This window comes from Seriola dumerili, unplaced genomic scaffold (assembly GCF_002260705.1).
Source record: "Seriola dumerili isolate Sdu_G_001 unplaced genomic scaffold, Sdu_1.0 BDQW01000458.1, whole genome shotgun sequence".
In the NCBI taxonomy this organism is placed as follows: domain Eukaryota; kingdom Metazoa; phylum Chordata; class Actinopteri; order Carangiformes; family Carangidae; genus Seriola; species Seriola dumerili.
Window position 1 is genome coordinate 538,328 of NW_019174713.1, and position 128,582 is coordinate 666,909.

The 128,582-nt window shown below is 42.9% G+C and overlaps 2 protein-coding genes across 2 annotated transcripts; both read left to right on the forward strand.

Moving 5' to 3' along the window:
- The first annotated feature begins 1,801 nt into the window (after positions 1-1,801).
- On the forward strand, positions 1,802-7,902 carry LOC111234784 (galectin-9-like). Its single transcript, XM_022762971.1, has 8 exons — positions 1,802-1,928; positions 2,720-2,808; positions 3,586-3,793; positions 4,009-4,128; positions 4,325-4,438; positions 4,784-4,872; positions 7,183-7,339; positions 7,447-7,902. The coding sequence occupies exons 1-8, from the start codon at positions 1,893-1,895 to the stop codon at positions 7,591-7,593; spliced, it is 960 nt and encodes a 319-aa protein (XP_022618692.1). The 5' UTR covers positions 1,802-1,892; the 3' UTR covers positions 7,594-7,902.
- A 3,644-nt stretch (positions 7,903-11,546) lies between these two features.
- On the forward strand, positions 11,547-112,394 carry LOC111234779 (unconventional myosin-XVIIIa-like). The gene is made up of 43 exons (XM_022762967.1): positions 11,547-12,668; positions 44,848-44,935; positions 45,609-45,715; positions 46,079-46,255; positions 47,067-47,277; positions 47,727-47,869; positions 47,955-48,055; positions 48,590-48,653; positions 48,913-49,057; positions 51,468-51,479; positions 53,263-53,433; positions 53,863-53,953; positions 54,841-55,033; positions 55,862-55,948; positions 61,426-61,567; positions 61,645-61,804; positions 62,928-63,114; positions 63,265-63,472; positions 64,596-64,705; positions 68,678-68,743; positions 74,752-74,880; positions 80,556-80,699; positions 81,201-81,290; positions 81,501-81,620; positions 84,071-84,182; positions 85,276-85,403; positions 86,195-86,349; positions 86,622-86,745; positions 87,209-87,316; positions 87,415-87,507; positions 87,950-88,060; positions 89,810-89,914; positions 90,643-90,789; positions 91,331-91,444; positions 94,932-95,048; positions 96,004-96,087; positions 98,306-98,443; positions 99,429-99,614; positions 99,736-99,875; positions 102,036-102,080; positions 107,396-107,518; positions 109,285-110,796; positions 112,306-112,394. Exons 1-42 carry the CDS (start codon positions 11,646-11,648, stop codon positions 110,786-110,788), a joined length of 7,503 nt encoding a protein of 2,500 aa, XP_022618688.1. The 5' UTR covers positions 11,547-11,645; the 3' UTR covers positions 110,789-110,796; positions 112,306-112,394.
- The last annotated feature ends 16,188 nt before the right edge of the window (positions 112,395-128,582 follow it).

Genomic DNA, 128,582 nt, shown 5'->3' on the forward strand with positions numbered 1-128,582 from the left:
CAGCGAACCTTTCATTTATTTTCTGTGAAAATGGATTCCACTTATATACTGTATGTGGACTGGAGGAGCTTCCCATTAGTGGATGACCTGCTCTACGTCCTGAGCCACAGCCGTCTTCACACTTGTTTGAGTTGCTTCATTCATTACAGTGAATTTATGTGCTTTTTTTTTTTTTTTTTTTAAATGTTATTGTTAGAATTAGTGGTAATGCAGGCCTTATTATTGTTGCCATGACGACAAAGGGCTGGTACGCCTGCCACCGGTGCGCTCCTACAGGTCGTATTGTTGCGTTTAGGTCGTTTAGGTTTGAGGACTCGAGGTGAAACCACAACGTCGGGTTGTGTTGAACGCTGACAGAGTATCGACACACCTGAGCAATGACACCTGTGTCACCAAATCAACAGTGAACAAGCCCCTGTATTTTACTGTGTTTGTGTATCTAAGGAGGAGAGAGGGAGAGGGCGATGCAGGAATACCAACCGAGCAAAGCAGATTCAAGACTCCAGGACTATGAACCAGAACTGAAGTTCAGTTCAAAGTGGAACAGACACAGACAAAATGTTTTCTTCAGTCGACATAGACAATGTCATCGTCAGCCTCATAAAATCCAACAATCCAAGCAGGAGAGTGACGATATTAGTTTAAGGAACTAGAATTGCCGCCTCACACTTGTCTGCTTCCGCCTCTCAGAGCAGCTTCAGGTTACATCCCTGTTTATCCAGAGTTATATATTATAATATATAACATTGTTTAATATAAATATTAAGCATTTGTGTGAAATTTCATCATAATTGCTGTGTAATGCCGTGTAAAAGAGGGTTTTGTGAGGTCACGCTGACCTTAACCTTTGACCTTTGACCTTTGATCACGAAGGTTTGTGACAAACTTGAAGGGATTCCCTTGAGGAGATCTCCAGATACAGTGTTCACAAGGTCAAAAAAAAGGTCACTCTTACCTTGACCTTTGACCCCCACCACCAAAATTTAATCAGTTCATCAGTGAGTCCAAGTGAATGTTTGTGCCAAATTTGAAGAAGCTCCTTCGAGGCGTTGCTGAGATATTGTGTCCGCGACAACGTACAGACGGACGGACAACCCAAAAACAATATGCTGTCGCCGTAGTAACATGGGAGCAATTAACAATAGTTGATGGCACTTTTAAGAGCTGATATGAAGCTCACCAACGAGTGTTTAGTTACAAACATACAATTTAAGTAAGACTTTGAAGGCAGGAAGTAATTACACTGTGAGATTAGATACTTTAACTTGAGTAAACAGTCACAACTTCTTCCACCGCTGACTTATGGGTAAATTTGAGCAGTACAAGTTAAAACATGCATATTTTTTTAAATCATTTAAAATTATTATTTTCTCTTTATTGCAGTGAAGCAAGAACAAAGTCTACACTCACTGTATGCATCAGAACAAACATTCAGAGTACACGTTAAGACACGCATGGTCCTGATGGGACTGGTCACACTGTGGACCGAGGGACGGAGGAACGTGAAGCCGACACCAGAGCTCGGACAGCGGCCTGTGTTTCTGTGAGATCACCTACAAACTAAACCTCTTCATCTTCAGGCTGTTAACATGAATCATCGGAGTGAGACACATTTACACTGAAATAAACCTCATGGAGCCGGTCCAGAGTTTGACCGACAGGCTTCAGACAGTTTGACCCAGTTGATAAAACCCTGTTAATGGAAACTTTAACGTGTCTGTAATCACAGTGGCTGCGCTGAGCGCTGTCTTAAAACAAACACCACCTACCACAGAGAAATCGAAACCTATCTGTCTGTCTGTCGAATAAAGGCGTAACGTAGACACTAAAAGTCTCCAATTTTGCATCAGGGTCCAGAGCACACTTCCTGCTGCGCAGCAAAACCTACAACAATGGCTTTTACTCAGCAGTCGCCTTTTTACAACCCAGTAAGTGATTCAAGCGTCTGTGTATTTTTCATTAAGTCTTTATTTTTCCTGAGAAAACTGTGATGACTGTTTGGCTGGACGGGGGAGAGGGCTGGACTCTGGCTCGACCCGTTACTTGGGAGTTGGCTGTGGTCGAAGCGCAGACGAACTAGGCTGGAAATTGTTGTAATTGAACTTTTCTTTCCCGATTGGCAAAATTATACTTGCGAAAACAAAATTGAAAGAATCCTCCGCGTATCATTAAGATGTGCTTTGAGGTTCGGCTCAGACGCACTTCCACATTTAACACTTATTTCAGAACTGTTCTCGTTTACTTGTTTTACGACCTTATAATAATCCTATAATAATAGAGCGGTGTGAATCATCTACAAATTGCAGCTTCTGCTTCCTGAATCTGAATGAGATTTTAACCATTGTTTGACTGAGAGAAGGAAACTTGCAGAAGCTGGAAAATGAGGCCATTTGACATTTTTGCTTCATTTGTTCGTGTTGGTGGGAAAACAATATTAATACAATAAAAACTCCAAGATCATGGATTTATCTGATTTGCACTGTAAATACAACAAAGAATCAACTTTCTTGGTGATGTGTCAGTGAGGAAATGTCAAGGGAGGAAATAAAATTAATAAATTAATGAAAGAAAAACTCAACAGCGCCACCTACATGTTTGGGATTGTAGGATTAAACTTTACGCAACCTTGATTCACTTCCTCCAGTTTCATTAACAAGTATATTCTATATCTGATGTGATGAAAAGCAGCTGTTCTCATGTAAAGTCCCGTCTTCTCTAGAGAATCCCCTTCACTGGATCGATCCATGGCGGTCTGCAGGAGGGGAAGTCAATCAGCATCAGTGGACGAGTCCTGCCTGGAGCTGACAGGTCAGACTGCTCTTCTTCATCATCATCATGATCATCATCATCATCAACATCATCATCATCATCATCATCAACATCATCATCATTATCACAGCTTTACTTTACTTTATTTCTCAGCTGTCACTCATAACATTGTGCTGCTGGAAGGAGAAAGTAGAAGTAGAGAGTCGTTCAAACCAGAGACACCTACTGTTAATGATTGGCTTGATATTTACTTATCAAATCGTTAGGAAATAATTACTTTTTATATCAGTTTGCAACAGGACACATTCATGAAAGTACTGGAAAGGTGAATACGGTAAATGGATAATGAAGTAATATAATAAAAAAAAAAGAATATAAAAACTAACTTATTAAAATGAGAAATATGATGCTTTTATGTTTGTTAATAACTTAATTTCAGTCTGACTAACAGGAGGTCGCTTTATGTTTAATGAATTATCATGTCCTCATGATAAAATTCACCCTTAGTGATAATTTATTTCATTATGATTCTGTAATGTATGTTAAAGATATCCTGACTCATTTTCTTGTAAAATAAATTATTGGTGACTAACTTTAAATTTAAATCATTTGCCTTCCTCTAAAACATTTGCAAAGCCGTTGGCAAGACAATCTAAACTCATATGGACTTCATCAGTTGTTGTTTCCCATGGCTTACGACGTAAAAAGTTCCATACAGGCTTCTGTAAGCAGAAAGAAGTTTTTAAGCCATAGCACAAAGTAAATGATTGTCAGTATCTTCTGCGCCATTAAATGATTGACTTCTGTTTTTCCCAGGTTCCATGTGAATTTCCAGTGTGGTTCCAGACCCAATGCGAACATTGCTCTCCACTTTAACCCGCGGTACGACAATCACCCTGCTTATGTGGTTGCAAACACCTTGCAGAACGGCAGCTGGGGCAGCGAGGAGAGGAATTACAATTCTCCGTTCCCCGCCGGCTCGTCCTTCAGCCTGCTCATCACCGTCTCCCGTGATTCCTTCCAGGTCTGTTCCAGAGCCAGAGCTCTTCATAATCTGAAACAAAAAGAAATCCTGTCCATGACAAATCACAAACCGAGCCTGTGACGAGGGGCGACCCTGAGGGACGCCAACGCCAACTGAACGTGTTTGACTTCCTGCGGAGAATACCAACATAGCTATTTATGTGTAAAATATTTTTCTGTGCCCCGAAATTAAACACAAATATTTGCTTGCTCCAGGTGAACGTCAACGGCCAATTCTTCATGGACTACAGACACCGTATTGCCTTTCACCAAGTGGACACCATCTCCATAGGCGGGAAAGTAGAAATTTCCTCCATTGCCTTCCAGAGCCCTGTGGTAAGGATGTTAGGAGAATTAATTAAAAACCAATAAGGCATTAATTGTGTTTCATGTACAGTTTGTTACAAATGATCCCAAACCTGATAAATAAATCCACATGTAGGGAATCTGAGGACTAATACAGAAATGTGAATGAGATTAAAATGGTTTCATTCTGTTTTTTCTCTCTGGACGGACGGCATTTCCTGCTCAGCCTGCATTTGGTTCACATGTAGCCTATCCCACCCAGGCTGGCTTCCCTTCTTGTCCGGCATTTCCACCTCAGCCTGGATTCCCCTCCCAGCCAGGGTTTCCTCCTGTAATGTTTGTGAGTATCTGGCACACAGAGCTTCTCGTTGGGGCAGGGACAATCCTTTTTGGTTGAGTTAAAGGGTCAGGTCACACAAATTATAAGAAAAATAAACAGATTTTTCAATTACTTGTAGTATTATCTTGCTGTGTGGATAGTTTTTGGTGTCCTGTCCTTAGATGGTTTGAATGTACTGCACTGAATCTGCTTAGATTGTGTGTGTATACTATGGATTAGGGACAGTCCAAAAGAACACAAGGCAACTACACAGAACACTACACAAAGGGCGTAAGGTTCAGGAAGTCCTCATAAATAAACAATAAATGAAAATAAATAATGAATTCCTATTCCATCTCTGCACAGAATGTTCCATACATGGGCATCATCAGTGGAGGACTCACACCTGGCAGGACCATCACCATCCAGGGGACTGTTCAGCCCAGTGCCACAAGGTCTGACTTCATTATCAGCAGCTGGATTTCACTTTAAAACCAATTAACTTTACACCTCAAGCCTGAAGACTCTGACCTACGGCCCAGAGTAGTTGAGAGAAATAGGAATGAAATCAAACCCAGTAAAATATACACTTTACAATACAGACAAATATATAATCAAAATAATATAAATATTTGCACTGACATTAGCATTAACACAATATTACTATAAAATATCACTTCAAAAATAATATTCTAATTTATTGTATATAAAATAATGTTTAGATGAATTAAGGCAGACAGCTGTTTGTTATAACTGCATTAAGTGTCTGCTTGTTTATTATACATAGTTACAAGTACAAAAAGTATATTATTTAACTTTTATTTTGAAGTTTAATTTAATAATTATCCCATTGCACTGATGAAATAATAATACAGGATTAATCAGCTGCAGAGAAGCTCACAAACTTATTTTATGCTCATTTCCTGTGTAGACTGGGTCAAAGAGTTCTTCCGTATGGATGTAAAATCTTTCTCCTCAAACTGAGCTGAGTAAAGTGAACCGTCAGGATCCCGGCGCAGTCGTTCAGTACAGAACCACAAACAAAGGATCTACTGTGAATCATAGATTTAATCTGAACTGTACAAAACAACTGGAAACAGCAAAGTGAATCATCATTGTTGTTTCAGGACACTTTGTTAACTTGATGTTTCATATTTGCTGTGATAATTTAACCAGTTTCACATATTGTCAGACAGTTAATCAAGATTTATTGCGTGTTAACATGAACCCACATCTAACCGGTCTTAATTATAGTAATTATTGTGCAAATGACAGAGGAGAAGCGTCGAAAGCGGATGGCTGTGTGATCACAGGAACTGCTCTTGTATGTTTTTTATTGGGGAGTCACGAAGTGTGCCACTTTGAATGTCACTTGCAGGAATGATAACTACGTGTTGGGTTTCATACATGGGGAACAAGCAGTTTAAACATTCTCCTGCATATTTGGAAACTGAATATGTAACGTTAATAGCAGCGTTTACTATTTCCTCAAAACATCTGGTGACATAAAAAACTGCGAAACCATCATTGCATGAGGTGACATGAACCTCCCCTTTGATTGCAGCTGCAGGAAGATGACTGATGAAGCAAATCACATTTTCACAATGTTTATTCATGTAGAAAAAGGATCGTCTGACACGTCGATGGTCTGTATTTATCTGGTGCATCTGCTTTCTCCTTTGCATGCTGAGCGACTCTCGATGCGTGAACTGCGCCTATTGTTGAGTTTTTCCCATGGCAGGGATTGTTCTCAAAACAGGAAGTGACCACTGTTTCCACATTGTGAAGAAAAACTGTGTTTTACACAGTTTGATAAGAAACAAACGGTTCAAGCTCCCAAAACAAACCAAAGCATCAAAAAACAACCAACGCTGGGAGTTTGATTTCCTCAGGGAATCATTTATAAAGAGATGATACAGTTCAGACTCAGTGACGTTACTCGAGCTGTTTTTAATGTGGTTTTAATTAATCTACACTTATACAGTATTTCATTACATTGCTATCTTGGCTGGTATGTGATGAAATCTAACTCAGAATTTCCTCTATGTGTGCAGCTTATTAATATGTATGAAGACATTATTGTCTAAAGACAATAATAAAGTAATAAATACATGCATTTTACAGTACTTGTATTTCCCAGCTGTTTAAAGGGTCACTCCACTGATTTCAAATTACAGTTCAATAGATTCACAGGAAACGAATGAAAGTGGACAAAGTCAAAGCAGCAAAGGTTGAAATATTCAGACTTTTAGGATCCTTCGCTTCCTATAATGCTACTCCATTGAGTTTTTACATTAGACCCTTCTTACCTGGTGAACTCCACATATTTCAAACCAATGTCTCCAGTTTTGATGCAGGTTTTGAGTTGAAAATGCAGTTCACTGCAGCGTCCTGATGGCCGAATGGTTAGGGCTCAAATCTCCTGAGCAGCGAGTCCCCGGTCCGACTACCTTCACTTTGCTACATGTCGTTCCCCTACCCTCTGCCTGAATTCCCTGTCTGTCTGGCTCTATCTGATAAAGGTATAAAGTGGCCAAAAACACAACTTTAACTAACTTTAACTAAGAAATGCAATTCACAATCTGAGCTGATACTTAATATGATCATTAGGAAAATGTTCCTAGACTCGAAAAAGCTCCTGCACAACCACTGAAGACATTGTACAACTGTTCACATCAGCTGAGAGACGAGGAAACTGACCATTATCTGCAACGTCGGTCCAGTGTGATGTTGTCCTCACGCCTCTCCTCTGTGTCTCCTCTCAGGTTCCATGTGAATCTCAGCTATCAGTCTGGCATCGCTCTGCATTACAACCCACGTTTCAGCGAGAACGTGGTGGTTCGAAACACCAAGCAGTGGGAGCAGTGGGGCCCCGAGGAGCGAGGTGGAGGGATGCCCTTCCGTCAGGGGCAACCTTTCACGGTACGGCTGGGAACACTGCGCTGACGGTGCACGCAGAGATAACATCATCTTCCACGTCATGTTCAAAAAACAAGTGTGAACAAGTTTGCTGTGTCTCTGTCTTTCAGTTGACCATCTGCTGTGAAGGTCACTCCTTCAGGATCGTGGTCAACGGGATGCAGACGCACAACTACAAGCACCGTTTCACTCACCTCCAACAAATCACCACCCTGGAGATCGGCGGTGACATCACTTTGTCCTCTGTGATTGTGTAAAGATCCGGGCCCCGAGCTGACGCCGTACAATCGGCACAAAAACACAGCAATTGCATTTATCAATTAATTCATGCTCCTTGATTACTTTGGGTATTCACTGGGTATCACATATTTACCTCCTGTGTATTCATACTACAAATAATCATTCTCATTTCTATATTATTATCTGGTTGAATTCAGTCGCTGAGGTGGAAAGAAACAAATACACCAGCGAAGAAAGTGAAACTGTCAAAATGGGAATTTGAAATACATTGTGTAATCGTTTATGCTTTGTGAAACATTGAAATTAAACCTTATTGTCACAACAGGCGTTGATGGTGTGATGAACTATTTCCTGCTGGAGCCTGATCAGGTAAAAGACAAAGCAGCTACTGTAGATAACTACATTTTAATCAGTCAATCTATGTGGCCAACAAATTTACCACAGCTGCAGCAAAACCACAGCCTGCAAGAAAGCAACTTTTCTACGAGACATGAATTTTTAATAACTTTCTTTTGTCATTGACTAAGTTTGTCTTTTGATTAAGGTATATTTATGATGTATTTTCAGTGCACATAAACACAAATACAAACAGAACAACCACCAACCACCTATCAGACCTAGGCCACTGAATAAAAGTTAGTCTTTCACGATGACCATGAAAGAGAAGAAGCATAAATATTATGGGATTACATTCTCTGTCTTTTACACAGCTGAAGGTTCTGTAAAAACATCATGGGGCTTTGTGCTAAATGCTACAACTAAAAGCTAAAGCTACTCTAGCTTAAAGAAAATTGTAAAGTACATTAATTTCTAGACCTTGAAGAGTTGGAAGTGAAACACTGAGCACAGCGGTCTTTACTGCCACTTAGTGGTAAAGCCACAACTAAAACATTCTGTGTTGCATTCACAGTCAAAAAAAAAAAGGGCCATGTTTATCGTTATGTTTTACAGGAAACCAAGGCTTACCCTTTAAATTATCAGTGTTTTTATTACACAGCAATTAGTACAACTTCAACTTGCTACAGGTTCTTTTCTGATCCCTGAGGGCCAGGGGCCACACATTGTGATAGTGGGGCCAGAGACCACAGAGAGTCAGTTGTTATCAGACAATACAACCTACTGTTTAAAATCATTGGTCAGTTGTTTCAAACCACTAAACCTGCTCAGGTCAAAATTATATAGATATTAGATATTGATTGAACATATGTGGATTACGTGTTCATTTGAATCTACTTTAATGATTATTTAATCAATTAATAACCTATGTTGGACTGCAGAGCAGAGAAGAGCTGATTTCCCTCTTTAAACATTTACCACAGCGTTTTTATTTCAGTCAAGTGAGTACTAATTAAATTTAACTGATGGTGACTAAACACATGGTTGTGCTCCACATTTCAAATACTGACGTTTGTGAAAATGTAAATTGCCACTTCTCTGTTAAAAATCAATATCACGCATTCATGCAATTGCAGAAAAAATATTTCAAATTATATTTTAAACAATGTCTAAAAAAGTATATGAGCACACAAAGATATCATTGTGTTATGTATTAAAGGTGTAATTTATTGGAACTGTTTTTTGGGAGGTAAGGTAGGTAGGTAATAAAAGTTCGATCTTAGAAGCTAGAAGTCTATATGGGGATGTATCAACTTCTGTTAGGGCATGTACATGTGTGTATACATGTCTCTCTGTTGTTGTGGGGACAAATTTGTGTTTGAAACCATCAGTGTGAGTTTATTTTGGCCAGTCATGACAGCTTCAAAAGGCTTTCTGAGGGACACCTGCAGGTCAGTGTCAGGATGACGACATGAATGAAACTGAATATAACGTCCTTTGTGCAGAATGAAACGTGAGGAGGGAAGTTCACGCACCAAGCAGCAGGAACATTCAAAAATTCTCCCGGAATTTTCTAGCTGCGTTTACAGTTTCTTTCACACATTCAAATATCTGTTCACTTGCAAATCTGAAAAATCAAACGCATGCACACATTCACAAGTCTGAGTGTATGGAAACAGAACACCCCTCTCATGCATTTGCAAATATATTTATTTTTGCGAATTCTTGTACAATCGCACCCCCCTCACAGTGATGCAGCAGTTGGGCTGTAATTTCTGCCATGTGTCCGGCAGGGGTCGCAGGTTGACCGCCCTCAGCCGTCTCTCTCTCTCTGAGAGCCTCAGAGCTTGGACCTGGGAGCAGCCAGCTATGATAACGTTAGCTGAGAGCCAGTCTGCGGCTGCTGTTCCCTGCGAGCCGAGCTGCACCCACTAACAAGACAACAGCGGTGCTCCATTTGCTTGTACTGCAGAACAGTGAGTATTTCTTCCCATGATAAAAGCCTGCTCAGAGAGAGAGAGAGAGAGAGAGAGAGATGGGGAGAGAGAGAGAGGACATATTTTGTTGGAGGACAGCGGCGTGTTGAGGCAGACAGGCAGGCAGACAGACACTGGTTCATTTTCTCTGGATCCCAGTGTGCTCCAGGATTTAACCAAAAAATGAGGGCAAAGAACTGAGGCTGTGACTTGAGCCAATTAGGCTAGTTAGCTAGCTCCAGTGGGGTTCTCACTGGAAAGTGAAACAGGAACATAATAAATTGATGTTGGCTTGTGGTTTTGGAGCTTTTTTTAATTTGTGGCGGAATAAAAAAAACGCAAATATTTGTTCCCGTGGTTAGGTAACGTCCCCCTCTACCTACCAAACAGTAGCTCGGCTAGCTAACGTAGCCGAAAAGCTACACCTATTTTAGCCCTGTCACGCTTTTTGTCCCCTGTCTGTGTGTTGAATAGGGAGTGGGGCTGCTTTTTTTGAAGCTAGTCTGCCAGGTGTTTGTGTGTTTTAACCTCGGCTGTGAAGCAGATAAACGGATGAGAGCTTTAAACGGCAGGTACTGTTGACAACCTTAGCGCTTTAATGTTCCCTAGCTTCGGTTATCGCAGACAGAAGGCGACGCTAATGTTGGTTCATTCACCACGGCCCCAGCTCTCTGTTTAACACTGACGTTAAACTCTGAAGGTAATAATGACTGGAGTGGAGCTTTTAGGAAACTTTTTGTTGTTGTGTTTTTCATTATCCGCTGGGCAGCACCGTGTGTCTGTAAAATATCAACTTACATGAATGACTATGGGACACTGGATAGCTGTGTTACAGCCGCTGCACCTCTGTGCTTTTTTTACTATGTTTTTAATATTTTAATAATCCGCCTTGTGTCAATATGTTGCCATCAATCACTGACTTAACAGCTCACGCGGTTGCCAGGTACAAATTAGATTATAACAGCAACAACATAGTCATAAAAGCTGAATGACGGCTTCTAGCTGGGAGGAGATCCATGCCCAACATTACTCATGACATAATTAAAGTCCACCTGGACCCACCATCCAACCTTGCGAGATTTGGTTTCTCTGAGTGTTTATTTGAAATCTGCAATATTTTAAAACTGCAGGAAAAGTGCAACATGGGACCTTTAACAGCTCAGACGGCTGCCAGGCACAAATTAGACAGTCATAACAGCTGGATGACAGCTTCTAGGTGGGAGTAGATCCATGCCCATGATTACTTATGGCATAATTAAAGGAGGAGACAGTTGTTTGTTTGGGACTCCAGACTGTGCTTTAACAGTTAACCTACTGTTTCAGCAGTAGGAATATAAGAATAGATATCTGAGATTTGATGCATGTATTATTAAATATTGTGTTTCTAATGGGATTACAGTCACAAGAAACAATTTTCTAAACATATCTGACTGGTCCAGCTACTGATTAAAATGTTTAGCACTTAAGCTCCTCCCCAGAATATTGTCACAAAAATAATATAAAGGTGTTTATTATGGACTTTATTGTTATATTATTGATTTTTTGTTAATGTCCAGTTTTACATGAAAATCTGGACATTTTTTCTTTACTATTTAGTATTTTGTGAATTTGACACAGTTTGTTCTCTCTGTCTCTTCCTCAGGGGATTTGTCCCTGTTGGTCACAACAAACCCAGCTGACCAGTGAACTGGACCACCTCCACCTCTGTAGGGAAAATAGAGCCACGTTGGACGGAAACGTAGCATTTAGTTTTCACCATGTTTAATCTGATGAAAAAGGACAAGGAGAGGGAAGGGAGTAGGAAGGAGAAGAAAGATAAAAAGGAGAGGATGTCTGCAGCAGAGCTGCGCAGCCTGGAAGAGATGAGCATGCGGCGAGGTTTCTTCAACCTGAAGAGGGAGGCGAAGCGTGAGTCCAAGAACAAACTGGAGATCTCCAACCCCATTCCCATCAAAGTGGCCAGCAGCAACGAGCTCACCCTCACTGACATTGAATCGGATGGCTTGAGCAACCGAAGCAGCATGGTTCTGGATGACCAGCTCAGCGCTGCCAGCTCCACCGATGACCTGAAGGGCGAGGGTGGAGGAGGACAGGATGGACACCGCAGCTCAGTCCATGAACGCGTGGCTCACTTCGGTTCTCTTGCCAAGCAGAACTCCTCGCAGGTGGGTCAGATGATGAAACGCTTCTCCTTTTCCCAGAAGAGCAAAGAGGAGAGCCCTTCAGAGAGCTCCACCCCCTCAGGCCAGAACTCTGCTGCCCCGTCCCCGCATGTGGAGAGCAAAGTCTTGGGCATGCTCCGCAAGCACAGCCTCAAGCAGCAGCAGCCCGGAGCACCAGCCACCAAAAAAGTCTGCATCCCTGAAGTGGTCGACAAGACCTTCCCCGCACAGCTGCAGCTGCCGGCTGTGGTCGCACCGAGCGCACCAGAAACACGTGAGCTGGAGCTCCAACGCCGCAACACTGGTGACTTTGGATTTTCTTTGCGTCGCACCACTATGCTGGACCGCAGCGTTGACGGAGGAGTGTACAGGCGTGTGGTCCATTTTGCCGAGCCTGGTGCCGGCACGAAGGACCTGGCACTGGGGTTGGTGCCGGGCGACAGGCTGGTGGAGATAAACGGGCGTAACGTGGAGAACAAGAACCGGGACGAGATAGTGGAGATGATCCGTCAGTCGGGAGACACGGTGAGGCTGAAGGTGCAGCCGATCCTGGAGCTGAGCGAGCTGAGCCGCTGCTGGCTGAGGAACACAGAGGGCCTGCGCCGGGAGGCCAGACATGTAAGCAGCTTGTCCACTTTCTATTTTCTAACAGATAACAGCACCCTGTGTCACAGGTTTGTTTTGACAGGCAGATTAGCTGCAGCAGAAGCACAGCATTGTCTCCGGCTCTCAGTGTCCGGGTCCTGATTTATTGTCACGCTGTTTCTAAGGTGTCAGTGTCTGATCATGATGTGGGAGGTGATGCCTCCTGGATGCCAGTAAAATTGACCAAGATAACATTGTTTGACATTACTGTAAATTTTGGGATAAATCCTTTAATTGCACAAATAAAATTTCCAGCCTAGAAAGCTGATGCTAGACACAAATTTAACGACACTCTGTGGGTACGTCCCAGTTCCCTTAATCACATCCAGGTTTCCTCCACTTGCATGTTTTACTTGCATCTCAGTCCGTCCCACTAAAGAGGTAAGCAGTGAAGATGTGAGAGGGAAGAGGAAGCAAGGACACGCTCTGTTAGAGATGCGTCCTTTCCTGTGAACCGTCATCTACAGTGACATCTGTTTCTGATGCCAGTAGCACAGCTGGATCAGCTGCCATTTGGCCTTAAAGAAGGGCATACAGTTGCCACCAGCGGCACAGAGATGGTGTTTTTCTCCTTGTTTCCCCATTTTTAAAAAAAACTAAACATCATATGTTTATTCCAATAATTAAGAAAGTTGTTATTGATCTTTTTATTAATCAAACCCACAGATCCACTATTTTTGATTTAATGGTGAATCACAAATTAAATCTTAAATTTAGGAGTAAATCAACAATACAATATTAATACATAATATTATATGATTAATAATTATTAATAAATCATATATATATATATATATATATATATAATTATTTATATCATTTAAAATGTAATTTATTTTTTAAAATTATTTTAATTTAAATTTTTTATTTTAAATTAAAAAAATCTGCCCACTTTTCTTTAAAACTGTGGTGATGTGGATTCAAGTCAGTCTAACCAGATATCAGATGTCTAATCACTATAGATTTCTATAGATTCCTGATGAAGGGGCGTGTCTGGGGTGCAGCTCCTCAGAGCAGTAATAAGAGCTTTAGGAGGGATGACTGGAAGGACCTGGAAGGTTAAGTGAGGAGGAGCGAGGAGCAGGGAATGGTCAAATGAAGGAACTGGGATGTACCCATGTTGACGTCTTGGTTAATTGTGTCGGAGACGCTTCTAAACAGGCAGATTTACTACAACACAAGAACAGCACTGCCCCGGATTCTTGGGCGCATTTCTGTCCTGCTTCTGTGAACTTCTTTTACAGTTATTGTACGCTGTCTCTGCAGCATCATATCTCTGTTTCTGATCATGATGTGGGAGATCGCTGGAGGCAAGCAGAGTCAAGGTTCCCTGCTAACATTATTTGTGCCTCTCATTGGTTTGAAGAGTGGGATTTTTGGAGCCTGATTTGGCTCCAGAGTTCAGTCTCCTATTGTTCTGTTTTTTTTTTTTTTTTTTTGCAGTGATCAACAATGGCGCGCTGCTTTGATTCACCCACACATATTTTCTCTGAGGCTGAAAAGCCCCGTCTCTTTCAAACACCATTCATTTGCTGCGTCTGTTTCCATCGGACGTTGTTGCACTTTGGATGAAAATAACTGTGAAAACATAAAGATGGAAATGTACCTAAATATTTCTGTACACCCGCTCAGCATGAAAACCAATTTCATCATAACATGTTGTTTTAGCCCAGACTATGTGGCTTACATGGAGTATTTAATTAGGTTTTAATTGTACTCTAATTATATTGAATGTTGTGGTTCATTATGGATTTATGTCTATAAATCCATAATGAGTTAACATCTGACAGACTAATAGACTTGCTGGCTTGAATCAGGCAGGTGTAGTAAATCATCTACATCTTGTCACACTCACCACTCTGCTGCTCTCACTTTCTCTTTCTCAGAAAGACTTGTTTTCATTCTTTCCAGTTGCATCCATTGTGCTGTTAAGCTACCTACTGTCAACAAAACTCAGTATTTTCTGCACAGATGTTTCACATTAAAGGTCTTCCTTAAGTGGCTCAGTGGGCATATCTCCTTGCTTTCCTGGAAGGCTTTTAATGTGAAAATCTTGTGTACACATTTGTGCAAACTTCTCAATGGTTAATGAACCACACAGTGGTGCTGAAATGATAAATTATTTATTTAAAATGAATTTGAGGATTTACTGCTTTTCTGTTTTATATCAGTGGACAATGACTGTCTTTGGGTTTAAACAAGTCACTTGTCACTGTGGATTTTTGTGATTTGATTTCCAAAGTATGGAGTTATCTTTTTCCTTTTAAAGGTATTGAAGCAGTTTTGAAAGTCGTTAAATTTGTATTCGGAGTTTGAAGATCCTTTGCATTAGCAGTAGCTGAGTGTCCTCCAGTAGGCTCAATGTCTTGATCATGGCCTGTTTGGCAGCATCAGAGGGCTTTCTTTGTTTGCCTCCATTGGCTTTGGTTCAAGGGTCCTTGTGACACAGTCAGGCTGAAAGGAGCTCTAATCCCCCCCCTTCTCACCACAATTGAATTCATCTGCTCTGGTAGGCAGGGAGTGACTCTGTGCAGCCCATGTTGTCCTTTTCCTAACATGACAGAAGCAGCAACTGACTGGAGAAGCTGTGGAAAAACATCCCACTCTGCCTGTGACTGGACAACACACTGACTCTGTGTCATGTGAGGAGTTGTTAGAACGATTTCCATGGAGCAAACAGGAAGTGCACACTAGGGCGAGCTTTGTTTAAGTGTATAGGCAGTGTTGGGTCAAACACACACATACACCAGTGTTTCCTCTAGGATGTTTTTGCGGTGGGAGGGTGGGGTGGGATGGGGGGGGGGTCGGGGAAGTGAGCAGAGGCACATGAGCACCCTGAATGACAGGCACATAGGGAGGGCCGGTAAAAACAACTGGCCCACTGATGCAGCAGCCCACCAGGATCTGTCCTGGTATGACCGCTGATCAGTCTGACTGTGAAGGGTGTTGTTGTACGCTGGTGGCTGGACTGAATATCAATAGGTCATTAAAAAAATCTATCTAACTAAATGTCAGCTATTTAAATCTTCCTTTCGCTCGCTTTCTTTCTTTTCCTCTTCTTCCTCTCTTTTCCTTTCACTCCGGTCAGGTGTCAAGGTGTCGATTTTGCTGCAGCATGCCGATGCTGCAAAATATATATGCTGTAATATAAGAGAAACTCTGGACACAAACAGAGACATGCTTTTCCCATCCTTTACGGTCAGGAGCCTATCTCTGCAGTTGATTTGTGTGCGTGTTTAACAGCAGGACTGTCTGTGTCTCTTTGTCCACTCTAACGGATTTCACCAGCTTGACTACTGGTTTCAATAACGGCGAGCGCACGGAGAGGCCATCCTTCAGTCCTGACAAAGGGTTTAAGCAGGACACTACATCTGCCATGTCACATAACTCCCAGTTCCAACAACAGCTTCCAGCTTTTCTACATATTATTATTTTATTCCTGATACACTCAGTAAGCAGGGTTTCTTTGATTTAAAAGGCCCATATTGAAGTCTTCATACAACATCAGGCTAAAACCCAGATCTCAGCAGTCTCCTTTGTGAGGACAGTGTTATCATAACGGATAGAAAATTATGTAAATAATATCCAGACTGTAATAACCTGGAATAATCCTCTAAAAAGAGGGATTGGATTTGACAAAGCAGCATTGTGGCTGTTCCCAGTAAAACTGCAGCAGTCGGGATTAAACAGCTGAAATCACTCAGCGTTGTGTCAGTCCATCTGAAGCCGGAGCCAGAAGTCTTCCACACAAACACGGACACATTAAGATTTAATCAAGATTTGGAAGCAGACAGACAGGATGCACCCATTCTTCTAGCTGTGACCAGTGTGGGCAGGATGTTCTAAAAAAAGGCACTGAGAGGTCTGAGGAGAGGAAGAGCCAGTTTCACCCTGAGCCAACACTTAAGACAATCACTGGCTCACACATAAGACGAGCAAGGCCAGGTACACACTTGATAGGATAAGCATTAGCTGATAAACTTATATGAGTACTTTGAAGAAATCACGTAGGCCTGGCGTCTCTCTCTGGGCCTTCAGCTATGATAGTTAAGGTGACGGTAAGGAGCAGAGGCATGGAAATACATTAAACATAGAACATCAAGATGACATTAAGATAGCAGTTAAAGACAATAAAAACTAATTTGAATAAATAGAAATATTTATCATGATTGCATAAAATCAGGTAAGAAACTTAGAACACCATTTAAAAGAAGTGCTGCAGTGATAAAAGGTGTTTAGGAAGTTTGTTCCACAGGTGGGGAGCATAGAAACTAAAAGCTGCTTCAGCTTGCTTGGTTCTGATTCTGGGTAAACCTGTCTCTGATCACCTGACCTGGGGGGTCTGGATGCTTCATATCGTACAAGTAGATCAGAGCTGTATTTGGGCCCGAGAACATTTAGTTCCTTATAGATGAGTAGTTGGATTTTAAATTCTATCCTTTGACACACAGGAAGCCAGTGCAGTGATTTAAGGACCAGTGTGATGTGCTCCCACTTTCTTGCTGTTAGTGAGGACTCTGGATGAGCTGCAGCTGTTTGGTGACTTGGTGAAGACATCATTACAATAGTCCAGCCTGCTGAAAATAAACTCAAGAATAAGTTTTTCTGTGTCCTTTTTAGACAAAACTCCTTTAATTCTTGCAGTGTTCTTTATATGACAGTAGGCTGACTTTGTAATTGTCTTTATTTGGCTGTTGAATTTTAAGGTGCGAGTCCATAACAACACTAAGATTTCTGGCTTGATTTGTAGATTTTAGTGTCATGAATTCAAGGTGAGCACCGACTTTTAATGTTTCTTCTTTGGGGCCAAAAACAGCTTTTGTTCAATGCACATATTCAGTGAATGTAAAAGGGACTCTAGTCGCCTGGTGACACTGTTATGTAGAGTTTTGTGTCATCTGCATAATTATGGTAAGAGATGTTGTAATATTCCATAATCTGAGCAATCCGAGGAACTCCACGTACAATTTTATGTTCGTTAAGATTCATAATTACCAATTGGCCCTAGCTAGTAGTCCCTAGCATGTAAATATGATTTCAATAATTAGGGAATACATTATGTCAATAACGGGTGCCCACAAACAAATGTGTGTTTGTGTGTGTGTGTATTAAAATCCAGAACCTTTAGAGGTGATGCTGGAGATCAGGACAGGACTGAACGGAGGTTTTAACCAGCTGAGCGTCATCAACAGTTATTTTAATTTTCTGAATGGATCCATCTCCGGTTCCATTTTCGTGTAAATGGTGTAATTGTATAGTAATGCCACTGAAAACATGTGTGGTGTCCTAGTTCGTTGTTGATCTAAGATTCAGTAACATCCTGAATCCTGAATTTGAATTGGACGAGTTACTTTGTTGCCTGTTGCCCTTTCTTCTCAGATTTCCTCTCAAATCCAAATCTCCAAAAAACACTGGAATCTGTACATGGGTTTCTGTCTGAATTATAGCTCAGGAAGCTGGCGTCCTCCTTTGTGGATATTCTACCAACCACACTCATAACGAGTCTGTTAACTGGGATCATGTACAGTGTGGAAACGGTTAAGCAAACGTGTTGGCTTGTAAATCTGCTGGAGTTGTAGACTTTAGCCCCAAACTATCTGAAACTTGCGGCAGGAATCCAGATCGAAGAGGCCTGGAAGGAGAGCGGAGGCCGGAGCGTGAGAGAGAGTGGAGGTTAAAATAGTAAGAAGCCATCTTCACTTGTCTTAACAGGCTGACTGGAACCAGCGGGGAGCAGGCCTCTCCCTTTAGGTCTCACTCTGGTATTTGTGGAATCTGCTTTGGAACAAATAGACCACTTCCTGACCCTCTCCCCCTGGGATTCTCTTATGGAGGAAGAGGAATGAGGTTGTGAGGCTGAGGGCCGATGCAGGGGGGAGAGAACTTGATCTCTGTGAATGTGTTTGATAAAGAGGATTGTTTTCTAAATCTTGTCTGCGTGCCAAGTTGTTTGTTCTAACACAGTGGCTTCAGGAAGTATTCAGACCCCTTCCCTTTTTGCACACTTCATTGTGTTGTAGATTTAATTCTGAATGGATAAAGTTGCCATTTATATACATTAATCTAGACTCAATAATCTATAATGATAAAGTGAAAATGTGTTTTTAAAGATTTCAGTCAATCAACAACTGAAATCTTTCATATTCAGAAGTATTCAGACTCGTTGCTGTGGCTCCAAACTGTGGTCAGGTGCTTCCTGTTTGCTTTAATTATCCTAGACATGTGTCTAGAACTTCATTGGCAATCTCTGGCAAATTGAATTTTTTGGACATAGTTTAGAAAGGTTCAAACCTGTGTATATAAAGCTTTCACAATTCACACTGCATGTCAGGATGAAAACCAAACCACAAAGTCCAAAGAGCTCCCTGTAGACTTCAGTGGTTTAAAATTGTGGCGAGGTATAGATCAGGGCAAGGGAATAAAACCATTTTCTAAAGCTGAAAGCTGAATAACCATACAGGCAGGGCGTTGGTCAGGGAGGTGACCAAGAAAAACACTCTAACAGAGCTTCAGGAGTCCCTCTGCAGAGATGGAAGAACCTGCTGGAACCTGCTGGACGACCATCTCAGCAGCACTCCCATCAATCAGGCCGTCATGCTAAAGTGGCGAGAGGGAAGACGCTTTGAGTAAAAGCTATTTGACAACCCACTTTGAGTCTGTCAAACAACATTTAAAAGACTCTGAAAGCGTGAGGAAAAATCACCTGGATAATACCGTCTCTACGGTGAAGCCGGGCGGTGTTGGGGTGTTTCTCTGCAGCAGGGACAGGGAGACTGGTCAGGAGTCAGGGAAGGATGAACGCAGCCAATTACAGAGAGGTGCTTGAAGGAAACCTGCTCCAGAGGGCATGTAACCTGAGACTGAGGTCGACGGTTCGTCTTACAGCACGACAATGACCTGATGCAAACGGCCAAGACGACGCTGCCGTGGCTTCAGGACAAGTCTCCGACTGTCCCAGCCAAAGCCCAGACTTAAAAATGAATGGGTTAACATGCATCCTGTGAATTAGTTATATAATATCCTGTATATTGTGGAGGCAGCTCAGAAGAAATAATGAATAATGAACAACAATCTAACAGAGTTACAGCACTTACATTTCCCTGTTCACTGCGATAAGCCTATAACCTTAGACTGTTTCACTCTATTTACAAGATTATAAATTGCACAGACATCACATGTCTTATCTAGGCGTGTTGTATAATGTTGTATGACAGTGGACGTGTTTTGTTCTGTGTTTATGGGGAAAAACAGCTTGAGACAATTAGTAAAGAATAAATTGGTATTTTCTTCTCTTGAGGTTTTTATTTGATAAATACAGGACGTGTGTTTGGGGCAGAATGCATCATGGGCACCTGGAAAAACAGGCACAAAGTCAATCTGACTTGATTTATTAGGATTAATTCACTGGATACAAGAAGGCTACGATTTGTGAGGCAAATAGTTTCAGTCTGATTGTAAAGGTTGAATCTGAAGGTGCAGTATAATCCTATGCTTCAGTAGAGAGGTTACATACCTCAGGCTTGTGATTGACTGCTTTACATGAGTCAAACTGCACATGAATGCATGTGTGTGTTTGTGATTACGCGCATTAGCTCCTTCACACACGCGCAGGCACGCACACACACACAACACACACACACACACACACACACACACACACACACACACACACACACAATCAGTCCAGCAGAATTCCTGTTAACAAAAGAACTCAGCTCCCAGTAATTCTCTTCACCGGACTGTTTGGAAATAGAAGCACTTGTCTGAAGAGGATGAAATGTTTTCATCTGCTGCTGAAGTTCTATTGTGTTGCTCAATAATCCCTTATATAGTGATTGTGGTTTCAGTGAAATATTCAAATATGACATCTGGATTCTTTGTTTTTTTACTCTCATCCCAAGGGCATCAGGCCGAAGCAGCCGCGATTATTTCTGTAACCACATACTGCAAGTCAAAACTTATTATTCAGGGAGGCTTGGCTTCAGAGTCCTTCAGTGTCAAATTATCAGGTTTACAGCAGAATACTACTGCGGCGTTGATGAGTGTGTTTTGGTTCAGCGTGTTTGCATTGTAAATGAGCGGGTCCTGGTTTTGTTGCTGGCGCGTTGCGGCTCAGAAGAACAGGCGCTGAAAGGCTCTGTTCATTCCTCAGCGTTTCCTGTCGCCCTCAGTGTGCAAGAGTTCAGAGGGCAGCCGGGTCGGGATGAGGGAGGAGGCAGGAATGCTATAGGACGAGTTGTAAGAAATGGGATGAGTGACACACACACACACACACACACACACACACACACACACACACACACACACACACACGTCTGATTTGTTTTTCATCACATCAATGCAGAAACAATGTGCCAGGTTAGGATGTGATTAATGGCAGACAGAACAGTGGCTGAACTGCCGAGTGGAGGTCTAAAAATATCACACATCACGACAGTGCTGTCTCTTTTCCTTACACACACACACACACACACACACACACACACACACACACACACACACACACACACACACACACACACACACATACACACACACACAAGCCAGAAATAGCGAACTGAAAGAATTTACTCGCTGAGACTAAATGTTAATCTCAAAAATGACATGTAATTGAAACATGCTTGTGTTGCAGTTTTCTGAACTGATAGAGGAGAGAGAGAGTTAATTAGCTCCAATGTGAATGAATAATGACACGAATGAACGAAAAATGAATATACGTGTTTGACTCTAGGAGGTAATATGTTTGAAGGTCACACTTTTGTTGGGAGAATAAGTGAAGTCGCCGTGTCTCTGTGACGCTGTGCTGAGGCACCGCGGTGCTCGGAGCTAAACGCTAATGTCAGCATTTGCAGGTATTTGGTTAGAAACCAAATGATCGCTCGCTTCAGGCAGCGAGTTGCTGCCTTAAAGTTCCTCTCCAGACACGTTTTCAACTCTTTGTGGGTGGGTCCTAATGAGTTGTGTAGATTAGTGGATGACTCATAAACTAATCTTTATGATTGAAGAGACATTATGTGATAGTCATTAGTCACCCGTCACTCTGTCATAGGATTATGTGGGCCTGATGCTTCTGATTTACCAAACATGAAGGTTAACCCTGCACTGGTAGGCTCTTAATCCTCTTTCCTAGTGTTCACTGCTGAGGGTTAAATGAAGTGGGGGAGGCACCGGGTTAAACTGAGCCTTTCGCTGCGACTGTAGTGAATAGTGAGACGGTTTATGGGGGTGGTAAATGCAATTTAAAGGATTTGTCTGGTGTTACGCCTCGTTTTTCTTGCACTTTGTGAGTTGTGGGTACCAACAGATTTGCTGAGAGCTACAGAGGAGGGAAGGGAAATCAGAAAGTAAAGAGAAACTGACTAACACATCGTTGGTTTTGATCATTTTTAATGGGGTTTGTTAACGATTAAGAAAAATGTAGAATTGCGTCACACTTAGTTTTTGTTTTGTCAGTGTTGTTTCAGTGTTCAGGCATAAAGTGCTGCAATAATGCCACAATAATCCCCGGCGTCATGTTGCCATAAAACGATCCCAGTGAGCAGTGGTAGTGGAGCAGTACGTGTCGGCAGATACCCTGACCCGAAGCATCGGGATTGGCAGGTTTTTTGGAGAGAAAAAGTCCGCTGTCCTAATGATTGGCAGCCCCTTTCTTACCCCCCCTTTAAATCAAGACCACATTTCCCATAAACCCAGTCACTTCCTGTCCCTGCCCCACCTTTTTTCAGACTGCGATCTGAGAGCTGCAGGGCCTGTGGTGCAGCAGCGCAGTGACAGTCTCTCTGTCTTGGTCAGATGCCACTACAGCTTGTTTGGCCTCTCTGTGCTGACTGGAAACCACTCTGTCAGCACTCTCTCTCTCTCTCTCTCTCTCCACACACTGACACAATGACACAGCAGCACAGCTTAAAGCGCACTGCCTCGACAGAAGCACCTGGCCGTTTCCATGGTAACAGACTGCTCTCTGGCCTCTGGTCTTATTTGCAGTGATTTTTTTTTTTTTTTTTTTGGAGACAGTCGACTAAAACTGAGTCTGAGGAAAGTAAAGTTGTGAGACGTCGGTATACAACAACAAAGTGGGAAAACCTAAGACACGTTTTCACACATTGGTAGACGGAGTAAACTGAGACTGATGCCGTATAGAATGCATATGAGCTTATTTAAGGTTATGTAAATCCTCTGGGACACAGGCAGTTGCTGTAGCCTGTATATTATCTTGATCTACAATCGTCAACATCTTTATGTCGTCTAGTTCTGCCATTTCCTGCGTCCACAATACGTCCAACCGTTCCAGTGTGACCGCTGCAGTTTCAAAGCCAAGGGTGGGTGTGGAGGGTTTAGAGGGAACTTCCAGTCGTACTCCTCCCTTCTGCGCTATAGGAAGGATGTTTTTACTATTTACATCTTTGAGCTGAATTTGGGAGGAAATTGCAGAAATGCAGTGAAGGAGTGTGAACACTCAGAAGGGAGGGGTCGCCAGTGGCGAGTCGTCATTCACACAGCTAAACCCGGTTGTGACTCTTATCCTGGTTTTGATCGCATGGCAGATAAGTGATTGTGTGTTTGTAGACTCAGTGATGTGGTGCAGATTGCAATCGAGTGTGCGCTGCCCAGGGTGTCGGGCCGTGTTTGTCTGGTATGCTCATTAGAGGGTGACACGGGAGTGGAGTTTTCACTCCTGTCCCATCCCACCAAAAACATTCCTGTCCCATCCCAGTCCTGGAAGAATGACTCCCGTCCCGTCCCGTAATTGTGTTTGTTATCAGGATATGTGAGCTGGCATCTGCGCACAGAGATGCCTCTAGTGCACGTAAAGTTATTGCAGCAGCTCAGACAAGTGATTGGCCAACACCTCGTCATACAACAGTCAGAGCAGAGAGGATGGGATAAGAAAGAATAAAAATTAATTCATATTAGAACTGCATATATAAAAACTGACCTATTATTATGATTCCTGTCCAACTCCAGTTAATAGGAAGATGCATGTCTGTCGTCGTGGTTACGTGACATAGACACATAGACGCTGAGGGACGACCGGCAGGAAGGGACAGTCCTGAGGAGCGATTCATCGGAGGAGATGTGTGTGAACTGCCCCCCTCCCCCCCCCCCACCCCCACCCTGCGTCAGTCACCAGCATGTCTGCAGATGTACACTGCAGGAAGAGACTGTGCAGAGTAATGAGTCGAAACCACAAGTTTAATGCGCACATGAGCGCTGAGGTTTCTGTGGTTGTTTTACAGCAGAAAAATTTGACCAGTGGATCTGCCATCTGCTCAACATCACTCCAGCTTGAGGATGCAGCCTTCTGATGACTGTCCTCTGAGTTTTGAATCATAATTTCAACGATTTCAGATGCTTTATGCTCTTATTACGGCCAAGGCTGTGTCCCAGTTCGGGAGCCGCATCCTTCAGAGGATGGAGAAAGGTGTGGCCGCCGTAGACCGTGTTGGCCAAACCGAAATGAGATTTTTGCTTTGAGTCACCAGTTGTGCCCGTCTTTACCGTTTTTTTTTTTTGTTTTTTTGTTTTTTAAAGCTCCTGTCGCCTAGCAACCTTGACAATACAACTCTTTCTCACAAACACTTGAGGTTTTAAGGCCCTTGGTTTTAACAGTTGTACCGTTAGCAGTTGAACTGAGCTGAAACCCTACTTAACATTTAAAAGTGTAATCCTTAGGCGGTGTCGTGTTCTGCCATATTTTTTTTCATTACCGGAGCGCAATGAATCTTGGGATAGGTTGGGCCACAGTGGATCCGCCCTTTTTGGAGACTTTGTTGCCCGGGAAACGAAGGGCGCATTTGAAGGAGCCTTTGAAAATAGGACGGTCTAGTCGCCCCTGAAGGATGCAGCCCCTGAATTGGGACACAGCTGAAGTTCAAAGTTCGTGCTCATGTTTAACCCCAACCTCTAGTCTCAAGTCAATTGACCAGAAAAGCAACGTCTTTCCCGTAAGGCAACACAGTAAATCACGTGATGTTTGAGACCAACGGCGCAGTCACAGTAGGCTGCTGGTGGGTGAAGAATTTATCTGGTAAAGTCCCGACCCAATGAAATGCTTTGTGCTTTTCTGCAAATTGATTCTTCTGTTTGTACAAACCTGCTAAAATTCACTGAAGCTCCTAAATGTGCAGGCAAGTTAATGTGCCAGCACCGACCCGATTACTTCCTCAACACACACACACACACACACACACACACCCACCCTCAGCTGGAAGGCCACACTGCAGCACATGTCCAGCTGGCCGCTCGGCGTTATCTGCCGTTCAGTTTCCATTTGAGCAAACAGGGCAGTGAATGGTCGTGTGTTTTTATCTGCTCTTCCTCAGCTGACCTAAGCCCCCGGGGCGTCTGTCAGCCACAGAGAATGGACTGTGCACCGGGCTCTTTGTTCGCTGCAGTGTCCTATCGCTGCTGTGTGCGTGGGTGTGTACAGAACTGTCATACGCCATTGTGATATGTGACTGATAATGTAATTACCTGTCAAAATGCAAAATACCAGTCTGAGTGAGTCAAAGTGTAATCACGTGAAGTATGAAATGCATCACGTCAGCTTGTTCATTCATCTACTACAGCAGGTCATACATACATGGATATAAATGGACCAACACAACATCCTGTGTGTCTGCAGAGAAATGCTGAACAGTGTATATTATCGCATATTCTTGTCGGTCGCTCTACTACTGGTCCAGGCAACAATCCTCAAATTCCTCACTGGAGGACTTGGACTGACTGCAAAATTAATAACCTCAGCTGTACTGTGTGTTTAGCAAGTTCAAAGTAGTTTTGGATTTTTTTTTTTTTATCAGTTTTCATTTTCATTTTGTTTTGACTTTTTGTTTTCGATTTTAGTTTTAATTAGTTTTTGAAGCAGGTTTGTTAGTTTACTTATCATTTTTTGGAAATACTTCATTTTAGTTTAGTTTTTATTAGTTTCAATGTTAGTTTTGGTTAATGATAATAACCTTGGTGGTTAGTACTTATCAGCAAATGCTAACAATGCTAGTAGCCATTAGCCTGTCTTGTTCTTGTTTTCTGGTTTATTCTTGGACCGCTGTCTCATCTGTTCACTAATCTAAAACGCAAAACACTATAATAATTTCATTATTTCATATTCTTACCTGCTCAGATTTCTGCAAGATGTTAGTAAGTGGTTAGACCAAGCAGATGGTTGGATGTTGACACTCCTTTTACTGGCAAACTCTTCAGCTCATACGTTTCCTTCAGGAGGGACTCCAGGAATTTAGTGTTGCACTGCTATAAAATTGGGGAATTAACATGTGACATCAAGTTATTCAGATTTTAATCCCTAGTAGAAGAAAAGTGGATCCTAAACTTCCAATTACACGGCTCATTAGCATCCGTTGTTAGCTCGAGCTAACATCGTTAGGGCTATTTTCTCAGCCTTGACAAAGCTCCTCCAGAGCCAGAGACGACTGTGTCGTTCATGCACATCTCTGAAGCGATCTAATGACATCTGAAAAGTGATGATGATGATGTAACAAACACGAGTCTTATTTAAGCTAACTGAGAGATGTTAGTGTGTAAGTGTCAGCTGAAATACTGGGAGATGAACTGACTTCTAACCAGCACCAGTATCATAATTTGCCTGAATCCATCATGAAGTTCTGTGTGTGCAGAAACCGGATGGTAAGCTGACACACATTGTCCCCAATCACCAATACAGTCAATGTTGCCAACACACGGTTTCAGCCACTCTCGTGTCACTGAAGGTTTTTGTCAATGACTTGCATCCAAATCTCACTGCATCTGTTTGGCCTGTATATTAAAGTGATCTCTTGCCCTTTGACCCAGTGGGAGGTCAGAGGAGCCGGATTCTCAGCATTGCTCTAGGCTTTTGTCAGAATCAGCTGCGAGGCTGTTCGGTCTGTTCGGTCTGTTTATCACCGTTGTGAGATAAGAGTTTCTTGTTCACGGTTGTTATCTGGTGGATCTAAATGCTGCTGGAGCTCAACAACTCCTTCAACACAGCGTCGGGTTGGAGCTGTACGGATCAGAACAGCCTCACATTTAGGTTACAGTTTGATGCTGGGCTGTGGCTTTCCACAGAATAGCCCCGCCCATCATTAGCGAACATGCTTGGACAGATGTCAGTGCTGTTGGCGTGTGCTGAAAATGTCATACGTCTGAATCATGACGTGAGTTCTCCAGCAGGAAGCTCCCTCGCCCCAAACCTGGTCGCTCTGACACTTACATGGAATAATGATGTGAGATGATCTTTTTCTGTCTGGTGCAGGAACTTGTAATGACCTGAGTGGGCCATAATCTTCCTCATTGGAAGTGATGATGATGATGATGATGATGATGATGATGGTGAGCTGTTTCAAAAAGCTTTTATCTCAATGAGAGTTTCAGTGATGTCCTGACAAGTCTGGCTGTTAAGCTGCTTTCTTCAGCTCTGCCGCAATCTCTGACCCTGTGTGTGTGTGTGTGTGTCTGTGTGTGTCTGTGTGTGTCTGTGTGTGTGTGTGTGTGTGTGTCTGTGTGTGTTTTCAGTGGTATTTTAAACTATGCCTGTTTGGAGAGTTCACAGTAATGGATTTAGAGCTGACGTGTGCTTGCAGAGTCTCTACATGTCCTGTAGTGTGTGTGTGTGTGTGTGTGTGTGTGTGTGTGTGTGTGTGTGTGTGTGTGTGTGTGTGTTATCTTTCTGTTAATATTACATGTGTACAGACAAAGACATTGTGTACCCTGTTCGACCTACATCTGCCAGCCTGCACCACAACTGAGACATGAAGCATGGAGCTCGCTCAGACATGACGGACACACACACACACACACACACACACACACACACACACACACACACACACACACACACACACTTTGTCTGATCCACTTCGTCTTTGATTTTAATCTTAAACTTAGAGCTTAGTCTATTTGTCCTGTTATAGTCCAGTTATACTTGATGTTTGTCAGAGAGTTGAAAACAAACAAATTGTTTTGATTTAAAAAGTTTGACCTCGTCCGTTAGAGCTGGATGTTTCGACACTTTCTGCCGATATGACACATCAGTTTCTTTATTATTTATTTCTACTAAACCCTTTCTTTCATTTAACAAAAGATGCAAAAGTTTTCAGATGTTATACTGTTGTTCACACGGATAAAGTCGTACATCAGTCTAAATAAAACAGTGTTGTGCGGACAGAGCGTGTGGGCGTCTCCTGCTTTGCTAAGTGCAAACAGGCGGCTGGTGTTGAATATAGATATCTCAGCCACTAACAGAGGCACTTCAACACACATTAAACACTGATTTAAATGTATCTCCTGGCTGGAGAGTGTTAAAATTAAATAGTTAATTTACATTTAAAACATTATTGTGTTGTTGCCTTGAATTTGTTGTGAAGTATTTTGGGTTCTGTCAGATCAGCAGCAGATTGATGTTGAGCTGGAATCAGATCTGGTTCTGAAACATCTCGTCTCACTTTAAGGAGGATGGTGTTAGCTAACCTGCTTTGTGGTGACGGATTTGAATGAACCTCTCACCTGCTGGCGCCTCTCCTCCCACCTGTGCACCGTGTGCTTGTCACCAAAATATCACACAGATGTACAAAGTGAATTTCAAGGTCAGAAAGACGCCAAACTGTCCGCTGCTCGTTTAACCACCATGGAAACTGTCAGGACTTGCTGCTACGCATTACAGAGGTAATATAACCTCACACAACCAAGAGCTATGTTGCTAACATGCTAACAAAGCACGGTGCTTTCCAATTTTGAGAGATGAGTTACAAATCCCTCCCTAAACATCAGGGTCGTATCTTGTAAACATTTTTTTAATCAATTAAAAATACAAGTGTTTTCTGTAAAACAGTTTCAAACAGATGAAGTGTAATGTTTGACTTGGAAACTTGTATTTACGTTGACTCATAAATCCTGTGACTAATGACTGATGATTGACTTTTAACATGATTAGTTTTTGTGAACAAATCATGTTTGCACCGCTGACGGTCTCCTCCAGGGTCCGAAGAGGAACAGTCCAGTTCATGTTCCTCCTCTCACACTGACAGACGAGACGGCCTGTATCGGTTTCATCTGACAGTATCGAGTGCAGAGTGAAGTCCAGGACATGTTTAGTCTAGTTTAAGGGGTGCTGGGTGTGTATCATACTGAGCAATGACAGTCAGTTCAGGAAGTGAACTAATGTGTCCTTCACAAACATTCAATCCTGTCAATATAGGATTGGAAATGAAATCAGCCCCCAAGTAGGAAAAATGATTGGACTGTGGATAATGTGTGTGTGTGTGTGTGTGTGTGTGTCTCGGGGGATTTTGGCTCTAACATTGTCACCATCTGCTGACAGCAGAGAACATTAGAGTACATTCTTCTGTGTGCATTAGTGGAATGTCACACGGCCCTGAGGATTTCTGTGACATCAGAGGCTGCGGCCCGGAGGAGACGGACTCGGTGCCGACGCCCCCGAGGACGAGAGGCTGTCAAACTATTTATCTGCAAACAGAGAATCTGCGCTGGGCGGGATTAAAACAAAACAAAAAAAACATGCACTCATCTAATTAGTCATGATGTTAGGAAGCGGAGGATCTGTCTCGCCGCCATCCACTCCCCGTCTCTGCCAATAATAAAAGTTCCATGTTAAATTGAGGTGTAGACATTGGCCTGAGATCTTGTTTGCATAGGCTGCACGCAAGGAAAAAACAAATGAGAATTACATTTTTTTTCTTTTTTTTGTTTTAGGCTTTAAAAAGGAAACGGTGTGTTTTCCTTTGTTTTAATCTCCAAATGTTTAATTTAATAAACAAAAGAAACAAAGCCAAAAAAAAAACAAGTCGTTCCCGCCTGAGCTGCAGCGACTGCGCAGAGTCAACAGAGAAGTAAAATGAAGGTAGATAATAAGGAGGAAATAATAACCTTAAGTGTTTTATCAGTGACGACAGACGGTCTGCGGCCTCTTGAATGTCGTTTCCTGAATTAACCCTCTTCTTTTCTCGTCCTTACCGACGTGTTTTTTTAGCATCACAGATTCGACACATGTAGATTTGCTCACCCTGTAGTTTTGTGAATAGTTTAAGAGGAGACAATAACACTCAATGTTTCCCTCCTTGACTCTTTAGTTTGATATGTTCCCGTTGTACATCGACATCTGGTGGCCACGGAGCAGCTTCATTAGTAATTGAATAGCTGCAGGTCATGATTGAATGACTTGAAGAACAAGGCTGTAGTCTCTGTTAGTGGCTGGTTATCCTCATCATCATCATGTTTCATCAAACAGGCAGCGACATGATCACACACAAACCCGCAGTCCAGGTGATTATGTAAGTTACAAAGAGTAATAGTTGCGTTTGCATCACATGGGAGTTCCTTCAGTGAGGAAATCTTCTGGGAATAACTGGGAGTGTTGTGAGTTACTAATGTCACTGTTTTACATACACACATCACACACAGGCAACAGACGCGGAAAAACTCGTCCTCCGTCTCAAAAAAATGATGATATGTGATATGTAACTGACGTTTCCTCAAACCTCTGATCTCTGTCGTTGATTCATCATGATAGTGTGTAACTCAGGCTGTTCCTGGTCTAATAATGTTTGTCTGATTATCACACAGGCTGCAGACGCTCTGTCATCGCTGCTGAACTGGACAGTAAAGGTTCATATATGTCAAATGCTTATTCTACCCAGAATTCATTAAAATATCTGATAAGTTTTCCCACTTCTGTCACGCTGCACGAGGTGCACGCTCCGGTCGCTTTCTGCACATGTGCACGACACGAAGGAAAGTCATAATTAAAAGACTTGAGGTTTTTGGTTTCGGTTTGATTTTTAATGCCCAGAGAAAAAAAAAGTTGAATGAACAGATGCAGACTGAGTCTCTTCAGTCTGTGTTTCTTGCTGACTCGTGTTTCCTGGAGGATCCTGTGGTGATGTACTGAATACAGAACACTTCCTCTCGTCTTTACATCGGGATAAATGCCTGTTTGTTGGCTCTCACTCTCTTGCTCTGTCCTCTAGAGCAGCACTGACTCTGTGCGACAACCTTTAAACGTGTTATTGAATAACATTGAGATACATGGTTGACAGGATGAGTGATATTTGTTTGGCTGGTGTGATGTCATCGCTGCGTTCTCCCAGCTGATCTGACTTTACACCAGCCCCTTGTACACTTGTGCACGTGACGCACGTCTTCGCCCGTTCATAACACTTGTACCCCTCCCACACTCCATTCATTTCACAGCACACTTCGTTTGCACTCTACCTACATCACTTTGGCTGTTCACTCCCTACAATATCATGGCAGCTGCTGTGGAATAATGGAGGCTTTGTGTGGCTGCAGGAGCCTAAAAGCATGTGGAGCTGTTCCTTGGTCCTCTGGCGCCATCTTGAGGCGCAGGAGCAGAAGTGGTGGGAAACAGAAAAGAGCTGCATCGCATGACTGTGGTTGATATCTGCTGCCTGGGGATATGTGTCTTTATGTAGGCGGGTTAGTTAGTATTGTTGGTTTGGATTGGAAGGATCAAGCATGTTTGTGTAGTGACAGATCCAGAAAACCTCAGTGTGTGATCGCACTCCTGTGTGTTCATGTTTTTAACCCTGTCTGAAATACATTACATGCATATACTCAGAGCTAATTTCATGAATTTGCCCTAGGGGAGGAATAAAGTATCTATCTGTCTAATTTGAGTATTTACTGTTCTCTTTTCTTCGTTTGGGAGGAAGTAGATTTTTGGACATTAAATTCCGAGTCAGTTTACTTTTTCAATATTTACCCCAAAGCACTGACCTTTCCCTGACCCTAACTAAATGTTTTGTCTTACCTCAACATAACCAGGACACTTCTCCTAATGCTTCAGACATACACTGTACAGGTTCAGTCAGTATGACATTGTGGAAATGGCTTTACAAAATTTAACAATTATGAGCTGTTTTTTCCATTCATTGTCAACAGTGAGTGAACCCTGCGTGTTGTTTCTGGCAACATGTTGCTCTCTGCTTCTGCTTTTCTTCGCGCCGCCTTCTTCTTCCTCTCTGCTACACAGAAAGATTTCACACAGGAAAACAGTGCAGGTTACAACACCCTGAAATCTCTATATATAGAGTGTTGTAGTCCTGGGTATTAACCGAAACAGATGGTGGCAGAGAGAGCTGATCAAACAGGGCAGAGAAGGGGTTGGGTTGAATTTGAGGTTCAGAAAACGGAGGTACTATACGTGGGATTAAACCGCTGAATGATGATTGGACGACATGTAAAGGTACGTTACCAGCAGATTGGACGGAGCATCACGACTCTAGTGTCTGCAGATGTTCTTGAACAGGCAAAGCTCAAAGTTTGGAATAACTAATTTCTTTACATTGGAAGAATGAGCATGAATCTAGCTGCCAGGTCGCTGTGTCTCTTGGCATTAGCTACACAACTAGCTAACAAGGCTGTTGAGCCTCTGTCCTCTAACTTCAAGCTGGAATAAATCTGACTGACAGCAAGTAAAAGTTTGCTCTTCTGTGGACGATTGAACCACGATTAAACCAAGGTCAAACCGGTGGTTTCCCGCCTTTTTACCTGTGACCATTCTTCCCTTGTGACGGTTCAGTACCACAGAAGTCAAATTAACACTTAACTGAAGTAAGCAAAAATTCTGATCAGCTCAAAAACTCATTTATTTTTTCTTCTCTCCTCTCCCATTAATCACCACATGACCCCTCAGATTTATCATGTGACCCCTTGAAGGGGACCCAACCCCCAGACTAAACTACCTAACTGCATATAAAACAGTTAAAATTAGCTCCATCTTCACCAGTTACAACTGTATAAAGCTGCTTACACACTGATGCATCAGCATTAACAGGCTAATGATGTCATGTGTAATAATGACTCAGTCACAGGGAAGAAACAATTACTTTTATTTAGATCATTTAGGTTCATTTGAAGCAAGTAAGTAGGATTATGTTAAGTAGTATTAAGTTGGATTTGTCATGCAGGACTTGTAATGGGATATTCTTACGTTGTTGTATTGGTAGTTTTACATAAGTAAACAATGTGAATACTTTGTGTTGTTCCTTTCTATCCTCTGTCAGTTTGTCCCAGTGTGGTTGACTTAGTTATATTAATGAGTATTAATCAAATGAAAATGACAAATATTTGGATCCCACTGCATATATAAATTATGTATGTATTCAGCCTCAGTATACCTTCTGTTTAGTGCTAATTAGCAGATTTTAGCATTTTAATACACCAAACTAAGATGGTGAACACTATAGCAGTAACCCTGCCAAACACCAGCACGTTTACATTGTCCTTGTTAGCATGTTAGCATGTCTGAAAAATCATCATTGCTGAAGTGTTGTAGTTTATTCACCACAAACAGCCTAAACACTGTCCAGACGTTAGCTTTAGCTACGTAGCAAAATGCTACTTTTCTGTTGGATTGAATTTGCAGTGTTCAGGGCAAATTAGCTTCTTTCACATATTTACATTGACTTTATATGAAATCACGCCGCCCTTTACAATTTGCCTGGAATTCTCCTCTAGTTTTGTTTCTACTTTGTAGATTCAACTAATTCAACTTTTTAGTCATTTACTGGAGTGTAAAGTCTAACATCTAAACAAACAGTTTCCCACAACTGGGTCAGTCTAGCTCCTGGAACACCTGAATACAGCATCGGGTCAGTTACCAGGCCCTGTATTTTACCACTGCTTAACTACAAGATAAAAGTGTACACAGTACGTTCTCAATGACATTAACAGACCCTTAGCTGTGTTTGCTTACACACAGATACACACAGACACAGAAGCAGCTGAAATGACAGCAACTGCAGGAGCATGTGTTGAACACTGTGGCTGCTGATTGGACTGTGGAGGTGATGGGGGGTGGGGGGTTCATGGCAGACCTGCGGTCCAGGTTGGAGAGCAGAGGCTCCTATTTTTACCCCCACTCAACACACTCATATCACAACAGCTGTCCCCACATCTCTTGTCTGTCCGCTGTCAGGAATAACCAGCCAATAGGAAGCCTCCCCCCCCACCACCACCACTCTCCTCAGCTCGGCTGTTTCACTCTGCGCTCTGTGTCTCGAGCCGCTCGCTCACTCAGACCTCCTCAACTTTGGACACTTTTTCATTTCATTGTTGACGTCTGGGGGAAACAGCAGTTGTGGAATTACTTCGCTAACAGGTAGAACAACTTGTGACGAGCTTTTTATGAAGAGCAGGGACTGCAGAGGGAAATGTATGACAGTCCTGGGGCCTCGAGGCTCCACAGCCGGTGGCTCTATTTTTAGAGTAGAGGTAGCTAAGAGGAGGGGGGGGGGCTTCAATGGTTTTCTAACTGACAGTAACATTTTACAATAGAAGCTTTTGTGCCTTTTTATGACAATAACACGTTTCCTACTGTTAAAAAGTAGAAGTGTGTTGAATGTGAACGTGGTCGGGTTGATGCGGTGGGGCTGGTCATCTCTGCAGTGGCGGCTCAGCTGCTGGTTTGTGAACTGGTGGGACCTCAGCACACGTTCATGTTGTTCCTCTGGGTTTCAGTTTAACTTTAGCATGTTGTGTCTGTAGTTGAGTTACTTTGAATTTGAATTATTGTTTATGGACTCTTAACCACCTTATCCTATCAACATGAATCTTGGTCATTCTACAGATTTCTGCTGTTGAAATTTATTATTCCATGAGTTTAATTATTCCATGTTATTTCACATTCATCTGTTGTGTGTTGCCTTGTTTTCTATCACTATCCACACACTTTAAAATTCACTGGATTCTTTAAGTGTAGTTGTTTTCTCAAGTGATGCAGGAGTTCACCTCCCTTTACTCATTACATCACAAATGTTTATATAGTATTCAAGCATAATTCTTCAGTCTGAGATCCTCCTCAACAAGGAAGCAAGAAATCTTTGTGATAAATATTTCATACATTCAGATTTCTAACATGTTAATTCACACTGAGGTAATATTATCAGATGATCTCTGTGTTGGTGAAATGTGGCCGATCGTTTTTCTTGGAGTTGTTGATTTTTATTTGTTCAGGTTAACAACATGTGTAATTATCTCGGGGTGAATTTGAACTGGGTCTTCAGGCTGTCTCCTTTGCTCTGGGACAGACACAGTTTTTAAGTCTTGAAGTAAAATTCAGTTCATCTCTTGTTTTGTTCTCTTCTTCCATCTTTGAATATTAACCTTTTCAGTGTGTCAATGGGAGACTCATTTAGGCATGTGTAAGTCAGGATTTGTTCAGGATATTAGAATTAAATTCTGTCTCGTCCTACAATCTACAGACTTTGGACAAACGAGTCTTCCTGGAAAATCTCTGGGTCTGTCCACAGGTCGTAACAGTCTTGAGCGGAAAAGGCTTTAATTGCACATGAAGTCCAGGTCGTACAAAATCCACTCAACGAAACGTTTCCCTGGCTGCTGTATAATTGTTGAAAACAGAGGATATTATTCAGATAATAAAAGTAAAGCTGTTATAGATGTTCTAAATTGTGCTAAGCTCAAACGAAGGAGCTCGTCATCTGTTGTTTATAGAGATACTTCAGACATTCCTTCAGTCTTCAGCTCTGATTTAAACCGTTGGTTGTTTGTCTTTGTCGTTTCTTGTAAGACGATGTGATTCACGAGTCGGGAAGTTTGGTTTCACGTCACACAACAACTCCTCAAATGAGTGACTGTAACACACGCTGTTACACTGCTGCTGTCTTTTCTGAGGTCATGTCCCTGTTTCTGAGGCTGAGGAGTGAATGGTTGTTAAAGTGTCGCTTGTTGGACGTCCGTGCATAGTTTGTCTTTTCTGCTTGAATATAGATTTTTCTGTAATGAACGTATCAGTAGTCTTTACACGGTGTCTTCAGATTGTGACTTATTCCAGTCTTTGTGCTGTGTGACTTTAGCCGGCGTCTGTGTCGAGTTTTATTTCCCTTGTTGGCCTTTCTCTGAGGGAGTAAACTGGCCCACAGCCCCACTGCACTGCTATCTAATCCAAAAATAATCCTGTTAGTCAGTGTGCTAATTCAGTGACCACTGATAAAGCCAACTCACTCAGGGCCAGACCCCAGACCGGGGGCCTCGTTTATAGCCATTGTGTACGAACCAGGATGCGTCAGGTGGCAGATTCTGGAAAGTCTGGGTCACTTATATTTACCCCGAGTGTCCTGATGTGTTTTCATATCAACCACATTCACCGATGAATTATTTCACCTGCTGCACTTTTAATTCATATTCAGATAATTTTTAGTTTTTATACAAAATAGCTTCAGAGAACTCTCGGCCTTCTCCACCTGCAACCTCGGCCACCACCTCTGCACCAGCTGTTGGTCACTGTGTGGTTTCAGATATGGAGTGTGTGATTTCATCAGCTGTGTACGTGTCTATAGCCTATAAAAGCTTAACAAACACCGACAGCCGCGCCGCTGTCCCTCCGTCGTCCAGTATCCAAGTGTTTAAGGCGTCCTCCTCCGTGTCTGACAGCTTCGTTTAAATTCGTGGAATCGTCCCGTTTGTTGCATTAACAGCTGCTGCAGCCTCGACAGCTTTGTTTTGTTTGTTACGCTGCCGACACATAATGTTCTCTGCAGGAACCAGATCAATATTCATGAGGGATCTGCATTGACCCTGTAACTGTGAGAGCGTTTTGGGCAGAATATGAGGCTCGGCAAAGTACACACACACACACACACACACACACACACACACACACACACACACACACACACGTATTCAAGCTGATTGTGTTGGGGCGTTTGTGTCCACAGTTTTATAAATCATTTTATATCTTTATTGTCAATGTTAAAAAAACAAGGAGACAGCGAAGCAACTCCCTGAGCAAGTAGTACCAAAGTGTGTGTGCGAGTGTGTGTGCCACCATCTTAATTTTTCTGTTGATGGCGAGGAAAGGATCGATCACATCACAGTCACTTTAAATCAGATCTATACAGAAGTTATTCATGTGGAAGCAGTTGACGGTGACAGTTTGCACAGCGTAACATCCATTGAACATGAAACACTTGGAGTTCAGAGGTGGGTTTAAGTTTGTAATAGGCCGCGATCAGTTCGCCACGATGTAGAGAAACGGATTAAACATTAAAATTGTCTCCACACAGTTTTAAAATAATCCTCTGCAGTATTTATGGGGGATGGTGTTGGTCTGGTCTCTGGTGCGTCATCCTCTGAGGGCGTTTGACATTGTGTTCGTGCTCCAGGGTTGAGATCAGCTCTCTAGTGTGATTGTATTTCTGTTTACCATTTAAAAAGAGGTTTCCAGAGGTGTTGTTCGAGTAAAATCTTGGATTCCTGTGGGGCGTGTTGTCATTTCTCTAAACCGTCTCCTGTTCTAATCTCCCCTTCATTGCTTTGCCTAGATAGAAACATCTTCTGCTCACCTGAAGGTCCTAATGTCTGTTCGTCTGTCCCTGTGTATTCTCACCATTCTTCCTCTCCTAGCTTCCCTCTACATCCTCCTCCTCCTCCTCCTCCTCCTCCTCCTCCTGCTGCCGCCGCTGCTCTCATCTCATCAATCACAGCCCATGACAGCAGATCAGCCAACATGGCATTCTCATCTCGCTTTTCCTTCTGGGAGCAAAAGGGAAGTCTCATTTGGACATTTCATACAGCACTCTGCATGGTGTTACAGCCTTTTACACTGGGTCTTAACACGTGTGGCCTTTTGTGTGTGTCACACTAAGAATTCGATGCCTTTCACTCTCATGTATATGTGTTACAGTAATTACCAGAGGTGGAAAGAGTACTGGAAAATTAGACTCAGGTAAAAAAAAAAAAAAAAAGTGCTGTTACTAGGAAGTAAAATCACCCGTGTAGAAACTATCTCAGATAAAAGTAAAAAGTCAGTCAGTTGAAATGTGCATTTTTAAAAGGGGGGAAAGAAGGTAAAAAAAAAAAAGAAGACAAAAAAAGGTAGATTATTGTTACCATGACGACAGAGGTCCTCTAAACTTGAGGAAGTAGTTATTGTAACTGGAACCGTTACCTCTTCCTAATCCTGAGTAGTTTTTGTGCCTAAACTTGGGGCTGAACGATGCAAAAAAAATCAGATATTGTGATATGAGACATGTTTTTAGTGGGAATGGTAATTTTTTACATTTAATTTTTGCTGAAAAAAATGATAAAATACACTGTAATTTGGAGTAATTGTTCAGCCCGACCTAAACCTAACAAAACAGTGAGCGTTTTCCCCAACGAAGGTCCAGTACTCCTGCAGCTGATACGCTCCTACGGGTCGTATCCGAGGGAAGGGACAAACGACCTGTGTTCAGGTTGGAGGACTTGTTATGTTGTGCACACAAAATGCCACGTTGCTAGGCAACGCAGTGGTTGTTGACGTCTCCCTCTGGACAGTGAGTTCCAACAATCAGTGATTTGTTGTCGTACTCATCCATTGTACAGTAACGTAGAATTAACGGCTCTGCGATCCACCATGAGCATTTTTAGCATTTAGCTTTTAGCCAGACTCGGCATGCACCTGTTGCTGAGGTCATGCTAATCTTAACCACTGCCCCATAGTGACTCCACGCTTTTTATTGCATTGTTTATTACAGTTTTCATACTGTTCACAAACTGTTACTACTGGCCCCAGGTGTGAATGCGCCTCTCAATCCCCTGACACTCAGTCAATGTACACATCTAGAACATGTGTCTGCGCTGGGAGCTGAGAGCTGAGTGTTTCTCCTTTCCAGATTTTGTGCCATGCTCGCCTGGTTCATCGTGCAATACCTGAGATAAGAAATACTTAAAAGTAAAATGATTCTTAAACATATTCAAAAAACATCTAATGAGACTCAATGTTCCTTCCACCCCTGGTAGTTACCAATTTGCTGTGACTTTTTACCACCTGAGCTTGAGCAGTGTATTTCCAATTTTTAGTTCTTGAAAAGAGTGTTTGTATCTGAAGAAACAAATGTTCAGTGCAAAACTTATTTTTATGCAAATCATGGCTCACAGAAACTTTGCATGTTTGAGGCTTGCATGGTTGTGTAATGGAAAACAACTCTACATCGTATCAAGGTTTTGATCTGGTTTCCTTCTTCATATTGATATATTTAGATCAAAGACGAGAACAAGCCAGGCAGCCCGAGTGTAAGTAAATATTATCCTTTCAGGTTTCACATGGGTACATACATACATGTATATCTCTGGTCATCAGAGTCGTGTTTAGAGCCAGGGATCAATCCAGCTCTTGTACATGTCACTTAAGAGAAAGTATGTTTGTACAAGTAGTTCCTCCATGAGGCTCACTGACTTTGAGAATGGTAAATCACTTCGTTAAAAGGATTTTTGAACAGTTAAAATCATCCAGGGAACCAGGCCTTCCAGACTCTGGAGTCATGGAGGTGTACTGTGTCTGTAGAAATATGTTGCTTGTGCTTGAAAGAATATCTTCTGCAGTTTATGGCAGTTTTTGTAGACCTGGATATTAAGAGTTGTTTGTGACATGTGGAGTTGTGTGCTTGATGTTCCTTGATCAGCATATCTATAAATGTACTATATCAAATGGATCATTTTTTTTATTTTTGTTGCTTGGATTTTCATACTTTATTCTCATCCTTATACTTCCTCTCTTTCCTCTCTATGAGTAGTCAGACAGTGATGGGCTGCCCAACCGAGCCAAGTCAGTGCCAGCTCTAGACCCTGGCAGGGGGTTATTCCGGGCAAAAAGTCCCTCACCTGTTTCCCCTACGGAGTCATTAACCCGGGTCAGGAGTCCCTCCCCACCTAAATTCAGGAGTCCTGTTAAAGTGCCGGAGCCAATGTCAAAGACGGGAGAGCAATCTAAGAGCCCTGAAACACCACAAGCTTCTCTAAGCCCAGAGCCAGATACGAACAGTGAGCGAAAGCAAAATGGCATAATGGGTAAAAGCGTGGTCAATGGTACCGCCAACAGTAACGCCAGACTTCCAGCACCAACCAGCACCAACCAGATGGATGCTACAGATGACCAGGGTCTGACTCGTAGGAAAGTAGTAAAGGTGGTTCGTAGCGTTGTCAGGAAGGTGCTGCCCACAGAAGAGGCCGAGACGACTGGGCGAACACAACCAGTGGACAAATCTCCAGAGGCAGCCAAGCCTGCAGCTGAACCAGTTAAAGCAGCGCCTGCACCAGCTCCAGTGTCCAAGTCTAAAGCCCCCATGATGTCAGGGTTCTTGTTCAAACACGACGTCATCAAAACAGAAGAAAAAGATGATATTTCACGAGGATTGAAGAACCTCATGATCCGAGGCAGAACACGGGAGCCCCGCCCGCGAGTACAGAAAGAGGAACGACCAGAAAGAATAGAGTTGGAGAAGAAAAATGAGAAGGTGGTAGAAAAAGTTGAGCAGGAAGAAACAAAGGAGGAGCACAAAGAGGAGAAGCCTACCACAAAACCACAGGAAGTCAATCAGAAACTCACAAGTTCTGCTCCAGTTTTACAGAGGGTCAAATCTCCCGTGGCTCCTGAAACCCCAACCAATAAGGCTTCGCCCCAACCAGCAGCTCCGGCTTCTTCCAAATCCACTCATTCCAGACCTTCATCTCTCCCTCCGGTTGTTGGCTTTATCCCCGCCTCCAAACCCTTACCCATGTCTTCACCTCCTGGTTTCATACCTAAACCTAAACCAGCTGCTGACACAAAACCCGCCCCAGCAAATCCACCTTCTACCTCCTCAGCTGCCCCAAAATCTTCCCCCCTCTCTCCGACACCACGTTTCATCCCAGCCCTTAAAACTCCTCAACTCGCAACTCCCGTGAGTCCTCCCCGTCCCACTCCTGGTCCACTGTCTCCCCCTCCGGGAGTCACTCGCACTCAACAGCCTACTGTCAGTCAACAAGAGGTACAGTACAGCGTCCACACTTCGCATGTCTGGTCAACATTTGAGACATTGGTGTGGAAAATGCATGGCCGTTTGAAATGCATGTTTGAAATAAAAGAGCACCGCGGTGTTTATTTGCAGACTCCACGCAAGTGTGTAACCTCGGTGTGGCACGGCTCTACAGTCACTTGATAGCCACTGAAAGCACAAACTGTCGAACTGACGTGAAATATTAATGACCTTTCTTCATGATAACGAGGGAAGAGTTCACTGGGGAAATGTTTTTCTTTTGAGCCAATGGTGGCAGATCCAAAAGGTTGGTGATGTCACTTGGTTCATTTGCTGTCCACCTGTTCACCTGTCCAAAACTTCCGTCCAGAACAAGAAAGGGTTTCGGCATCCGTGAGCTATGTGTTGAAAGTTGATTCCCCATGTGCATCGGTTAGAGGGAAAGAGTGAAGCCGAGGCTTTGCGTTAGAATTAAAGGTCAGTAATCAATCAAATAAAGCAAAGAAATAAGCTTGGGTCAGATTAAGGTCTCAGAGTCATAAAGATGTTGGTTTGGGCAGCTGCTAAACTAAACTAGAGTAAGATAAGACTAGCAGACTACCGTGGAATACGGTATAAACATTGGTGCTTCCCACCTTGTTGTGAGTCTTGTAAAATAATGGCTGGAATCCCACAAACTTTTGCTGATAACATTTTGCTCCCAAAGGGGGGATAAACTTAATTTTAATGACTCCACGTCTTTTCCTGTAATAACTCTTATCAAAGAACCTTCGGACAAAAACTGTATGCAATATGTCTGTCAGTGTGGCTTCAAGAACGAGGTCATTGTTTATTTGTTAGAGACTACAGAGGTGTTTGCGGTAAGCCACGCAGCACTACTCTCCAGGAAGTTCACAGATGGCCGACACAGTTTCAGTAGAGCTGTGCGGTCAAGACCAAGACTGGGTATTAGTTTACCTCAGGACAGAGAATCCACTGCTACATTCCCAAAGCTTACCGTTTACTGTGTGGTATTTTGGAGGAGGGCTGTAGTAGATTGTACAGACAAATCTTGTTTCACCTCGGTGCAGGATAAATATGTGTGTTGGATTAGGGTTGGGTGTTTGCCCTCTGGTTGAAGGGGTATTTTGTCACTTGCTTGGCTTGATTTGATGCAAATCTAACAAATATTTTTCGCTTAACCAGAAAATTGTATTATGTCGTGTGTGGAATCCATTGATTTTCTTGTGTGCATGCTGTTTGAAGCACCTTCCTGCATTTTCTCCTTTAACATTGGCTTTTTAAAAATCAGATTGCACAGTAATCCAAACTGCCACTGGTCATGTTGACGACAGGAAGTGTGTGTGTGTGTGTGTGTGCAGACTGAGTTTCCTGTAAGAAGCACGATTTCAGACAGCTGTGGCTGACAGGGTCTTTGATTTGTAAGAGGAGTAAATCGCATATCTATGTGTTTTCATAACTTTTAGTTTGTTTGTAGTCACAGGCTTTGCTTCATCTGTATCAGTGGGCTTCAGTGTCAATGTGTTGCTTGCTGCTTTGACCTGTAGGAGGCACCGCTCAGTCCCACCGAGGAGGCTCAGAGACGACTGATGAGGATCTTCGGTGCCCCTGTAAATCGCCCGGCTGTCCATCTGTATATTGTTGATGTCTTCTCTGTGTTTTATGTTTGTCTGTTGATGTTACACCAATTAATCACCATGCCTACCATGCTCATTGGTTACTGGTGTTTACTCACAGAGACATACAACAGAGGAAGGTGTTACCATGGTGTCTGCATGTTCTGCCCTCTGCTGGTTCCTGACTTGGTTTCCTCTAACCTTTATTTCTCTAATTCTGATTCTCTGGGTTTCATCCCACACTTGTCTTACTTACGTACCCATTACCATTTTACTTATCTGTCAACTATGACTGATCTCAGTTTCCCAGTTGAAGATTTGGACTCCTTCCCTTGGCTTGCTTTGGTAGACTTATTGGAAAGTTTGTTTTCCTTTGATCCCATCCAAGAATCTTTCGATACTGAGTTTGACATTTTGATGGTTTACTTACCTAAAAATGTTGATTGAATACACTCTATATCTGACACATTGAAGTAACAGCTGTAGGCTGCTAAATCTGACACACCCCTACTTCCACAAGCTACTTGATCCAAATGCCGAAGGGCTAAGAACGACAAGCTGCTGCCTGAATGTTTTAAACACCGAGCAGAACGAGGAGGAGGGAAGGAAACCAGAACTACGTTGATTCAGTTTGAAACAAACACTGTTGCAGAAAACTGACGGCGTCTGAAAGTGTGAATGGATTTACACGTTACAGAATTTTAATCTCTGTAATTGAATGTTTCTTTTTCAACAAAATAGTAGAAATACAAACATGACTTTTACTTTGAAAGTCTGCAGTCTATTGGCTGGCCTCAGCTGTCAGAATAGGTTCGATAGGCCTCTAAACTTCGAACTGGGTGTACAAGCCCCTTGTGTAAGAGCACTTATTGTCACAACCATAACACACCTCTAGATTGATTTCCACAGTGCTGTGGTTGAGAGCTCGGTACTTAACCATTTAGTGATGATTTACTTTCTCCATTCTGACTCTGTTCTCCAGCTTGAAAGCATGTCGTTCTCTCTCAAGTAACGTTTCACTAATCCCTACGTCCTTCCACCCCATGGTTACTTATTACAAAGCCATTTTCACTTTTCCATTATGCTCCAGTTTTTTATTTTCACGCTCATATTTCCACGTTGACCTTGTCTTCTTCTCCCCTCTCCCCTTCCCCCTCATTCTCTCTCCTTCTCTCCATGCTTTACTCACACTGCACTCGCTGGCTGTCGCTGTCTCTCTGTGGCTGCTTTGTGGCTAAGCTGGAGCCGGCAGTCAGTGTTTCGTCCTCTGTCCAAGCCCCCGCCCCTGCGGCCCCTGCGGCCCCGCAGCCCCAGGGCTCCCTCCAGGTACAGCAGTCCTTCCTCTGGGGCCCCCTGGCTGGAATTTGTACTTGTGTGGAGTATAACACCTGCAATCCTTTTACCTTTCCCTCCCTTTTTACCCAAATTCCCCTGTCTGCAGTGTTTCCAACATCTGCATTAGACTGTGACCAATACAAAAAACCGTCAGCCTGTTAATGTCCACATCTGATCAGCGTTAATCAAACCCTTAACTTGATTTACTACGATTTAACTGATCAGATTCCACTTGAGATTTTTGTCACGTGTTGCAATGCTTCTTTTAACAACACATCGGGCTGATAGATAGAAGTAACCTGCATGGGATTTGTATATGAAGAATTGAAGATTGGTCATAGTGAGGCAGTGGTTTATACATATATATGTGTGGTCATGCTTGTGAAGCGGTATCTGTGTGAGTGCTGTGTGGCGTTCAGGTGCATCCATTGGTCTGTGATGGAAAATGTAAATCTTTTGACTCAGTGGATGATAACAGGCCCTTTCATGGATGATCATGCTCACAGAGTAAACCGGATTTCTCTTCTCACATGTGCTGGATAAAAATGACAGATTACATGTATCTGCATGCATGTCTTGCTCATATATAACTGTGACCTTTGACCTCCTCATGCTGGACAAATCACCAGGGATCAGTGGAAGAGGATCCTGTGGCCCTCCTTCAGGCATCTCATGCTGCAGCTAAGCAGTCTCAGGTCTGGCCTGCACTGTGCCCCGAGTGTAATTCACCACCAGCTCGTCCCGTATTCACCTGCACTGTGGAGTGTTGTGCTGTGCTGTGCCCCCCCCCCCCCCTTTTTTTTTTTCCTTTTGCTTGTGAAGTTCAGTGTGTCTTGTTTACTTTTCCCATTTAAAGTAGTCATAAATAGTTATGACTCGATTTGTTCTTTGGGTTTGCATCCCAAAATTATCTTCATTTCTTTTGTTTATTTGCTTGTTTTTATTATTTGAGTTTGATTGTTTATTCCCGTTTTATTGTGGTCGCCAGGTTCCTGTTGAACCCCTCTCTCTCTCTCTCTCTCTCTCTCTCTCTGTCTCTGTCTCTGTCTCTGTCTCTGTCTCTCTCTCTCTCTCTCACACACCCCTGACACTTGTTATATTGAGTGTTTCTGGTTTGAAGTTTCTCTCACACACACACTCACACACACAGTCACACACACAGTCATACACACCACCCTGAAGGAGCATGCGGAGCTCAGAGGACTGTGAGACCTTTTGAGTCCGCTGTCATCCACTGCATGGTCTTCATCTTGACAAGGCCTTTGCCTCCATAACCTTTCAGCATGTGCTGGTATCAAAGTGGAAACGCTGGCGGTTCCACAGAGACCGAGTGTGACTCTTGAGTGGTCCAGTGATGTGACTTGACAGTGATCATCTTCCTCCTCACCTGCTGCCCAGTCATTGTTCTTCCTCATCCTCTCTGTCCACCAGGTGAAGACAGAGGAGCAGATCGCAGCTGAACAAGCCTGGTATGGATCAGAGAAAGTCTGGCTCGTCCACAAAGATGGCTTCTCCCTGGGTGAGACCCGATTACTTGATTTTTATGTATGTGTAGCGTCATCTTCGTCGTCATCATCATCATTCAGCTGTAGGAAATTTAAAGAAACAATAACAAGTGAATAAATTTGAGGTTTTAAAAACAAATCCCATTTGAAATACTTAAATATAATCTTGTTACTGCAAATCTGTGACATAAGTAATAGGATTTAAATTAATTTATAAATGTGTTTATATTTTTTAGTAATTTGTAACTTATCTGAATTGTATGAGGGATAATAACCAGATATATTCACTGGTATCGTTATGTATTATATGAACTGTGGAGGAGTCGCAGATGAACGAAATAAAAGGAACAAATAACAAAAGAATCTAAAACATCCAAATTTTATCACTTTCATGGAGAAAGTTTATTTATTACTGTCTGAAATTAGATATTCACCTGCTTATGTTGGGATTCTGTTTCCTTCTGCTCTCACATCGTTGCTGGATTTAAATATGTTAATTAATTCTGTATATTTATGTTTCCATTGTTTTTTTTTAAATAATTAATAATTATATGTTTCAAGTGTTAAATAGGAGTTCAAAGTTTAAAAATCATAAACTAGTCCTGCTTTGGTTTTGGCTTTAATTAGCCCGTTTAAGATAAACAGATGCTAACAGCTGTCTGTGTTTCCTGTCTCCTCTCTGCCCAGCCACCGTGGTGAAGACGGAGGCCGGCGCCCTGCCAGAGGGCAAGGTGAAAATCAAACTGGAGCATGATGGGACAGTACTGGATGTGGATGAAGACGACATAGAAAAGGTGAGTGGGAGATAATGGTAGCGAACCAGTGTGAGTCGGTTCCCATTGAGAAGCTCAGTTTGATTTAAGACTTTAGGTTTAAGATTTAAGAGGAAGTTCAGCACGACAGGCATCTGCTAGTTTCCTCTGGTGTTTCCCCAGACAGTGCCTCTCCGTGCTGATGCCACCTGCTTGACCCTTAACCGCTTGAACCCAGACGCAGTTTTGTCCCTGGATCATTTTACAGCACCACCAGACCTCGGGCTAACTTCACTTCACACTAATAGTCCAGGGTTTTCCCCCGTGACAAGGTTAAAGGTCACTCATCTATCCGTTGGTGCCTGAATCCCGTCATTATCTCTCTCTCTCTCTCTCTGTCCGCAGGCCAACCCTCCATCGTACGACCGATCCGAGGACCTGGCCTCGCTGCTCTATCTGAATGAATCCAGCGTGATGAACTGTCTGAGGCAGCGCTACGGAGGCAACCTCATTCACACCTACGCTGGACCCAACATGGTGGTCATCAACCCCCTCAGCACCCCCTCCATGTACTCTGAGAAGGTAAGCTGAGGACCGATGACTGGGGCCACAACAGCAGCTTACTGTGTTTATACCACTGGCTTTTAGAGTGACAGGTTCATTTTAAATTGTCAATAAATATTCAAGATTCAAACTCCAGTGAAAGTCCTATGTTAAACAGTGCAGCTCTTTATACTATCTCTCCTGACTTCCTGAAGCGTTTCTGGCTGAAAGACTCAAAAGAAAGACATGGCAGTAATTTTACATAACTCGCTAACACACAATATATGAACCTTGTGTTTAGAGAACACGGAGACATTAAAAATCACCCAGAAAAAAAAACATGCATGTACTTTCAGTCCTGTTTAGACTTGGGTAGTAGACTGGGGCGCACTTCAGCCTCTTGTGGCCGAAACGAGTATTACAAAAACAAACGTTTTGGAGTGGAATGTAAAAATGTTTTTTTACAGCCTCCTTTGGCCAAAATGAGTATTTTTATTTATTTATTTAATAATTTATTTCAAAAATTGTATTTATTGGTGACATTACGTAACAAAAAACAGGTGTGACATGAAGGAGACATAGGACGTAATGCTGGAAGGAGCTTTACAAAAACAAACCCAAAAAAAAAACACTTGGCGCTCTGGGCTTCCGTAGAAACATTATCTATTTCTAAATATATTTTTATCGTAACTATGGCGACTGTGTGTTGGACGGTGCCTTCTTTCAGCGGTTAGACGTGTCTGATACATCTAACTTTTGATTTATTTCCTCTCTGTTTTTGTCACTGTCCTTCTTCTCCTTCCCCCGCTGTGCGTATCTCCCTCCGCCCCCTCTCTTCCTCCCCCATCAGGTGATGCACATGTTCAAAGGCTGTCGGCGCGAGGACTCGGCTCCTCATATCTACTCCGTGGCCCAGTCGGCCTACCGCAACCTGCTCACCACCCGGCAGGATCAGTCCATCGTGCTGCTGGGAAAGTCTGGCAGCGGCAAGACCACCAACTGCCAGCACCTGCTCCAGTATCTGGTCTCCATCGCCGGCAGCACGGGCAAAATCTTCTCTGGTGAGCCTGCAGACGGGAAAAGGGGAGGGGGGACACGACTCATGAATACATGTGCAGTAGACTCTGAAGTGTAGTTGTAGATTCTTTTAAACCACTTTATTTGGAGGTAAAACTGAGTACAACATCACTGCACAGGGGAAACTGTGTGTGCACAACTGTGGCAGGTACATGACGTCAAAGTTGAAACTGTGAGGGATTTTTACAGCAGACAGTTACCTGTGTTTTCTTTTCCTGAACTATTAAAATATTTCCCACGTTGCAATAAACAGAAATGATTTAGTGTTTTATTCTCCATGCTGATCACAAGTGGTCGAGGTTACAGAGCAGAACAGTGTATAATTAGCTGCTCCAGACTTACTACCGTCATCATGGCTGTCTGTCCTGAAATGTGTGTTTTTGTGTGTGTGTGTGTGTGTGTGTGTGTGTGTGTGTGTGTGTGTGTGTCACAGCTGAGAAGTGGCAGGCCGTCTACACCATCCTGGAAGCTTTTGGCAACAGCTCCACCTCCATGAACACTAACGCCAGCCACTTCTCCCACGTGGTGTCCCTCGACTTCGACCAGGCCGGGCAGGTGGCCTCCGCCTCCATCCAGGTGACACACACACGCACGCACGTGCACAACACACACACACACACACACACACACACACTGACTCTTGTTGTCTCCTCCTGCTCAGACGATGCTGCTGGAGAAACTGAGGGTGAGCAGGCGACCCGAGGGAGAGTCCACCTTCAACATCTTCTACTACATGATGGCCGGAGCTGACAGCACCCTGAGGTGACTCTCTCTAGCTCTTTTTTTTCCAGTAAAATTTGTGGAGATGATTTCAGGAATCAGGATTGACCTTCTTTGTAAGAATGTTTAAAGGTCTAGTGCAAAACATTTCACACTTCACACTCAAATAAAATGGCAGAGGGTAAATGCAGTGCAGCAGGTGGGGACATAGCGGCAGTGTACCTGTAATCAGCTGGTCAATAAAACCTCCTTTTGACAGTCAGGTCTTAAAAGCATCAGTTTATGTCGGTGGAAACAGCTGATGTGGATCTAGTGCTCCTTCCTTATAAGGGTTCAGCCATGATAACATCTTCATTAAAATATCATGTTTGCATTTGTCTTCATGTAATATTCAGATACTAACTAATGTTCGAAAAGTGACTGAACCAGCTCAGAGTCGACAGACACCGAAACACACCACCGCCGTCTGCGAAAATCAAGGGCCACTGTTGTTAAAATTCAAGCAGCCACGGGCGCCATCATTTCACCGGCACAGAGGAGCTGTCTGACCTTTAACACCTCTACCCTCTCTTCCAGAACTGAGCTGCACTTTAACCACCTGGCCGAGAACAGCGCTTTTGGGATCGTTCCACAGTCGAAGGTAATCGCACTGAAGTGAGCCTGTTGTCATGGTTTCGTTTCGTATTTCCTTAATGTCTTTTTCCTGCGTCCTGTATTACAGCCCGACCGACACTGATACTGATATTTGAGAGTTTAAAAAACCCAGTGACGTATCAGCTGATATTCATTTTGCTCCCGATGACCCATAAAAGAAATAAACATTTCAGATAAGGTTCCATTGAATAGAAGTTTCACCTTCCCCTGAGATCAGTAACGTTTTTTGGTCTGATCTCCTCCAGCCTGAGGACAAGCAGCGAGCCGCGCAGCAGTTCACCAAGCTGCAGGCAGCCATGAAGGTGCTGGGCATCTCCAGCGAAGAGCAGAAGGCCCTCTGGCTCATCCTGGGGTCCATTTACCACCTGGGGGCCGCAGGAGCCACTAAAGGTAGGAAACTCCCAACTGACTGACACATCGAGAGCTCGTGACGTCTCATTACCTGACAGGTCGTTACATGATGAGAACACAGACACCGAACCTGTGCGTGGTACTTCACTGTGTGACAGGTAAAGCAGAAAAGGCACAAGGGCACAAAGGAACATACATTTTCTTATACTAAAATACTGAAAGATTAACTAAAGCACTAAAGCACTGTGAAGTCCATTTACTCTCATCCTGCAAGGCTTTTAAATGAAATGAACAGTTGAAAGATACCGGACATTAAAGCTCACTTCACCACTCATTAGGCACATCAAGAGAAATGTTGCTCTCTGGTTTTCTGCAGAGGAGAAGAAGTTTGATTTGGGAATTGCTGAGTGTTCAGACTTTTCAAAGAATCCTTTTGATATTTATTTATTTATTTATTTAATTTATTGTACAACACATTAATCAACATCCCTGTAAATGTGCCAGTTTTAGCCAAAATGCTAATTTCCTGTCGTCCCCCGTACAGATGTTAAATTAACTATTAGAACAAAAGTAAAATTCACAACATGTAAAAATTATAACATATATATAAATATAATTATAATAATAATAGCAGAACTTTTACAGAACTGGGAAGCTCTTATTGTGAAGGCGTTCTTACCAGAGGATGTTTTTCCTGTGTGGGGCCTCTTATTCTGAAACTGGTTGATGTTGACTTGTTGCCTTAACCTCCTAGGACCTGGCGTCCACATATGTGGACGTCACATTTTGGGTTCTCTAGACCACAATACTAACTTTTTCTCAACAAGGNCCAAATAAATAGTTTTACATAATTACTCAACTGTGACTTTATTGGTTTCTATCTAAATTGAAGACGAATGTCCTCATATGTGGACATCATTTTTCTCAGAAACTACATCATGTAAAAACATAATTCTTTGTTGTTACACTCATCAGGTCCCAATCAGCCTAAATAGCAAAGAGAAATTAAAAATGCACGCCATGCAAGAGTTCGGGTCTTAGGAGGTTAATGCCTTTTACACTGTAAATAAAAATTAGCACATTTTCAAGTCAGTTATATTTTGAGGGAAAAATTGAGTTCTTACTCTTATTTTCTCGTCTCTGAACACTCAGTTTATCCATTTATACTCAGCAAATTACTTCGTCCTGCCAGCCGTGTATTCATGCCCCTCACCTCATTACCTCAACATTAATGACAACATGACCCAGCTCAGTTCACCAGAAACTGCAGAATTGAATGCAAATCCATTTCATACAGGTACAAAAATAACAATCTACAAACTGCCACTAGGTGTCAGACTTGACATTTGAATGCACACACTCCCAGTCGGCATGAAGACGGCAGCATCAGCTCAGGACCGAGACCATTAGGGGCAGTTTAAACCGGTTGATTTTTCAGCTCCTGCTGCGCCAATTTAAAGGGTCAGATTACAAAAACTGTTTCCTCGCTCTGGGGGTCTCTAACCATGCAGATAGTTGTGGTTTTATTTGTCCAGGTTATGAGATATCTGTCAGAGATTTCAAGAGTGTTTTCACCAGATTCAGGAACCTGGCTGCAAGGGGATTTGCTCCACTGCTTCAGTGATGTTCCTGCCTGGCTTTCTGTCAGCCTTCCAGTTCAACCCAGAGGTGTTAGTGGGGTGTGTGTGTGTGTGTGTGTGTGTGTGTGTGTGTGTGTGTGTGTGTGTGTTGAGGTCAGGGCTCAGTGCAGGTCAGTCAAGTTCTTCCACACCAAACTGGGAAAAGGCTTTAAAAGTGCCACAAAGTTGGACTCAAGGAAAACAGACCCGAACCAAAAGTACACAGAAGTATGTGGAGAGGGTTTTCTGGCTGCACAGAATCAGAGTTGTTTCAAACAGTTCAGAGCTGTGTCTCGACCTGGACGTCGTCAACTTTTTCAGACACGTTTCATTTTTTGAGCTCGATCACACGGATCAGTGTCGACTCGTCCAAATAATCGCTTGTTCCGGAGCTGCAGGAAACCGTGGCTGAGGCGGTAAACCGCCCAGATCCTGATGCGTCTCTTCACACAGTCACTTCAGTTCGGACCTAAACTACAACCACACTAAGTACAACGGCTTATATATACGATATTATTGAATGTCGGCTTATTTAGAGGACGCTCTTTCAGATGAGTTAAATGTCATGTCTGTGAAAACCCCCTGAAGATCTGCCACTCTATAGAGCTACTGTTTACCATCCACTAATACAAACCAGGGGCCTGTGGTTTCACGTCTAACGTCTCAGCTCTCTCTCTCAAAGCATGATGGTGGATTATCAGTGTTGTTTAATACTAATGTTTATGTTTTTTTTTTTCCTGTCACTGTGAATTGCTGAATTCATGAACTGTGTTATCTCTAACCCCCTCTCTTTACTTGCATGTTTGCATGCCGTGCCCTATCAAACGCAGACGGAGATGAAGGTAAATGGAAAAAGAACACACGAGTTGTTGACTGTTTTTCATTTAAAAACTTTCTTTCAGAGCCTCCCTTGTTTGTGTTTTCTGTCTTAATGCCTTTATCATTCCTCCCAGGCCTTAAGTCATTAGCGTTTTTATTGTTTCTGCTTCTCCTCCCCCTCCTCTCCTCTCCTCCCCTTCCTCTCCTCACCTCCTCTCTTGTGTTTTCGTGTTTGCCTCCAGACAGTTTCTCCCCGTCTCACCCTTTTCTGCTTTGTTTTTTTTTTTTGTGAGATGAAAAATCACGGGGATCAGAACTTTGCTGTCCCTTTTAAACTCCTCTCTGTCTGATGCCTCCGCATGTCGCCCACATTCAGCTCCCGAGCCGCTGTCACACTACAACACAGTCACAAAAGCAAAGTAACGCTTGTTCATTTTCACTTCTCTAGTTAGTGTTTGGACTTTCTACTACAGAACTTGTATTTCCCAGCTTACCCCTTGTATCCCCACAAAGTTTCTGCTTGGCAGGGGCTCCTGTTGAATCACTGGCTCTGTGTCTCGGCTCTTTGATTTGCTGGCTGCGCAGGCTGTCATGTTGCCATGGTTCGGTCTAACACATGGGCTTTGAATTGCCTCCAGACCAAATGGAGATGCACTTCTCATACCGACATTCATGCAGCTGAGAGTCAGGAAATGATCCACAGTGATTAGCAGTCTGAATCAGCCTTGGTAGTCTTGTTTTCAATGTGTTTTCCACCTCATCAGTTTAGCTGTATGAAATGCTTTCAGTGATAAACATATGATGCGTTTTAATCACCGCGCTCATGTTTCTGCTGGTAAAAACCAGGTTAAACAATCCCAGTTAGCCATGGGATGTAACAAGCTCTCTGATTGGTTGAAGAGCTAACGAGTGGGCAAGCTAAATGACTAAGCTAATCGATTAGCTAACAGGAAAAAGAAAAGCAGCTGGAAAAAGAAAATGGAAATTAAAGATGGAATCCACGTGGATATTCCCATTTCGAATTAATAAATCTATTTATGAATGGTTTATTTAATAAGTGTTTTATGCTGCTTTTGTAAATCCATTTTTAAATTTGAAGTATCTATTGATGGATTATTGTTCTTTTATAAAGTATAATCTTTAATGCCTATTAAAATATGAAATTAAGGAAACACTTTTTTACTTTTGCTGTGACATCCATAGATGTGAATTGAGTAAAAACAGTGATTAAAAAAACTCTAGAGTTTTTCTTTAATTCACTTCAATGCAACATAATTGGCTGATTAGATAATTGCATGACAGGCAGGTGTACAGGTGTTCCTGATAAAGTGCTCGGTGAGTGTAAATGTTCTGCTGATAGCAGAACTCAACCTCAGGTATGAATCTTAACACCTTAACCGGCGGTTTCTGCACAAATCCCACAGTCCCATGCCTTCCACTCCCGTCAGCAACGCAGAGAAAATATCTCTTTTGGAAGAACTGCACAGACCTGCCATGAGAAATTCTTATCTGGATTAAAGGCTAAGACTGTGGCTGATACTCTTTTTGTTCTCTTACAGAGCATTTTCAGTTCTGTTCATGTTAGCTATAGCTCAGAAAACGCACAAGCATCACGCAGCTTGACAGTGACTACACACACACAAGTTTTCTTCCAGCACACGTCTCTGTTTAAGCATCTTCTCCTCCCCCCGTTCATCCTCGACCCTCCTCACGTCTCTGTACCCGCCATCTTCATAACCCGTCTCCTTCAGGTCCTCGTCTTGTATTTTGAACACATTTTTCACTTTTATTTTTTATTTTTTTTAGCGGGACGTCGGCAGTTTGCCCGTCACGAATGGGCCCAGAAAGCGGCATACCTGCTGGGCTGCACCTTGGAGGAGCTGTCCTCCTCCATCTTTAAGCACCAGACCAAAGGACTGCAGCATTCCACCTCGTTCAGGGGGGCGCAGGACGAGGCCGGCCAAGGTGACAGCTCAGGTAAAAATCCAGACTGCAGAGTCTTGAATCTCCCTTGTTGGATCATGTGCTCACTGATGTCGGCTTTTCACTAAAAATCTGCTGCCCCGCCCCTGATATGATGGATAGATACTGAACTGCTTGTAGCAGGAAGCCCCTGCCCTGATAAAATAAAGTAAAGTAAATATATATCTACTAAAAATGTGGCCAAATGTTTGAAGCCAAATCTTGGTACTTGACAGTTTTCTGTGGTCCATTTGGTCAGTACCCAAGAAGACTCGAGGTTTACCTGCCAACCCCAAGTGGTTGTTTCCCAGGTTTGCTTCCCAGGTTTCACATGTCGTCTCTGTTTGTTCCAAAACTATCCGACTATCAGCCAAGCAGCTCAGAAGGTGTGTAAAAGCTTGATTAAACCCCCCCCCCCTTGACCCTTGACCCTCTGTCTCTCAGGCTCTAAGGTCACAGCTCTGGAGTGTTTGGAGGCCATGGCATCAGGACTCTACTCGGAGCTCTTCACTCTCGTCATCTCCCTCATTAACAGGTTAGAGCTCACGATATTTATTTATTCTTATATTTACTATGTTCTTTGAATCCTTTAGGGAGTTTTATTCACAGGCATTATATGTCTGTTTATCAGAGACAGCTCCAGGCACAAAGTCTCTTTCTCTCTAAACATTGACTCGGGGTGCACAATCAATTCAGTTTGCCACAGGTGAACTCCAGCCGAGTTCCAGACACATCTCAAGGTTAATTAAAGCGAACAGGAAGCCACAGTTCAGAGCCAAAGAAAAGCGTCTAAAACTTTTTTTAAAGGAGAGATTTCAGTTTTCTCAAGTTTCTAAAAACATGTTTTCACTTTGTCATTGATTGAGTGGTGAGAAAAAAATGGCAATTTTATCCATTTACAATGAAATCTAAAAAAAAAAAAAAGCCAGTGTAACTCGTACCTGAACTCCTTTCATCACACGTCACCTCAGATCTCACAGTTAAAGTGCTCAGACTGAAGCTGATGGTCCGACTCCTTTTCAAAACGTTGGCAGATGGAAGCCTCAACTACTTGTTGTACATGTCAACTAATTCTAGTGATTTCACGTCACTTCAATGTCATTTCACTTTTTCCACTGAAGTTTTGTACAAAATAAAAGTTTATTCAATTTATTTTTAGAAACGTCAACAAAACACAATTGTTATGCGTTAGTCTAAAAGAAAGTCTCTCATGAGACGTTCATGACTTTATCTATTAGCTGGTACTTTGCACACGAACTCTGTGCACAGGTGTTTCTTTTATTTTGTCCACCTGTTTGTCCGCATGTTGGTTTTCGGTAAAATATTCAGAACGTGGATGGTGTTAATATGATTGTAAATGTGACGTGCAACAACCTGCAGCATCACCGAAGCTTCATGATCCCGTTTTTTTTTGTCCCTCAGGGCTCTGAAGTCCAGTCAGCACTCTCTGTGCTCCCTGCTGATCGTGGACACCCCGGGTTTCCAGAACCCCCGATTGGCTCAGCAGCAGCGGGGGGCCACCTTCGAGGAGCTCTGCCACAACTACACCCAGGAGCGGCTGCAGACCCTGTTCCACGAACGCACCTTCGTCCAGGAGCTGGAGAGATACAAGGAGGTGCTGCTGAGCTGACAGAGCACAGTATTAAGCAGATTACACATTAGCTATATATTTTCTTTTTGATTTATTGTCTCACTTCTTATGGTATCTACCCATGAAGAGAGTTTAGTGTTTACTTGGTCTTTTGCCCACCTCCACCCCAACACAGCGGAGGCCAATGGAAATTCATTAGGGCTCATGATAAAATAACAAAACTAAAACCATGTAGACAGTCTGGATAATGTACAGAACATGTTGTTCAGCAGTTATTGTCACTGTCGGAAGCAATTCCATTGAGAACTTTTGACAACAAGGTATGGGGATTATCTTGGATTCTGTTCAACTCCATTGTTTTGGGTGGAAGCTGAAACCTGAGGTAGTTCTCCATCCATCTGCATGGATACATAACACCAAAGGTAACTGAGAACATATGTACAGATTATGTTTATACAAGCAATAAGGCATCAGCACCCGCACATACACACATGAATTCTCTCATGAATATTCACGTGTTCAGAGATTGGATGGTGCAGCGTCTAAAGCTGCTGCAGAACCCACACAGATCAATCCAACCCTCTGACAAACTCTTAGAAATCTCCATTCTCTCCAGTTTATTCACTGTAGTCGAATCACATTCAAAGACAAATTACCTTAATTATAGATCTCTGCAAAATCAAATAAGTACGCTAATTACAACCAAATGCACACTTACACAACCCAATCTACAGTCTATTAATGTCTAATTTTATAACACATCTGAATAGCTGCACTTGTGTTGTATTGATGATGTCATCCTCTGCTCCCTGTAGGTTACTAACCTGAGCCTTTATCCCCTCCTGCATCTAGGAAAACATAGAGCTTGCTTTAGATGACATAGAGTGCAGTACCTCGCAGTCTGTAGCAGCTATTGACCAAGCCTCAACCCAAGCTCTGGTAAGCATAAGAAACCTCACCACACTGTCTCACTGTGCATGTGACGTGACTGTGCTCTGAAACCCATTGTGAGAGAAATGTGTGGTGTTCATAAGAACACGCATTAAGTTTGTGTTTGTTTCTCAGTCAAGCGTTCAGGCTCCGATTCGAGGGAAGTTTGTTTGTGCCTGAGTTTTAATCTCATTCAGAGACATTAGTGCAAATCATGCCGTAGCCTGACTGAGCCAGCAAATAGCCCCGTTCATCACCACTGGCAAGTGCAAATAGTTGTAGCTCTTGGGCTAATCTAGCAAAGCCAGAATCACTGTGTGCTAAAACCAGCTGATCTGAGATCCAGGAAGGAAAACTCTGCTCTTTGTGTATTTGACTTGTGAAGACACTGATGCACCGTGCAGCAGAAACTTGTTTTGTTGAGATGTGTCAGTGAACGGAGAGCAGTGCCAGTATTTAAATACTGTAACTTTACATTCCCTTGCACCAGGTTCTGTGTTCTGTTCTCTTGTAATAATGTTTTTTTTTTATATATAACATACACACATTTCATATATTCCACACCAGGGTGGATCAACTTGGTCTCGACCTGTGGTTTCCAACCTTCTCCAACGCATGGCCCACTTTCAAATCTCAAAAATGTTGGCGGCCCACAACAATACGGAAACCAGATAATGCCAGAGCTCTTTTTCTTTTAGCTGCTTTCTAATAAAAAAGCTATAGAAATTCTCATTTTAATGGTCATTATTAGTTTGTTAAATTTTAAAATGGCTGACTTTAAATTTCACAACAGAGGCCTGGGATGATCTTACTATTTAACTTCTTGTAATCAAATTATCAACTGGAACTTTTTTCATATTTTCTATGAAGTACATGACAATTTATGAATTAATCTGTTCCAGTCTAATAAGATCTCCCTTCTCTGAGCTCATTTGAATTATTTTTATTCATCTGTCCAGGTATTTAATGTTTACAATCTGTGATATTTTGTGGAATGAAATCTTTACCTTTTAACCAGAAACAGAAGCCGACACTGATCATTTAAATGCCGCGCCAGGCCTGGCGCCTCCGTCCTGTTAGTTTGGCTCGTTGTGATCGTGTCTCAATTTGCTCCATTTCTTTTTGGAATTCATTCTACTCCAGTAATATTAATTGGAATCAGGTTTTGTGATTTATTTCAGTCTTGTTGGCGTCTCTCTCTCTCTCTGCTCATCATTTGGCTTCTTACTGCAAAGCCCTCGCAATTATCAGTGGTACAAATGTGTGCGGCATCAGGCCTTTGCAGAAAACCTGCAGCCTTGATGTGAATTGGCATGAACAAGTTCTTTATTTCAAATGACCTGTTGGTCGGTTTGTGTTGAGTTTGAGTTGATAAAAGCAAGGCTAAATATTCCTGTGTGTTAGAGAGGTGTGAACTACACCATTGCAGATTGAGCTCTAATTGTATTAGGGGCATCAGCAAGGTTCTTTAAGCTTTGTGGTTTTTGAAGGTGCTGACGAATGATCTTCTCCTGTGAATAGAGGCTCGAAATTCTCATACAGGACATTTCTAAAATAGAAGCCACAGGAGACCACTGCTCACAGCCTGTTTTCTACCAACAGTCTCTTTTAACAATAACAACAATCATTCCTTAACGAAGTAGTTCTTCTCTTCACCCTAAGAACAAAGGTACCCTTGCCTTAAAGGATTAGACTGGATAAATCATATTAAGAGAAGATCAGGAAACAGTCATGTGAATCCTTTTTGTAATGGTTTACACGGACAAACGATGACATACCGACAAAAAGGTACGTTTCAAAATGTCCGTATGTGTCATTGTTGACGATAAGGATTCCCTAAAATCAACATCGGTTTTGTAGCTAAACTAAACCAAACCTTTTCTTCTCTTAGCTGTGAAGAAAAAGGTTCCCTGACCTCAACGAAGAAGTCCTGAACAAGTAGTTTTAGATTGGAAGAATTGGTCGTGTGAATACACTTAGAGTTAACAGTTGTTGTTGTCCAGCTGCATCAGTTAGGGTTTATCGGCCGTGTTGGTTGGTTGGTTGTTTCACCACTTTGGTCCAGACTGAAATATCTCAACAACTATTCCACGGACTGTCATGAAATTTGAAACAGATGTTCATATTCATGGTTCCCAGAGGACGAAACTCCTCTGACTTTGAGGATGTCCCCGATCTTTCCTGTAGTTCCACCAGCAAAGTTTTGACTTATTCTGTCAATTATGTCAACAACTAATGGATGGATTTGCGCAACATGTTGTACACACATTAATAGTTCCCTGATGATGTATCCTAATGATCTCTCTATTAGCACCATTGTGACGTTCACTTATGTCACTTTGAGTGAAATGCCTCGACAGCTGTTTGATGGACGGCTGTGATATCTGGTAGAGACATTCATATCACCTAGTTTTATGACCAAAACTAATGACAGTCCCTTCAGCCTCAGCTGTACGTACTGTTTAGCATTAATTAGGTTCCCTAAACCTGACAAAGTTGTTGAGACTAAACAGAAACAAACTTGAATCATAGCGGTGGCTATTGGAGGCTTCAAAAGGTACTGACAAATGATGTCATTCTGTCGATAGAGGCGACTGATCAGAAAACGTCTTTAAAGGGCAACAAGAAACGAACCGTGTTCTAATTTGGAGGTCTCATTGGCAAAGGATTCACACAAAATGTGGTGATACAAAAAGGAGACAATATGCAAACACACTATAACTTGATATCAAATGATACACGGAGCAAAGCTAAATCACTGGCTTGTTATTTATGGTCAGACAACAACAAGCTTATTTAGAATTATCTCTGTGAAGGCTCCAGATTGCACCTTTGGCTGCCAATTAGGTTTCAGCAGCACAATACATCATCTCTTCTTTTAATGAGAGTCAGTTAACCTTCTGTTTTCATCAAAGCCTGTCTGTTTGCAGAGGTTCCACCTCCTCATTTAGATTTAGCCTGATCTCTGCCAAGCACACATATTTAAGAATCCCGCTGTATGAAATGACTAATAATAGTGGGAGGAAGCCAGGGAGCAGGATTCAGACATTTTGGCCGACGAGAAGAGCAGCAGTCATTATGTTAATCAGCTGTTTATGAGGCTGCGTTAAGGTTCACTGAAGCCTCATGTCCAAGCACCTAAAGATTGTTTATCAGTTTGCTTGTTCTATAGGAAGCTTATTACATTTACTACATGACCTCCACACTTTTCAAATATTGTATATAATATAATATGGAGGATACAACACATGGGGTGTTTTATTATCTAGAGTAAATGATAAAGCAGGATACGCTCCTTGCCTTCTGCTTTGGACAGTTAGATCATGTTGACGCCAGCAGTTAAAAAACAAACAGCTGTTGTGAAACTCATTTTTGAAGCTACAAAAAAATCACAGACCTGCTGTCAAATCGGCTGATGACTGATCTTAACGGGTCCTAAATTTTGGACCCGTTTAATACCAAACCCATAGAAAACCTAACTGAACCCAGTTTGCATAAATTGATATTAAAAAAACAGAGACCTGAGACTTCCAGCAGGTAAAAAAAAGCCCTTTCAAATTGAGTGGTATTCCTTTAGATTAAATGGTTAAATCAAGAAATTAGCTTCAGGCTAACACTCACAAGACTTTTTTTTTTTTATTGCGTAATGGCCACTAAATGTCTTAAGGAGGGCATCTGAATGAACTGAGCAAAAACAAATTATTTCTGAAGTGTTTGTACAAAGATAACGAAGATCACTGTGAAGAGAGGAAGCTCAGGAAGTAGCTTGAACAGTGTTTGGGCCAATGAGATGCTACAGAGCCGTAAAGTGGGCGGGGGTTATTTCAGGTGCCCAGGGTTCAGGAAGTTAAAGTTAAACTCTTCTTTATTTTCTATTTCTGACATACATTATAACTCCCGGTCAAGTTGTCACTGTGAAAGATGAACGACTGTGTTTGAAAAAAGAGAGAAGAGTCTGAGTCAACTCCCGAGGTGCAATTCACGAACAAATATCCAACCGGCAAACTCTTAACTTCTGCTGATGACACTTTGACCTGATGTTTGTTCAGCATTTTGTTCACAGTAGCAATGATGAAGCGATGAAGTGCTCTGAACATGCTGCAGCTCTGACTCGTTCCTCTCCATAGTAACAGCAGTTACAACAATTACTGGCCTCATTTGCAGACAGCTCACCATGTGGTCCAGTTTTGGCTTTCAAAATCATGTGGAGAAATTACAGTTTAAAACAGTTTAAGTGGAATTTTCTGAATGAGAAAAACCTCTATGCTTTTATGCTGAGAGCAGAAGACACAGTCTGACAGTGGCCCCATCTGACGGCTCCGGAGCATCAGGGAATGACAATGAGCTTGGAAAAATGGCAAGCTGTGGTTGGTCAGGGTCTAATGTCACCATGTTGAAAGGTGGAAATAGAGTGAGCACTAAATGTAATGTCGACTTGTAGCGTTTGTTTTTATGTTTTAGTTTTTGACTGGACCGCTGAACAGTGGGGCCAGCCCTGTAATCTAGCACGTCCCTGACTGACTGAGTGATGGTATTTCCACCACTGGTCAGCCGAGTGCCTCGTCACTGAGTTGGCGTTTCTGGCACCTGCAGTGTTGCCAACTCAGCACATTGTTGCTAGATTTAGAGAATTTTTTTTCAAACAAAACCAGTATGCTCAGGAGCTGCAGGGAAGAGGAGGAGCGCTTCCCATACACTGAGCCTCGCCTCCATTACAGCACATAAACTACTTTCAATACATGTATCATTATTATTAATTGAGGCAGAGGAATAACTAAACATGAGACACACCGTGTAGAGAGAGCAGGAGAGAGAGAGAAGTCATCGCTAACTGCTAAAGTAACTAGCAAATCTGAATAGCATGTAAACAACAGAAACGACAGCAGCCGGAAATGAGACAATACTCTTACTGCAGCACAGCAATAAAAGCCCAGTTAAAAAATAAAGGGTTTCTGCCCACTGAAACACTAAAGGGCTTTAAATTTGAAATGGCCACAGGAAGTGTTGAGTTTGTATTAACACGTATTGCACGTATTTCACACGAGCGACGGGAGCAACTGAAAACAAAGCTAAATAACCAAGCTAGTCTTGTAACTTTCTCTCTGACTGATGATTTTTCAGTAAAAACAGCTGAAATCACAGCTCAGTCTTTGTCTTTCACATATGTGTTTGGTGATTTTGTCAGACGATGTCACAGTGATAAAGTCAGGATTTGACCATAGGTGGTCCAGACAGGTGCTCGGTTTCGACCTAGTCTTGTTTTTTTTTTAAAATAAAACAGGCATGATTTGCTTCTGAATGTATTTAACTATGTTATATTGACTATTTGTTGGATATTAGGCTGCTTCGTACGTGCACATTGTCTCATGAGCTTAAGTGATGATTTAAGGATTTTGTACACATCTGGGTTTGACCTCAGGATTTTTTCCATCAAGGTCAAAGTGTTTGTAAAAGAAGAACCAGGTGACTATTCATGTCCACCACAGGTACGCACTCTGGCCCGGACCGATGAGGCTCGAGGCCTCTTGTGGCTGATGGAGGAGGAGGCAGTTCAGCCTGGAGGTTCAGAGGAAACCATGCTGGAGAGACTCTTCAGCTACTACGGCTCTGCACAGGGAGAAAACAAAGGTGAGCGTTCGGCCTGTCACAAGCAGCGCTCATCCTTCTCCCGACACCATCGTGAAGATATGTCCTGTGTGTTGCAGGGGCCAGTCTGCTGCTGCGAGGAGAGAAGCCCCACCTCTTCCTGCTCGGTCACAGCCACGGGACAAACTGGGTGGAGTACAATGCTCAGGGCTGGCTGAGCCACGCCAAGCACAACCCCGCCGCCCAGAACGCTGCCACACTCCTGCAGGACTCCCAGAAGTATGTGTAACACAGTCCTACACACAGAACATCCGGTGTTTCCAGTGCTGAGCTGTATCTGTTTAAATCAACCAGTTCCTCATGCATGCACCAGATGACTTTCCACACATTTAATCTCTGTAATATCAATCCTTATTAGAGAGTAGAAATATATGAGGGGTGGCAATCAAACAAACTGACTAGCTGGAGTAATGTAATTGCCTGTGGACTGAAAAAGTTGGCGATTAATCATCAGGAGTTATTCACCCAAATTAGAAAACTAACACATTCCCTGACTTACCTCCTGTGGTATCTATCCATGCAGATCATTTCAGTTTTTATTTGTCAGGGTTTTAAGATATCAATCTCTGAGATTTCTGCCTCCAACCACGTACAATGGAGGTCACTGGAATCATTACTGCACCATAATTTATTACCATTTAAACAAGAAAATCCCATTTGACTCAAACAGTAGAAATTAATGAGATTTATGAAACGCTGATGGTAATGTATGTGAAGTTCTAAAAAGATTTTTCAGGGGCTTCATGCATTTCTTAAGATGATAGGTTGCTTTCATCCATGTTTATTAAACTGATCAAGCTCAAAATGCAACATTGAAGTTCTTGAATTTATCATTATGTTCAGTATTTTTCAATGTTACGTATCAAATTCAGAGCATCGGTATCCATAAGGGTTTTGTAAAAAGTGAGATCCGCATTCTGAGAGCAGTAGGCAACAGTGAGCCAAATGATGAAGGCAGCAGCTTGCCAACATGTGGGTCTCCAGACAGTGGAAGATGCCAATAATACAGTCAGATCAGCTCCCTGTATGTTGTAGTAGCACCGGCTGGTGCTGCGTGGGAAGAAATACATGTGCTGTTAGTCACGTGTGTGCATATACACTCACTGTGCTCTTTATTAGGAACACCTGCTTAATCTTGCAATTATCCCATCATCATGTGGCAGCAGTGCATAAAATAATCAATGTCACAAAGCAGAAGTGTGGTAGAGCAGGAGATTGACAGCATGAATGTGCAGCTGAGAAATCTGCAGAAATGATGTAGTGCAACTAGCCTGTGTTAGTGTGGTGTTCCTAATAAAGTGCTCAGTGTATGTAAATGCAATCCATCTTTCTGCCACCTCAGGAAGAACATCAGTGGGCTGTTCATGGGCCGGGCCAGTGGGGCCACAGTGTTGTCGGGCTCCATCGCCGGTCTTGAGGGCAGCTCTCAGCTCGCCCTGCGACGAGCCACCAGCATGAGGAAAACCTTCACTACAGGTGTGGCTGCTGTCAAGAAGAAGAGCCTGTGTATCCAGGTCAAGCTCCAAGTGGTAAGCGGAGGGAACGGTTATTATTTTTGAGGTCAACAGCAAGCTTGGTGAGATCATGTAATTTTAAACACATCTTAAACACAACTAAAGGTCTAATCATTTTCACCGACCAACATCAAGCAGCAGCTGATGAAACTTTCTGTTTTTCAGGATGCTCTGATAGACATGGTGCGTCGCTCCAGGGTTCATTTCGTCCACTGCCTGCTGCCCAAAGCAGAGGCAGTGGGTGGAGGTGGTGAGCCCCGAGTGACGCACGGAGAAAGCCCCGACTCAGGCCTTATGACTTTGGACGTCGGCCTCCTGAGAGCTCAGCTCCGAGGATCAAAGCTGCTGGATGCACTTCGCATCTACAGGCAAGGTGAGGAGACACTTATGGAAACCTGGGTATTTATGTGTTTATTTAAATGACAGACAGAGAATCTATGGGCCATGAAAAGATGTTATTGATTGCATGATGGCCATTTATTCCTTGACTCTTGTGACATGTGGGATCCCACAAGGGTCAATACTTGGTCCTATTTTACTTGATCCAATCATTCGAAGATTGGATGCCTCTTTTATTTCCTATAATGGAGTCTGATAAAAGAATCACTCCACATCTCAGACCACTGCTAGCTGAAACATTTCGCGAGTTGTATAAAATTGTGTTTATTTTGTTTTCATTCTTTTATATTTCACTATTCTCCTAAATTCTTGTTGTATTTCATGACATTTCACACCTTTGAATTATATTGTTACTCTGGTCATGAAAGAATATATAGAAAAGAAGTTTACTGGCTTACTTGGCACTAAAAATCAAGGTACCTGGACCTCTGCTTCATGTCTCTTGCGACCCCTCCGGCTTCATTGAAATACAATACAGAATCTGGAATTCTCATTAAACTTTAATCTTAACTTCACTGTCCGGTACAAAATGTCCTCAAATTTAACCTTCTTTTCAAACTCGTCCAGTGCTCATTTGTTTTTCTGATGACGTCTTTGAACTCTACACTTTCCTCTTGCCCAAATCATTTGAAGCCACTGATCAAACCTGATGAAACTTCCAGAAATAGAGAATCTGAAAGGGTTCCAATAACCTTCAACCCAGTTTTGTCCAATTATTCAAAGGTGCTGCTTTTAGGTCCTTTAGCTCTTTGTCCCAGTATGAAACTCTCTTCCCACAGGCTTTGGTTACTGTACCTCTCTAAAAGCTTGACAAACCTTTGTGACCTTGAACATTTCCACCAGTCAAACTTTTCTAACTTTGTCTCTTTACTCTTAAATCCTCTCTTTGGTTTTGTTTCTTTTCTGGTTTTATTTCTTTTGAAAATAAAAGTTGACCTTTGACACGCTGTTGGCTCTCCACTAGCTGCAGACTCAGACTCAGCTGCACTTTGGGTTTCCTTTTTTTTTCTTTTTTTTGTGTGTGTGTGTGTGTGTGTGTGTGTGTGTGTGTGTGTGTGTGTGCTCTAATCTCTGTTCTGCTCCGTATCTACCTCCAGGATATCCAGACCACATGGTGTTCTCCGAGTTCCGCAGGCGCTTTGATGTCCTGGCACCACACCTGACCAAGAAGCATGGCCGCCACTACATTGTCACGGATGAGAAGAGGGTGAGTGTTTGTTTGGCAGGTTTTAGCCTGATACTGATGTTGTTAGATTTCCCACATTAAGGCCTTAAAAAATGCATCATTCGTGGGTTCTAGTACGATTCTTATTGTCGCAGTGAGTGTCATTGATTTGAAAGGATTAGGCTGTTTTTACTTCACCCGTAAAAAGACTGAAATCCACAGTGTGTTGGTCTGTCCATCCTTGTCTGTGTTTCTCAGCCCCAAGCTCATTGGTTCCCACTGAAGACATAAATCTTCAGTATTAATTTGGCGCTCTAGTGAGTATTTTGGGCGGCAGGATGATGTATGTGGGACAGAGTCAAAACGAACCACAGTGTATGTTCATGGTAATGAAGGAACATGTCGCCCAGAGCGATGGTGTGGCTCATTAATGTGTTTATGGACAACAATGCAGGAATAAGATGTATCACGCAGCACTTGTTAGGAGGAAGCATTCATTAACTTGTCATGGTTAGTACTACTTAGCCTATAAAAACTGTTGTATAATGTCGTCTGCGGCTCTGGAGGAGCTTTGTCAAGAAAGGCCGTGATGATGTCATCAGGGTTATTTAACCTCAGACAAACGGGAAGGGAGAAGTTTCAAAGGCGTGGCTGTTCACCAGGCAGGGTGCATCTAATGGTGCGTTGCATTTGAACCGGGAAGTCGGAGTTTCAACCAGAAACGCTCCCCGAGGTCAGAAAAAAAACTCACTAACCCCGACCTCGGAATCCAAGATGGCGGCTCTGACTGTTCATTAGCACAGTTGTTTGAATGAGCAAATCACAGCAATAAGTAATGCGTTGTTATGCAACCGGTATCGCTAACGACAACAGCAACAAGGGAGCACTGGAACGCAGTCAACTCGAGCGTGACGACATTCCCCGCTCTGACGTCCGACTCCCGAGGTAAATGGAATGCAGCACGATGAAGGTATGCTATCGAGCTGCATTATGGGAATCTATTAACTGTGCTGTTAAAGTCAGAATATCTCAGCCTCTGCCGCACCAGTGTTGATCACTCTGTCTCCAAATCCTCCAAACTTAATTCCGATGCAATGCTAAAATCACTGGAGTGCCTCCTAGAAAAAAAAAAAAAAAATCTCAGCTATTTGCTAACCAGAAAAAAACGGGGGAATGCTGAAGCTGTAACATCTGGATATTCAGCATTTCGCCTCTTGTCCTCCACATTCTGATCTCTCAGTGTGAACAGGATCCTTTTATTTCACCTCTCCTCTCGCCCTCCTCTCTCCGCTGTCCTCTTCCTGCTCCAAGAGCGCTCTTGTGTGTAATTAATTATGATTGCGCAGGCTGGCAGCATACGGCTACTGTACTGATTAATTACCAGCGGAGGGAAGAGCTCGTTCTTTCCTCCTCTCTCTCTCTCTCTCCCGCCCTCCCTTCCTCCCTCTCCCTTTCCATTCCCTCGTCTCTTTCCACCTTTTTTTTTTTGTCTCGCTATCTTTCCGTTCCTTTTGTATAGGAATCAGAGCAGTTTAAGAAACGTCCCTGAGCATATGATTAATGTCTCCTCTACGTTCTGTTCAGGCAGTGTATAGCAGCTTTGCACAAAGGCGTGATTAGCCTTCATGAGTGGGAGGTGCAGCTGCTGGAGGCGAAACGTCTTTACATTAAGGCCCTCTATACCTGATGTGCTAAAGTTTCTTCTCAAAAAGGTAGAGAATTGTGATAATAATGAATCTGATTGGCTGAACGCCCGCCTATGAACATGAAAGGAACATCTAAACGAATAGCCGCCGTCAACAGAGGAGATTAAACTGGATTAATTAGGCAGATCAGTGAAATCAAGCTCTCTCTTTCTCTCTCCTTCTCTCTCTCTCTCTCTCTCTCTCTCTCTCTCTCTCTCTCTCTCTCTCTCTCTCTCTTTACCACACCACAACACACTGGCAATAAGTGGCTCACGTGGTTCCTTGGAGATGAGCTTAGAGAGAACAGCCCACTCAGAAAGAACTAATGGTGCCCGGTTCTCTGGGGAGTCAGGAATGAACGGCGAAGAAGAAAGAAAGCAAAAGAATGAAAAGATGAAAGGAGGCGGTCTGAGAGCGAGAAGGGCGGATAATTGGAGCAACAATATGAAAGAATTGGTTTTCAGAGAATGAGAAAGCGAGGGAAAGACAATATTGGTTTGCCAAGCCTATCTCTGAATATTTTTTTATTTTTATTCGCCAGAAAAAACCCTCGTCTTTCTTTCTCTTTGCTGACGGCCCAGTTCTGTCAGTTCCTTTTACTACAACGTGATGTAGCCATGATGTCAGAAGCCAGATGATGTACCTGCCAAGAGCTTTTCTTTTCAAACAGCAGGAAGGAAATCCACCACATTATACAAACGCTCCTGTCAGCACTCTGTCCCAGAGAGTCGGTCCGACAGAAAACTTGAATCAGAGTGAGAGATCTCAACACGTCCCCCAGCTTGTTGGGAGACTTGTTGAGATATTTCCCAAGTCCGGTAAAAAAAAAAAAAAGCAGTGACTGAGGTTGTTTTTTACTTTTATACACAGTATCAATCAAACCAAAGATCCCACACTTCCATTAATGCCACTAGAAAGTATCTTTTGTTCGATCTTACCTGTCGAGTAAAAGCCAACATTTTTCAAACTCCATGCCCCAGGTTCGTAACCTTTCTGTTGAATGAGTGACTTTTCAAACTGGTGGCGGTCGTCCTCTTAATGATGTCTGTGACCCTGTGAACATTCTCCTATTGGCACCAACGGGACAAAATTCTCACTTGTACACATAGAGTCTGATGAGCAGGATGCCTTGAAATGCACTGAGCAAGCAAGCGATGAATCCTTTACGACGGCCCATGAGTTTTCCTCTGGAGTCCTCAAGTCAAAATGTCAACTTTGTGCTCAAACTATCTCCAAATCCAGTTGATAGGTCGCCATGAAATTTGTTTAAAGGTCACATGAAGTGGTACCATTAGATTCTAAATGAAGCAGGGCATTTGAAGCTAAGTGAGAAATCTTAAAGGATAATTCTGCTTTATTACAACTTGGATTGTGTTTTTGTTGTTTTGTTCATCTTCGTATTCAACTTTTGACTCACCGAGTTCATTGCTGAGATCTGGGAACATGGTGACATCATTATAACGACGTTTGGGGCAAAAAAAAAAAAATCATCAAAGAAGTTGTAAACAAACTCCTGGTTAGTTTGACTTCTTCTGCATATTCCCAGATCTACTTTGGTGAAGACAGTCTTAAAAACAAACCCTGTTTTTGATGCTTCATTGTCACCGTTGGGGTGTGTTCCTCCCCTGTAGGATTTAAATCATGTCCCCATGACCGGGGGATTCTTGAAAAAGGTGTGTGTACGTACTGGGTGTGTTGTAGTTAACAAAAACTACATCAGAGACCCTCAGAGCACGCTGCCTCCAGTGGTCGTCTCGTGGTATTTCCTGTAGCACCACCCTCATCACGAACATTTTTCTCCTTATTACGGGTAAGGCTCTGAGAATAGCCAAATTTGACTGTAACTATTGCAGCACATAGGACAAAGGGTCGCCTCATGGGAAGAAAGGAAACACATTTTTCTTCTTTAATGCCCAGTTTTAGCAAATATTACCAAATATTGCCATTGCGATTGTTAATATTTAATCCCAGTATCAGCCTTTAAAAACCTCTGAGTTCAGTCCCAGTCTGCAGTTTGTCTTCTAAAGGTTGAGTTGACACAATGAATGAGAGAAAAGCAACCTGAGAACCTTCTCTGTCTGACTTTGTTTTGTGCTGTCAACTTCCTCGAGGCAGATCGAGGGGAAGTGTGTGCTTGTGTGTGTGTGTGTGTGTGTGTATGTGTTTGTGTTAGCTGGTGTTAAGGGGGGGAATGGTGTTTGTTGCTATGGCACCAAGCTATCATCCTTTGGGCAACCGGGTCATGTGATCATGCAGAGGTAAGGCCCAGAACAAAGTGGGGTTGTTTTTGTTTATGTGTGGACTGATGGTTTGTCTTGCTGGTTTCCAGGCAGTGGAGGAGCTGCTGGAGTCCCTGGAGCTGGAGAAGAGCAGCTACTACATGGGGCTGAGCAGGGTGAGTGGAGTCACCTACATACACATGCACACTTTTCATTATACATATAAGGAATGTTAAGACTGCACAATAGTGTTGTTCAGGTTGTGACCAGTGAAATTCAACACTTCCTGTACAGATATTTTGTTTTACAAGCCTTACAGTGTCTTAGAGGACATAATCACTCGCTTTTCTAGGAGGCTTTTACAGTCACACATGGGAGGGAAGGAGTTGTAGACGCAGGTTTAACAGGATGCTGTAATGTTTCTTTGCAAATCCATCACAAGAGAAAGAAGAAGAGAAAGAAGAAAAGAAACAATCAAAAGAGTGAATGATGATCTTTACTCATTTAAGATAGTTAGGTAGAAAAAGTAATTTAATTCTTTTAAGGTGGAATATCACTCGCTGCATGAGTTGACGTGAATCAATTAATACACCTTAAATGTGAATATGACAACTTTGGCCATTCCATTTGTTTTTATTGGCTCTCTTGCATGACTTTAGTGATAATTGGATCTTCAACCACCTAAAATGAATTTCAACCAGGTCATGTGAACTATAAATATTCTATTCCCTAACTTGGATAAAAGAAATGTCGCAGAGCGCTTTTCTGCTGTGCTCCAGCAGCACTACACCTATGTCGGTGAAGTGAGCCCAGTCCAGGACCACACGCTCTCATGAGCACCCTGAATGACAGGCACACAGAGAGACAGTAGAGAGACTGACACAACGGGGCCGGTAAAAACTTTATGGATTTTTTGATGTCCACCGGCCCACCGACGTGGCAACCCACTTGGATTTGACCCGGTATGCCTGATGACCAGTCAGACTATGATGGGTTTTGTTGTATCTGGGTGGTGTGCAGTAGAGTGAATATCAATAGGTGATATCCGATTTAATGATAGCTAGGTAAATTTACTTCTCTCTCCCTTCTCTCGTCTTTCTCTCTCTGCCGTCTTTTCTCGGCCACGTGTCTCCACTTTGTCCGTTGTTTCAAATTAAACGCCCTCTGCAGAGTCATGTAATTGCAACGTCATGACAATGTAGTCTCTGCAGTAGGGAAACACTGAACAAATTAAAGACTGAAATTTATTAGTGAAGGAGAAGTGATGGAATTACTGAATTTAACATGTAGACCATTAAACTATTACAATACACTCTATTGTGTTTTTCCCCAGAAAACTTAACTCTTTCTTTTGATGTTGACTTTGAGACAGTCGCTAGTTCATTGAAGGAAACTCATAAAACACTGGAGACTTCATATGAAATCAGACTCTCTGTATGGGCAGCTCGTCCTGAAAATACTTTCTTTGGCAGTTGCGTCTTTTGTATCACCATCAAGGAGGAATGACTGTGCTTCAGGCCCCAGTGTCTTTTCACTCAGTGACACTCTCAATTACACAGATAATTAGAAACATTTTCTATTCTTTTCACCTGCCTTTCTAGCAAAAGGTGCAGTAGGCATCAAGAAATCAATGCTGTTTTGTTCCTACGCGGTGACAAATCTTAACACTACTATTCTCACCTTCAGCTGTCCTGGTGTGTGTTGTTTTAAATTGTTCTCTTTTTATGGGCAGCGGCTGATCTCTGTGGCTCTCTGTGTCTGCGACCTTTGCCAAGCAGCAGTCAGACGCTGCCAAACTCCAAGTCTTTGAGATAAAAAAACCAAAAAAAAACCAGCTAATCACAAGGAAAAAGACAGGCTGATGGTTTTGTTAATTAGATCTGTGAATGTCTGTGGAATAAAAAACAGTGTGCGCCTTTAGCTGTCAATTAGAGAAGTTTCTTGGCAGGGAGTTTAACCTTGCCTTTGTGTTGGTGCTTGTCACTCTACACTCTGCCCACTAGTTTCCCCAAGTTCAGATAAAGTTTCAAGTCAAAACTTTATTGTCTTCTGATGTTCACATTTCTAATGTTACTAATGGGTTTTGTTTCACGTTAGTTTTACTGGCAGATGAGATACGCAGAGGTCCAACCAACCCACATGGGAAGTGTCACCAACCCACACACTGGGCCACTTATGTTATTTATATACTATAATTAAACTGTGTACATCATGCGCTGTGAGAGATTGAATAAATATGCGGCGCCAAAGTGGAGAATTACATATAGTTGATAACTGCTGGGTTGGGCTGCGTGATAGAAACTAATTAATATATTACTTATTTAATTTTGGGAATACGAAAACTTCCTTACATCAGCGATAATGTACATTGTTTGAAAAGTGGTGAAACAATGATTCACATGACACAGTGAATGCTATTTTCAACCAGTTATATGTCGGTCAGATAGAAAAACAGGAAAGATGAGTATTAGCGAGACAATCACATTCAGTTTACGTAGCAATTGGCCAGGTGTGCAAAATTGTGTAGGCAAGAGAAGGCAGGATTTAACTTTCTCTTTCAAAATGAGTACAAGACATACTTTAAATAAAGATGGACCTCGCCTTTGTGACGTCACCCGTAAGTTTCTGAAGAGTGGTTTTGAAGCTCAGAGTGAGCTGCTCCACCATCGCCATCTTGGCAGTGCCTGACTCCGCCCCTAACTCTTGGCTAATCCATAAATGGGCAAAGAGGAGAAGGAGCAAAGTCTATGGGGATTGACTCACTTTTGGAGCCGGCCTCAAGTGGTCATTAGAGGAACTGCAGTTTTTGGCACTTTCGTGTCGGCCTCATTTTTCAGCCTCGCTAGAAGACCATTAAAAACAAACATTTGTGCCAGTATTTCCAATTGTAATTTTTACTGTGACCAGACTACAAAGATGCAAAACAAGGTTGTTCTCGGAGAGCGATCGAGGAGGGGGTTGGGTACAGCCAGAAAGAGGCTATGATGGCAGGCCTTTAACATTGCCAACAAGGATAGTTCGACACAATTTTGCTGTTGGATATTGTCAGATGACACGTTCATTTCAAGCATACTTAAACCTTAACTACCAAAGATCTGTCCACATGCTTACAACCTCAAAAAAAGCAGCAATGAAATCCATCCATAGGTTTTTACAGTGCTGCACCCTATGACAAAAAGTGCATAGACTTTAGGACAACACAACTGCTGCTATTCCTTGGTGCAAATGAGTTGGGTGTCATATTTCCCAACCTTACTGCCAAGCTCTGTCTCAGGGCATGATCACAACTCTCTGCTATATTCAGCAATGGTTCATGCTGTAGGTGTAGATATAATGCAGCAGCAACAGAGGATTCTCTTGGAATCAGTCAACATCCAGTGAAACACATGACACTGGTTCACCCAACTCTTTCTGTTATTCTTACACCCGAGTTTTGTTGTAGGAATCATTATCATCCAGCATAAAAGTGTCACCCATAACACATGAAATGTGGACCACCTCTCACTGCCAAGCTGTCCCTGTGTTGCGCTGCCAACTTGTACGTGGCTCTCTGCCTGACTAAAGTGTCTCCGAGGAGCACAGCAGTTCATTTTAAACCAGATGTGTTGTCTCCTCCCAGGCCAGAGTGTCATCATCGGTCCACAGCACATTTCCCACTGGAGGAAAATTAATTGATGATGGTTGTAGAATTTGTGGGTGGACCAACTCTGCAGTCATAATAAAGCCTTGTTCTGTGCAGGATCTGCACCTGTCCGGATTCACGCTATGCAAGAGGTGGGGTTCACAGCCATTTACATCTACTGGCCATTTAGAGTCTCGAATTAATGTGACCTGCATATGTTCGGACTGTGGAGGAGACCATTGCAGTGCAGAGGAAGCCCACACAGGCTCAGGCAGAACATGCAAGCTCCAGGCAGAGAGGCCATAGCCAGCCGGTGGATTTTGAACGTCTTACTGCGAGACAGCCGTGCTAATCACTACATGACCAGATTGACCCCGTTGGATTGTCAGTATATGCATTTGAAATAGTGAATATTCAAGAGGACTGAGTGTAAGTCTGGCTCACAAAACGCTCGCAGGCTGGGTAAATATTTACAGCACATTACAACGTTGTTACACAGTGGTGAAGTCACAAGGTCCGCATGAAATCTAAACAACAGTCTTAATTCCTGGCCATAACCCAAGCCACACGTTCTCCTCTCCTCAGCCAATTCTGAAAATTACAGTCAGAGTAAGGAACAGTCAAATCCTCTGAAGGACAACGCATCACACAAACTCTGCCTAATGAATTTACTTCCATAAAGAGCTGCCAGCTAATTCAGAGCCGAGGAACAGAGCAACGTGTCCGTCCCCAGACACAAATAATGTAGAAGGAGTTGGAGGCATTTTGATGTAGGTTTTTTTTTTTTTTCTTTTTTTTTTTTTTACAGGGGGGGGCAGTGTCAGCCGGCCGTCACTCTTTTCCAGTCAAAAATGAAACTGTGCTCTCATTGGTATTCAGGAAGCAGCACTGCTGCCCAGATCATCAGCAAAAGAGATGAAAGACGCCGGAACCTCTCTGGATGAGACTAAAATGATCAGGCCAGGAAAATCAGTGAGACAGCTGCTGTGCACAGGGAAGAACTGAACCAGTAACACAAGCTCTGAGCAGCACTGGGCAACATTTACAAAGTGAGAGCACATTGAAAACATGCACATCTGCATTTGAAGATTTGCGTGGATTGATATTTACAGGGATTGATCTATGATCTCCTGCCAGTGAAAACAGGTCTGCAGTTTGTCAGTTGGCTCCAATGTAAGGTAATATTCAAAATAAACACAGGACATACGGAGCCCTTTTGACGGACCACCTCTGTGGCATCTCTTCAAACACTGGGCGACTTCTTGTCAGTTCTCTGAGCAGTCAATACAACACCAACACAACAGTGTTGGTGGTTGTTGTCTGAAAAACATCTCCAGATTGTCTGATTTTATTCACTCAGGACAGATGAAAAAACATGCTAATTAATAATTCAGCTTTTGCTGAAAATCTACGCTCCAGTCGTCATCCAGTAACCCCTCACTTCCTGTGTACCTGTGAGCACCTCCCCCTGTTTCCTGGCAAAGCAATAGCAGTATATCTCCTGCACATCATTGCATGATAGATCAGATCTAATGTCGTCATTTCCCACAAACTACTTTTATAATATTTTACTTTGCTCCCTGTGACAGAAAAACTCAGCTAAAACGCACAAAGTGCAGTCAGCTGACGTGTTGACCACACTAGACGGCAGTAGACAAAGCGTTACGCAAGCCTGTTAAAGTATTCGGCAGCAATGCTGAAAGCGTCAGAGGGTCAAACAGAAATATCAAAACACCCACGCCCATTGTTTTCTGTGTAAAAGCCTGCGTTACGGGCTGGCATGTGGCGTCTTGTCAGGATGCTGTTTCCCAGAGGCGACACACAGCAGCTTCAAAAGAGCAGCAATTTTATCACATTAGCTTCCCGGATTGACTCGTCCCTGCTCGACGACTTCTTCTGTCTGCATAATGTGTTGAGTGTGAGCTCCAGGCCTCAATTGACCCACATCAAATGGTTGATGTGTGTTGCACTGTGCAGCTGTAGCTGTAAATACATACTGAAGATAAAACCCGATCGGATATGATATCCTTACTGGAGTTAGAACTCTGATCCACATCTCCTAGATTACCCCATTAACCCCTGGATCTGTACCTGGTCGGCTCGTCGGGTACTCCAACCACGGTTAACACCACCAGTCATGTTTTTAGAAGTTTGCTGCTCATGTGTCTTTTCCGTGCTGTAGGCCTACCAGCTGCAGGTCGGAGGTCAGTGATTTTATTGGTCATGTTTAAAGTTTGGAGGACATAAACTGATGGAGGGGAATTCAGAATCCACTCTGTTCCCATTCACTAGTTAATACTTGAAGGTGATTGGATATTAAGTTATCTGAGAAATTCTTAAGTGCAGGGTTGGCGTGTTGCCATTTATAAGCGCTCAGATATTTGGACAGAGGTCCGCACCGATTCTGTCTGTGTGCCAAAGCCTAACCCTTAAAATCCACTTGAAATCGCAGCTTTTAGTTTTACAATCACATTAAGTTGGGAAGTGATGTTTCCTAACTGTACCTATCGTGTATCTTTACCTTCAAAAAACTTTGTCCTATCTGTCCCTGTCCTCCTGCAGGTGTTCTTCAGAGCAGGGACTCTGTCCAAGCTGGAGGAGCAGCGGGACGTGAAGACCAGGAGGAACATCTCTCTGTTCCAGGCTGCCTGCAGGGGATACCTGGCCAGACAGGCCTTCAAGAAGAGGAAGGTAAGACTGTGGCACTGAGTGGGCTGGGATCACTCCGGTGTATCTGAAGGGTGTTGGTGTTTCCAACATTGCACCATGGCTTTTATAAAACTGGTATTTACTAGAGGAATATTTATTTATTTTAAGGTGGTTTTGTCCTCATCTGCCAACCCCTGTCTTGACTACATGGTTAATGTAATCAACGGAGCTTAATGCCATCGTCTCATGATAGTTCTGTTCTATAGTGTAAAGAGGTAAGATGGAGTCGCAGCTGTTGTGGCATTTGGACTATAAGTTCTTAATTAACTGTTGGGGAATACTTATTTGTTGTGGCCTGAGGAAAATACCAGAGAAGTCTTGAGAGAGCACGAAGCTGGCAGTCGTAAGATGATTTCCTCTGAGATGAACTCAAGCTACGTCTTTTATTTCCTCGTGGCTTCTTGTCATTTCACTCGTTCCCCTCCCCGCTGAACCGACGCTCTATTGTTGCAGTGAATCTGGGATTCCCCGGTGATCAACTGTCAGTCTGCCAAAGCCAAACAGGCCTGAAAGTTGCACTGTTCCTTTTTATAAAATACGGAAAAATGAAAGTTCGGGCACCTTTCTGCTCACTCAGGACGTCAAGATCTCACTGGGCCTTAAGTGACTCGTTAGGACTTGAAGGGCGGGTCAAGAACTGTCATCAGCTGACAATTCCCGATGACAGTTTCAGATCTGATAATTACTCTTGACTCTTCAAACCGTGACACAGGCTCTTCTTCAGGCAACTCACTGAGGGTCTGAACAAGAAGCTAATTGATGCCTATAAAGCAGAGAAGCTTTAAAAAGACATCAAAGCTCTTCCGGCTTGAAATCTGCAATGTCATTAAGAAATGACAGTTATGGGAAGTGTGGAAGTCGAGACGAAATCTGGATGACCAAGAAAACCTCGAGATAAAACTGTTTGTCTGCCGGACAGAAAGGAAGTCAGAACATCACATGACTGCAAAGAACCTGGAGGAAGGTCCGTCTGACACGAGAGGAAACCTTACCTTTGACCTCATCATAAAAGTCAGTGTCCGCTAAATATCGGCACATTCTGGATGCCGATGACTGAATGAAAGGGAAGGTGAAAAGCGGCTTGGTCCTACAGCAGGACACAGTGAGCACTGAGAATCTGCAGGTAGATTTTAAACAATATAAAATAATTCAGAGTTCACGTGATCTGCAGGAAGAGACTAGAAAGACTCTCGGGGATTTAAAACCGTCAGCCAAAAAATAATGACGTTTTAAGGCGCATATACAATTACTGTAATTACACTGCTCTTGTCACTTTCTTAATTTACTGAAATAAAACGTGACATTTCATTAACATCTGAAGAAAAGCTTAATGTTTTAATGTGTGTTTTCTGCAGTGGCTGTATTTACATCATCATTTTCACTCCAATAATCAACAAAAATATGTAATTTGCCCAAACACCTGTTCACCTACTCACTCATGCATTTATCCAATCAAGTGATCACGTGCACGTGCACGTGCACGGCATAAAATCCTGCGGATACGGGCCTGGAGCTTCAGTTCATGTTCACATCAAACATTGGCGATGGGGGGGAGTGTATATCTAGATGTACGCTCACTGAGCACTTTATTAGGAACACCACACTAAAACTGGGTCGTTCCTCCTTTTGCTCTAGAACAGCCTCAGTTCCCAAAGGTGGAGACTGGGGGGAGGGGGCATGAGTTACCATGGCGATGTAAGAGGTAAACCTGTTAAACCCGGGGGTTTGAACTTCACGAAAACCCCAAATCCTGCTTCCTCGTTCAGACGGGAGCTTCATGTTGTTGTCACTGTGGTTATTTTAAAGGCACATCATGACATTTCAGATTTATTAGACGCTTCACAGTGAAATGAAAAGGACTTCAAACCCAAGGAGAAGCTTTTACAGTGTAGCCAAATGAGCTTTTTGGATGCTTTACAAGTTACCCTTGTAGAGGACTTTGTCTTCGCAATTTTCTTCTCTCTGCACTCTGTTGGTCTGGTGTGTGTGTGTGTGTGTGTGTGTGTGTGAGAGAGAGAGAGTGTGTTGTTCCACCAGAGTGAGCCTGACAAGTGGAAACATTGCTGCCGTGCATTGACTGCCTCTTAAAGATGCCAGTGGGGATCTGTTGACTTTGTGTGTGTGTGTGTGTGTGTGTGTGTGGGTGTGTGTGTGTGTGTGTGTGTGGGTGTGTGTGTGTGTGTGTGTGTGTATTACTTCACAGAAGTTTTGAAGTTGCTTGTGGAAGTTTTTCGCGTGTGAACACACAGTTCAGTTGGTACACAGTTTTTGTATATCTTGTAAATGTGTGTGTGTGTGTGTGTGCGCTTTGGGTCCCTGTCCTCCTCTCATTACCATTTTGGTTTATTCTTTCTTGCCGCGCTGGGCTCAGGCCTGCCAACTGAAATTACTTTTCAAGGGCATTTGGGTTTCACTTCACTACTCTGTCGCCCCTGAACGACTCAGTTTGAGCCTCAGCTCTCGGGGTAAATTGTCATCTCCTGTAATTGATGTCATTTGGGACTAGGTTCATGTCTTCGTGACCACTGAAAGCCACTAGTTGCTAATGTTGGTTGAACAGAAAGTTTAATCTGTCAGATACTTCTTTTAATTACCTGATTGCTTTTAGCAGTTTTTAGCTTCTTTTTGAAGCCAGTCACGGCTCGTGCAGATCTGATGGTCGGGGGAACACAGCGGCTGAAAGCTAGTTCCAGTTCCCCCTGTTCAGTTTGAACTCTCTCTTTAACTGACCAGCTCCTGCAGTCTGCAGTATGTCGTATGTAATACCCAAGGAGCTTTTGTATCCACGTCTGCACTGCACTCCTTTGTTCCCAGATGGAACCATCTCAGTCTTGTCTTTGTTTAGTCTCTTCCCTGGTGTCCTGAGACTCGAGCTCGGGGCGCAACAGCATCCCAACACATACAGCACACAAATACTACGCACACACCCTGGCAGCGTTGTCATCATATCATTATGTTTTCTTGCAATACAATGTGTTTTTAAATGAAAGCTGAACACAGAGAAACTCTGCAAAACGGGTTCAACGACATTTAATCTTGACAAGAAAGTAGGAAGTGCAATAATGGGTTTCGAACAGAGTATATATGCAAAACTACGGGGCAGTGGAGGGGCAAAGGAGCGGCAGGAGAAATCGAATCAAAACTTTAATTTGTTTTGTGCTGACTCATTGTTTCCTGGTTGATAAAAACGCCCATATATACTCAGAAAGGTAGATTTAAATTTGCTTAGGCCCACTTTCTATTGCCACAACACGCAGTCAATTAGTTTGTTCCTCCATCGAGTCTCTCTGCCTGCTCTGGGGAACCTCCCCCGTTTCCTTCCATGTCCTCCCCCCTCCCCCCCCTCGCCTGGAGGAGCGGCGTTCACAGCACTGAAAATAAATGAGAAGGAGAAGAAGGAGAATGAGAAAAGGGAGGAAAGCTGGAGAAAGAGTAGAGGAACAGAGGAGATGCTCGGCTGCTTGGAGGCCCTGCAGTCTCTCCCTCTCCTGGTTCTCATGGGGAACAGTTCAGAGTGGAGGAACATGGGGTGGGGGGGGGGATCCCTCCGCCTGACACCAGCACTGAGTCTCATTAAATAGTTCCCTGAAGACAGAACGCAGTAACCAGGTTACTACAGTGCAAGTAAACACCTCCTCCGCTTACCTGAGTAACCTGGATACTTGTGTTCATGTAAACAGACTGAATGACGGAGGATCAGACTCTCTTTCAGGCGCAGCTACAGGAAGTAGAGAGCAGACACAAGCCACAGCAGAAGACTCACTAAAGTAAAAATATATTAGCTCCGTGTAGTTTCAGGCAAAGTGTAAGAAAACGAATTTTTCTAGAATTCCAATCAGACATTCAGGATGGAACTGAAACCAGGGGAAACGTGTAGCACGCTCAGCTTTTCCTTTTTGTTTGATGACGTTTTCTAACATTTTTAATGTTTTTAAAGATAATTTCTTTTTCAAACATTTAAAAAGGTAGTTATATATATATTTTTATATAATTGTTGGTCCACTTGTTATACCTTTAGTGGCCCACAGGTTGGGGACCACTGCTCTAAACGTATCTGTCCTGCTGTGAACATGTTGGTCTCAAAAACAAACAGGAAAAAGATAAATGTTTGCAGTGCTGTTTCCATCCTTCCTCGTTTTAAAGCCGTATGACAAGCCTTCATGTTTCTAAGACTTCTTTTCTACTTAGATCAAGCTGAGACGTTGTTGAATATCACATCTTTAAACAAGTTTATGAATCTGCTGTAACTAAGTGAAAGTGTCTCTGATGAGCAATATTTCCATCGCCGGTCTTCACTGCGGAGAGCAATCTGTCCCGGTTGTGTGTTATGAATGGCTCTCCAGATTACCTGCAGTTAGGGAAGATTTCTCTGAACGCCTCTTCAACAAGCTGCCAGAGCAACACTGACACTTTAATTTGTGCAGCCATCATTCAATCAACCAGCACTTGGATGTGAAGGTGAAGGAAAGAACTGACAGATTTTAGTGCACGCGTGATTATAGAGGGTGGGTGAGTGCTGACGAGTCCTCTCTTTGATTAGGTTTCTCCTGTCATGGAGAAAATGGCTGAGGAAAGACTGTCTTGTCGTGATTTGCTTCAACAAATGGCAACAGAGTTGGAAATTAATCTTCATCAAAGAACAGTCAGGGTTTTCAGTTTAAGATTTGCACAACATGTCTTATTTGCGAGAAGCCGCATGAAAAGATTTTTTTTTATTTCATTCTCAAACAATATTCACAATGCAAATGCAAACATCTGGTGTCCAATAAATCCACTCAGGGAGGAACATTCAGTAGAAGCTGGTTCTTCCCGTCCCACAGTCTCTCCCCGGCGGCGATGGAGAGATACCGATGAGTCGACACTGTCCCGGACAGCAGTGCGTCATCAGCGGTGACCTCATGCTGGATGTAAAATCATCATAACAGATTCACACTCAAGATCAATCCTCCACAATATCGATGTCCCGCCTCAACTCTCTGTGTTAAAGGAAGTACGTCACTAGAAAGACAAAGCCTCTGTGAAGCTCTTGTGTCATGGACTGGAACAGTAAAAAATGTTAAAATTGAACTTTATTCTTCATCCATGTCCGTGGAAAATATTGAAAACGCTGAACAACACTCTCCTTCGTGTCCGAGCAGCTTTACAGTGACTTTAACATCCTGTGGGATGATGAACATTTTCCTGTTGCACTGCAAACAGCTGCAGCTTTCACTACTTTACCGTCTCTGGGTCTTATTGTCTTCCGTGCACTGTGGGCATGGCAACACGCTGTCATGGTGACGAGGGGCGCTTGAATCAAGGTTTAAGAAAATCAAACTCTACCAGGGGCTCATTAAAAAAACGCTTTGTCACAATACGGCAGCAAAGTGCTGGACACTGTCCCCTCTTCAATATGACTGTATGTCTCTCATTGGCTCTCTCAGTTGTGGCTCGTGTGACATCACAGACACTGCGTCCATATTTCTTCTATAGACACTTCACCACATGGGAAAACACTCGGTGCCCTTTGGTTACAGTACAAATGCAGTGTGTGTGTGTGTGTGTGTGTTATTGCACCACACTGTATTCAGACTTGTGTTTTTCTTCTGTCTAATATAGTTGTGTGTGTGTGTGTGTGTGTGTGTGTGTGTGTGTGTGTGTGTGTGTGTGTGAGACAGATCCAGGACTTGGCCATCCGCTGCATCCAGAAGAACATAAAGAAGAATCGTGGCGTCAAAGGCTGGCCGTGGTGGAAGCTGTTCACCACCGTCAGACCTCTGATCGAGGTGCAGCTCACTGAGGAACAGATCCGCGGGAAGGACGTGCGTACAAACACACACACACGCACACACACACACTCACACTCTTTTGAGTTGTTTCTCTAGAGTCACAGCTAGTGAACAGGAATAGCAAACATCTTTCCGGTGGAATGTCAGACTGATGGATTTTTGAAGGCTGATGTAGACTTTAAATAGAAGTAGACATCATTGAGTTTTATGTCTGCGGCAGTTTGCTGTAAATTTAACATATCCGCATCAAAATATCCTTGAAAGTATTTCCAGGATTTCATTTCCTTTCTTTATCATTGAAATACCTGGAATTTTAACCAGTCTGAGTCTAAAACTCGGATTTGTGTTAAAGATTTAACAAGGATGTTTAAATATTTAATCAATCAGACTGCATCATCTCTGTCAGCAGGAACGTAGGTAACACCCACAAGTCACACCCTTACAATTTATCAAATATCACTTTATATGCTGATTAATTCACTTCATCTGCTGCGTCGTCACAAGCATCAACATCTTCTGTCGTTTCTCTCTCAGGAAGAGATTCAGCAGCTGAAGCAGAAGCTGGAGAAGGTGGAGAAAGAGAGGAACGAGCTGAGACTCAACAGTGACCGTCTGGAGAGTCGGGTACGAACACACACACACACACACACACACACACACACATACATACACACACACATGAACACAGACGTGTACAGAAGAGGATTTGGATCTTGTCTGAGACTATTCTTCTTTTCTTGACAGAGTAACTCTTATAAGGTATATATTAATGTGTGTGTGTGTGTGTGTGTGTGTGTGTGTGTGTGTGTGTGTGTGTGTGTGTGTGTGTTGCAGATCACAGAGCTGTCATCAGAGCTGGCTGATGAGCGGAACACCGGGGAGTCGGCCTCCCAGCTGCTGGAGACCGAAACTTCTGAGAGACTCCGTCTGGAGAGAGACATGAAGGAGCTGCAGGTAGAGACCGGAGGGGGCGTGGCCGACTTTCACTGTTGTTTTTCTTTTACACTCTAAAAACACGGGTTTGACGAGTAGTGTGTCTGATTAATGCACATGTGGGACAGAAACAGCAATAGGCCACACCCCTCGTGACATCATACCCAGGTCCCACCCAGAGCCTCATAGATGAGAGAGTTACAACATAGCAGATCACTTGACTTGTATACGCTGCAGAAATGTTTCTAATACTGATTTAAATCTCTACAATACTCTACTACGCTGCTAATAATATTTCCAACCACGCCCCTCTGACTGCAGCAGGCTCCACCCCTTTTGGAAGTCTAATTCATTTAGAATAGTGGTTAAAATCTAATGAATATCAGGGTTCAAATCCTACTTTCAGCTCACGCTCAATAAGTGAGATGACAAATTAAGTGAAGTTTTACAAAGGTCAAGAGAGCCCATAGATTTTAGCTCTAAAAGGTCTCTTAATAAAAAAGTCTCTTGGCTGGTTTCAGTCTGATGAACGCCGCCCGGCCACGAGCAGCTGCACACACAGACATGACAGCTTCAGCCGTGTCAGCGGTGGAAGAGGAGACAATTAGAAAGTATCCAGCTGTCACCACAGCAGGAAGTCAGATACTAGAAAACTTATTTCTAAATCAAAGCGGGGAAGTGAAGGGGGAGGTGATCGTCATGGCGATATAAGATGACGGAAACATTAAAGCCGATAGTAGTTAATGTCACACTGACCCTAAACACACATCAGAAGGAGCTGAAATTAAACTTGTGGCTCCTTAAGTCTTGACCTAAAAACAGCAGTGAACATGTGAGCACTGCCCTGAAAACAAGTCTTTTTTTATGTATAATTTTCCTTTCTTTTTACTACCCCCCCCGGGGCAGTGGTTGCTAGATGGGGGGGTTGTAGCAAGTCTCGAACAAAACACCTGCAATGAAATTACATGCAACTGCGATTTGTCTAAGTCAGACTGCAGGAGCCGGGTGTGAGCTGAGTGCAGCTCTGACTGAAGGGATCACTTCACAGCCGTAAACTCTCTCACTGGACTGTATACATGGCATTTAAGTGCAGTATTGAACCTGAGCCTGTCCCTATATCCACTCAGTGTTTAATCTCCCATCAGCCACCACTGCACCGACACCTGCACCAGTGACACCATCCTGTCATTCATCCGCGGACGCAGTCTGTCTCCAAGCTTCACTCTGGTTCTCTGTCATCTACCAGCAGCCTCTTCTCCTGCTTCCCCTGTGTGTGTGTCTCACAGCCACACACACACACACGCGCACACACACACACACAAACACACACACGCGCGCACACACACACACACACACAAACACACACAGACACAGTGATGGCTGTAATTTTGAAATCACATTGTCAGGCCATTTCTCCACCGCTGCTCCCTCGATCCATTTAGTTCACGATTTGACATTTTTGACATGAGTTGTTTCTCAATTTTTATGTGGAGGGGGGAGAAGTGGGAGGTTGGGGGGGTGGGTGGGGGGGGCGTTCAGATAGATTCATCCAGTGACTGCTCGGATGGCCGTGGAGAGGGGCTGCCTACAAATGGCCTGGCTGCTAGAAATGTGGGATGGATTTTTCTTGTCTTGTTGTGTTTGTGATGGAGGGAGCGGCACAATGGAGCATTCTGGGTATTCACACAGAGGGAAAGTCACGAAGGTGTGGACCATCGTTGACCAAACTGAAATGAGACGGTTGGTTTTTGTACCGTTACCTGTTGAACTAGAGCTGAAACCAAATACTTACATTTAAAAGTCTAATCCTCAGGCTGTGTGTCGGTGTTGTTCGCTGCCACATTATTTTCACTACCGGAGTGCAATGAATCCTGGGATAGGCCGGGCCGTGACGGATCCGCCCGTTGGATCCTCCATTGTCCAGGAAAAGTAGGACGGCCTGGTCACGCCGCTGTGACGCAGTCGCTCCTCGAATGCAGCCTCCGAAGGAAGCGGCCCCTGAGCTGCAGCACAGCTTTGAGTTTCAGTCACGCAGCCCTCATTAACTCCACATGTTACAGCTCTGATAGGGCAGCAACTTCGTCAGTGAAGCTCTCGCCCTTTCAGTCGCTTAGCAACATGGCCTTTGCATCCCGTTGACCGGTGGACAGTTACTTCTCTGGCAGCAGAGGATGACTCTTTCAGTTCTGACCGGCTCACTGAGTCAGGCCTCTTACTCCACTGGCTGGGTTCAGCTGACACTAGGAGAGGTTCAACCCACGGTTACAGCTTCAAATGACAGGAGTCCGACTCCAGGACCGGTGTGTGGTCAGTAACTGGCTCTGACCCTCGTGAGTGACGTCTCAACTCGAAACCCCAGCAGCTCTTACAAACAGCATCATTAAAAACCACCTGTTATCACTTCACGATGAGTCCGGGGTTCACCTCCGGAGACAGATGTGTTCACAGCTTCTTCCTGTCTCTCCCTCCAGGCCAAGTTCGACAGCATGAAGAAGCAGATGGAGTCCATGGAGATGGAGGTGATGGAGGCTCGACTCATCAGGGCCTCGGAGCTCAATGGAGAGATGGATGATGACGACACAGGTCAGACACACTCCTCCAACACATAGACACCGTGGACAAAATAACAGAAACACTCCAGCACAGTTGCTCAGTTGTCATGGAGATAAAATTTCCAACTTATTTTCACACATGAAGAGATAAAAAATGATCCTGGCAACAGAAATGTCCCCTTGCCTCTCTGGGCTTCTGTAGATTTCAAATAAGTTGAAATATTTGTTTTGTGGTTGAAGCTTCAAGTTTATGTCTATGTTGAAACTCTGGAACATTTTAGGCTTAATTGATCATTTTCATCACAGAATCAAAAAGTCACAACAAAATTGAATCAACATCTGTCTGACAAAATTTCACAGAAGGTTAAAAACCAGTTGCATTGAGTTACTTTAACAGAAAATAGAGTTTCTGTTTTTTCCTTTGCACCGTGAGTGTTTTCCAAACACAGAGCAACTGTATTGACGAAAAAGGAAAGGTGATCACAATAAGTCTTTCAACAATAATAACTTCATTTGGTCACAATAACAAACATCTGGTTGGATGAACACCACCTGACAAGCTTGTATCATCAAACTTGTGTTGTTGTGTGTGTGTGTGTGTGTATATGTGTGTGTGTGTGTGAACTATACGGACACACACTCCCACACAGACGTTCTAATAGTGGTAATTCACTCTGAGAGAAAAGGCCAGCGTGTGTTCTTCAGTGGAGGTGTGGGAGCTGCAGGGGTGGTGTGTCCGCCTGGTGCTCTGACAAAAGCCAAGAAAAATCCAGTCTGAAGGAGTACTTTAGAAATGGATCAGTTAAAAGTGAAAAACGAAGCGAGGATATTCAGCCCCGGGCCCCCTGCCCCCCCGCCCCCTGCGGTCAGGCCACCGGCTGCCTTTGTGATGGATTGAAAATTGAATGTTGAAAAGTGGCTTTTTGTTGCGTAGGTTTGAACAGCTTTGCTTGTTTGTACCCGAGCGCTGCTTTCACTCAGCGACTCTATCATGAAGGTCTTCCTCATGTCACTCGAAGCACATTTAGTTATGTGTAAGTTGAGTCATAACGGTATTTTTTAGTCTTATAAAAACGCAGCCGAGGAGAAATAAGCGGCTGACTGTGAACGTGCTGATGTGACAGGAGGGGAGTGGAGGCTGAAGTACGAGCGAGCCATCAGGGAGATCGAGTTCACCAAGAAGAGACTGCAGCAGGAGTTTGACGACAAGCTGGAGGTGGAGCAGCAGAACAAACGGCAGCTGGAGAGGAGGGTGAGCGGACACACACACACACACACACACACACACAGTAACGACCACCATGCAGCGTCACTCTCTCTGTGTGTTGTGGAATTCATTGATTTTAATTTTAAGTTTTCAAGCAGAATTGAATTAAATCAATTTCAATACATTTATCATCCGTGGTGCGAGATAAGACTCTTCCCAAATCATCAACACTCAGTCTTTGCCATGAAATTACCATTGAATTTTGTTGATATCATTCACCTAGTCGACGCGTAGGCCTCTTGACTTTTCCTCTTGTGCCTCCAGCAACTCAAATTTTTCACTTTTTCAACGTCTATTAAATCGATTGGCTCGAAATTTCATTATTAAACACTTCCATGGCTCCCGGGTCATTAGGTGTATCTTAATATTTCTTTCCCAGCGGACTTATTACAGGAACTTCCTGTCTTCAGTCTTAAGTTAAGACGGGAAGCGTATAAGACAGGATTTGTTGTAATTTGTTAATACAGAAGAATTTCTTATCTCACTTTAAGAAGCCTGTCTTACCTCAGGAGAGGAAATCCTAAATACTCATTCCAACATCGTTTATCAACTTTTATGTCTGTTACCTAGCAACCAGTGCTACTTTTTCTCATTTCATCCCACTGAGGTGTTTTGGTAACACATCAGATTTCTCACTGAAACAAACAAAAAAATGGCCGCTTCACTCTGAAAATCTCTCTCGGCAAAAAAAAAAGATAGGCTCTGCAAGTTAGGAAGTTTCTGTGATACGGCCCCAGTTCAGATTTTTGTGTGTGTGTGTATGTGTGATTGTGCAGATCAGCGACCTGCAGGCCGATAACGAGGAGTCCCAGAGAAACATCCAGCAGCTGAAGAAGAAAACTCAACGACTGACGGCCGAACTGCAGGACACCAAACTTCACCTGGAGGGACAGCAGAGCCGCAACCACGCACTGGAGAAGAAGCAGAGGAAGTCAGTACACACACACACACACACACACGCATACACACACACATACACATGTCTGAGCAGGTGTCTGTAGACACACCTGACTTCACACACACTGAGGAGGGTCCAGTGGTTTTCCTGTAGTATCAGTAATAGTAAAGAGAAAACTGTTGTGTTCCAGATTGTTTGTAGCTTCGTGCTGTGCAGAGAGTGTGAACATCCTTGTGTGTGTGTGTGTGTGTGTGTGTGTGTGTGTGTGTGTGTGTGTGTGTGTGTGTGTGTGTGTTTGCCTGCAGGTTTGACGGTGAGCTGAGTGCAGCCCAGGAGGAGGTGCAGAGGGAGAAGAGCCTGAGGGAGAAACTCGCCCGAGAGAAGGACATGCTGACCGGAGAGGCCTTCAGCCTCCGGCAGCAGCTCGAGGTTCGTCTCTGTTCAGTCCAGTTTTTTGGTTCTCATCATGTAATAAGAACCAGAACCAGTTAGTGACAATTCTCACAACCGTAAAATGCAGTGCATGCTGGGATTGTTTCTTTTGTTGCATTGGGCAGTAAGTGTAGTAAATGTGTCATGCATCAGTTTTAAAAACTTATAGTTTAACATATTTTATTTAGTCTGTGGAAACTTGTGGATCTTTCTTCATGTCTGTTAAAGCTCTGCAGGTTTGCAGCATGCATGTCTACACAGAATGTGTTTGAAATCATAAACCCAGGTTGTGTGTGTGTGTGTGTGTGCGCGTGTGCGTGCGTGCGTGCGTGTCTCATACCGACCTGCTGAGCTGAGTAAATAACTGCTCAGCCATCTCTCTGTCCCTGTGCCGTGTTCAAACTGTAATCCCCTGACGGCTCCCTCCCTTCTGTTCTGACTGAAACCATCTGTCCTGCAGGACAAGGACCTGGAGGTGTGTGCAGTCAACCTGAAGCTGGACCAGCTGGAGGCTGAGCTGCAGGACCTCAACTCCCAGGAATCCAAAGATGAGGCATCGCTGGCCAAGGTTCCTGCTTGTGTTGTGTTTATTGCTGTACTGAAACTTGAAACTATGTACTGCATGAATATATATGTATGATGTATAATGTTTGATTTATTGTTCAGGTGAAGAAGCAGCTTCGCGACCTGGAGGCCAAGGTGAAGGACCAGGAGGAGGAGCTGGATGAGCAGGCCGGCACCATCCAGATGTTAGAACAGGTACAGACTCACACACACACACACACACACAGCAGAAAACATTAGCATTAGTTTGGAGTGAGTTGAGATAGATGCAAGTTCAAAATTCAGTCTCCTGTAGCTTTTGTTTTCATGAGCTCCTGAGAAAAATATCCGGCTCTTCAGCTGCTAAAAGCAAATCAAAACAATGAGCTTAAAGAAGCTAAAAAGAAAAAGAAGCTAAGTGACTCCATAGAACTGAGAGGAACTGTGGAGCTGGTCAGGCACTTCTGATGGAGTGTACCGGCGCCTTAAGTCATTGCTTTGTCGGCTTAAAGACAGAATAGAGCAGGGATTTACCAAACTGCTTTTCCAGCACCTTAACATTTACCGGCAGCGTGTCAGGTCCCTTGTACATGATCAGCAAAGTGTTCTTTTAAGCCACAGGTGATTGCGGAGCGTAAAGTGTCTGTTTTTCTTCCAGGCCAAGCTGCGTCTGGAGATGGAGATGGAGCGTTTACGTCAAACCCATTCCAAGGAGATTGAGAGCAAAGACGACGAGGTGGAAGAGATCAGACAGTCGTGCAGCAAGAAGGTGAAGTTCATTACACTCACATGCTCACGTTTCACTGCACACTGTTGTTTCAGTTCGCTGTGATTTAAAGTCTGAGGGGAAGCAGGTGTAAAAATGTGGAAAACCATTTATACTTTGCTGCTTCTTCACTCCTGAAGGCAGTCCAGATCAGAAAGGAACCAATCAAATACGGTCAAAACTGAACTGAAGCCGCTGACACGAGATTTCCTGACGTTTAGTTCCTGCAATAATATTCTATATTGATTTATCTATAATGTCTGAATTGAGAATCTTCCCCCACCTCACCTGAAGATGATTATTATACTTTTCTCCTGTTGAGAGACACAAACAGTCACACATCAGTCACTTCCTCTTTAGCGATGTTGTCCACTAAATAAAAGCGTTGCAGCAATGCTTTATTTTAAGCCACTGTGAGCTTTTATTCTGACAGGAAGTTCTAAAGGTTCTGTCTGAAATAGCCGACCTACGATGTGTGATATGAAAAACAAAAAAAAAACTGACTGTGGGCCACGGCTCCACATGTGAACAGTGATGAAGTAAATTCAAGCTGCATTTATGTCAATCAATTTCTAAAAATAAGTCTTTGATTGTGTTCTGGACGCCATCTAATGGATTACAAAATAATCCTGTATCAAGATGTGAGACTAAAGGGGGCGGAGCTTTTGCTGTCAGGGCACCACGCCTCTGGAACAAAACTCACAAAATCAGTATCATCTTTTAAATCGCTTCTAAAAACACATTTCTGTCACAAAGCTTTTAAATCATTTATTTTAAATATTTCACATAGTTTTACATTGTTTGCTTGTGTTTCTATTTTTATTGTGTTTTTATGGTTTTATTTTTATCTTGAGTAATTTGTTTTCATGTGTTTGTTGTTTGTTTTGTTATTCTATCCTTGTGATCTCTGATTTTGATAAGTGCTCTATAAATAAACATTATTATTATTATTTAGTTTCATTGCTTTTCAGATATGAGCAACAGGAGCCCTTAGCATGTTTAGCATCTTAGCTAGCTGTTCAGTAGCACATCAGAGACAGATCGTTATCTGTAATCACACCCTCTTTTCGAGGTGATCACATGTCACCGAGACACTTCTGTTTCCTGATCCGTCCCTGCTTTAATGTTGTTGCTGATGCCGTTTGCTGTTAACACGTTCTCCGTGTTTTACCTGCTGCTCGCTCTCTCTCTCTCTCTCTCTCTCTCTCTCCGTCACCGTGTGCCGCCACTTTGCTTGTTGGAATCTGGCTTCATCTTTTTTCAGCTCTGTTACCGTCGCTGTTATTAATGCTGTTTTGTGTTTGTTTTGCTTTGTCAGTGCCGACACCCCATCGCTGCCCTCCGCTGATGGAGGCCTCATTAGCCCACACACCATCACATAATTAGGTTTTTCTACACTTACACGAGCTGGGAATACTCCACAGTGACATTTACACACTGATGTATTATTTAATGAAGGATTGAGCTGAATAAATAAATGATGGGAGATTTTTTGGAGAGTGTTAGAATTCATCTATTTTTACAGCCAATGTGATAATGAGTTATTGGTTTTGAATATCTCCACATCTAATAGATGAATTGGCACAAAATGTAGTGCAGATACTATTACAATCCATGACGATAATCACAATAATTGATTATTGTCATAGTTCAGCAGTTTTTGTGATCAGATAGAACTTTGGATTTACTAATTTCTCTGTGTGTGTGTGTGTGTGTGTGTGTGTGTGTGTGTGTGTGTGTGTGTGTGTTTAGCTGAAGCAAATGGAAGTCCAGCTTGAGGAAGAGTACGATGAGAAGCAGAAGGTGCTGAAGGAGAAGAGGGAGCTGGAGTCGAAGCTTCTGTCAGCTCAGGACAAGGTAACCGCTCGGCGACCACAGTCTGATGGATCCCAGTCCTGTTGGACCTGGATCCGGATCACCGGTGTGAATCACGACACCGTCTGGCTCATGCAGAGTTGGATGGTAACAGATCGGCATTGATTTTATTTGCACTTCTACTCCTGAGGTGTGTGGGCGGAGATGTAGGGGGGTTTATATAATTGGAGTCATTATTACTGGCTCGTTAAAATATTTATCTGTCTCTGCCGACTGCAGTTAGAGACACACAGAGACACTGATGAAGGTCAGGCTGATGTCCAACTGAGACATCCAGGGAACAGAGAGGACGGTGGCCTCTGCAGCCAAACCAGTCCATTATTGTTGATATTATTGATTATTGACATGTTGATCATGTCACTTTGAGCTTTTTCTTTCCCAATTCTCAAAACTTCATCAACAAAGTTTCGTTTTTGATCAGAAAAGGTTCAAGACTTACACTTTTCTAGAGCTGAAACAATTGATCAATTAGTTGATCGACAGAAATTGACTCAGCAACTTTTTTGATGAGTAATATGAACGCAATAATAAAAATAAGGATTGGTTGATCTGATTTTCCAGCTCTACTGCTCTTCCACATGTAAATTTAATTTGTAAAATTGAACTGAAATGTGGTCGCACTAAATTCAACTGGGAAAATGAATCGAGTCTTTGGCCGATCTCTGATCACACCTCACCTGTGCCTGTTTTCACCTGTGCCTGTTTTCCAGGTGAGAAGTGGCGACATAGAGACCGAGAAGCGCTTGAGGAAGGACCTGAAGAGAACCAAAGCTCTGCTGGCCGACGCCCAGATCATGTTGGACCACATCAAGAACAACGCACCGAGCAAGAGAGAGATCGCCCAGCTCAAGAATCAGGTGCGTGACAGCACACGTTCATGGATGTAACTACGTCCTGACGACTGTCGGTCACATGCTCGAGATCTCCTTTCAAATTAAAACTCCAAACGCGAGCGTCATGTGTATTTATAGATCTCTGAGTCGGATGTGACAATCATTTAAAATAAAAAACTGTAACTGCACATGATGCAAACCATTCTAGATCACTGGTTCCCAGCCCAGGTGCCTCTTCAACCACAGGGTGATATTTCCTTCTCAGACTGGTTCATTTGAAAAGTTTCGGTCCCAAAATTTGAGAAAAAAGCAGCAGCCAATGTTTCTGCTTCTACTTTCCAATCCTCGGATTTATGTTGTGATTGGTCGGCTCTGACCCTCAGGCTGGAAACCACCGCTCTTTATGGGGTTCTCAAAAATATGTGTATGTGTTGTCTAGAATAAGGAAGTGGACCAGAATCGATCGACCGTGTTACAGAATGTGACTGTGCTCATGATTTAACACATGTTGGTGTTGAGTTACTCTGAACTGATGCATTTCCCTCCATTTCTGTGTCCGTCCCAGCTGGAGGAGTCCGAGTTCACCTGTGCGGCTGCAGTTAAAGCTCGTAAGTCCATGGAGGTGGAGATCGAAGACCTGCACGTGCAGATGGAGGACATCTCCAAAACGAAGCAGGGGGTCAGTACGGCTCTCCTCATTCCTCCTCCATGACCCAGTTTAACGATGAAGTTTTTACTGCGTGTCGTTGTTAAAGAGGAAGGGAAAAGCTGAAGCTGTCACAGCCTGTGGAAACGGTCGTCAGTGGTGATGGCGTAGGTTGTGTTTTTGAGGCTTTTATGAGGCTGCACCATCTGTGGTGGTAGGAAGCTGCAGCAGACATGTCAGCTCACTGCCTTTAGCCAGAGATGAGGGGTTAGAGGACACAGCTGTTCCCTCAGAGCTCGTCCTCTCACTCCCACCGTTCTTATTTTCTTGGGGAACGGGGGGATTTTTCTTATTTCCCTGTAAAAATCCACATTTTTATTCTGTCTCTTTCTTCACAACTTTAGTTTTCACTTCCTTTTTCTTTCCTTCCCATCTCAGCCTCTCCTCATCTATTTTGACCTTTATGTTTTTCTGTCCTTTTGGCATGACTTCTCTCACTTCCTGCCTTGTTCCCATGGCGATCTGGTTCCATGTGTCGGTCAAACTGCCTTTTTTATTTATTTTTTTTATTTATTTATTTTTTTCACTTCTTCACTCCCACGTTTTTCCTGCTACTCATTTACGGTGAATCTTACTCTGTGTATCAGTGAGGTTTAATCTCCTCGTGCTCTCTCTCTCTGTCTCTCTCTCTCTCTGTCTCTCTCTCTCTCTCTCTCTCTCTCTCTCTCTCTCTCTCTCTCTCTCTCTCTCTCTCTCTCTCTCTCTGTCTCTCTCTCTCTCTGTCTCTCTCTCTCTCTCTCTCTGTCTCTCTCTCTGTCTCTCTCTCTCTGTCTCTCTGTCTCTCTCTCTCTCTCTGTCTCTCTCTCTCTCTCTCTCTCTCTCTCTCTCTCTCTCTCTCCTGCCATTTAAAGAGAAATGACCGGCTGTATGAACCGGTGCTAACGGTGGCGCCGAAGCTAATTTGAGTAAGTTTGAGTGCGTGTTTTAGAAATGTCCACAGTGAAGTGACGGGAAGAGATAAGTGAGTTGACACAGCTGCAGGTCAGGAGCACGTACAAGGAGGAGATGGATGGATGAAGTGATGGATGGATGGATGGATGGATGGATGGATGAAGCGATGGATGGATGGAGTTTCTCGTTCTGAGCTTTGCCAACACAATTATAATAATTGACTTTTTTTTTGTTGTGTTCAATTACAATTCAATTAACACATTTCAATAAACAACTGCAAATGTATCAATTACAAATAATTAAAATCTGAAAGAAAAAATAATTAAGATTATTACATTTACCAGGCAAGTTTTTTTATCTACTTATCTACTTTTTCTTTTTCAATAATGAAGAAATAATTGAATTTTAAAAAGTAGTAGCAACTTTAATTCTGTTGATTACATTTGACTTTTGTGTCTGCCTGTCATCTCCTCTCTCGGGCTTCTCTCTGGAGCTCTAGGAACAACAGGTGAGCCAATCAGAAGAGATCTACCTTTACACCATGTGGCGCTCAAAGCAACAAAAACGTGTGAACGCGCGAACTCACTTCGGCGCGTCATTCTTTGTAAATGACATCACGAGAGATCGTACAGCTGTTGCTCTTACTGTCGAGATGTTACTCTGACAGGTGCGTGGTGACATGAGCGAGTGTCTCCGCTCAGACTCATGAAAACATCTGCAGGTAAATATTAGTTTGTCTGAGAGGCTCATTAAGGTTCAGTTAAACTCTGCCGAGCTTCATGATATTAATGGCCGAGACGGTTGGTGGAGGGACAACACAGCTCATCAGCTTTAATTAGCTCCGTCTTTTTAGTCGTAATTTACCAGCACACGCCACCGGCCGACTGGAAGTAGAGGCCTCGCTGTTTATCAGTTCCACCGCGACACTTCTTTAAGTGGCTATCACACATTACTTGCTTCGTGGAGCCAGGCAGCTTCTGGCCCTGTACGCTTTCACATGGACGACCTCATCTTAACCGTCATCATTTAGTTTTTAGAGACGTTTTGTTTTCTGTCACAGAGACAGAGAGAGAGAGAGAGAGAAAAAAAAGAAACAAAAAAACAGAGCAAATGCAATTTAATTGTTTCCACAAAATGTGTGATCGGCTAAATTTGATGTGAAAGAGGAGAATTTTGCCGAGAGAAGATGAATGTGTCACCAGCTGTTTGTTTTGAAACGATGTCTTTGAGGACGACCTCTGCGGCTCTCATGCAGCCTGCTGGAGAACTGATGACAGACACGGTTATTGCTGAAATTGAGGATTTTTTTTTTTTTTTTTTTTGAAGCATCACTGGCCACATGGACAAAGATAAAAATCATGCAAATAACATTTCTTTCAGATGGTCCATCATTTCCCATCATTCTCCTGGCATAATTGCAGTGTTTTGAGGAAATGGTGTCGCATTTTTTAGAAAGCTTTATTTTTCCACAGAGGAAAAAAACTGAGGGCCAACCCACGTAATTGGGTTGCGATTGCACTGACAGCCTATTGTTAAACGTGTTCTATGACAGTTTGGTGCTGCCGACTGGCACGTTTTTTATTTATTTTTTCCCCCTAAGTGTCCATCACAATATTTTCCCCATCATGCCGAGCTGCAGCTGCTCTCACAGCTTTTATCAGCTCCTCATTCAGGCGAATGGTAGATTTTTAAAAAAAAAAAGGAAAGTGAGCTGTGTGAATGAATTTGCCCCAGATTCACCGTGGATATTTTTAGTTGCTGAGGTAAACCTTGGTACGTCTCAGCAGTGGCTGCTGTTAATAATAATAAAATACAGAATAACCGCATTTTACCCTCATTTTAAAGCTGTGTTTTGATTCGGTGACTTGGCTTCGTTCGTACATCCTGTTTCTTAATAAGACGGATGCCACAGTGTCGGCTCTGCCTGTCCCCGACTCCTCTTATCTGGTCGCTATGTGCAAATTGATTCATTAGCCTTTTCACATTAGTCACCATTTATTAATCCACAGCCCTGCACCACCAACCTCCCCTCTCTGTCTTTTGTATATTATCCCAGTCATTACAGAAATAGGATTACTGCAGCGCAGCCCCTCCCCTCGGCTGAAGGTGCGAGACGGCCGCTGTTAGCTTTTAGCCTCTAATTGGATGTCTTGGTTGTGACTGGGGACCTGAAATAATCCCTGGTGGGCCCTGTGATCACAGGGGGCTGTGTAAGAGCTAATAAGGGCTCTCCTCAGAGAGGAAGCTCTGCTGTGCACAGAGTGGCACACCCACAAAGTCAAAGCCCAGCGTCTGTGACTGTGACTTCTTCACATTTTACAACAGTTTATGGAGATGGTGCAAGAAAACTGCAGTGTAGAGAAGTGTGTTCTTGTCCACTGGTATCAAATAACAGTTAGAATCTGTAACTTCTCCACATGTAAATGTCTCAAAACATCTAGACCTACGTTATATATCCCAAATGTTTCTCAAACCAGAGAAATCTGTGATTTTTTGTGACTTAATGACAACAGAGCCGGATCTGATCCGTCTGTGTTCACCGCTCTTCTGTTGTTTTCCGTCCCTTCAGCTGGAGGAGCAGCTGAGTCGTCTGCAGAGAGAGAAGAACGACCTGCAGTCCAGGATGGAGGAGGACCAGGAGGACCTGAACGAGCTGATGAAGAAGCACAAGGCCGCTGTGGCCCAGGTTGGTTTCCTCCTCTCCGTCACCGTGATGTATGAAATTTGGATTATATTACAGGAATAATTCAAACCTGAAAACCGATTGACTACATCTCGACGCGGAACAAACAGCGAAGCATCGAGTATATTCGTTTATATCGCCCACTTTTACTGGTGTCAGGCACACACACTGCAGCCTGCTGCATGTTCTGCTCATCACGTCACGTCGACCAGCGTGTCATGTCAAAAAATAATCCAAAATTCATTTATAAAAAGGTAAAAATCCCTGGAGCAAGCTTTACATTTCATTGTTTTAACACCACCCATCCCCACCAATTGAGTCATTTTTTCAGAAGCGCTGATATTTGGCAAATTCCTTGTGCCGCCCCCTCCCCTCCTCCTCCTCCTCCTCCCCCTCCCCCCACATTTGTATTAATGCGGCTGGATGTGCAGATGAGCAGCGAGTGGAAATGAAAGTGGAGTAAAAAGCGCCTCCTTTCCGTCACTGATGGCTGATGAGTGATGTTGAGTGATCTGCCTCCACTGGCTCCAAATGAATCCATCCTTTCTGTGTAAATTGAAGCGGCTGAACTCCCGGTGGGACTCGCCGCAGCAGAGTGCTTCATCTACTGTGGAAAAAAAAAGCATTCGTCTCAAATATTCCACACAGGTCACATTAAAATGAGATTTACTGATACGCTTCCACCAGACTAAAAACATCTCTCCAGCTGATTTATTTGTCTTGGTAATGTCACTGTGATGTCGTCACGTTTTACTGGATATACTCTGTGTTTTCTTTTTGTTTTTTTTTAATTGTTTGACATTTGATGGATTTTGATTTTGTTTTTAGGGCTTCAGCTTCAGTCTGCAGCCGTTCCTCCATCAGATAGAACAGAAGGAAATACATGTTTAATGTGCACATACAGCGTCATGTTGCTCGCTGACTTTGCTTTTTCCTCCTGTGTGTTTGTTGACTTCAGTCAGCCCAGAACCTGGCCCAGATCAGTGACCTGCAAGCCCAGCTGGAGGAGGCCCTCAAGGAGAAGCAGGAGGTTCAGGAGAAGGTAGATGTCGGCTTTTATGCTCTTAGCGTGGATACAGACGGGGCTGTTCGAGCCCTGAAGTCAGTTCACACAGGATGCAATAAGAAAACAGTGTTTGTTAGTTTGTTCAGTTAAAATGTGAGAGAGAGGAGGATTTTAGAGACGTCAACCTCAAAGGATACGATTACAGTTTTTCAAGTCTGTCTTAAAACAATAGTCCTGTACCGATATAAATATCAATAGAGTCATTTGTTGCTGTAATCATCCCTCCTGTTTATACTGGTCTTGAAGATCCTTTTTTTTTTAAGTTTAACTGATTTGAACTTGGTCAAAGGTCAAGGTCACGTGACCTCGCAAAAGCTAGGCAGGAGCGACTGTTTCGGTATTTTAAGAGAGACGTTCATGTGCAAATTTTCCTTATAAAGACACAACAGTCGTCCATCCACGTGCGAACTAGCTTTCAGTTTGTTATTGTTATCAGAACCAGTAATTTCAAAAAGGTTCAAGAACAGTAACAATTTCTTTGTGTCACTTTTCAAACAAGAAAAACAATCATTTACTGTTTTTAGCTTCTTAAATATGAGGATTTGTTACTTTTCTTTGTTTTTATGATTATAAACTAAATATTTTGGGGCTTTGCACTGACTGAAACAATCTGAACACAGTGCTTTTGCCTCTGGGTAATTGAGATGGGCATTTTTTCGTGGGTTTGTGCAAATTGATCTATAATTAGATCAGTTATTGTTTCCTATAGAGTTCGGATTAGAAATTGTAAAAGTATGACGACTGTGACAGTTTCTCTCTCACACTGAGGAGTTTCTAGAGTTTTTCTCTCCGCTGCAGTGTCCACTGGAGAATCTCATTTAGAAACTTGCATGAACGTGCAGCGCCGCCGCCGCCGCCGCAGCCTGTCCCTTCTGCCTGTGCATCGGTCTCTTGACAAATACAAGCCTTGATGTAATTGATGTGTCATTCAAGCAAAAGACTGGCGCTGGCAATGTGTGACAAAGATGGCCAACTTGGCTTCACCAGTCAGACAAGCAATAAAGCTGAACATGCTAGCGCTGTCATCCTTGTAATGACTGCTGCTGCTGCATGAATATTTTTTTCTATCAGACACAGCTGTACCTGACAAATCAAACCCAGTCAAGAGAAGAGAGAGATTAGACCCAGATTGCCCCCGCCCCCTCCCTCCCGCCTATACAAGGGACATGTTGTCTTACTATGACCCATTCACCTCTGTTATCTCTGCAACTTCTCTCAAGCTAGTTACATCAAGGCTTGGACAGTGATTTGAAATGTAAATGCTAGGAGCCAATCTCGTCACCTCTGCCATAATGTCTGTACCTGAGAATACCAAGCTAGCTTCTTCCTGTAGCTAGCTGAAGACCGACAGTCGATGGGGAGATTGTACCCAAGTTACATAGAGCAAGAACAGTGGTGTGTATGAAAGAGGCCCCATTCACCCTCCCTCACAAGTCGGTGTACCGTCAAAGTGATTCTGAAGCTGTTAATTTAAAGGAACTATTTGGAAGTTTTGCTATTGCTACATAGCTAACGTTAGCGTTAACAGCTGTTTACATACCAGTCAAGAATAAAAACGTTGCAAGCATCAAGTTTAATTCATTTACTTACTGGTGGGAAGCAACGCCAACGTTAGCTCTAGTCTCCATCATGTCTTCTACTGTAGTTAGCACGCTAACCAGCTAGCTCCGACCCGTCTCGTCACTTGTAGCGTAACCATAGCGACTCACTGTAGCCTCTAATCTGCGCTGAAGACATAGCACTGCTCAGAGGACGTATCAAAACCGCTTGTCTTATAAACGTAACGACTCAATCTCTTGTCGAGTGTCAGTCACCGCCACCCGCTCCCGGCAAGAAACCACATTTGGCGGCAGAGAAAACGTACAAATTGCTTCTTAAAAGTCTCATATTTTACACTTTTCCTGTATTTTATTTAAAGTGTTGACTCATAAGAAGATATATTTGTGGTTTTAAAAACCAAAAAAGAGGAAGGCAAGGAAAGAAATGGAAATCTACCTTTATACAATATGGACCTTAGAAGTAAAACAGCTGCATAATGTTGCTTTACAGAAATACAGGGAGCTAAAGTCATAAGGATCTACTGCTACATAGAGTTGGGTGTTGTCTGCATAACAATGAAATTTTTCTTTTATTCTGGCCAGTGAGTGGCACTCACAAGGATATTAACATAAACATGTGCATGTGTGTGTCTTAGCTGCAAGCCCTCCAGAGCCAGCTGGAGTTCCAGGAGCAGTCCATGGTGGAGAAGTCCCTCGTCAGCCGGCAGGAGGCCAAGATCCGCGAGATGGAGACCAAGCTGGAGTTTGAGAAGACCCAGGTCAAACGCCTGGAGGTGAGAGCTAAAGAGAGGTGGAGGGGTGTTGGTGGTGCGTCTGGGAAAGGAAGCTCCGGCATGTGGAAGCGTGGGGTCAGAGCATGACTGCAGAGAGAGAGAGAGAGAGAGAGAGCGAGAGAGAGAGAAAGGTCATGATGAACATGTAGCTTAGACAGAACCACTGCTGTTCAGCTCTATCTTCTAGCTTGTGTTACTCTCGCTTTACAGTAGCATTTGTTGTTCTGTCTTTTTCAAATTACTTTCAGATTGAAACAAAAAAAAAGCACACGTGAACAATAAAGGTTGCCGTCACGTCTCTACACTCCCAGTGAGAGACTGATCCTCTCTCCCTGCTAAAATGACCCTGTGCTCACTTTTTGCTGGTTCAGTTTAGTAATTACTGCTCAGCACCAGGCACATGTCGTCTGCTCTTTGTCCTCCACAATCAACAGAAATACATTCACTTATTGAATGTATTTTATTTTAAAACATAGGTGGATTTCTAGCTTGTGTTGAAATGTGCAGAATTTGGGAAACGCACACACACGACGAAGGGTTCGTCTCATTCTAGCTGTTGGTTTGCTTTTTATTGCTTCTCGCCAGCATTAAAACCGCAGTGAGTGAATATTTCAGGTTGCCTGAGTAGTACAACTCATCAAAGCTGGAGGTAGCAGCGCTCAATCAATACAGATGTGAGGAGGAGGCAGAGTACAACACCCACTCACTATGTGAAATGTGGACAGGGTGGCTAATGCAGGAGCTAACTCACTGATAAAAGTGTTCTGCTGGCAGACTGAATAAAGACTCGCTGCAGATTTCAAAGCCTCATAGTCATCTGCTTAAACACAGCTGAACAATAAAGTACATATGAGGAAAGTCCACTGCATTATTGATACAAATAAACTCATCAGTAATTAACTTTGTCCTCTGTTCCTAATAAAGTGCTTACTGAGTGTAAGTGTTTCCAGTCTTGCCTGCGATGTTGAATCTTCTCTCGTTGCAGAGCCTCGTAGCTCGTCTCAAGGAGAACGTGGAGAAGCTGATGGAGGAGCGAGATCAGCGCAGCAGCAGCGAGAACCGAGAGAAGGAGCAGAACAAGCGTATGCAGAGACAGATCCGCGACGTCAAAGAGGAGATGGGAGAACTGGCCAAAAAGGAAGCCGAGGCCAGCCGCAAGAAACACGAGCTGGTAACCATGCGACATCCAACAAAGAATTACCAATGACGCTTCCACCATCGTCGACGTTGGTTGCTGGTTGGCTGAAAAGTTCATTCTCTCTCTCTCTCTCTCTCTCTCGTCTCATTGTCAGGAAATGGACATCGAAAGCTTAGAGGCTGCTAATCAGAGCCTGCAGGCAGACCTCAAGCTGGCCTTCAAAAGGATCGGAGACCTCCAGGCGGCCATCGAGGATGAGATGGAGAGTGACGACAATGAAGACCTCATTAACAGGTGCGAAAAAACAAACCTGTAGGTTTGGAGCGTCAGAAAGTCGAGGACTTAGCAGCCAAAACTAGTGGAGGCTGAAAGTAACTGTGGTTTGAACTGGACTAGAATAATAATTATCTTATTATCTATCCACTCCCAAGCTTTTTCCAGAACTTTCTGCAGCAGATCGCCGTCTTTGTCGGTGGTTGGTCTTTACTCATTCATCATTAAAATGGGTTAAACTGTCAGCTGATACTTTTAGAAAACAATATCATGGTTAAGCTTGACTCACGGTTCACTTTTAACCAAATTTCATCAACACTCTCAGTTGTCATTGTGACAACTCAAACTGTGACCTGCTGATGAAGACCATGTTGTGTTCCCTAAATTTAAGATAGTTGGTTCCCGAGATCAAGAAAGGATTTTCTAGTCTAGTCTTAATAGTCTAGTCCGGATACTGCCAGAATATTATTCTTCCATGTATGTCGTCATCCACAGCTTCTTGTAGGATGTATGACTGCGTACCTTCTCAGGTGACCAGGTCCCTGGTGCCATCCGAACGTGATGAGTCAAACAGTCTCACCACTTTTGTGCATCTTTGTAGCTGATGATTTGAGGAATTGGTTTCAGTTTGTTTCTTGCTCAGACTTTGAGACTGTAAACAGACCTGACTTTATCTAGTGCGTCTGATGCGTAGCTGTCTTTCTACTTCACTCTGTTCTCTAAACAACAACAGCCAGGCACACTGAGTTTGATCATGCCTGCACAGAGACCAGAACCTGGACCGTATCTGGCCCGTCCAGCCCATGCTCAAAGACATTGCTCAGTGCTAGGCGCCAAATTTTTACATTTTTCTTTGTGTGTGGATCAAACAATGAAGATGGATGTTAATTAGTGAGCTTTTGATGTGTTAGGTAGGTGTGTTTTTGAACTTCAGTCAGAGCCGGGCTCGATGTTTCTCCCTGCTTCCTTTAGTCTTTATGCTAAACTGGGCAAACCACGTCCTGACTTCAGTTCTGTACTGACACGGTGTTGATTTCTACATATAAAGCAAATACGTTTATTTACCAAAATATTGAACTGCTCATTTAAGTTAAGTTTATTTCTTTTCTGTTGCTATGTATCATACTGCCATTTCAACAATCCAATCAAAGCCCTGCAGATATTATTTTTTCTGGTCATTTATTTCTCTTGTTGTACCTTTAAAGGTCTCATATAGTCTAAAGGTCTGTGTCCATGTGTAGTGTGATTATAGATCAGGTCTAGGTTCTATATTAATACTGTGAAAGTATCAAAGCCTCAGTCCACAGAGAAATGCACACAGCCTGTATTCAGAAACTGAGCCTTAAAACCAGCCGTCAGGACTTCTGGAACTTTGTGATGTCACAACAAAGCAGTCACCAAGCCCCGCCCACCTGGACCCACCAGCCAACTTTTGCAGGATTTGGTTTTTACCTGAAATATTCTTAAGGGATCACTTAAAAAACAGTGAGCCAATCAGAAGAGAGGCTCAGAGCCTCCTCTCTTCTGATTGGCTCACCGACCTGTTGTTACTAGAGCTCCAGAGAGAAGCCTGAGAGAGGAGATGTAAAACTACATTGAGATGGTTTTTGGTTCAAATAAAACACAGAAGAAGAGGAAAATATGGAGCTTTAACACAGTTACTGCTCAAGATCAAGACTCCCCTCATACAGACAGGAGTTATCCCAGCTAATATCTGGTTTAACTGAACGACTCAGTCAGACTGTCTTATTCACACCCAGCTCCAGGCTCCTTGTAAGAAAACATAATCACTCTCTGTGATGGACGCTGAGCCTTACTAACTACAATACAGTCCCGCAAAGAGTGAGAGTTCTCCTCTCCACAGCAGCGGTAAACAACTGTGAGTCATGAGAATATTCTGTGAGGCGCTCTGTATGCAAGATGCGAGATCAGGATGAGGTGGCATGCTGAGTCAAAACGTGATGCGTACAGTGAGTTTGCCAAAAGACAGAACAAAAGTGCATCATCACAGCATCTGCTGCAGCGTCCATAATTATTCTGATATTTTTAAGCATCTTTGATGTTTTATTTTTGACTTGATTCTTATTTTGTGTTGTCTTTTGGTTTTTGTTTTTTTTTTTGTTTGCTTTTCTTCTCTGTCCCTCCACCCATCATCATCATCATCATCATCATCATCACCAGTTTGCAAGACATGGTGACAAAGTATCAGAAAAGGAAGAACAGAACGTGAGGAACTTGAACCCCTGGTCTTTTTTTTTGTTGCTGTATTTCACCACTGGAGATGATGCAGCATTCTACAGTCTTTGAACATTTAGTGGAGAGTTTGATAGTGCAGAAAGAGAAACCCAGAGTTTTTCTCAGGGTTTAGTTTCAGTCCAGTTAGTCCATCACTTCTGGCTGTCACACTGAAGAAAAGAGCTCACATTTAAAGGAAAAAAATTCCCTCTGACATAAAGAAATAGAAAAGATGCATCTTGCATTCTGAGCCAATTTAGTTGTTTGGGGATTTTTCTGATTCCTGTGATAATTCTCGACTATTGTCAGGCCCTCAGCATCTTAAGAGCGACGGCTCAGTTCCAGACCCACACAACAGGAAGGAACGCCTCGTGGAAGAGGCAGAGATACAGTAAATCCAAGAGGGATTTGATTTGTGAAGACTCCAGGATAATGCATCATCAACAGTGCTCAATCATAACCCCAGTTTGCTCCACTCTTCACTGCATGCCGTCACATGCTGAGATGCATGAATGCCACTGACAATATGTTACTTGAGCCCCAGCATGAAACCAGCCTCCCTCCTCAGTTTCCCCGTATGGTTAACCACTTTGCGAAGCAAGGTTGGATCTTCCTCACAGTTCCCCCTTCATGTCGCCGAGGGGCTGATCCAGCTGTGTTTACCGCCTCGCCGCGGTCTGAGGGCGTCGTGTCGGACGCTGCTGTGTTATGTTTGAACAGCAGCCGACCCGTCAGCCTCTCGCTCCCCGGGCGCTCTTAATTTTTCATCGCCCTGCTCCAGGGCTCGATGTGTGACCGTGGCTCGGCAGTGACTGCCCTCCTGACGAGGGAGAAGGGGGGGGGGCGTGTTCCACATCAATCTTTGACTTGCTATTGCTTAATAATGCAGAATCCTCAAATGTCTTACAAAAAGCCGTTGTGCTCACAAGACAAGTAGCACACATGAGACGGAGACTGGAGCCAGAGGTTAACGCTGTTAACACTGTTAACCTCTGGCTCCAGTCTCTTGTCAGTGTTTGGTTTTCTAATGGTGAGAAAGCTGCACAGAGTGGGCTTTTATAATGAGCTATTAGCACGGCCACATTTGAATAAAAAAAACCTAATCTAATACAGTATAATTCCATTTGTATTAAGCTCTTCTAAAATCCATACATTCATACTTTAAATACAGACAGACGTATATCTAATGCATTTACACATTACTGAGTGTTCCAGCTCTGCAGCTACTGGAAGATAAAGCAGGAGGTTATGTAAAAGTATTAAGTTGTAAATTTTGTTTTTACATGCGACTAATTATTATTAATAGAAATATTTATTGATGTCATCAAGGTGAGTTTGCAAACATAGAAATCTTATTAACTAGTCGGTTGTATTCGATTTAATTTGATGTGTCTACAAAACATATCAATCCACAATTTTACATATTAACCATAAACATTATTCACATCAGAACACCTAATCCAACAAAACTCTCCAGTATCAAGAAAACGTTGCTCTGCTCTAAACCTGTAACCTTCTCCATCATTAAAATCAAGAGCCATGTCATCAAGTCTGTTTTTGTGCTAGCGCAGATACGCTAGTGGCTGGTCTAGTATTGCTAATGATCAGCAAAGTCAGTTACATATCCAGTGGGTTTCTGAGGTAGGAATACACCCCTAATACCAATCTGACACGCCAAGGAACAGTCATACCTCAGTCCCTGCCCGGTCTACCCACTAACACAAAATATCACTTTGGCCTGGTTGGCTTCTAGTTTAGCTGATAAATGATTATTTGAATGTGTGCAATTCATATCACAATGGACTCACTGCAGCACGGATAAACAGTGTTACCTCTTCACGTTACTCTGTGCTCTCCTGATGGTCTCTGAGAGGATGCATATGCCTGTCCGTGCTCCAGAGCCACAGGGACTTCACGGTGGCCGACAGCTTCATATATCGAAGACGTAAACAGCGGCGTCTATAAGACCCAGGGACACAGAGGAGCAAAGCCGAGTAGAACGCAGCAGGACGATCCATAGAAGCTAATGATGAATGTAATAGTGTGTAACAGAGATGTACAACCAATGGCGGCAGAATGTCACAGACAATTAATGTCTCTTCAGCACTATGTTTGTTTGCTTCCCCAAGGCTTTCAGCAGGGCTTAACTAATGGTATAGTGGCCAGGGACATAAATTGTAGATGACACCCTGTATGAGGGTGCTCAGTTACATAGAACCTGCCATTTTGGTTTTGGCTGTAGACCTGATAGGTCTCCCTGCGCTCTGAATGCATCATGGAATAGTACACGGATAAGAGTCTTGGAGAATAATACATAAAAAGTTTTTCAGTTGGAGGACGAGAGCAACATTTAGTCTCTTCCCTCGATTACATCATATATAATATTAATATGTAATATTGATATAATATTATTATACTAATTGGCGTACAGTAACACTTTTGAAAACTGATTATTATTTGGATTTTGCCTGTTGTATTTACCGACTTCACAGAATTCATTAAGCTCCTGTGGGTAGAATTTATAGAACATTTCAGACTTTGGCGCCCCCCAGTGGCGGCATGAAAAAAGACACGGCGGCTGTTATTACACATATTTTTGATTTCTTTTGATGAAAAAAGTTTAGAAAAGTTTTGAACAAACCTTTACAAATTCATTCATTAAAAAAAAACGTGTTAAGTGGAAGGAAGCAATAAAATACCAGGAAGCTAAACGGTAATTCTAGGCTGCACGGTATGCTTTGGTCGATATTTGATAATATTGCATATGGCGATATTTTCCGCCATATTTAATATTTTTCATTATATCATGATATTGAATTTTTTTGCACAGTCTGCCCTGTCGCCGAGTCTGACCCTCATTTCACTGCTTTAAATTACTGGACATTGAACTACTGTTTAGTGGCAGCATCGCTTAAACCTGACATTTAAAATACATTAACATAGTTATATATTGTAAAAAATATTAGGTTTTATTAAAAAAAAACAAAAAAACAACTGAAACACAAAATGCATCTATATAATTATTCACCCAGGCCCACTGTAGGGAAGAATTGAGTCGCTGAAACTTGACAAACATGCAGATCTAATGTGAAACATTAGATAAAGAAACATGTCTCCCACTCCCCCCATGAGCATCCTCCCCCCTCAGTGAGTGATGTTTGCCCAGTCTTTTCTGACAAGTCTGCAGTGCCAAAGACAGAGGCACTTGGCTGCTCTGTCATCATAACAGTGGGCAGCAGTAAATCCCCAGATTGTCTAATAGTTGAGGCATGTACTGCAAAGTTAATTAGAGCTTAAGAGCCCATTGCCCCCTCCTCTGGCCCGTCTCTCTCCTCTTGTCTTTGGTGTGAATGCAGTCCCAGCATTACCACCCAAGGTTATTGTATTCTAGAAAAGCTCGCAGGCATTTGCATTTGGATTTCACTGGGCAAGTCATTGTATAGATTCTCCCCTTTGAAATCCAGGGAGCTTTCTCTCCGACTGCTAATGATTTTAATTATAGGTGGTGCAGGGTCGTTCTGAGCTCTGCGAGAGAAAGAATGTTTTTCCCTCTCTTCGTCGACAAGATGGGAGTCTTTCTGAAACAGATGGAGATGAAACAGAGATGGCGAGCCACCCCTCTGATGTCTCTGTAGGACTATTAAGCTGTAACAACTTAATTTCACAGCGCCACACAAGCGCTGGGCTCTGACGGCACTTAATGAGTGTTGTGCTCTTTTCATCCGTGTCAAATTTTATGACAAGCCCCTCTATTTTACTCCGTGGCTCGCAGTGGTTTGTGAACGTGTAATGATAATTGAGAGAAAAAACAGTGCAGTGCCCAGCTGTGTACCAAATCATTCTGTCAAGAACTGAAATTATGAGTGTATGCATATGACTGTGTGTGTGTGTGTGTGTGTGTGTGCGTGCACAGGCCTGATGATGAAATTTTCTGCCACTCTGCTGTGCAGTTAAAAGAAAGTGCGGCTGTGCAGTTTTCTTTCTTTTTCTTTTTCTTTTTTAACACAGGTGTGTGTTGTTTTCATAATCGTCGCCATATTTTATGATAAGTTATGGAGTCATTTCTACATCTGACAACAAACAAAGTGAACATTTGCAAACACGGTGAAGGTTCAGTCTAATCTTCATCAGCTTTATGCAGGAATGTTACACTGGTACACAAACAGAAAACGTATTATAAACTGAACTAAGTGAGACAATATGCAAGAGATCTTCTGTGCTCTCTGACAATACACAGTTAAAGGGAAACACCTGTCACCTGTCACCTGTCACAGTCAGTTTAATCCACTACACCATAAAACCAACTGTACAATGTCCAGAGCAAGACAAGTGTAATTTCTCTGAGTGAATCAGTTGCTCTGATAAATTCCATTAATTTTTCTTCCTTGTCAATACCTGGTGCCTACATTACCCACAATGCAACTTGACCATATAAAAATTCATTTGCAGATTCTGTTGTGTTATGCTAGTTGTAGCTAATGTAGCTCTGAGCAGCTAGCCTCAAGCAGAAGACCACAGAGGTCTCTCACTTCTTTCTAATTCTACACCTCTGACGCTGACTCAAGTGACATCACTAGAGGCAGTTTATCATATTCCATGCAGCTGCCTATTGTGCCAAAAAAAATACTTTATTCGTCTTTATTTTAAATGTGTGCAGTAGTGTCAGGCAGACATATGGCAGGTGATGATGAGTCAGTCAGAGACAACAGTCGCAGAGATTGACCAAGAGCAAAGAAACCTCTATCAAGTTGCATTTGAGGAAGTGTAGGGCCCCCCCCCCGAAAGATGATGGAAGTGCAATACTAAATATCTGCAGTACTCCTTCACGGCAACATGAGTGATTTGGGTTTTTTAAACTGTTATGGGGCAACTACGTCTCTGAAGTCGCTGGGGAGGAGTTAAGGTAAGATGCTTGTTGGATGCCTCATGACTGCAGGACCACGATGTCACTCATCTAACCGTGACAACCGTGAGGAGCTGCCAAGTGGTGTTTTATATCTATCCAGCCTGTCGTGGGCATGTTTGGGTGTTTACAGAAGCTGTTTGAGCTGACTGCATGTGCTGTCTTTTATCCAGAATAAAGGCCACGGTCCTCCTTTGCTGCCACACTAACACATACAAAGCCTGGTCTTCTTTCTCTGGCTCCACAGCCACAGAGGAGTACAGCAACCTCTCTACCAGCGCTGACCCTCCTTTGACACTAACATTTCTTTTACCTTATTCTCTCCTCTCTGATTAGCCGTAACTGACTTCTGTCTTTCCTTTGCTTCCTCTGACTTGTCTTCCTTTCTCTGGCTGCTCACCAGTCAGGGGGATTCAGACACGGACTCTGAGGTGGAGGATCGTGTGGACGGGGTGAAGTCCTGGTTGTCCAAAAGCAAAGGTTCTGCAAAGAACCTCTCGGATGACGGCAGTCTCAAGAGCTCCAGGTCAGTACAAAGGCAGCTGCTATAAGAACCATTTCAGCAGCTGATAGTAAGCAGTCGACCCAAACATTTATATGCTTTCACACTCGGTCTGACTGGATGATACGGTTTATGTGATCAGACCCAGAGGAAATAAAGCAATCTGAGCAAAGTACTTTGGCTGAAATGACAGGACCGCTATTGCTTAAATGTATTTTTCAAGCTGCTTTGTCTTCATTGTCACCCGCTCAATGAAGAGAGGTTTTTTTTTTTCTAAAAACAAACCACCTCAGTGGTAGATTTATCGACGTGCCCAATGGCCAGCTGGCATAGTCTACCTGAGCCACTCGCTGAGATTAATGGATGTGTCTGCAAGCTGACAGCTTCAATTGCCCCAGATTTGTCTCCTTACCAGAAGATTTAACTTCCCTCCCTCAGCTGAGCCACTTCCAACTTTAAAAAACTTCTGGAGTTTTTAAATGTCTCTTAGCAGCATGTCCCCATAGGCAGAAACTGACTGATTCATAGAGCTGGCCGACACTGGACCTCGCAGTTGTAGCGTTTGAGTTCAAGTGACTTAAACTGCCATTTCTACAGGTACACGAGTACGAGTCCTCTCAGTAATGAAGCAAAGAACAGACCGACAAAAGAGAAGGCAGGAAAACTACTCAAGTGTTTATGGAGTTACTTTAAAATTCACATGGGAAAAAGTTTTCAGCCAGTTTACCCAAATATTCTGTAATGCTCACAGGGATACATTATTTAGGATCGGTGTTAAACATACACAACGTTTGTTCAACATTATGCTCGATAGAAAAAATATGGATGTTGCATAAAAGTCCCATGTAACTATAAAAAACACTCTCTGTTCCAATGAAAGCACATAAAAGCTGTGTCCCAGTTCAGGGGCCACATCCCTTGGTGGGATCAACCTTCGTGGCCCAACCGATCCCAAGATTCATTGCGCACCGTTAATAAAGAAAATAATATGGCAGCAAACAACACCAACAGAACGGCTGAGTTACATTTTTAAATGTAAGTATTGGGTTTTAGCTCAGTTCAACAGCTAACAGTACAGCTGTTAAAACCAAGGGCCTTAAATCCCTTCGTAGACGGCGTCCTCCAAAGGATGTGGCCCCTGAAACGGGACACAGCTGTTTGATTTAGGGCTACGCTAAGCCAACTTTATCAGTCATGCAAACGCAACAGAAACTTCACCTCTCAAATGTGGGACATACTCTGGCTTCTTTCTAAATTTCTTCAATCCTTTATTTCTAAGCTTGTCTGTCAATTTCTGGAGAATATCTGCAGCTTTTTAGTGGTGGAATGCTTTCTCCTCTGTGTTGGGGTTCAGCACCAATTCACTGAATCTGAATCTAGTAGAGAATCTAGAGAGAATGGGATTACCAAATTAAAATCCTTTATCAAATCTACAGTATTTAGATTTAGTTTTTTGGCAACTAAAATAAAATTCATACTCGACTCATTTTGATGCTTCATTTGTCCTTGGTGGGTCATAATATTGTTTTGCCTTAACATTTCAGTGCAGGAAAAACCCTCGTTAGTCCCGAGTCATTTGTCTCCAGTTGCTCTTTACTGTTCTCCCATTTTGTTAAATGTCATCTTTTACATTTCTTCATCACATTTCTGTTTTTATGATTTGTCAAGTTTCATTCATTCTCTTCACTCTCTTCCTTAACTCACCTCCTCTTGTCCCGATGTCTCATCTCTAACATTTTCTCTCCCACTGTCTTCATTCCTTCCTCCCTTCCGTTGTTGTTTCTTTCTAGATGTGCTGTAAATGTAGACGCAAAGGAAGGGAAAGAGTCGAAAGAGGGTAAGGAATGGAAAGAGGTAAATAAAGAGGGCAAAGACATAGAATCGAGCAGACCGATAAGCTCCCTTAGCTACAGAAAACGATCCAACCTTGATTCCATCGGGGGCAAAGGAAGCGCCCTCTTCAGTGCCCTCAAGGAGAATGCCGAGTCGGAAGATGCTCTATGCTTCTCGAAGGCCAAATCCAAAAGCTTGGATCTTCAAGATGACACCTACTCGGTCAGCTCCAGGAGGAAGTCCCAGGTAGGAGATGACATAAAGGACAGAGAATCCGTCATCTCCCAGGCCTATTCAGAGGCCAACAGCCGAGCCAGGAAAGGCATGGACAGTCGCTGGGCGGACTTTGACAAAGAATCAACCATCTCATTCAACGCACCAAGCCGGGCCTCCACACGTCTTGGGTTAAGCCCAGAGAACGATGCTAAATCTACCATCAGCTTAGGTCTGTCAAGCCCACGTGGACAGCGTCGAAGCACCTCGCGCGTAGATGAGGGCAGAGGTGGGTGGTCAACATACGGCAGCAGTCCCAGTAGCCCTTGTTTTAGCAGACGGTCTGGGGGTCGCAGTCCCGGAAGTGTTAGCCGAGCTGAATCCCGTATGTCTCTGGCACGCAGCTGCCGCCTGAGCGAGTTTGATGTTGATATCGACGACAGTCGAAGTGTGGCCTTCACCGAGAGGTCGGCGTACAGCCCTCACTCGTCCATTGGCCGCAGTTTGTCCATGCCACCACCACAAGACAGATCGTCAGCTGCTGATAATGACCCCATTGATAATTTAGATATCAAACCAGTAAGCCATCGCAACTACCTCGACCCTGACCTGGAGAAAGCCATCAATGAGGTGCTGAGTTTTAAGCCTATCAAGTTCAAGCGCACTAGCTTGGAAGACTCGGAGGGTGAGGAAGAAAAATCCAAGAATGATGAAGACGACAGCAAAAGTATCCGGAATGGAGACACGACTCGCTCTGCCAGCAGTCTAAGACGCTCTGCATCCGCTGTGGACTGCATGAGATCGGCCCGCAGTGCCAGCAGCTGCAGCAGTCGCCATCGCAGCAAGAGCAGAGGCAAGAGTAAGAAAAAGAAAAGAAGCCACAGCTCCGAGTCCGACAGCTCAAGAGATGAGCGCCGTCATAGGAGCAGCTCCAAGAGGAGGTCCAAGAAGTCCAAGAAAAAGTCCAAGAAGAGGGATCGATCCTCTTCGTCTGAATCGTCTTCTTCATCTTCAGATTCTGAGTCAGACTCCGAGTCAGAGTCCAGCTCTGGTGCCTCCACCATCTCCTACCGAAGCTCCAACAGCGTGAAGAGGGCCCCATCTCGAAAGGTTTCCAGCCCCGAGAGGGAAGAAGAAGCTGGGCCACAGGGCGAGAGCCAGCCCATAAAGAAAAAGGATGACAAGAAGAGGAAGAAGAAGGTGGACAGCCTGATGATGAAGTACCTGTACCGGCCGGACAGTGACTGAGGAAGGCAGTAGGTGGTTGCCTGATCAGGACTTGCCTTTAAGAGTGGTTTTGACGCATGACGTGATCTAACCAATCAAAGACATTTTCACTCTTATCAATGAGCACATTCAGTCCGACTGGGATTAGCTCGTCACAGTTTGGAGTTCTAATTTGTTGGCTGCGTTCTCGATGACCTGTTCTGTTGAGCATGCTAACAGTTCTTGCTGTGAATTACTACACGTTCTTAGTTTGATGTCAAACAGTTGTGACCGGTCTCTGTGGATGTCTTTTTACTGGTTTTAATGCTGTTGAGGCTCTGAGGTACGCTCAACGTGGATGTTAACTCAGCCTTAAATTACTCCCAAGATGTCGTTTTGATTTATGGCGCCAGAAAGGTAAAAATAACAGTCAATTAACATAATAAATTTTTCCTTCCAGCCTCATAACTGCAGGCATAATTAGACCCCGAGCATTGATTTACACCAACTAGCAAATTCATCTGAGATGCACAGCTGAGAGTAATTAACCCCCAGTTTGCAATATTTAAGCTGTTTGACTCTTAAATAAAATTAAAGAGCTGGGCCAAGCTGCGTGTAGACTGGTAATGGGATTAGATTTTTCTTGTGTCAGAGTTCATTAGGAAAATTTGAGATGATGTTAACAAAGATGGCGCTAATCATGTTTAGATATTGGTAATCATTTGTCTCACTTTTGAGTTGGTTTCTTGTTTTCTTCTTTGAACATTTTGAGAATGGAATCACGACATTTTGTTATTTGAATGGCATCGATTGAATCCCTTCGTAAACCATATTAACAGGAAACAGTTTTGCATGTTACCATGGTACCCACAATGCATGATTGAGTGAGAGTTTGTTTCCGCCGGATGCTAGAGGAAACGCTAACCTCGCAACCTGGCTAAACGCACAGCTGCTCTGTGGTGGTTTGGAGAGCTTAACATACTGTAACACAAGAACACAAACAACAAGTAGGTGATCTTCTTGGCAACCCTCCCAGGTGCAAGAAAAACAGTGTCAGGTGAGTGTGAAGTAACAACAGAGCCACAGTTCGCTCATTGCTGCCAGTGGCTGGAAGATGTACTGCAGCAAAACTACAGGTCAATGCAGAAGTCTCATTCTTACAGCGGCCCTGAGAGCTCAACACACTTGTCTATTTGTGTTTTCTTAACCTGCAGTGTTTTGAGCTCTCAGGGCCACCGTACGTTCTCATGCACTACATCAGCTTCTTGATCTGACTAAATAGTTTCTCTGTTGCTTCACCTCTTCCTGTCGTTGCTTTTCCCCACCTGGTAGGTCATTAAGAAAACTGCCAGTATTTTATATTTTTCTCAAAACAAATTTTATGAACCCTTTTTCTGCCAAATGTAGTCAAAGTGACGATGATGTCATTTCCACATTTGTTTTTGTTTTTTTGTTGTTTTTTTTTTACATTGCAGCAAATTGAGCTCTCTTAGCCACTTCACTACTTTCTGTTCAGTTTTGGATAACATCATCTTCCACTTGTTCTTTTCTCGCTCCAGCCCCCCTGGTCGAAGACACTACTACTTCAGTAGATCTGATGAAGAGGAGGAGGAAGAAGAAAAAGAAGAAGGCGGGGCGACCCAGGGCTCTTACTCTCGATACAGAAGCCAAATGAAAGACGACGACGGCGGCGAGGACAGGCTTGACGAGACCACGTCGTAGTCCCTCGCTGTCGTCAACATCCACCCTCTGAAACGCACCCTCACTCAACTGTGACAGTTTGCATGCAGAGTTGATCAGCTGGTCACAACCACACACCCTAAACACACACACACAGCTGCAAGGAAACGCAGACGTTCACATACTGTAGATGTTCCTAACACTCAGAAATCCTTACAGGATTCGCTCACAGTTTGACGAACTCCACGGTCGTTATGACTCCTCATTCATCAGTCTAACCTCACTGCACACACAGCAGCTCCTCTATTAACGACAACACTCTGCTGGTTGCATGCAAGCAGCAGTTGCTTGGTTTGAGCAGCCATCCTGTTGAACTCCAGCAATGGTTGTAACTGAGCCAAAGAACTTGAGGTTGCAATTATAGTAGATTCTTTCCTTCCCTCTCTTTGTCTCTGTCACTCTTCCTCTCTTCTTTACATATAGTACACCACAATAATATGTATTGCCATAGTACAATGTATTGCCAAAAAAGCCTTTTCTCTAAGTATGTGTGCACACTGTTTTACTTATTGCCAATTGATGCTGAATCCTGGGAAAAGTTCCAGCTTTTTTTTTTCTGCTTCCTCTTTCCTTTTCGGGATAAGTGCCATTTGACTTAAGTGGGCTCCTTTACAGCTGGCTTCGCTGCAGCTGTGGCATTTCATGAACTGCTGCACCGTACACTGAAGATACTCTCATTATCATCTGCTTGCTTTTTGTTTGCCTGAAAAGTTTTCTGCCTTTCGCTGGCAATTTATCTCTTCTTTACAGGGGAAGAGGATTGCATCACTTACCGCTCCGCCATGAAAGCGAAGCTCTTTTTTTTTTCCCTTTTTGTTATTGATGTTTGATAGATTTGTTTTGCCGTCAAGCAAATTACTTTCCACGAGGTTTGAGCTTACCTCGGTGAAATGCCTTGTCTTATTTTTATTTTGACTTGATTTGACTACGTACTTGCTGGAATTAGAGATGAAGAGACTTGGGTTCTGTCCTTGTGCTTGTCGTAAACACGCCATCTGTGTTTTGTTTTAAGTTTGATGTGCTTTACTTTTCCAAAGGGAATTTATTTAACCTTGGGCACCAGTCATTTGTTTCTCACTGAGCATATGGTTTCCTCAACCAGCACGTTAAAGAAAAAAGCTGGTGTTTCTTCTGTATTTTTCTTATTGTGAACAAATCACATGGAAAGACTCGAGCTAATCGTGAGTTTTCTTGTATATGAAAATATTCTTAGCTTAAAGGTCAACTTATCAGGTTTTTCTGAGATTTCAATTCTCAGTATTGATTCCTACTGATGGATGCAAATCCTTAAATTAGTTGTAGATATATGGTTTGATTTAAAAAAATAAATAAATAAAATAAAATAAAATAAAAAGTTCAGTAATTCCCTGAATTGCTTTTCACTGTAGGTTTTTAGCAAACTGGCAACATGCTATGGCTATTAATAACAACAGCTCTGCTAGCTTGTTGATTATTGGTTATTAGTTATTTATAGGTCCATCACTTATTTCAAAAGAACAAATTCAAACCAACACATGATTTGTACTGATTAAAGGAGCTATTTGTAAGTGTTGCTGTTTCTACATAGCAAATGTTAGCATTAGCAGCGGTTTACTCACCAGTCTAGAAGAAATGCTGCGAGTTTAGCATCAAACTTCTTTTATTTACTCACCAACATCTGTCTCCAGAAGTGGAAAGAAACACCAATGTTAACTCTTGTCTCTTTCACGTCTTTTCTTTCATTGAAGTTAGCATGCTAACCAGCTAGCCCTTGCCCAGATTAGCACGTCTCGTCACCTTCTATAGCTTCTCGCTGTAGCCGTCAATGTGCCCTTAAGATGTAGCACTACTCAGAGGACGAATTATAACCTCTTGTATTATAAAGACAACGATGGCTGAAGCTCTTGTCAAGATACGATCACCACCACCTGCTCCCGGCAAGAAACCACGTTCGGTGGCAGAGAAAACGTACAAACAGCCTCTTTTAATCTGAACACACCACAAGTGAAAAGCTAACATTACCATGTAAGACAGTTGCATTTTACAAAGTCAGAAAACACCCTGACTTATCCATGTTCAGTGTCATGATTATTCAGCCATAATGGCGAGCTGGTTTCCTTCATTTTGTGCTAGCGAAAAAACAACATTAGCCAAGTTTACAGATAAGCAGTAGATCAGAGTGACAGTGAAAGGCACATCCTGAGAATTAAGAATCCAAACAGCTTATTATAGATTGAATAGTTAGTTTTGAATCATAAATGAGGGATCGACCGGCCCATGATTGCTTCTGTGTTGGACTCTCAGGACGATTTGCTCTTGGTCACTGGTGCAGATTCGTCGATCGCAGCGATTCCATTAAAATTAACTGAGATTTCTTTGGATTCACGTCTTTCCATGGGTTTGGATGATAGTAAGAAAGATCCAGAATATCACCTGACTTCTCCTTTAAAGCCTCATTGGGTACTTTAACTGTATCTTCATTAACTGGACATACTACAGCCTGTCTAACCGATACTGTGAAATCATGTTCAGCAGCTTTGAAGCCTTTTCATCTGTCAGGTTTTCTTTGTGTTTTTTTTTTTTCTTTTTTAACCCAGCGATGCCTCTAAACAGCAAGAAAATAGGAACCTGCATTTTCATGGTTGCTAAAGTGTTACATCACACCCTTTGGTCGTCCGTCTGGTATTTACTGAGTAGCATTAAGATATGATTGAAAGCCATTTAAAGAGCGTGACATGGCATTTGGAGCTGAGAAAAAAAAAATTAGTCGATGTTCAATGTGGGAGAAGTTGGGTCTTCATTTTTATTCTCTATGCAGTCGACACAAGTGTGGAAATGTGTTTTTTTGATCGACCCTGATAAAGTGTCTGGCTTTACAACAGGAGGAAACTAAAGAGCAGACATGATATTGATGACTGCACACAGTATTTATATATAAATATGTGTATGATTCATGCTAGCTTTGGAAATACTTCATGTTTATTTTCATTATTGAACAAATTGACCACTTGGTATAAATTTTGCATTACAGTTTAATATATTGTAAATAAATGATGGTGATTGTTTTACAATGCCTTGAAGACTGGATTTGTCTGACTGTTGTCTTGTTTCTGATGCATCCACTTGGTGTTTTCATCTGCTTTGAGAAATGTCAGTGACCCTGTGAAAAGCCGTAAACGGACACGAAACCCAATGACTTTGTTTTTTCCGTTTTCCTGTGAAGGAAAAATAAGAAAAATTCAGTTCCAAAGCTGAAGTATGAGAATTAAAAATGAGCTCTCCAGACATCAGCACATTTCTGTTGGAGACAGATCACAAGATGATGACGATGATGAAAGTGTCAGAGTGATAAATGCGGGCTGTCATTTCTAAAGCAAACACAGATCTTACTTTAACAAACAGACTCCATGATACGATGATTCTGTCTCCTATGAAGGTGCGTTTCTCTTAAAGATTTGAATAAGATTACAGACTTTAGTGATCCTCTTACATCCAGAACTATTATCAGCTGACTATTTGAATTTATTTAATGCTTTGGTTTATGATGAAATAGCTACAAAATTCCTGAATGACATTCCCAGCAGCCCCAGCTGCACTTTGTGTTTAGTGTTAATCAGAAAATGCCAACGAGATCTCTTATAATATAATGTACAATAGACGAATAGAGCAGAGTAATGGTTCACAATTTCATTTTTAAGATTTCTGCAGTATCAGTCACTCAGTGATTATTCTCAGTAAATCCAATGGTACACAGAAAAGAGGAACATCTTATTGCTAATTCAGCGTACTTCATTTTTCAAAAATGTTAACAAGTAAAAGCTTAATAAAAACAAGGCTCAAGACACTGTATCCATGGCGATATACTTCCTGTTTCTTGTAAAAATGTACATCTGGTCAGAGTGAAGGCTTTTATTGTTTGATGGGACGTTTTCCAAAACACTTTGTTTATAAAAATATGACACATTGATATTTAAGCTCATATTCAGGTGTCCTGTATAGGACAGACAATTAAATCAAGTCACGCCACGATGCCACTGTCTTACCCATGACTGATGAACCTTCTCTCATAATTACGAGATAAAGTCCCCAAATCTTTTTTGTTCTGTTGTAGCACTTCCGCAGCATTCAGCTAGTCTAACATGCTTTTCCTTCCTCATAACGCATAAAATTATTTATCGTTTTTTGTTTGACCTCTTCTCATCGTATCTTTCCTTCCTCCTTCCATCATTGGGGATTTCTGTGAGAAGCAAGGAGGGATCCAGAAAAAGGAGACATCAGTGAGGACTCGAAGACCCGTCTTCACACAAGCCTTTGACCGGACTGATGCGCTGCTTTATTGGAAATCTGTCTGTGATTGATGCTGCGGCTGATGGGAGCGATCTGATACTGTATCGCTGCAGTTTTATAACAAAGTGGAGACCAGTGGGTCTGATTGATGACAGAGCCATCAACACCTTTCTTCATTCGTTACATTTGTTTTGGTTTGATCCAGCCAGAGAGAGAGAGAGAGAGAGAGAGAGGAGGGTAGTTTGTCTCCCAGTAATTCACATTTCTTTGTCATCATTATCATTAATTCCATTCAGAGTTTGCATGTTTTCCCAGGGTGGTCCGGTTTCCCCCACCAGTCCAGAGACATGCATGTTTGGTTAATTGGCAACTCTCAAATTACCTGTAGGTGTGAATGTGAGTGTGACTGCTTGTTTGTCTCTATGAGGCAGCTCCTTTCATTTAGTCTCTTTCCCCTCTGTGACACTGCAGGCATCAGCTAAGTCGCTGGATGTTCAAGTGGTTTTTTTCTCGGTGGGGACTTTCTAAACGAACTGAGTATTTCCATGTGGTACAGCTTCCGGGCCACAACAGGCCATGCTAACGGGATATGCTGGCGTGGAGGCTGCAGTTCGGTCACCACCTCCAACTGCTTAAAGGAAGCTTAACTTTGACACACTGTGCTCAAGTGAGATTTTAATACTGTTTACGGTTGAAATACTTTCACTTCTATGGCTGACAGTTAGTTTGGAAACATGTTTAAGCAGAAAGGCGGGAGGAGGTGATGGTCTTTAGAGAAGCAGGATCTGTCTGTTTCCTGCAGGCAGTTTGTACCAGTGTATCCCAGTAGAAGACATTAGTTTGCTCATGTCGGATCAACTTTAATAACTTAGCGATGCTGTTAAGTCAACGAAACAACAACAACTGCAAAATACAATAGACAATAATTATCTACCATCCAACAAGTCAGAGTCAGAACGTCAGACTCTGTGACCTGCAGCACTGCGAGACATTCACCCTCAGGTGATGTTAAGTGCATTGTGAATGCAAAACGTCTGTTTATTTAATTGATATTCACTGAATGATTTAAGTGGAATTAATATTATTTTACAGTGTGTTTATTGAAGTAAGTGCAGCTGGATTCTCTCAGCACATCTCATGATGTTTTCCATGGAGGTGGAGGAGAAGTGGAGATTATTTTGTCGTCTCCCATGGTGACAGCAAAGGAGCAGAGGTTGATGTATGATGAGGTTAGCAACGGACAGAAACGTCTGGTGCAGAATATTGTTGTGATTGCAGACTCCATGTTTTCATGTTTGGCTTGTCTGTTGTGAAATGAGTACGGACAGACAGTATGCGACTTGTGTCATCCACAGCTGCAGCAGCTGGATGAAGACGTCCCCTTCACAGTCATCTGAACGCTGCAGTTGTGTGTGTTCCTCCTGCTGCTGGAGGGACGAGCAACGTTGTCAAGCAGTGATTACATGTCAGATGATTATTGACTGAATGTTGTGGACCGTGCTCCCACAACCTGACAGTTGATCCAGAGACAGACTCTCTTATAGAGCTGGAAACTCTTGACTGAGGACACACACAGTTCGCACAGGTCCAGTGGAAACCAGACGACAATTAAGACCTCTCTCTCTCTCCTCGTTATATCACTGAAACTGTCGCAACAATCCGCTCCTCGCTGCACCTTCAGCCGACGACAGGAGGTTACTGTCAGCCTCAGTGCGTGTTACACACACACACAATCTCTCAGAGCAGCTGAAGGTGATGTCATGTGTTCAGGGTGAATCCTCAAACATCTGTGTGTGTGTGTGTGTGTGTGTCCGTCATTTCAAGTGCTCGCAGTGTCCTTGAAGGACTTTGGAGTGAGGACTAAGATGTAATCTTTTTCTGATCAATATTCAATCTAATATTTTGATAAATGTGAGGCAGGGCTGTGCAGTTCTTCCTCGTTCAGGGAGCAGAGAAAAGTCCTTCATGATGTTTAATCAGATAATCTGAGCATCAAAAAGACATTTCTACAATTGAACTGCATCAGAAAGTTTTAAACTAATTTCAGTTTTTCCAACAGTCCTGTGTGGTAAGTTTACACCAGCACCTCATTAAGACACAAGAGTTACATTATAACTGCGTGAAATCTGCAACAGGAAGTATGACTGTGGATCGAGAGTTTGTAGTTTGACTGGGTTTGTAGACGTCAGACATTATTTCAGGTCAGTTCTCCTTGACGTCTCTCGCTGTGATCACAGGGACACGTGTCACAGCTGCAGTGTCCCCAACATGAAACAGGTTTTTGAAGTCCTTCCATCACGTGCTTTTCAAAAGGTCCATCCAATAACGTGGCCTCGAGCCTTTCCCAGCATGCACCATAAGAGGGGTGAGGTACAACCTGCACGCTCTGTCACAGGGCTGACACATATAGACACACAGCGCAGCGCACAAGAGGTTATAATACGTCCTTTGTATCATGATAACCATATGGCAGATGTCGATAAGAATTGGTTTGTGATGGTTAGAAGTGGTATATGACAGCGACATGCAGATTATTAGTGCCACACACCACTGAGAATCAACACATGCTCCTGGAGCAAGAGTGACGGACCATCAGCCACTCCTTCATCTCAGAGTCACTCCTGCCTGATGTGTACATAAGCAACAGTTTGCTAACAAGCTAATCATATTAGCTACTGTATTAACTGCACTTTAGGAGCCAGTTCATCATCTGTGTTGTGCTTTGGGTCGGGTGCTATAATCAGGATCTCAGAAACACTGAAGCCAGGGCTCCATCTCAGATTAGTGAACACAGGACCTCCGTGTCTTCAGTGAGAGCTGCAGCATTGATCTCAGCTTGTTCCTTCGTCCCCAAGTGCCCAAAAAAAAAAAAAAAAAAAAAAACTCAGTTAATTCAGCGCTGATATTAATAGCACAGAGATTTTAAAAATCACCACCGAGGCGCAGAGCGCGTGTAATCCCCAGCTGAGACTCACAAAGAGAGAATATATTCAGTTTGTGTGTTGAGAGAGAAGCGGGGACTTGTTGAATATTCAGCACAGTCTGGGATCTGCTGTATAGACGTTCTCCGGCAGACAGCACATAACCTGCCGCTTCAGGGCAGTTCATCGACTCCAGGCTGGTTCAAACAGCGGCCTGTGCGTCCTGTCACAGCAGCACATCGCATATACAGTCGGCTGCTTGACGGCAGTATGGCCGTGTACACGGTGACCTACGCAGACAGGTGATGACCCTTACGGGACAACCACACGAATTTGCAAAAAATCACATGTACATTTGCACATGTGTAATTTAACATGGTAAATATGAGGAACACGTGTGTTGACACATGGAAAACCTGGTTTTGGAACATTTTCATGGTGTAAAATATCAATAAAGTGAGTTTCTGCAAAGAATAATAAAATAATTAAGTGTCAATGTTGAATGTTTGATGTGATGAAAAAAAGTTTGACACGTTTCATTCAGAATTACAAAGTTTGAATGTAGAAGTCACATAAATGTAAAACTAATAAGATTCACCCTGAAATTACAGAGAAGATCTTTAAATTGTTATTATGGACGTTAACCTTTATAATAATATGCTACATTTTTAATTACAGATAATTACTGTCTTTTTACATAGATTTGTATGTAATTTAAAAAAGCTGAAAAATACAGTATAAATAAAACAGTAATCTTTCTTTACAAAAATGGGAAATAAATATAATTCATTATTATTGGCATAATGCTTAAAATAGAAGTTTGGCTGTTAATTCACATATCATTTCTGTAATTTTACACTTTAGTACACAATTTAAAAAACTGAAAATTTTACAGTAATTTTCAGTTATTTTCCATAAAATCTGAATTTTTCTTTAGAATGAAACCACATGTGGTACCATGTGACACGTGTGATCAAATGTAGGAAACACAAGTGGAAAATTCATGTGGTTTTTCTGTAAGGGAAGAATGAACAAAATTCATAAATAACAAGGAAAAAACACCAGGCCTCCATTCAAAGTGAGCTCATCAAAATGCAGAGCATCTGGATAATGAATTCAAATACATATTCAATTCTTCCTCCATTCACCCTCGTAGATTTTTGGAATTAATTAAGCATCAATTGCAGCTGATAATGGAGGAATTCTGGTCTCTAAAGTTTCATATTTTGGGGAAATGTGCAGAGGCTGGGAGGTCGCACACATGCAGCTTTTCTCTTCACGGGTCAAGTACATTTTGCTCTTTATCTGTTGCTCCCTGCCTGCAGTGTAGTCTCACTGACAAGCAAAAGCCAGCAGGAAGCAACCTGAGGCGAGGTCAGAGCGTCTGTGGAGCTGGTAAGTGATAGTGAATTCTGCCTCGCTGCGGCTCTTCTATAGGGGAACATCCCCGAACAGCAGGCAGCTCGGCTTCACCTCTCACGCAGCCTCCGCTCGGTGGATCAGGATGTCAGAGAAAGTTGCCGTGCTGCCTCAGCACTTCCAGGACGGGGAGGAAATGGCAATTTCAGGCAATTCTCTCAGGTGCTAATACCTTATATTTCACTGAAATGAAAAACTGCACCCCCCCCCTTATGAATGAAAGAAATTATTCCTCCTCTTCCCTCCGACTGCTGAAAGATTGCAGATTATTGTTTGCAACCCTTGTACCTTCTTAATAAAAACTCCATGCGGCCATTCAGTATTCATGAGCTGAATGATGGGAGATTAGCCTTTTAGCCGCTGTAGCACATCGCATCTGCTCGCAGGGGGGGGGGCGAGGACGAGACAATGGAGGGTAGAAGCAATCGCAGGAAGGCGAGCACACCTTTTCCCCCAGAGAGAGAGAGAGAGAGAGAGTGACAAGAAGATGTTGCTAAAACATGCAACGCCTTCAGTGTTTTCTTCTGGCTGCCTCTCCACCGAGCTCATTACCCTTCCAAATGTGGCTGCTGTTTCCCTCTTCCCCTTTGGGCTCCTTGGCTGACAGTCCATCTTGTTTTTTGGCTGACTTGCAGTCATTGCCTCTGACCTTGTGTCAAGCAAACGGCTGACAGCCTCTCTGAACTGTCATCTGCTTCGGAGGGCAGACCACTTGATACTGCTTCTTTTTTTCAACAAGAGGGAAGAGACCGGGGGAAAACAGCCCGACCTGGAGGCCTGAGGTCGCTGCCTGCAGCAGGGCCGCACTCCGGCAGGGGAACCCTGAACGCAGCATCAGATCCGGAGCTGTTTTCATTTGGCCTAAACATCTAGTTTACCCAGCAGGAAGTGGGGGGCTGTTGCAATTCTTCCTCCTACTGTGACGGAAAATGTCTTTTCAGAATCAGGTTTATTTCCAAGTGGGTTTTCACATGGAGGATTTTGCTTTGGTTTTCTGTTGCATTACAATAGGAAGAAGAAATATAAAGCAAGGTAAAGTAAAGCGAGCACTGCAGTTCAGATAGCTTAAATATAAGAAGGAAAAAATGACAATAACGTGATAAAAATGTGAAAAATATTACAAAGAAGACAATATGAATGGGGGAATGTGCAATAGTTACACTATGACACAGGAATATGCAAGAAATGTGCAAGTAATAAGAAAAGAGTGAGGTGGGTGGGTGGGTGATGTGTGGTGGGTAATTTCATTTTTATAACTGTCAAAACACTGAAGTTTAAACATGTACAATTACATGACAACTGCATCTGCTGATGAAGTTCATGCGATGATCAAAAGCTCCAGAACAGACACTAGAGTGACCATGTGGTTATTTATATTAACTGCTGTTTCCAAGGTCAAGAATAAACTTCACGTCCCTTTCATCTTCTTCCCTCACGTTTCTAGTATTTGTGTTTCCTGTTTTATTTTGACACTCGTCTCGTTCCACGTCCCTGCACTTCCTGCCCTCCTGTGTGATTACCTGACCCCGCCCTGATATGTTGCACCTGTGCGTCATTGTCTCCCTGCCTCGGAGTATTTAGTCTCAGTGTTCCCTTCCCTCTCCTCCAGTCTGTCTTGTTCCAGTCAGTTTCCCTACATGTGAGTTTTTCCCTTGTGAAGTAAAGACTGTTTCTTAAACCAACAGTGTCTCGAGTTTTGCATTTGGGTCCTGTCTCTGTCCGCCGTCACATTATTAGGTCACTGGTTACAAAGCTTGTTGTTTTTTTAAATGTCTGAACAGTTCAACACCCAGAGATATCGAGTCTCCAGCTGCTGTAGAGGACAAATATTCACCTTTAAGAAGCTTAAAAATGACTTTAACTTCAGAATTGTTGTTGTTTTCGTGAGTTGATTATTTGACTAATTGTGTCAGCTCAACTGTTATCATGAGCTAATGACTTAATTATCTGTCAAACAACCTCATGGTGTTATTCTCATTATATATACATATGGAAAACTGTTTGTTTGCTGTTTCTGAGAGGTGTGATACAACATGATGAATGTGTCGGCTACATGTGAATACAAACGGCCAATCAAATTTCATTTAGTGTTTTATTTGCAGCTTTTAACGAAGGTATTTTAACATTACATGATCTCCTCCATGATTGTCCGCTGTAATTCTCACCGTTGTCTGAGCTGCGCAGATGGTTGAAGTTCGGAGGGATCTGTAACATTTGAAAAACTTAACACTGGTATATCTTGTAAACAGGAACTCTGTGAACAGCTGACATCATAAAAACTGTTGACATCAAGGATGTTGCTACTTAGGATTTTTCCAGGCAAATAAAATTCTTTTCATCCCTGCACTGCCCTTAAAAAGTCTTCACCAGAAACCTCTCTAAAAACTCTCATCATTATTTCAAGTGTTCAGTCATGTTTTCTCTAAATGTCACTTCCAGCTCCTTTGACACTGAAGAAATTAAACTCTAATGGAGAAATGCTTTAATTCCTTAATGAATTTTTCATTTTGTTGGCTGAAAAATTGAGTCATTGAATCTATAAAACTAATAAAATACCAAAACACGAGTGCTTTTCATTGTAGAGTGTAAACTGCCCACATGTTGGGGAAACGCTGAAATACTGGGGTCATTTGGGTGAACTGACCCTTTAATGGTCAAAATGGCCGACAGCCAACATGGCCGCCGACTGAGGCCTGTGCAGCCAGACCTGTGGAGTATCCGGTTTGAATCCAGACAATCTGAAGCCGCCCCTCCTCCTCTCTCAAAGAATCTGAACCAAGTTTGTTCAAACAACCACAGACCCAAAGATTTCAGTGGAAGATCAACGGCTTCATTAGATTTTAAAAGAAAACAACAGAAACAATCCGACTCCACCAGGACTTCAGGCCTGCTGCAGCCCTCACCACGGACACACAGGTACAGAAAGATGTTTTAGTTTTTACTTCTCAGGAGATGTTGGGCTGCTGTTTGTTGATGGTGTAAGTGTTGGGCTCATGGACAGTTTCAGTCCTTATTTTGTGACTGCAAACGGGACCGTGATGTAGTTTTATTGGTGTGTTCATCTTGTTTGGGTTCATGGTGGTTTTGACTCGACGTCGCATTGGAGCAAAAATCAAAGTCGTCTTTCAGTTTTCACAATGTTTGCTCTTCTTTTCTTCTCGTTAACGTCTCTGGTGTTCCCACTGGTCAACACGCATCTCCTTACTGCCAAGTGTTCAGAGCGTTGTCCTCTAGTGCAGAGGTGCAGGTCAGCTGACACTCAGTAACAGCAGTGTGTGTGTGTGTGTGTGTGTGTGTGTGTGTGTGTGCTGCGGTGCTCATGTGGACAGGTGAAGCAGAGCCTGGAGGGCTGCTGAAGCCTGACCCCGTGTCGAGGCTCATCTCTGGGGTTGTGTAGGAGTGTTTGGAAAAGGCCTGAGAGCTGCAGCGCTGCCCTCTGAGGGTCAGCAGCAGCAGCAGCTCTCGCATCACACTGCAGAGTTATTCACACATCTAACCACTCAGCGCTGCGTAATTACAGCGTCGCATACACACGGTTAGTTGTGCTTAGAAGCGTATTAACAGGACGTATAGAACGTGACCTTTTCTTTAAGGTGCACTGTACTAAAGAAAGATTAAAATAAAGTAGTGGGTGCTGCTGAACGAGGGCGATTATACAAAATCTAAAATCTTGATACTTTAGCCCCAAATATCACAATATATATTATGTTATTCTTTTGTACAGTAAGCAAAGCAGTAAAGGAAATATGGATTGAATAGTCTAGGTGCCGCACTAACGCTTCATCATTTAGCTGAAGTTTCATTTTAACCAGGGAATCCAGATGTTTTCACAGAGTACACGGTGCTGTTTGTCAGTTTGATATCTCAAAGTGTTGTGTGTGTGTGTGTGTGTGTGTGTGTGTGTGTGTGTGTGTGTGTGTGTGTGTGTGTGAGAGAATGTGAATATGGCTTGTAATATAAAGCACTTTCACTGCAGGAAATTTACTATTTAACTACAGTATGAAAATCACCTTGTTGTCGATGGTGAGTATCACAGCAGGTAGTCAGGTTTACTAGAATGGGCCACTACCTCAGATACCCTGAGCTCGGACCGGTCCTCCTCTGCTAATTCAGGTAACACTGAAGGAAATAACCTGACATGATGAACCAATAGAAACTGTAACAATCTGTTGTTGCTGGTTCAGGAAATAAAAAGATAGAAAACCTCTTTAGATTATTTGGTTTATTTTCTAAGGGACAAGTAGAGAAAACGTTGACGGCTGCACATTTCCAGCACCAGTCCCCTGATGATTATACATCTATAATCAACAATCATTAAAATGATATGTTTCAGTTTAAAATCAGTGATGTTTGACTCTTTCAGCTGCCGCTCACGTTTGCAGCTGCAGTTGCTGGTATTTTGATGAAAAGGTTAATAAAGAGCAGTGATGTTTTCTCAGACAGGTGCCGTGCTGATGTTCTTTCCATGGCCTTTCACTGCGCTGTCAATGAGCATGACTCATCACTCATTACTGCCCTACTCATCTAAACTCACCGGGACAGACAGACGGGACAGATTTACGCTCTTAGTAACGTGGTGGAAACCTCAGGTTCAGTAACTCGGAGAGCGTCTGTAGGGAAGTGTACGGTTCCCTTTCATAAAACCTCTTATGTGCACATGATCTGTTGTTCAGCGGATGTGGAACTCCTACAGAACTCCAAATGTTTTTTATTGGTTTGTGTACTTTTATGCTTTAGTGTGGTGCTTAGTACTTAAACATTAATATGATTCTGGATTAATGCATAACATAAAATAAATCCTTTTTTGCTTCTATTTATCATTGTTTTATTTTAAGGTTTACAAAATGTAAATCGCGACAAAGCTGCTCTAGACCCACGGATGACATTATACGACTGTCTCCGCAGACTGAGTAGCAGCTACTCCACATGGGGCCTTTAAAGTTCCCCCGTGACTTTAATGATCACGCCTCCTCTTCTTATCTGTGTGTGGAGACCGTCCTCCCAAGAAAAACATCATCACCTACTGTTTCTGCCCCCAGAATGATGTGTTTGTAGTAATTAGCCCACAACCGCAGCAAAGCAGGAAGTCGGTGGTCTTTTTTTAGAGCCACAAAGACCGCAGAGGCAGGAGGTCAGAGTGGATGGATGGGTCAACAATTGTACGTTTACAGGGGGTTTTCAAAGTGGCGATAATTATGTTCTTATGTTCTCTACTCGTTGTAATGGTGGAGACTTAAAGACATTACAGAACCATTTTAATCCAAAAGGAAAATTGTCGCTTAGATCAAATTTTGGTTATTAGCTCCTGGGCTCTGGGTCTTAAATCAGTGTCTTCTATTCTTTTCTTTTCTTTTTTTACTTTAAATATTTTAGAAGGGATTTATGTGATTGAAATTCTCACTCCATTAATGCAAACCGCAGCAACCTTGATTCACATGCTGTGAAGCCATTTTTAAGCTTAACTCAAGACAATTCTCACATATTCTGTGAGATACTGAGTCTTAAGCATCTTTTACATTTACTGTGTAAGTATTCTACTTATACATGTAAGTATGTAATCTAAGAAATTTACATTTACTCTCTTAAAACAGTTACAGACTGAACTTTTTGTTCTTATTGTTGTTGTATCTGTGTCTGTTTTCATGCCTTCAGTAGCTCAAATGCTACATTAAATGCTACATTGCTACATTAAATGCTACATTATATATATATATAAAGTTCTATATTTTACACTTTTGAAGTGTTGATCCAGAAGAAGCTATATTTAAACCATCTCAGTGTAGTTTCAGATCTCGTCTATCAGGCTTCTCTCTGCAGCTCTAGTAACAACAGGTCTGTGAGCCAATCAGAAGAGAGGAGGCTCTGAGCCTCTCTTCTGATTGGCTGACTGTTTTCTGAGTGATCCAATAAAAATATAGCAGATTTCAGGTAAAACACTCAGAGAAACCAAATCCTGCAAGGTTTGGATGGTGGGTCCAGGTGGGCGGGGCTTGGTGACTGCTTTGTTGTGACATCACAAAGTTCCAGAAGTCCTGACGGCTGGTTTTAAGGCTCAGTTTCTGAATACAGGCTGTGTGCATTTCTCTGTGGACTGAGGCTTTGATACTTTCACAGTATTAATATAGAACCTAGACCTGATCTATAATCACACTACACATGGACACAGACCTTTACACTATATGAGAGTTTTAACCCTCTCCGATGCAGCACTAATGCATGAACCAAACACGGCCTAATTTCACATTAAAGCGGATTTCAGGGGGTTCAGTGTAAATATATTTCCACATGCACTGCCCAGTTCAAAGTGACCAGTGGCTGCTGCCCAGTTCCACTGTGAGCCGTCGTCGTCTGAACTCCTCTGGGTTACGCTCTTCGTGCTTCAGGTTACCACCGCCCCTGTAAATATTCATCACTGCATGAACTCTGTTTGCATTCTGGGAAAATGTCACTTATGATCTCAGGCTCGCGTTTGCCTGAAACCTCCGTGACAGCAGTGGCAGATTTCCTGCACAACAGTGGGAGAGAGAACAGACATAACATTGCGCTGTAAGCTTGGCTATGTGGAAAATGCTTCTGCTGTCATTCTCAGTCTCACTGTTTCTTTTCTTTCTTTTTTTCTTTTCTTTTCCATCTTTCCACTGTCACAGCTGTGATTTGAGAGATGGTTCTAACTGTTGGCTTCACCCCCTCTGGGAGAATCTTTAGCCCACCGCTGGTACTTCTGTTTCGTCCTCTTTATTCTGCTTTGATATACACATTGTTTGATGGAAGAAAGGTTTGTGTAGGCAGCTGCTGCACCTTGTCTCTACTCCATGTGGGTTTCAATGATTGTTTACGAGTCATAATATACAGCAGTAGTTCTATACTTTCTGTAATGTTACTTCTGGAGAGATGCCCCACCTTCCCGTAAACCATACATTTTTTTAAAAGTGCCATATAAAGGTCTCTGTCCATGTGTAGTGTGATTATAGATCAGGTCTAGCTTCTATATTAATACTGTGAAAGTATCAAAGCCTCAGTCCACAGAGAAATGCACACAGCCTGTATTCAGAAACTGAGCCTTAAAACCAGCCGTCAGGACTTCTGGAACTTTGTGATGTCACAACTATACAATCATCACACTCAAACATGCCTCAAGCCCCGCCCACCTGGACACACCATCCAAACCTTGCAGGATTTGGTTTCTCTGAGTGTTTTTACCTAAAATCTGCTATATTTTTATTGGATCACTCAGAAAACAGTCAGCCAATCAGAAGAGAGGCTCAGAGCCTCCTCTCTTCTGATTGGCTCACAGACCTGTTGTTACTAGAGCTGCAGTGAGAAGCCAGAGAGAAACTACACTGAGATGGTTTTTGGTTCTTAAAACCACAAATATATCTTCTTATGGATCAGTACCTCAAATAAAACACAGAAGAAGAAGAAAAATTATGAAACTTTTAAAAATAAAAGGTTAAATGTGATAAAACTCACCCTTTCTGGATTTTTCCATA

Coding starts and splice junctions, on each gene's coding strand:
- LOC111234784 (XM_022762971.1), top strand. CDS start 1,893: ATGGCTTTTACTCAGCAGTCGCCTTTTTACAACCCA. Junction 2,809..3,585: donor GTCCTGCCTGGAGCTGACAG/GTCAGACTGCTC, acceptor TGTTTTTCCCAG/GTTCCATGTGAATTTCCAGT. Junction 4,129..4,324: donor TTGCCTTCCAGAGCCCTGTG/GTAAGGATGTTA, acceptor TTTCCTGCTCAG/CCTGCATTTGGTTCACATGT.
- LOC111234779 (XM_022762967.1), top strand. CDS start 11,646: ATGTTTAATCTGATGAAAAAGGACAAGGAGAGGGAAGGGAGTAGGAAG. Junction 55,034..55,861: donor AGCTGGAGAGATACAAGGAG/GTGCTGCTGAGC, acceptor TCCTGCATCTAG/GAAAACATAGAGCTTGCTTT. Junction 98,444..99,428: donor CCCAGGTCAAACGCCTGGAG/GTGAGAGCTAAA, acceptor CTCTCGTTGCAG/AGCCTCGTAGCTCGTCTCAA.